This window comes from Rhodamnia argentea, chromosome 11, assembly GCF_020921035.1.
Source record: "Rhodamnia argentea isolate NSW1041297 chromosome 11, ASM2092103v1, whole genome shotgun sequence".
Lineage (NCBI taxonomy): Eukaryota > Viridiplantae > Streptophyta > Magnoliopsida > Myrtales > Myrtaceae > Rhodamnia > Rhodamnia argentea.
The window spans coordinates 21,603,661-21,717,081 of record NC_063160.1 but is presented as its reverse complement, the minus strand read 5'-3'; the positions used below and the strand labels follow the sequence as shown (position 1 = coordinate 21,717,081).

Here is a 113,421-nt window from a genome sequence, read left to right as displayed (position 1 = left end):
ATCCGGCATGTCCAATTAAAAGGACGACGTTTGACTAATCAGTGACGACCAAAGCTACAGAAACGACCTCGAATTGTGCACCCAAAAAGCCCATAAGAGTGGGCCTTTTCTTATATTACTCTGATTCCTATTCTTTTGTTCTTGAGAACAGGAAAAGAACGAAAATTTATTTGGTAAGGCCAATTAGTTTTTCCATTTCCAAGAACAGATCAGTAGCTAGAGAACGGATTTGGAATATAAACAAGACGCCAAAAAAAAAAAATCTACTTCTTTGTTCTTGGGAACATAATTAGAAAAAATCATTTTTGCTCAGAAATTATTCCCTGGAAAAAAATTGTTATCAAACATGCCCTTAACAAACCTCCTAGGTTCAATACCAATTATGACCCGAACTTTATTTTATCTTTAAAAAACTCTAACTTTAAGTTTAGTCCAAATCTACCCCGAACTTTTTCTTTCTAAAAAAAAACCAACTTTAAGTTCGGTTTCAAATCCGCCCCAAACTCTAACTCTAATCTCAAACCTACCCCCGCAAGTTCTTCGCCCAAAAATCACCGTTAAATCATCCCTAATTTTCATATCAAAAAAGATTTCATTTTGGAGTTAATTTTCTGCGTCACCTTATTGACGTGGATTTGTTACCGATGTGAAAATGCCACGCCGAGCAACTAGTAGTGATTTTTGGGCGGAGGATTAATGGAGACTAATTGAAAGTTGGTGATTACTTTTTAGACAAAAAATTAAGTCTGGGGATAGATTTGGGACTAAAGTTAAAGCCAATAACTTTTTTTAGACAAAAAAAAAAAAAAATTTCGATACAGAATTAAGACTAGATTTAAAGTTGGAAATATATTTTTAGGGGATCAGGCCTATTTGGATGTGGCCTGGAGTGATCCCCCCATCTTGTTCAAGAATGGACCTGAAAGTTGTCTTTCGGAGAAAACGATGTCGCTGTACCGTGTCCTCTAACCAATTGGAAGTCTATTGCCGAGAAAGAGATAGCAAATGAAGCAAGAAGTCTCTTTCTCCTCCCCCTCCTCCTCCTCCTCCTCCTACGTTTGTGCGGTGTCGTGGACATTCCAATTCCAAAGCACTGACTGGCATTTAGAAATCATTTTTGTCGACGACAACAACGTCTTTCTGCAACTGACAGCGCACTAACGACGATCCACACAAGATCAGAAGTCTTTCTGCAAACGCGTAGCCGTATTCTCTAGGAGAAGATCGTATTTCCAATCGATAGTCGCGCAATTTCGAGACGAATCGTGATTTTTCCAGGCCTCAAAATTCGAAAGATTACATTTTTGCGTCCTAACCCTCGAACAGTCTGGTTGAAATCGAAGATGGCGACCCCATTTTTAGCGCCGGAGGGGGGGAAGTCATCGAAGGTGGTTTTTAACTGGTGGTTGCATTCACCGTATTTTTCGACAAGAATCGCCGGAAACCATTTTTTGTCGAGTGTCGTTTGGACAAAAGTGGCGGGGGAGTTGGAAGCTGTCAAAAGGATGCCGAAGCAATCTTCCAACATGAAGTCTGCAGATCCTAAACCATATTCAGATTTCTTACGGGGACTTTCTTTCCAGAATGGTGGACGAAGTCCTATGCTGCGTCTTACCTCGACGTTAACCCATGTGATAGTGTCAGGTTTGACAGTCCACCATAAATTGTCTTCGTCTTCCTCGTAAACCGGCCCGAAGATTCCGGAGTATAAGACGCCGAACTTCAACCAAGTGCCATGACGTGGTCTGGACGTTTTCCCACCGTGAAGGGAGAAAATGGTATAAATGGCGGATGAAGCTTCGTCTTTGAATTTTTAATTTATTCAATACAATCTTCGAACTTTCAAATTATTCAATGTAATATTTAGAGTTTTAGTACATGTTCATTTAGTCATGGAAGTACATGAAAATGTTTAATGTTATCTCCGAACTTGAATTAATAAAAGGACAATATCGAGCATTTTCATATAGTCCAGAAACTAAATTGAATATGTACTAAAAATTCGAAATCCTACGTTGAACAAATTAAAAGTTCAAAGATCACATTGCATGTTGATCAAGAGTTTATGAACTATTTATATCATCATCCCTTAATAGAAATAAATTGAAGAAAGCGAGGAACTATGAAATGACAGATGACAATGATAAGAGTTATCTAGCGAAGAAGTCGCGCTAGCGCTTATGGGGCACTCTTCGTAGAACTCAACACACAGTAATCTGTTCTTTTGAATGCTGTCTGAGAGATTTTTCAAGCAAGATCTTCCATTAAAATTGTCTGTATAATAATAGGATACGGATAACACCATTAGGGTTCACTCCTTCAAAACTAACTCTTTTAACCTAATATGTTTTTTTTTTTTTTCCCGACAAGTCAGGAGTTCATGGCAAAGGAACAAGAGAGCAGGTGAGCAGCCTGCTACATGCTCAAGTAGCTAAAAAACCAGTGAAGCTAGATCCCAATCGCGACAAAGAGCTCTGTACAATAATGCAACCTTCCCCTAACAATGAAAGACGAATTATGAATGCATTTGTTCCTAATGCGATACAGACAAGCATTCCATGAAAGCTTAAGCAACAGACATGGAAATGAGGTTTTTTTTAAGAAGCAGAAACGGACCGGGTCGCCTTGAAAACTCGAGTGAACAGGTCTTCGAGAGATTAGCTCCAATTACGACACGATAGTCCAGTCTTTCATCGAAACAGAACAACCGGCCGGTATCTGTCTTCCGACCCCACGTTGCGCAAGCAACAAATAGGACAGACGTGCATATGCCATCGAGATGATCTGTAATGGAGGGTGAAATAGTGTCGTGGGACTTCTTCAGATCACTGGCGGAGGAATAATTCCAAGAGAATCTCCATGGCTTTTGGTCGAGCTGGCTATACTCGTAGGATATCGACACTTCGCTTCGTGACGTCCCTTTGCAATGCTTGCATGGTCACAAGATTAATGGGCCCAAGCTTGAGCCTCTTTCAAAGAACGGTTCTAGCTTTGCATAATGACTATGATACAAGAGATATAGACCAAAGCTTGAGCCCCTTTGAAGGACAGGGTCTAGGTAGAGCTTCTTTCAAATCGGGGCGAATTCAATCATTTGTTGTACAGGATAGGCTTCAAGTTCTAAAAATTGAAAAATAATTTCATAATTGTAGGTTCAACTTGAAACCTGGATTCATTTTGAAATCGTTCACTCCTAAAAAATATGCCCAAAGTCGATTCCACATGTATTATTACTTGAACAGTTGCGGTGAATCATAATCTCTAATGACCATTATATATTGTTACAATTCACTGGCCACAACTCATATGGTGGTTCCAAATTACATACTCATCATCGGCTGTCAAGAAATATCACAAGATCACACAAATACATAGAACAAGTAAAACGCAAAAACTAGTTCCACATTCTAGGTTCTAAGTTCCACGTTCTAGGTTTCCTCAATTTTTAGAATCTGAAGCCTACCTTGCATACTGTACAACTTGGAACCATGCTCACCGCTACTATTTTTCCTCCTCCTTCTTCTTTTTTTTTTTCAATTGTTTGCGTTGCAATGAGAAAATTCAGCCTAAATAGCGCCTTTCGAACTCATAAATTCTAAATTTGTGCCCGTTCGAGGATATCCTTTAATTGATTTGACGAATGCAAAGCCTATTTGAGCAATAAATCCGATTAAGGTCGCATCTACGTCACATTAACGTTGGTATGAAAAGAACCAGGGGTTGGTCTGGTGAAGAATTCGTTGGCAATCAACATCTGCATTCATGTAGGAATAAAAGTGTTCACAAGTAGAAATCACGAGAGCAAATTGCGGACGCAACGGGACAACGAACCATGAAATCCAGATTTTTTTTCAAATAGAAGAGCCAGCGTATATCTATGAAATATGGATATCCGAATATATATATAGCAGACAAAATAAATTTGGAGATTGATGAACCTGATGTGCTCAAAACCTGCCTTATGTAGATGATACAGCTAATTAACTGGCCACTTGATTGAAGGCTTTGAACATGATTTCCAAGGACTTTCCCCGAGATTTTTACCAGTAGAGAGATGAACATAGTGGCTAGTAGGTGCAAGTTCAACGTTTAAATTTAGTGGCCTATAAGAGAACCAAACGACTAGCGGGACTAAGCCCGTAGCCAAATAATTGAAACCGAGAAATGGGAAAATTATCCAAAAAGTCTTAAATCAATTGTATGATGGCCAATTCAGTCTTAAACCTTTCAATTGTGTCAATTTAGCCCTAAAATTTTTGACAGTTTTCTAATTCCGCTAAATTTTTCAATTGTGTCAATCTAATTCAAAGTCTTTTGAGGATTTGTCAATTTTGTCCTAAATATTTTAACTAATTTCCAATGTAGTCCTCCCGATTAATTTCAACTATAAATCGTTGGCGTGGCGGTTCAATCAACGCCGGCCGTCCTACGTGGCACGACCGACCCGACGTTGATAAGTTTTTTAAATTTCTTTTATTATTTTTCCAAAATTATAGTTACTTTTTATTGATTATTTTCTTTTTTCTTTTGGCTTTTCTTTACTTTCTTTTCTTTTTCTTCGTTCTTCATAGCCGGCGAGGCCACCGACAACCGAGTGAGGGCCACAAAGTCCTCACGGCAACAGTGAGGGAGGTTGAGGATCATGACGCTCTCCACAGCCACAATGAGGGTCGTGTGCCCTCGCCCAAAACCAACAAGAGCTTCGCGGCTCTCACCCGGTTGTCGTCTGGTCTGCCAATCTTGTGAAGAGAAGAAAAAAAAGAAAGGAACAAAGAGAAAAGAAAAAATAAACAAAAAAATAAAAATTTTCTGCGTCGAAAAGAGCCGCATCACGTAAGATGGTCAGCATTGGAACTGTCATGTCAGCAATTTTTTGTCAAAATTAGGCGCAATGACGACATTGGTAATTCATGAAAATGTTTAGGACTAAATTGGCAAATTAAAGGGTTTGGGACTTATTGAAAATTTATTAAAAAGTTTAGGACTAAATTGGTACAATTGAAAAGTTTAAAATTGAAGTTGCCTCGATATAAAAGGTTTCAGGGCTTTTTGGCTAATTTTCCCACCAAGAAATTGAATCATATCCAGCAAAGTTATTGCGTATGTCCTCGTGTTTTTGCATTTTAATCGGTTGAGCGTTGTTTCTCGAAGTTAGCGAGGATGACAGCCTAATTCGTAAACACACAAGAGAATGGTCGTACTAAGCGATAAGACATTTGTCTAAGTCAGAAAGACAAAGTGCATGCAAGACCCTTTGTGGACGCCAGAGGTTCGGTTTGTAGTTTGATTAATGTGTGCTGATGTGCTGAGAGTGAGATGAGCTACCGAAGGGTTCCAATAGTGACTAGATCTATAGCGAGGGAGCTGTGGGAGTCTAATTTTGGGCAGCAAAAGCTTTTCTACCTATAGCCAGGCGATAGTATACACTCGTCATAACTAGTGGAATATAGCTAGGTTGCGACAGCTGGAAGAGAGAATATAGGTAAATCCTTCCAACAGATAGGTAGAGTCGGATTTGGGTCGGATTGAAAATAATCTGACCCTAATTAATCGATTTAACCTGTTTTGGCTCACTTCCATGCAATACAAATCCAGTGATACATACTTGACTCGACTCGTATCTCACTCATATCCGACTCATATTGCTAAACTTCTTCCATATTTGACACAATCTAGAAAAAAAAATCATGCCCAAGCTAAAGTGAGAGGGCAAAGTGAGTGAGCGCAACATCGAGTTATAAAAGTGGGTTAAATTTAAGTAAATTGTAAACTGATTTAATACTCATATTGTTTGGGGCTTCACTATTCTAAACGCATTTACTTAATATAATTGACTCATATAACAACTCAGTCCAGCAAATATGGTTAAGAAATTGGCCTACGACTCATTTTCGCATGACTAGACATAGGCACAGAGTGTTGAAACTCAATATATCAGGCTCGCAATTTCTCTTTCCATAAACATTTTCTTTACCAGCATTAATATTGCTAAAAAAAAAATTTGGTCGAAATAATATTGCTAGTTCACTAGCACGGAAAGGCAAAGTTTTTCCAAAGGGATTGGTTGCTGCGTATTTAGTTTATAGTTACTTGGAAAATAAATTCACCATCACCTTCTCTTTATCGCTTGTTCGGCTCCATGCATTGCGTGATCGTGTCACGTTATTTGGTAAATAGTGATGTACAAAACGCTGGAAACTTCGTGAAAAAGAAAATTATTGTTTGCTTGAGAAATTTGAAAACCTTGGATGTCAAAATGATCACGTTATTGCCACCGGGTATCCGAGGGTTTGGGTCTCTTGTGCTCTTAATCTTTCATCATCGCCGGTTGACCTTTTTCCCTGGCCATAATTACACCTTGACCTTTAGCCGCTCGACCATCCATGCACATAACCTAGACATTATCTCTAGAGAGATTTATTAATTGTTCCGGTGTGAAATGGTCTCGAGGATCGAAGAGGGAACCAAATAGTCATACCGCATAATCATAATTTTAAATTTCGATACACTAATTACGCACTTCACTAAAGTGATTAATGTTTAAAATTTCCATTGATATTTTCAATTAATCACTTCAAATGTCTTCCCTGGACACCCGTTAAAATATGGTTTTATTATGCGTGTATACATACGCGTACATTTAATTCGGAAGACAGTTAGTTCCAAATGGTTGTGACAATAAGTTCCCTTTCGATAAACTAGTCGAGCACATTTGAGTTGGGATGATTCGATTTTGAAAGGATTAATTGTGAGCATCATCTCAATACACAAGATACTGAAAAATCTTCCTGATTAGTTGGTTTCTACTCGTGGGCCATTCGTTAATAAATATATATCGTCAAATCGTAATTTCTAAACATGTGATTTATGTAGAAGCAACATTTTCAAAAAGTTAATGTAGACACGACACTTACTAAATAATCAAATAAAAAAAAAAGGCTGCAATTGGCAATATATTTCCGGCTATGAAATCGCTACTTTGAAAAATCGAACATTTTGTTTGTCAAAGTGCAAAAAGACATTTATGAACATGATCCTATACAAGTATAGGATTAGCTACATTTGAAGAAGAGAAGGGCTTCTTTCCTAACAAGCCAGAACGAATGGTTAGGATTTTCTTTTTTTTTATGAGAATCGGAAGATCCACCGAGCCTTATTAATTATAATCGGGTGACTCAAAGACAACTATTTAAATATTTAATTTTAAAATACTCATTACACATAGCACAAGTCAAATCGATGCATTAGAAAGTCGTAAAATTCAATTGGTCAGTGAAAATTTCACCGTATTTCCCGCCTCCCACCTGAGTGGATCGTATTTGGAGTCGTGCACTGCACATCATCGTACCTCCCAACCTGCTACGGTGGCTCAGACGTTGACGGATGATAAACTTTGTGTGGCGACGATCGGTCACACGACCCAACGCTGCATCCCCCCAGCTGTCACCCACGGAAACGACCCGCAGGACACGTGTCAACAAGCAGCGAACTCCCCGATATTTCATTTTCTTTAAAAGGGAAACTCTCGTATTATATTCTGAGCCGCGTCATCGCTTCAACGGATTCTTCAAAGCTTCGTCCTTCCAGACGGCACTTCCTTCTTCTCCTTCTCCTCCTCCTCCTCCTCTTCCTCCCCGACGCCGTTGCACAGTTCAAAAGCAGGTGACTAAGCAAGAAATCGCGCTTGGGTCTGCCGCATATTCTCCAAGCCCCGGAGAACAAGTTGAATCATCTATAAAGATCTCGGGAGAGAGAGAGAGCGACGGTTGATACGGACTTCGCTCTTCGACAGGTTTCGTCTTTGGCATCTGGGTTTCTGTTGAATCCCCACGCTTTTCCGCCTTGGCTTGATCTCGCCTGCTTTCTCTGTGTTAGCGCATCTTTTATTCTCCTCACGCGAGGGCCATGCATGTTTTCTGTTTCTTGCTGTAGAACAAGATGTCCTCGCATGTCGTGAGTGCTGAAAGCTTTTTTCTGGGAAGTATCGATTCGGGGTGGACGATTTCTTGTCATTAACTAAGCGTGGAATTGGGTCTGTACCGTAGGAACTATAAAAATTGTTTGTCTTTTCTGCTCTTGGCAATCCTTTTCCGATGGTTAATTTTGTTCAAGATTACAATTTTTTTTACTCAGAGAGCTGCCCAACAGATCATAAGCAAATAAGAATTTCATCCCAAAAAAGACAAGTTGCTGATCTTTTTTAGTCTCTTACGGTTCTAAATATGATCAAGAAACGAATGATATGGAGCAGATGAGATGGAATCAGTTTTATCTAATTGGTGAGAGGTTTTTCTTGAATTGCAGGGTGGTTATCCAGACCTTGTTGCTTGCGGAACTAGCCAATTCGCCTTTCGACGCGGCGACGGTATGGCTGAGAGGAAAGTGCATCCGGATTGCGCAAACGCCTCCAACCCGTATCACGAATGCGTCGAAGCTTGCTTGAAAAAGATAGCCGAAGGACAGACGGGAAAGAAGTTGGCTAAGAGGAATTCCGGTCAGTATCATCGCGAAATTCGATGTCCGGTCACTTCTTTAATTGGTTAAGTTTGACTGTTTTGAGTAGGAAAGATTTGGCTTAATGAGCTTGTGAACTTGTTGAAGGATTGGACAGTTCCCCGTTACTGATTAGGATACTGTTGTATTCTAGCCACATAAATCCCTTAATAGTACAGAAGTATTTTAATACTCTCTGATTTAGTCTTCGCTTTTTACATAGATTGACTGATTCTTCATTTAGTTGATCCGTGGAGTGGCTATCTTTTGAGTCGATTCTTGTTTATACGACGCCTCTAAGCGAACGTACACGGTTCTTACATTCCTTTCCAGGATCCTTCATTTTCCTTCTTCCCAGAAAACTCAGCATGCCGAAGAAAAAGGATCTGGATCGAAGGCACTCCAACGATTCCGTCCTGAAGAATTTCAACCTCTCCGACAACCTATCCCCGAAAGATCTGTCTTTCAAGAAGGTCGAGTCGTGGGACGCGGAACTCATGTTCCCAAAGGCTCGTTCCAAAGTAAATCAGCTTCAAGATACAGGAGACCTCCATTCTCCTTCTGAGCCTATGAAGGTCGAGTCGTGGGATGCCGAACTCATGTTCCCAAAGGCTCGTTCCAAAGTAAATCAGCTTCAAGATACAGGAGACCTCCATTCTCCTTCTGAGCCTATGCGAAAGCCGTCGAAGCAATCCAACCCTGCAGAGCTCGATGACGACAAGGTGGATTCCGCTGCAATTGTCCGTGCTGCTGAATGCGGAAGGGATGCGGCATTTGGGTCCATGGCTTCCTCGATCACGGTGGTTGACCATCCTTCTGAGGTGAGCGACGACGTCAATGAGGAAGACCACGAGCCCGTTGTTTCTGATTCGCACGTCCTCGGGAATTACCGCGTGCAAGAAAGCTCCTCCTCGGTCCTTAAGTCGGTTATTGACAAGTATGGAGATATAGCAGCCAACTGCCACCTCAAGTCGGCTGCGATGCGCTCTTACTTTTTAGAGTGCGTCTGCTCCGTGATCCAAGAGCTGCGGGGCACCGAGATCTCGCAGCTGAGCAAGTCGAAAATCAAAGAGATGCAGGCCATCGTGAGGGACGTGGAAGCGGCGGGGATCGATGTGGGCTGGCTCCGCAACATGCTGGATGAGATCGCCCAAGTGATTCAGCTCAACAAGCAGTGCCGCGAAATCGAGATCGTGAAGAGACACCGTGATGCGGACATAGGATCGGCCAGGAAGGAGCTGGAACTTGAATTGGAAGACTTGGCGGAGAAGGAGAAGGCGGTGGAAGCTGCCAAGGCGAAGGTTGCTGAAACCAGAGCCCAGCTGAGCGAGCTCGAGCAAGAATCGTCCAAATTGCACGAGACGATGCTTTCAATCAAGTCCAAGGCCGATAGCATCGACTACAAATCATTGGTAGCTGAAATCTTGTAAGTTAGTAACTGGGAACTGCTTTCAGGACGTGGTTAGGTACCTTATTTGTGTCCAATTTGCTAGTTGTTGAAGCATTACTACTGTACAGGATTGACATTTGAACCGTAGGGTGTGAAAGTCCTTCCTCCTAGTGCTTTGAGAGGCGTTTCGTACCAAGAGATTTCTCTACTAAATTCCAAGTCAACCGAGAATTACTCGAGTGCTTCTTGAACGAACGCACCGAAACTCTTGAATTGTCAAATCATTCTAGAATCCAGATATACCACAGAATCTCTACGCGAACCGTGAAAAAGGTTGAAAGAAATGAAAAAGGAGACATATGTTCTTGTGTTTTTTTTTCCTTCTTCTTCTTATTTTATTTTATGTGGCCAGCATCCACTATGAAAATGAACCTATTCAAGGTGGTCCAAAATGGATTGCGCAGAAGCAGAAGGCTTTTTCGGGGGAGGTAGCTTTCGGGAAAAGCCGATACATCTCTTTCAGTTTCCTCGGTCAAGAAAGAGCGGCTACTTCCGCCGCCTGTAAATTTATCAATCCATCGCTTCCAGGAAAGTTAGGAGCTGAGGGTTTTTCCTGTCCTTGTCGTACCACCAGCATCAATTGCCGAAAAGGCTGGTGGGAGTTCGTACCAAAGACGGAAAAGCAAGCCCATGACCCACTTTGATCTTTAAGGGGACTCAAGGGGGCTAGCTCCGGCCTAATTACATGCGCCGAGTTGCGAAAGCTGGTCCTTTCTTGAGCTCGGCCCTCCCAAACCCTCTTAAGACTTAGTAACTAGTCGCGTCAAAATGAGTGGGTCAGGTCCAAATGGTCCGACCTAAATACAACCATTTAACCAGTTTTTAATTCATTTGTTGCAATGCAAATTTAGTGACTCATACCCGACCCCGACACATGCCTAACACGTACCCAATCCGACCTCGTATTCTTAAAATATTTTTATATTTAATCCAATCCGGGAAAGCACATATCCAAACCGAGGTCAGAGTGTGAAATGAGTAAACGCAATAGCAAGTGAGGCGAGAAAGAATGAGTCGGGGATAATTTGCTGTGAATATATATAACTCATGTGTTTTTTGGACTTTGGTGACACATGCGTTAAAGTCGCGGTACCCTAAAATGAGCCTGGGATAATTTGCTAGGAGCTACTATTACAGCCATGGAGGCGTTGTAATTTCGAGACGTGTGGTCAACATCTTACATATATGAATCGGTGCGAAAAGGCAATATCAAGCGATATTCGATACGATTTGGCTACTGATTTGAGTGGCTAGAGGCTCTAACAAAAGATGGAAGGATGAATTGTGAAAAATTGAAATTGGTAAAACTAGAGTGGTGATGACAACTTTGCCTGCGAGGTCAGAAGTGGAGGTAATTCTCTTTTTCAATAGACCGAAAACAAACTACCGTGGCATACATTCTTTGCATATTGACCGGAATGGATTTGCCGTCGAATGCCAAACATCCGTATAGATGGGCAAAAGGAGTTAGGTGAGCTGATCTAAATAAGGAGGAATCGAAACGGTTTGGTCGACAATTCCAATATAGAAGTCCAACATGGGCTGTTTGCCTCCATGAAACTCAAAGATGTCAGGTATTCTCATTTTGGTTATTTTAAATGGGTAGTACCACGTGATGGCAAAGTATAGAACTCGAATTGGAAACATATGGGTGGACACATAAGACAGATGTACAGATAAAGTATGTCTATCTAGCTACGTACTCTCCATTTGGAGGATAAAATCGACATACTCAATTTACAGTGAATTTCGACAAAATTTTCTGTAATTTAGAAATAATTAGGGACAACGCTGTCTACAGGTTGTGAAACCCCGATCCATCACTCACGCGTCCCCGTCCCCAACCCCCGAAAAAGTGAGGAATCGAACACCCCACATCCTCCTTCCCACTAGGGAAGGGTGGCCACTGTTTGGATAGTCTTATTTTTGTCTACAAGGCACCTAACCAAATATGATATATTTGAACTTCATGCCGGCCTAATTTCCTTAAAAAACCCCCCAACTTTAGGTCATATTCGATTTTACCCCAAATTGTTATTTGTCCAAAGAACAAAAATCACAATTTTCACTCTGGTCTCAAATTTGCCCACGTACAATACTAAAAAAAATCATGGATTTTTGCAAGATTATCATTATCAAAACCAATTAGAAGAGTTTCGTTATAATAACTTGCATCTTTATCAACACTTTCACTTTCCTCAACATCAACTGATTCTTGGAATCATGAATACAGATTTGAAATTGGAGAGAGAGAGAGAGAGAGAGTGAGACAGTGAGAGAGAGATTGAGAGAGATTGAGATATTTTTTATAAGACGAAAAGAAGTTTGGGGTAGAATTGGGACCGGACATAAAGTATGGGGTTTTCAAACAAATTAGACCACTTCCTACCAAAACAAGAACAATAGCCACGTGTAACAATGTGATTGGTGATCTCAGCATGGATGCCTAATGTTGAATGACCGCGAGGGGGATGACAACCAGATGCGTCCGAAAACGCACGGAACGACAAAAAGGTCAACTTAACAATTCGGCATATGCGGGGTCCACGCTACGCACACACATATTTTGGCCACGTGTCTGAATTTGGTCAGAAGCTTCTGTGCGACTTTTATGTCGAAAAACAAAATTCCCATTTTCTTTGTTAATTTTCTCGGCCGTTGATAGAGGAAGATTCTTCTCTTTTTATTTGTATTTTGCGCGTCAAAAATTAGACATTGTGATGTAAAGGGTCGACGTTGAATTTTACATTCCGACGACGGACGCCAGTCAAAAATTGCAAGCCCGGAGAAAAATATTTAAGAGCCAGAAACTTTTCCAGCACCAAACTCTAGGAGATTGAGCCCCTCCCTCTGTTTCGTTCCTAGCTGCTAGCTCTCCCTCCCTCCCTCCCTCCCTCCCTCCCTCCCTCCTCTGGTAATCTTCTCGTCTTTGTTTTGCTTCAGCTCTCGTCGTTTCTCTTGCAGTGTACGCGTCCGTTTTTTCTCTCTGTTTCTGCCTTCATGTGTGTTCTTTGGTTTGACTGAAGTTGGTTTCTGGCTTCTCTTATCACCTTTGCGCTTCCGGCGAAGATCACTGATTATTGTTTTGGGATTGTCATACATGTGATGTACCGATTTTCTTTCTTTTGGGTTTATGGGGGGCGAAGATAGTTTTGCTTTTTGGTTAATTTGGGCTGTGATATCTGCTTGTTTCTGATCAGTTGGATCGACTGTTAAGTTTGATCGAGCAATTTCATTTTGGGTGGAGAACGAAGGAGAAGTGTTTGATGTGGTGACTCTGTCGGGGTGATTTGTTATATAGTGATTCTCTGCATGGAAAAAGATTTGGGTTTCCAAATGATGAGAGTTACCTCCTGGTCATAAGATGCAATTAAAAGATCTGCTGTCAATCAGGTATGGCCAATTAAGATATCTGCTTGTTTCCCAAAGGGCTCACTGGTTAATTGTTTTCATCCGATGGAGCATAATCTGCTTGCACTCCTGATTGACGGAACAGACTATTTTAAAGGACCCCGAAAGAAAAAAGTGATTTTTCACTGCTGTGAAACTTCAGGATAGCCCTTCGCTTCGATTTCAGTGAAGCGTAAATTACTCAGGATAACCATCGGTAGGATTGGAAGGCGAGCCTTTTGTTCGTAATAGCTGTGAAGCATTGTTATGTACATTGAGAATACTGCAAACTTGAAGAAATCTGACTATGATTCTTAGTGTGATGGGATATTTATTGACATAGTTCCTGTTCTGCGGTCACCTTAGTACCTCTGACGAGATGTCCGAGAGGGGAAAAGTACACCCGGGTTGCGTAAATGCATCCAATCCTTATCACCAATGCGTTGAAGAGTGTTATCTGAAGATGGGCAAAGGCAAGCCTCACAAGAGTAAAAATCAATCAGGTGACTTATTTTGTTTCTTTTTCTTGGTTTCATTAGTTTTTCTAGGTAGAGCATGTAAACTTCAAACTTTATATGTTTCACCCTTTTTCTCATTGGGCTAATTGTCTCTGTATTATCACTGTGCATGCTAGATCAGGAAAGTGATGCCAGATAAACATGCGATTGTTATATGTGAAATATGAAGCAACCTCTTCATAGTGCTGTTGCTTAAAACCCTGTGGGAATTTATTTGTAGTGGATACTTGTAAAGTTATTCATTCTTGGCCGTTGTGATAGAGAACGGTTGCTCCATTGCCTGATGATTCTTTGAGTGAACATACTCCAATACATGATTAAGCAACAAATAGTGATGGAGACAACTAACCGCGACACTGTACCATGATAAAGTTGGAAAATCAATCATATTGTGTCCATAAGACACTTGTCAACTTTGGTGAGAGTATCGACCAAAAAAAGAACTTTGCTGAGAGTCGAGAAACTTTAGATGAAGCAATTTTGCATATTTGATCAAAAAATTGCAATCCAATCTTTTTTCTCTCTTTTTCGCTGCATTTGAGGATGGGAAATGTCTAGAAAGTTAATCTGACACCTTTCAATATGGTTCCCTGGAAAGAGATCGTGTTAGCTGATTCTTCCGTACTAACAGATTACAGACTGATCCTCATGTTAGATATATTGAACTTGAACTGGTGCTGATGTTGTCTTGCAAAGATAGACCACTTTGAGTGGACTTTGACCACACTGTCCATGCATTCTGTAATATGCATCATTTTCGAATAGGCAGGAATAATCTGCCAAGTAATTCAAGCAATTCTTACCTGTTAATCTGCTATTAGTAACTTTATGTTTGGTAACAATTCTGTCTCTTCATCTCAGTTAACTTCAAAAGTAATTGATTATGTCCTCCAATTGTTTCAGTCAAATTCATCAAATGGTGGATATGTCTATGTCTGAATCACATATCAGTTTTTCTTTTCTCTGGAACTTGCTTTTCAGACTATCGTGGTGCTGGAGAAGAGCGTAGCAAAATTGTGCAGAGAGAGAGAAGGGTGAATGGTGCTTGCGCTAAGGCATCAAATCCTTACCATGAATGTGGTGAATCCTGCTCACAAAAGGGAGCTTACACAGAGGCCAGGCGGTACAAGAAAGAAGCAGGTTATTCTCAGTATAAACGACTAGCTTTCCTGTAAAAAGGAAGAAATCTAGAAGAAACATGTCCTTTTTCCCCGTGCATAGCAGTGCAGTTTGTTTTATCTTTCTTAATCTGGTTGACAGAGCTATAAATGAATGTGAAGAAATGAGTGTTAGTACCAACCGATGACTGTTGTTGGCCCCAAAATGAGAAAGACAGCATCAGATGAGGATCCTCTCTTTGTATCTCCCTTTGTTTAGTACACATGCTTATGTGGTCACACCTTGTTGAAATTATGGTGCATATGTATCTGCAATATTTGAATCGGATCCAAATTCTGAGTGTCCAATTCTACTGCTGCATGGCTGAATCCTGAGATATTTTCCCCAATTGCAGGATCTAATGGGGTTGATGCTTCCCAGACTTTGAGCAGGAGAACAAAAAAGGATCCAGATCCTCGGCCCAACTCTTCCCACATGCAGGACAAAGTTACTAGCCCTGTTGTTTCTACAACCCCGACTATTGCTCCATCATCTCCTCTGCATTTCACTTCTGAAAAGAGCGACCTGGAGGACATCAAGCCCATTTCTCCTATTCCGTATTCCGGAGAAATTCACCCTGAGGATTTCTCTTTCCTTAAGGGACAAGTCAGGTCTTCTAATTCAATGCCAACTTCTGGAAATGTCACCCCAGTGCTTCACCTCTCGGTCCGTCTTCTCCCTCTCTCTGTGAATGCATATGTATTTTGTACAGGCGATCCTTTGTGATACTATGGATTTGTTTTTCTTTTTCCTTCCGGAGCAGCCTGATCGTGCCAAGGAGCCTCCAACGGAAAGCTTAGAATATGTTGCCAATTCTACACCCTCCAAAGAGATAGAGGAGGAAAACTTTGATGGTTCGCTCACGCACGAAATTGTTCCAAGTACTGTCATTGATGACCCAGCAGAAGGCGCTCCGCACTCCAACCGTGGTTCGATGAGCTCTAGCATCTCAGATGTGGGTCACTCCTTCGAAGACAGTGATGAAGAAGATGTCCAGTCCGTGATGTCCGAAACCCGTGTCCCAGTTGGTAAATACCATGTGAAGTCCAGCGTGTCCTCCATTCTGCAAGCAATTCTCGAGAAGTATGGAGATATAGCAGAAAATTGTGTGTTGGAGTCAATCTCGATGCGGTCTTATTATTTGGAGTCCGTCTGCTTCATCGTTCAGGAGCTGCAATCCACTTCGTTCATGCACCTGACCAAGTCCAAGGTCAAAGAGATGCTGGCTATTCTCAAGGACTTGGAGACTTCGCATATTAACGTTGGGTGGTTGCGAAAGATCCTTGATGAAATCTCAGATGTCATTGAGGTGATTACTCAGCATCAGACAGTCAAGGCAGCGAAGACCAAGTGTGATCAAGGCCTCGATTCTATGAAGAAATTACTGGAGTTCCAGACTGAAGACCTGACCAAGAAAGAAGCAGAGCTTGCTGAAGCAAAGTCAAAACTAGCTGAAACCAGAACCCGCTTGCGCGAGCTTGAGGTCGAGTCCTTCGAGTTGAACAAATCCGTTTTGTCCGTGAGCTCCCAGATCGACAGCTACCATTTTAAGTCATTGTTGGAGGAACTCCTATGAGCCTGCAGGTACTGCGACTAGCTGACTTCCTGGAACCTTATGTACTATTACCCGCATAAAACTACTCGGGACATAGGTTGAACTTTCAATCTTCTGATTCTTTTTCTTCATACTTACGCCGCAGAATATACAAGATTATTGTACTTGAGCCGATGTTTCCTTCCTGATTTTGTATGTTCTGTTCATTCGGTTGCTGCTGTATGAATAGCCGTTTTCATTTATATCTTTCTTCTTTTACACTGGCTCTCTCTTCGGTTCGTTCCGGTCGCCTTCCTCTTCTTTCATGTGGTTCTGAATCTGCGAAATGAAGATTCCCTCGCATACTATGCAGGATTATCACATGACGATTTGCTCATGGTTATGGAGCGTCAGGGTGCAAAAGCAAAATGCATCAGCCAAAATTCACAGTGCTAATTTGCACGACCGGTCCACAAAGTATCAGTTGGTAAACAGATTCTGGAGCTGAATCTCATTGATGCTTCTAGAATTTGGTGAACGAATTGATAATGGGAAAAATCTCCCCTATAATGGATTTTCTGAAACAGGATACTTCCTGTATCCGACCCATTTTCTCGGCCTGTATCTGACCCAATAACTGCGTAAGTCCAAGAACTGTCCCTCTCGTGAGCCCAAAGCTTCTGAATCAGCGAACCAGGGATAGCACTTGGGAAGAAGATAGACAGCCAGAGATCTCTTAAGGTTACTTTGTTTCGCGAAAAACGAGTAATTTGATATTTTCTTAAAAATGATTACTTATATCCAGAGATATCAAACGAGTAGGTCAGATTGAATATGGTCCAACTCATATTGATCAATTTAACCTGTTTTGATCCATTTTCATATAGTACAAATTTAACAATTCATACCCGATCCAACTCATATTAAATACTTTTGTATAACCAAACTATGGAATATTTATTTTTTAAATAATATTGTTAAAGCACTTTCATGGAATTGACATTTTTTATTTTTTATTTTTATTAAAAAATTATTATTTATGTTTTAGAGAAGTATTTTTTATTTTATTTTCCTTTATTTTCGGCGGCCGGAGATGGCGACCCGGTGACGGCAGTCAGTGGCATTCCAAAACAACTTTTACATTTTTGAATTATATTTTTTTTGTTTCTTTTAGCAATAAAAAGTATATATAATAAACTAATATACTCGAGGCCCATTTATTAATGGTGCTTGGGAAGCAGTAGGCTAAGTAGTACCGACACCAATATACAACATGTGACACAACACGTCATTTCTCAAAAAATAAAGAATTTCAACATGTTGGAACACGTTATATATTAAATGTACATTTTTATATGTAATATAAATATCAACAATGGGTTTCTTTTTCTCCTAATAGGAATTCACGATTGCATTTTTTTTATTAGATATATTAATTTTGGAGTGGCGGGATATATAACTTAAGTATATATATTTTTTATATGTTTATATTTTAACCTTTAATTTATTAAAAATATTTAAAATCGATCCCATGGATGTCGAAATAGAGTGTCGAGATGTTAGACTCGTGTGTCGTTAAGGTGTCTAGAATACTAACCACATGTCGATCTCATGTCGAAGAGTGTCATAGTGTCAAACACGATACGGAGACCCTCGAAGAATGTCGATGCTTCTTAGACCACAAGCCGGGGGTCAAAAATAGATTGGGTTAAAATCTATATTTAAATAGATTTAATAAGCCTAAACCTATATTTGACATTTTTTTAAAATTTACTAAATTCATATATAACTCAAGTGAATAAAAGTGGGTCAAAGACCCCATCGACACCTCCGCTTATATTCCTTGCAAATAAAAATCTTCAAACATAAATTATTGTCGATAATAAAAATGTATTTTATTAATTAATTATTTCAAGCGATACGAACGATCATTTTTATTAAATTATTTTATAAATATTTTATTTTTTGTGAAACAAATGAAGCCTTAAGGATAGAACAATTATGTATTGGGTCCACGGGGCACAGATAACCCACCGCGGCCACATAAAAAAGATATGATACGGATAGCAATGACATGATAATTCAACTATCAATATTAATCACAGATTTTTGCAAATGTTAATCCAAGATAGTTTACACTTACAGAATTATACAAAAAATTTATGCTTGTTAATGTTATATCATTGTACGATATCGAGACCCAATTTTATTATTCACTAAAAAAATTGCAATAATTCATTAATTTGCAATGCTTATCTTAAACTTAAAACGGAAAAACGAGCCCAAACACGCGAGGCGGTCTTCCTCTTCCTTCAGTTAGGGCTTCGAATCACTTTCTTCCATACCTTCTTCTCTCGCTTTCAACGTCGGAATTGCTGGCGCGACGCCACATTCGGCTATCCAGATCGGCGGCGATCGTGGGCGGACGAGCGATTTCGGTAGCCCTGCGGGTCTCGCTTCGGAGAGAGTTCAACGGGAGCCCAGGAGGATGTCTGAAGAGAGGAGGGTCCACCCGGACTGCAGGAACGCGTCCAATCCGTACCATGAATGCAGTGAATATTGCTTCGGAATCATCGCTGAAGCCAAAGCTCGTGATAGGAGAGATTCGGGTAGGTGTTCTCCGTATGTGCTTCTGAGTTTTTCCGCCATATCCAGTAGCTCACTGTCAACCACTCTTCTTTTGAGCTTGTATCAAATTAAAATCCATTATGGCGCAATCTTTGCCAATAGGATTGTACAGGTATATAGGTTTTTGTTTTTGCCTTTTTGTGAATTTCGGAGGGGTCATGTTTTGTGATCAATTGGGCGATGGATGGTTCCCGCGTCTTCAGTTCCTTGAACAACGAATTGTTCTCGCCCTTGCAACTTGTTTTTGCTTTGAACTCTTGGCTAGGGTTTGCACGATGAATGATCGTACTTTGTTTTAGCAATTCCGGTTTCGAGTCCCTGCAACTTTTAGGGCCATTTCGATTTCTTCGGTGATGTGAAGCTGAGTCTATTTGATTGCAGAAGTATCGGAAGCTGGCGCAGAGGAGAGGCATTCTAAGCTACCTTATCATAAGGTTGCAGCTTCGAGCGATGAAATAGATGATGCTGAAGAATCTGCTGACGATGATAACAAGCCGCCGGTTGAGGAAAATGAGGAGGGTGACATCACTAAACTTACGGGAAGGAAGAAGAAATTGTTTGAGTTAAGGCTTAAGATGGTGTGTAATTTAACTTAAAACAAAAGACGATCGCTTCTCCAACATTAAGCATTTAAGTTTTTGTTTGTTTTACTTTTCAGTATTGTAGTCTAAGGAAATCAACAGCCTCTCTCATGTCTTTCTTTTTTTTGGTAGAATGAGGCGAGGAAGGCTAATCAAACTGCAATGGTGGCTGAAAATAAGAAAATGGAGGCTCCAACAGAGTCGAGGGGTATCTCTAAGCAAAAGTGGCTCGAGGATAGGAAGAAAAAGATTGGGAAACTTCTTGATGCTAATGGTCTTGATATGTCAAAGGCATATATGCTAGACACACAGGATATGGCTGAGACCAAATATAAGAAATGGGAAAAGGATCCTGCTCCTTACGGTTGGGATGGTAGGTATTCAATTTGCTGATGAACCTGTTATGTCTGTGCTTCTCTTTGTTTATCGCATGCCTGTCTTTGTAACAGACTAGTTTCTATACTACGTGCTCTAGTAGCTTCCTTCCTTTTGTTTTCATTTAGTTAACGAGCCACGGGCTGGTTGCTTGGTGAAATTCGATGTATATAGCACCAATAAGAGTGGGTGATGTGCTGTATTTCCTTTGTCCCTGTGAGTTTAGTTGAAGCACACAACTTTATTTTACCTGCATTTGCATGAAATGTCATCCGAGTTGTTTCCTTTACCTAGAGCATTTATTTAGGCTTGGTCATCGGTCCTGATACAAGGGATTGCTGCTGAAAAACAAAATGCAAGATGGAGCTTTTTTATTACAGAGAGACGTGTCCTAGCTAGATATGATGTATTTGTTCTTAAAGGACTAATGCAGTTTCTACGGCAGTTTTCAACCAGAAGTCTCTGTATAATGCATACAAGAAGCGCACGAAGAATATAGATATTGACTTAGACGAATATAACAAAATGAAAGAAGCTGATCCCGAGTTCTATCGTGAAGCTTCAAGTCTTCAATATGGCAAGGTAAAGTTTCATTGAGGATGATCGTCGCCTTTTTTTCCCCGCCTCGCTGCTTATATGCTCATTTGAAGTTTAACTTGCTCATCTTACCTTATCATGCAGGCACCTAAGGTTTCCGAGGATAAGATTGACAAAATGGTACAGGAACTCAAAGATCGGGATGAAAAGCGCAACTCCTTTAGCAGGAGGAGGAGATTCCGTGATGAGAAAGACATTGACTCTATCAATGACCGCAATGAGCACTTCAACAAGAAGATTGAACGTGCCTTTGGTAAATACACCCTTGAGATTAAAAACAACCTTGAGCGAGGAACTGCTTTGCCTGACTGAGGTACCTGATGGTTGTTGCCTTGGATTTTCTCCTGGATCTTATTCCTGGTGGTGTAAGTGCACTGAATCGAAGCAAAGAACTTCTGCTGCTTTTCTCTGTTATTGCAGAGTCATAAATTGTAGAATTGCCTGGTGTAGAAGATGCATTTGTAGATTACTTCGACCGCAGCTTGACGTGAATGGTGTTTAGTTTCTGTTCATATGATACAAAAAAGTTGCTCGTAGGGGCCGAGATTCATTCTGGATATTTATTTTCGCAGCAACTCGACAGGTTGGGTGCTTTTGCATTTGAATGGAACTTGGAAATCAGTTACGTAGTGCGCCTGATGTTGGATATGAGTTTAAGGCCCATCTTTTGAAATGTGGTGTTAGAGCATAAGCAGAGCTATTTAGAACTTTGTTGGATATATGCACATGCCTTGGTGGAACCAACTTGTGTGTGTGTGTGGAAGCAAAACAAAATCAATTCAGCACCACTCAAGCTTCACAAAACTCAACGCAATCAACAACCTCAAACCCAACCAATCCTATCCACGAAACTCCCCCACAAAAGAACCAAAAGAAAGAGAAACTACAAGCAGGTTTGATGAAGGGTTAGCATTCGGCAACAAAAGAAGGGACCGACTTACGGAACTAGGTGAAATTAGAGCAGGTGACGATAAGCGAGTCGGTCAAGTTCGTGCAACGAAGAAGAAAAAGGCGAAGGTGAAGAAGAAGAAGCATCCCTAGGAAAAGTGAAGGGGGAGAGAATCAGCATCAATGCAATGGCTTGGCTGGCTTACGAGGGCAATTTATTAGTGCATGGTTGTTGAGGATGATTCATGAAAACCCTAAAATCGAATTCAAGATAAATTCAATAGTAATGTGAGAGAAAACCTTAACCTCCATCAAATCTGAGTTGGGGATCAGCGTGCTTGAAAGATTGAGGTTAAGTTTTGCGATTAGGAGATTCAGGTCGAGCTTTGCAGAAAGCTTGGCAAATAGCTTCAGGGTTGGGAGATTCAAATCGAGGGTTGAGCTTTGCAGGGAGCTTCACAGTTGCTTCAGGGTTGGGAGATTTAAACCGAGGGTTGAGCTTTGCAGAGAGCTTCACAGTTGAGACTAGGTGAAGCACATCGAAGAGCACACAATCCATTGTCGATGGAGATCGACAATAGCGAATAAGATCGCGCCAGTGAAATTAGAAATCTGTGAGCAGGAACTCTGAAAAATGGTGAGGAGCGGAGGAAGGAGGTTCAGGTTCTACCAGCGAAAGCTTTGCGCCGTCGCTACTTACATCGCTGTCCTCATCGTCCTCTCCTTCTTCGCGTTGGTCTACTTACTGCATAAGGGCTTCAACGATTGCTGGGAGCGTGTCTTGTCCGAGGAACATAAGTCGGAGCTGGTGCGCCACTCTGTTTTGAAGAGAAAGAGAGGTGCTCCTGCAAACAGAGGAAAACATGAACAGGGAGAGCTAGAGAGAAAAAATGACTTCTAACGATGAGAAGTAACTTTTTTTTACTTCTCAAAAATTCCTCCAAAATAACTTATGAAGTAAACAGTTGTTTCAGAAGTAGAAACATAAAATTGCGAACCAAACGGATTTCTACTTTAGAAATTGAGTTATCAAACAAATTTCTACTCCAAAAGCACTTCTGAAGCAGAAATCTTGCTTCAGAAGTGTTACCGTGCGCGCCCTTAGAGGTTCTTAGACTGGTTTTTGAAAGTGTGGTCTAGCAAGTACTTTGGCAGATTATAATGGGCTAGCTGAGCAGGAAGACCATAAGCAAGCATCCAACTAGAATCCGAATTCTGTCGCAAAATATGTTTGTGGATCAATCATACTATCTCTAATGTTTACTCAAATAGGCGCAAGTCCCCAAGTTCCAGCATATGTAAAATAGGTGGCTGATCTGTCTTTGCAATTGGTATGTAAATGAAACGGTCGGGTCCAGAAGTTATCGGGTACAAAAGTTACAGTGACCGCATTTCAGCTTCAGTTGGTTCACTGGGTCTGGGATTTTCACTGTGGAGCCAACTAGTGGTGTGATTATCCAGATTTTGATCTTTGAAAATTGGGGAGGATTCATCGGGCCGGTGCTCCAGGAGTTACCAAATGAGGGAAAATGGGAAAAGTAGTTTTCCACTGTAGGAATGGGGTTCACAATCACATGGTGGATATGGAATTATTGGCTAAGGGGGGTTGGTGCCAGCTCTTTGGATCTTATCTCGTTCTTCACTTACCAACTTGTGTGTGTGTGTGTGGAAGCGAAACAAATCATACAGAACCGAAGCTCGTCTGCTCTTGTGGTTGTTTGGCCCCCTAATGTACGCTGCCCCTATCTCCCTTGTTGCCGGACAAGCCCCACTGTGCATCAGAGACCGACCCCGTTCGGGAACTCTTTTCTCTGGAGAGGTCACATATTTGAGCCCCAACTTTTTGCTTTATGTCTTTGGATCGAATTGGCCCCCACTGACTTATTGATCAGAGAAAGGGCCACACTTTTACCCACATGGTAGTCACAATTGGTGGGGTTGGTAAACTTTGTAAAAGAAAAGGGAACGAGACCCCTTTCCACCATTTTCTTCAACGGTTCAACCTACTCTTCATATCCCACTGACCGGAAGAACAAAAAGAGAAGAGAAGAGAAGAGAAGAGAAGAGAGGATTTACAGGTACAAAAATGAAGCCTCCCTCTTCCTCTGGCCCTTCCTCCTTGGGCAGTGCAAACTCTCCGCAGGGCAAAACCAAAAGAGGAGGGGACCGCCACCCATGTGATGAGATGAAATGGCCTGCGACCCCGTGAGTGGAGTACACGTAGCACATGGGTAGCTGGCACCTCATCAGATCCCCCCCCCCCCCTTCTTTTTCTTTTGGGTTCTGTCCACTTTGACATCCTATTGGATGGATGGAGCTTTTGAGTCCCAAAGTAGACCGACCTGTCGTTTCACCTCTCTCTCTCTCTCTCTCGGCCCACTCTCACGTCACCCCGTTACAGCTTTTTTCCAAAGATCGCGATTCAGCCCCTCTGTCCAGACACTGTAAACACGTATGTCATCTGAAGACTGGAAAAATAACCAAACTCAAAACCTCGTCAGAGAGAACTGTGATGATGGATCGCGATTCACATTGATCGAGCCATCTTCTCATCTCTTTTTGCTGTTGATCACGCATGTTACATTTGAAGGATTTTAAGTCCCCTACAGTCAGTCAGTCTATAACAATTGATTAGATTACAGTTGCCGAGGCGTGTTATTTCCTGGGATTTTATTTGTCGGGGTTGGTTGTTTTTACAGCACTGCGCGCAATCATAGGGAACACTTCCACCACTAGTCATATTCATCAACGATAATAACAGCGAGCGATCATAATGATACAGAGGTCCGAATCCTTACCCACTCACAGATAACGAAGCATATCAATAAAATTAAGAGGGGGGGGCCCCATCGTCACCACCATCACCATCCATCATCACAGTTCTCTCTTTCATTCACACAAACGAACAAATTGGATAAAAGAGTGCAACAAAAAGAAAAATAGAGATTTTAGTTGGTGGGGTTGCTGCGGAAGGATCCGAGGGCCTTGATGGCAGCTGCTCTGAGGATGTACTGGTGGTATGCTGCTGCTGCTAGTGCCCCCGCAAATGGTCCAACCCAGAAGATCCACTGCTCATTAACATCCCACATTCACAAACTTCAAATTAATGCTAGCCTTAAATCATCATCTCTTGACAATAATAACAAATTCCAAATGCGCACAATGTGTTGTTTAGCTAGCTCGTAATGTGTTTGTTATTCATGGAGCAAAACCTTGGTTCACGGACCGGAGAGGGAGAGAGAGAGGCTTTTACCTGGTCATCCCAGACTTTGTCGTTGTTGTAGATGACGGCAGCACCAAAGCTCCTAGCCGGGTTGATGCCGGTGCCGGTGATGGGGATGGTGGCCAAATGAACCATAAACACTGCAAAACCAATTGGCAATGGAGCCAAAACCTGCACACCCCCCCAAACACATCAACCCATCTCGTCAGAAAAGTTACTCCATTTGTCAAACGAACAGCTACTCCGTTTGCACACGGAAAGGAAGAGCAGCAACGAGTTAGGAGTACATACGGGCACGTGAGAGTCACGAGCGCTCCTCTTTGGGTCAGTGGCGGAGAACACCGTGTAAACTAGCACGAAAGTGCCGATGATCTCAGCACCCAGAGCCGTGCCGGTGCTGTAGCCCACATTCACCGTGTTGGTACCACCTTCGAGCGAGTTGTAGAAGGGCTTCATGAATGCCTTCACCAGCCCTACACCACAGATGGCGCCCAAGCACTGGGCGATCATGTACGACACTGCCCTGATCAAGCTCACCTTCCTCGCCAAAAATAGTCCGAATGTCACCGCCGGGTTGATGTGCCCACCTTTGTTGAAACAACAGAAACATTGCAGAAAACACGTAAGACCCTGAAGACCCATCAACGTTAAATGCGAACTTAGCTATCACTTGAGGACCGAGCTTTAAGAACTAGAGCATGACGATGAAAGAAGGGTTGCGAACATGAAAGCCATGCAAATGAAACGGAAAGAACGCCTCAAAACCCCAGCAACAAAAGATGCGAACTTCGAAGAGTTCTTGAGCTACCATTCACAAAAAAGGAGCGAACTTGGAGGACCAGAGCATGAAAACACCAGAGAGACTGAACGTGTGAGAGTCGTAGAACGTACCAGAGATGCCAGCAGTGCAGTAAACGAGCACGAAGATCATGCCACCGAAGGCCCAGGCGATGCCTAGTAGACCGACGCCGTCGCAAGGCCCGGTCTGCTTCTTATGGCCAATAACGGTGGCGACGGTCACATAGAGGAAGAGGAGGGTGGCGATGAACTCCGCAATGAGGGCTCTGTAGAAGGACCAGAGCTTGAGCTCGGCCATGTCGAGGAGAGGAGCAGGTGGGGGGTCCACGTAGTCCTTCCCATGTGGGGCGTGTCCTTCCTCGCGCACTTCCTTCGACATCTTCTTCGCTCTTCGAGGAGCTCTGTTAACAGCGACAACAACAAGACGAGCTCTGGTTTTTTTGGGCTATTCTGTAGCTCTGTGAGGTTTCTCTTAGCTGAGGCTGGGGTGAGGCCGTGAGGGTGTCCTTTATAAAGGCGGAGGAAGAAGGTGGAGAGATGGCGGATTTTGTGGATAAGACAGGGGTAGCTTGGGAAGGGAGGTTTTTCATTTTTTTCAGTGTATTATAGTGTAAGAACATAAGCTAAAAGGGTGCCAAATTACTCCACAAAGGAAGATTAGTTGAATTTTGGAGGGATTAACTTTCGATAAACGGTGATTAAGAAGGAAAGGGAAAAGGGTACAGCGAGACCATGTGAGGATCCAATCATCGGGTTCAGCCTGGCATAACCCACAAAAACCTTCCAACTCCAACGGTTATGTGTTGTCTTCTTTTGTTTGTTTAGGTGGGGATTTTATTCTTTGTCCGAGCAACGTTCGGAAGATTTCGGCGATGTGATTTCGAACCACCCCCCACAAAAAAACAAAAACAATTGGAGTGATGATCATAAAAAATATTATAGTTGAACTATACATTGTGGAATAGCATTTGCATAATAAATCACGTTTCATCTAACAATTTAAACTTTCAAATTGGACTTTTTAATATGATATCCGAATTATGTTCTTTTCTAGTTTTATTTCTCGTGTGCATTCGCGCCGTTCGCCAAATCCCACTTATCGTGCTTTAATTCAATTTATGCATAAAAGAGGGTATTCAAACATGTCACGTCATTTTATTATTGGGCTTATCGAAAAATTTCAAATAAAGGCCTGTAGTGGACCTCGTTTTAAATAAAGGTCTAAAGTGACCTTATTGTTTCAAATAAATGTCTAATTAAAAGGCATTTTCGTCATTTAACTTTTTATAATTTTTTCCTTTTTCTTATTTTTTTCTTTTTCTTTATTTCATTTTCCCTTTTTGTTTCCATTCTTCCCCTCCAACCATCGTCAGGTCGCTGGCAAAGGTCGCCAGCGTTGAGCGAGTAGCCCAGCCTAAGCGAGGGCAACACTTGCCCTTGCCTAGGTCGGTGTCTGGCTCCATCTCTCTATTGTTCCACATCATCTAGAATATATATATATACACGCGCGCGCGCGTAATCTACTTTTGTGGCTCAATGTAGCCTTGCACATGCACATAACTCCGATTGAACATTGACCAACCCCTGCCGTCGCCCTCACGTGGCCTTGCCAGCCCAGGCAAGGGTCGCCCTCGCCCGATACTAGCGACCTGTGCTGGGGAGAGGAGAGGGAAAACAGAAAAAAGAAAAAGAAAAAATGGAAAATGAAAAATGAAAAAGAAGAAAGGAAGAAAAAATTCAAAAAAGTAAATGACGAAAACGCCCTCCGGTCACACCCTTTTATGAAACAATGGGGGCACCACAGGCCTTTATTTGAAATTTTCTCGATTTTTATATGCTACTTATACACATGTGGTCTTTTTTCACCTTTCAATTTAAGCTTTTTGGTTGGACATTCTAACACGGCATCAAAGCTATGTCTTGCCCCAATTTTATTTCGTGCTTGTGTCTGCTCCATTCGTCAAATTCCACATGTCATTCCCGATCCGACAAATTTATACATGCTCGAAATATCGAATCACGCCAAAATTGGAACAATCAGTCCCTTTTTCGACAAAAATGTTCCTACCTATATCTAGAAAATTTGAGTGGCGATAAGGGAACGTAATTTCTGTGGTAACGTGGACTCGAAGTGGGGGTGCCGTTTGAACAAAGCGAATTTGATGTGTCGAATTTAACACTGTAACACGTATATCATCCGAAGATTGGAAAAATAACCAACTCAAAACCTCGTCAGTACATTATTCACATTGATCGAGCCATCTTCTCATCTCTTTTTGCTGTTGATCACGCATGTTACATTTGAAGGATTTTAAGACCCCTACAGTCAGTCTATAACAATTGATTAGATTACAGTTACCGAGGCGTGTTATTTCCTGGGATTTTATTTGTCGGGTTGGTTGTTTTTACAGCAGTGCGCGCAATCATAGGGAACACTTCCACCACTAGTCATATTCACCAACGATAATAACAGCGAGCGATCATAATGACACAGAGGTCCGAATCCTATCCACTCACAGATAACAAAGCATCAATAAAATTAAGAAGGGGGGGGCATCGTCACCATCGTCACCATCCATCATCACAGTTCTCTCTCTCTCATTCACACAAACGAACAAATGGGATAAAGAAAGGGCAACAAAAAGAAAAACAGAGATTTTAGTTGGAGGGGTTGCTGCGGAAGGATCCGAGGGCCTTGATGGCAGCTGCTCTGAGGATGTACTGGTGGTATGCTGCCGCTGCTAGTGCCCCCGCGAATGGTCCAACCCAGAAGATCCACTGCTCATTAACATCCCACATTCACAAACTTCAAATTAATGCTAGCCTTAAATCATCATCTCTTGACAATAATAACAAATTCCAAATGCGCACAATGTGTTGTTTAGCTAGCTCGTAATGTGTCTGTTATTCATGGAGTAAAAGCTTGGTTCACGGACCGGAGACAGAGAGAGACAGAGACAGAGACAGAGAGAGGCTTTTACCTGGTCATCCCAGACTTTGTCGTTGTTGTAGATGACGGCAGCACCAAAGCTCCTAGCCGGGTTGATGCCGGTGCCGGTGATGGGGATGGTGGCCAAATGAACCATAAACACTGCAAAACCAATTGGCAATGGAGCCAAAACCTGCACACCCACCCAAACACATCAGAAAACTTACTCCATTTGTCAAACGAACAGCTACTCCGTTTGCACACGGAAAGGAAGAGCAGCAACGAGTTAGGAGTACGTACGGGCACGTGAGAGTCACGAGCTCTCCTCTTTGGGTCAGTGGCGGAGAACACCGTGTAAACTAGTACGAAAGTGCCGACGATCTCAGCACCCAGAGCCGTGCCGGTGCTGTAGCCCACATTCACCGTGTTGGTACCACCTTCGAGCGAGTTGTAGAAGGGCTTCATGAATGCCTTCACCAGCCCTACACCACAGATGGCGCCCAAGCACTGGGCGATCATGTACGACACTGCCCTGATCAAGCTCACCTTCCTCGCCAAAAATAGCCCGAATGTCACCGCTGGGTTGACGTGCCCACCTTTGTTGAAACAACAGAAACATTGCAGAAAACACGTAAGACCCTGAAGACCCATCAACGTTAAATGCGAACTTAGCTATCGCTGAGGACCGAGCTTTAAGAACAAGAGCATGACGATGAAAGAAGGGTTGTGAACACGAAAGCCATGCAAATGAAACAGAAAGAACTCCTCAAAACCCCAGCAACAAAAGATGCGAACTTCGAACAGTTCTTGAGCTACCATTCACCAAAAAGGAGCGAACTTGGAGGACCAGAGCATGAAAAAACCAGAGAGACTGAACGTGTGAGAGTCCTAGAACGTACCAGAGATGCCAGCAGTGCAGTAAACGAGCACGAAGATCATGCCACCGAAGGCCCAGGCGATGCCTAGTGGGCCGACGCCGTCGCAAGGCCCGGTCTGCTTCTTATGGCCAATGACAGTAGCGACGGTCACATAGAGGAAGAGGAGGGTGGCGATGAACTCCGCAATGAGTGCTCTGTAGAAGGACCAGAGCTTGAGCTCGGCCATGTCGAGGAGAGGAGCAGGTGGGGCGTCCACGTAGTCCTTCCCATGTGGGGCGTGTCCTTCCTCGCTCACTTCCTTCGACATTTTCTTCGCTCTTCGGGGAGCTCTGTTAACAGCGACAACAACAAGACGAGCTCTGGTTTTTTTGGGCTATTCTGTAGCTCTGTGAGGTTTCCCTTAGCTGAGGCTGGGGTGAGGCCGCGAGGGTGTCGTTTATAAAGGCGGAGGAAGAAGGTGGAGAGATGGCGGATTTTGTGGACAAGACAGGGGTAGCTTGGGAAGGGAGGTTTTTCATTTTTTTCAGTGTATTATAGTGTAAGAACATAAGTTAAGAGGGTGCCAAATTACTCCACAAAGGAAGATTAGTTGAATTTTGGAGGGATTAACTTTCGATAAACAGTGATTGAGAAGGAAAGGGGAAAGGGTGCAGCGAGACCATGTGAGGATCCAATCATCGGGTTCAGCCTGGCATAACCCACAAAAACCTTCCAACTCCGACGGTTATGTGTTGTCTTCTTTTGTTTGTTTAGGTGGGGATTTTATTCTTTGTCCGAGCAACGTTCGAAAGATTTCGGCGATGTGATTTCGAAGCACCCCCCTCCCCACCAAAAATAAATAAATAAAAAACAATTCGAGTGATGATCATATAGAATATTATGGTTGACCAAAGCATTGTAGAATAGCATTCGCGTAATAAACCACGTTGCATCTAACAATTTCAAGAAAGTAAATGACGAAAATGCCCTCCGATTAGATCCTTTTATGAAACGATGAGGGGCACCGCCTGTCTTTATTTGAAATTTTCTCGATTTTTATATGCTACTTATACACATGTGGTCTTCTTTCACTTTTTAGTTTAAGCTTTTTGGTTGGACATTTTAACATGGAATCGGAGCTACGTTTTGCCCCAATTTTATTTCGCGTGTGTGTTTGCTCCATTCGTCAAATTCCACGTGTCATTCCCGATCCTACACATTTATACATGCTTGAAATATCAAATCACGCCAAAATTGGAACAACCGGTCGGTTTTTCTACCTACATCTAGAAAATTTGAGTGGCGATAAGGGAACGTAATTTCTTTGGTAACGTGGACTCGAAGTGGGGGTAACGTTTGAACAAAGTGAATTTGAGGTGTCGAATTTAATGACAATAATGTCGGGGGAGTAACTATGTTAGGGGACCGAGGAAATGATTTCTCAAGTGGTAAAAACTGTAGAAAGAATGTTGTGCATTAACTTTCCATTATTGGCCAGAATTAAATGCCTGGGACATTCGTGATTAATTAAAAAGCAATTAGGCTTTGGTGGGTCGAGGGACTTGGAGGTCTTTTTGACCTGTTAAAGAAGAATCAAATCATCGCCAAGCATGTCTTTCAGCCTGGGGGGGTTTCCCCTCTCTGATCAACTTGTTCACAGGGGTAATATGGTAAAAACAATCATCCACTTTACTCTCCGTATCAAATGCAATTTTCTTTTTTTTTTTTTTTTTTTTGAATTTCGAAATCTATATTTTGCATCTCTCCATGCTAAAAAGACTCGATTGTCCTCGTGTGCATCCAAAAACTACACCCCACCCCGACTTTTTTCTGTGCTCTCTCTTCACACGACGGTGAGCCACGCCACGACATTAACTACGACGCCCTCCTCCGCCGCCCGCCACCCTTCTCCCTGCATCCTTTTCCTTTTGTTTCTGGCGGAGATCGTTCGCAACTTGCATCGGCGCGTGCGAGGCCCCGTGAAACTAGCCCTGAACTCGCGGCTTCACGATCGCCGAGGCACGCCTGAGGGAGGGCTGCCACCTAGATGGGAGAGCCTCTGCAACAGGCAAGAGTATGGATGGATGGATGGATGTTGGGTTTTTTTCGGGATGAGGGTAGTTTGGGAAATAAATTACGAGAAAAATTGTCGGAAAAGTACTAAATTAAACATGTTAATTCAGTCATTAACTTATTATATTGATTTCAATACAGTCCTAAACATTTTATTAGTATCAATCCAATCATAAACATTTTGGATTGGTGCTATTCAATCCTAAACATTTTATATTTGTACCAATTAAGTCAATACGATCAACTTTGATCGAAAATTTCTGACGTGGACATCGATTGTCCCACATGACGTGGTTAGTGTCGATATGGACAATTTTAAATATTATTTAAATTATTTATAATAATATTTTTTATTTTTTATTAAAAATATCCACGTCGGCGCCAGCCGTTCCACACAAGACAACCGACATCCACATCGGTTATTTTTGACAAAAAATGATCGAATTACTCAATTAGTACAAATGAAAAATGTTTTAAGATCGAATGATATCAATCCAAATATTTAGGACTGAATTGATACTAATAAAAGGTTTATGGCTGAATTGGAATCAGTACAAAAAGTTACGAATTAAATTGGCATAAAAAAAAATTTAAGAATGAATCGATATTAATGCGATAGGCTTAAGATTTTTCGGATACTTTTCTCAATAAATTACTGATTTCATAAAAATATACACAATGGACATTCTCTGAAACTGGAATTTCTCAACCTTCTTCTTCCAATCATTGTTTATTACTATTATTTTGTATTATGAAAGTAATGCTGTCTTGGTTAATAATAATAATAATTGTGGGGGGTCAGGTTAGGTTAGACAATGCATGCTTTGGGGGGGGCAAAGGGTCTTGTCAGCAACCACGTGGTGCCAGCTGGCAAGCAGTTCCATCTTATATACCCTTCTTTTCCCTTTATTTCTTATATTTTTCCTGCCACAAACGTCTCTCTTTTTTTCTTTTTTGTCTCAGATATCTTTTCCTATCTAAATTGCCGACCCAATCATGTAATTTGGGTGCCCATCGGGACGAAGTTCTTGTTACCGAATCTGAAACCCGAAACCAATTCGACGGCGATCGTCAGAATGCTAATCGATGTGGAATATAGCTTTTCGTAGCATTTAAGGATCGCGATTCTTTGTCGTATAGCCGGTGCAAAAACGATACGATTGTTCTTTTTCAACACAAGAATATTAATCTTTTAGCCTTGCAATAGGGCTCTTTGGCGGGTAGAAGAAGTAATGCCCGACTAACTTTACAGAATAAGACGCCTAAGACAGATTGTGCAATTCAAGAATCAGACAGACAAATGAGAAAAACAAAAAGAAAACCTTTAGATGCAATATTCGCTAAACTAACCATATTTGTGGTTTTCGTTCACTCCGGAAGCATCTTCTCTCCCGCGAGATGTTTCCAGGCTATTCTCGCATTATTCAACCGTTGGAATTGGCGACGGCTCTTTTTTACTTTGTCTGTGCTCGGGTCCCCCCCCATTCCTCTGTCTCTCTCTCTCTATCTTTCTCTCTCTTCTGTGCTAAAGCTTTATCCATGGCCAACGGTCATGAATGTGGCCATGGCTGAAGCTGCCAGCTTAAATGCGTGGCCCACCACCACCTCTCGCCCAAACCCTTTTCGAAAGCAATCCCTCCCCCAAAGTTTTTCGAGTAGTCTTTTCTTCTTCTTTTTCGATTTTTCAATTTTTTTTTTTATTTTCTTGACAGAATTCCGAGGAGGACACCAGCTCAATTATAATCCTGTCTTTGAGATGGGACAGACAATTCCCGCTTCTCGAGAAATGGGTCTTGTTCCAATTTTTAAGGTAACGATTCTGACCTTGTCGCTGTCCCTTAGCCCCTATGCGGATGCGTAATGTTGTGACTTTCCCTCCAAAGACAATGCTTTGAATCTGGATCTCACTTCTCCATTGTGCCAAACACACCGACCCCCCCAAAGTCTTGTCAAGATTACGATGGAGATTGGACCGGCCATTTCCATTTTACCTACTCACTCTTTTGCTTCTTCGCCATCCCTTTTGCTGGGGCGGGGATTCGTTTTAGGTTCTGCGAGAAACTTGGTGGGAGACCTTCTTTAGACACAAGCGAAAAGAGCCTGCCGTGCGCTGTTCCTTGTTCTTTGCTTGAAGAATTGGAGATGGCGGCGTAGCTTGCAAAGTGCGACGAATATAGAAAGAGCGATAGTTACAGTTTAACTAACCAAGTTACCACAGTTCTAGAATCGCGGTAGGCCGAGCCTCGCAATGTTTTGTGATTGCAAACGCCCAACAAAAAAAAAAAAAAAAAAAAAGAGTTCCCAGACTCTTACGGAGCTATCGTCTATTTCGGGTCAATATATACTCCGATTTCACGAACATTAGAACATGTTCATCTTTGGCATGGTTTCCAGCATGGAGGTTTGTAGTTTGGACCGTGACTTTGCTAATTTCGTTTGATTATCCTCTTGCACTTGCTCGGTATGTCTCGCGTACCCGTTGGGAGGTGCATGCAAGTTTTAAATTTGTTGCATTAATTTTGGAGACAATGCTGAATGCCTAGATGAACTGCTTTTTTACTGTGTCAACTGTCAACGGACATGAAAGAACCGAAAAACCTTGGAACCTAGCTTTGCTCGGCTCTTGCACAAATTTTTTGAAGAGCAAGACAAAGTCCGAGGGTACGATGCCACAGTTCGCGAGGTTGATTATCCAGCATTAATAAGCGACGCCGAAGAACAAGCATCTCAGTTTTTTTTTTTCTTTTTGGGCCAAGTACAACCATGGCAATTGGCCACCCAAAGAAGGCACAAGCACCACAAGCCTCCACTTCTAGAACAAAACAGACCGGAAATGATTGAATGAAGGAAAGAACTCAGCACAGTTGAAATAGCAGAGATTCTAGGACAAGTAGCACCGCACTACCGAACGATTTGTTTTGCTTTGGTATAAAGCAAAAGCAGAGGCACGGGTTATCTCGCCGCACTGCATTATGGATTTCCCAGGGTGGAAAATATAGCATTGTATGTTTCTCAATTCTCACCACTCAGCCTAACTGTGTAGCAAAAACAATGGTCTTTTGTACTCTTAGTCGATTTTCTTCGTTTAGTGCCATTAATGTGCGAATGCAAACACGATAAACACCTTTAAACGCTTGCCTGGATAGTTAGTAGTGCTGCACCAGGAGATAAGCGAGAGCTGGAGAAATATTATGTACACTAACCTTAGCAAATAGTACAAGAAACAAGAGCATCTGTTGTTCATCTCAAAGTATTTCACGGAAAGAATACTTGCCCACATGAAAGACTAACTAGACTATAACACGACCGACAAAATTGCACCTACTTCAACCGTTGGCTGCAACGAAAGCGATCTATCGCTTGATTGATATTTTACTGTTGCAAGTTAACCTATATAGTCAGTAAAAAGACTAGTTGCCTAAATTTACTTGGGAAACAAGTCATACGACATAAAAAAAGAGCTTACCCTGCAGACGAGCTCCCTGAAAACGTTATGCACGCACTGCGAGTGTCACAATCCAGTGAATCTGTTGTATGACAGTGTATAAGTTCACAGGAAAAAGGCTTCTTTTGTCTAGCTAGTTACAAGAATAAACTTGGTCTGTTACTGGGAATTTTACTTCTCCACGTGAGAATGCAACTCCCACCGATGAAAATGGTGTGTCCTGAATGTAGCAGAAAATAATTATTGGCACTCACAATGTTATTCTCAGGGATCTTCCAATAAAATCCCTGAAGGGCTATAACTGCAACATTTGAAGTTACAAGAACGAAGATGCTCAGAGAATGCTTTCCCATCCACTCTAACAAAGAAGTCGAGCGCCTGTAACCATAAACATCCACCTGTCCAAACAGATAGGATATGAAGTTTGAAAAGGTACAACGGCACTTGGAAAAAAGTATTGTTCCAGTTAGTGTAGAATTCATTGGAAATGTGTCTTAAAGAGTATGATAAGTATTCAGACATGGTAACACTTGTTGCATCATAGATGACCTATTCGCAGACTTTGAAGTATAGAAATTAGATATAACCACATTTCCTTCCTCCACGCCCTGCCCCCTACCCAAGAAAGGGGAAAAAAACTCACCAGCAGATATAAAGCACAAAATGTGACTCCTGAAGCTGAGGAAGTAATCAACATGTAGCTGACCGTACACAGCGATTTGTTCACTGGAACTCCTGTAATGATGGAGATTTTCCCCAATTAGAGAAGCACAGTTATTCAGCACCATCTCATTCATAAAGAGCAAAATTGTTTCAGCAAGTGAGCATCCCGTGCAACAGAACTTACTGAAGGGTCCTAATTTTATGTACAGTTCACTTGGACATAAGGTCAAATCTTTTCTATCTAGCGAGTTCGGAGAAGCAAACACCACTTAACAAATTTCATACCTACTAAAGCAAGGAAAATCCCTGGGACAAACATTGAAGCTGAAAACAGCAACCAGTTGTCTAATCTCCTTTTAGGATCCTGACAAACATGCAAACGAAACTTGCTCATCAGATACACACTTCAAGGAGCTCTAGAATCTACCAAGAAACTATCATCATCAGCAGGATTTCAGACTGTCTTTAAGCCCTCAACATGCTTACACAAAAGAACAGCTAATAAACGTAGAACAGTTAGAATTGACACCAAGAAAAAGGTTTATGAGATATATAACAATAGCGTCTAGAGTATTGAAAAAATATAAGAGATGTGAGGAACAAAAAGCACACTAAGCAATGGATGTGCGCCTGAAGCTTACCCATAGGTTTGCTAGGACATGACCATATTGGAGTCCAATAATGCAAGTTACGGCAGCTGTTAGGGAGCTGTCAATAAGAGCTGATAATGTAAATAGGACGTCGCAGAACTTTAATGGAGAAAGGATGTCCTTATAATGGATCAGATGCAAGAGATACCTAGTATTGTTTACCTCGGTGTAAGCAACTAATTGTAACTGTAAGGAAGAGAAACTGAAGAAGATACTAGGGTAACCAAACAAGTTCAAACTTTATGCTCTTAGCAGGTCGGTCTAGTAATTAGGGGGCGGCCGTTCGGTCGCGTATGATACTAGTAGACCTAAAGATTGTTGAGCTGACTTTGTGAATTTTCTCTTATAGCTTCGCTAGTTAGCCATGTTGTTGGTTACTGTAATGCATAACCCTTCTCCAAAGTGCCTTATTATTTCTCCCAGTAGTCAAACTTCTAGATACTCGACCTAGCACCTACCATCACCAGATGGGAAAAAAGGCATTTGCCAACTTGGGATGCAGTTTTGGTTTTTCAAGTGCAGATTGTTCCTTCACTTGTCGATAGCTTTTCAAAAGATAAACCAGCTTTTTTATGCTGCCGTGTGTTGAGTATTACTAAGATATAAGGTTGCACATGGGAAATTGAATAATCCATAACAAAAAGCCAACATTGAGGTAAATGCTAAGACATAACATGATAATAATGTATACAAGACAACTATAACAGGATCCACCAGAGAGGAAAGTTGGGTACCTTAAAATACCTTCAGGGTCAAAAGGAGCATGGCACCATGATGGCGAGTTCTCAGAAACTTGGCCACCAGTAGACATGTTACAGTCCTGTATTTAAATATTAGAACTAGGCAATAATGCACAGTAGAATTTACTCTACAAAACAGCATCAGCATGCAGATACCTTCAGATTCCGGTAAACAGGTTTCGCATAAAGATGATTATTGCCAATAATATATCGGTCAATCATTCCAGCTGCATTGCAAGCTGGTCCAAGATCACCTCTCACTGAACATTTCACCTGTGTAAGACATAGCCAGAGTCATGCAAGAAACAGTAATAGCAGAAAATCTAGTGAATCACTACTTTCTTGAAAGGTTGATTCGGCAACGGACCATGTTTTGATCTTGTCGGGTAATTATCTACTCAGTATGCACCTAGAGTGCAAGAGTTGAGAGAACAACCCGACAAGAGAGCTGTGCTGCTCGTGAAGATTGATTTTTCCACCCAAGTCACATAAAGAATTCTGACGGGCTATTGTATACAGGCTCGAATCGGCTAGTCAAACTAAAATTGGTCTAGACAAGATATGGGCCTTTACTCTTGACAAAAGCTGGAAAATAATTTCCAGAAACAAAACGGGCATCTAGGGGCTGTTTGTCTAGAAAAAATATTCTATTTCCCGTTTTCAATTTCAATTGAGAAGGATATCTGAAATGCATTTGGTGTATTTTGTCTTCATATTTGAAATGAAAACACGGAAGAGGTGTTTTCCATTTTCACTTTTCTCAACTCACAGCTTTTCTCCCTGATCTCTCTCCTCTTCATAATTGATCTCTTTATTCAGACTCCTAATTCCTAAAACTGTTCATTTCACGATAAAGCTTCACTCGGAGTACAGGAGCTTCAAGCTTCAATAAAACTGTCAATCTGCTTCGACCAGTGAACTTTCAAGCTTTGGCGAAGTTTAAAAGCTTTGCTCAGACTTCTCTTTTTCTGGTCAAATTTTGAGGTTTCATAAAGCTTTAAAGAAGCTGTAGCTTTGTTGGAGCTTCAAGAATCTTTAACAAAGAGTTTCTGAAATGGTGAGGTTGAACTAAAAGACAGTACATGAGATAATGAATACCCGATTCATAATTTTCGTTTTTTGCCTATCTTTTATGCGGGTTCATAAATCTTTGTTTGGTTGGACATGCCACTAGCGTGTCCCAATGGAACTGTATGTGGAATATTTTTAAGGTGGAGAACAAAGATGTGAAGTTCAAAAGACTGGAGTATGAGCTATATGAAAATGTGAGTCTTGTTAGTTGTTAGGTAACTCTAATATCAAAATTTTCACCGGTAAAATCTAATATTCAATTTGGATTTTTATAAAGGATGAAAGAATTTTGATAATTTGAAGGTGGATATGTACGCTTCGTATATTGCATAGATATATGGTTACATCTATTGCAATTCTCTCATGTTGAAAATAACACTGCCAAACATGTTATCAAAATTGTCTTTCCTTTTGGAAATTTTCAGTTTTATGCACCAAAAGGGTTTTCAAAAACACAGAAAAAGGAAACCGAAATTACATTTTAACTAGTTAACAGATTCCCCACGACCCAAGAAAGCTGTTTTTGAGTGTGAGAATGAGTCCGAGTGACTCTGTGATGCAAAAGCATGAAATCCTCTTATCCAGGGCTCACTAGGATACTAAATGCATGCAATAAGTAGTAAAACTCTCCATCCAAATAAGTTGCTTCACCTATATGGACAAGCAGAGACCTTGAACTACTGAACCTGCTTGCAAGAAATGGCCTAATGATGAAAAGGTTTCTATGAATTTTGGTTTAATAATAATGAATTGACGAAGCTGAATAAGACAAACAAATACCACGTGATAAGCTGGAAGCAGTCTCACACATGGAAGGGAAAGAGAAGAAAGTAGAAAAGGGGCAAAGCATGCTCTCACCAAGTAAGAAGTGCCAGCAGCCAGCAAAGCATCCGAGGCAGATGAAACCTCAAACTGCCAATCTGGAACATATAGACCATAAGACAAAGCCACGTACATCACGGACAGAAAAATTGCAAGAGACCTGCAAGACACATGGCAAAGTTACTTCGCATTTAAGAAACTAAACCGTGCTTCTTTATTCAAAAAGAATTTGGAAGAAAAATATAGAGAGAAAATTGATAGACAGTAAATTTTCTCAGGCCCAATCAATCCACATCTCTATAGGACCCTTATATTGGCTATTTAAATCTGACTGTCCGCTCTTGTTCTACATTGATTGTGAACTATTTGTCTGGCTAATAGGCTACATCTGCCAATTGATAGATCTCTGTTAAGCATTTTGACCAAGTTGTATAATCCACATGCTAATTGAGGGTACGCCATTTATAAACTTGCTATTCTAACTAATGAAGGAATGAGCATATTCAATGTTCAGGCAGATGCATTCGTCTGCAAAGTACCAAATTGGGCAACTTTCATTTCGTAAGAGAAATGGCTTTTGTGGCAATCTATTTCTTATGAAATTATGCTAACCGATTACATAACTTTCAAATAAGCAGAAGCAAAGTTGAAGTTTACAGTTCTTAACCAGGAGATTGCTATCAACCGAAAGTGGGGCAGAAAATCCATTTTTCCGATATTAAATGTTTGTTTTCTATGATCCATTTAGGCCACTCTATTCTGCACATCTTGGATGTAAGTTTATCGAATAGATATTTCGAAAGAAATTTTCATTTGTGAAAGAGCCGTAACCTAGTAAAGGCACGACCTCAAATACAAAAATAGACCTTACCAATGCCAACAATAACTCTTTATGAAATGCCATTCTTGCCATGTCCTTTGTGAAAGCCAAATCTCGCATAGAGCCGTGACAACGTAGCCAATGGAGATTCTCTGATATTGATGGTGATAATGCCGGTTAATTAGCATGTCCCTTGAAAACATGCTTTACAGAGGCTCTGTACTTAAGACTTATCTTACTACAAGCATCGTGATCATCGAATATAAAAGGCTTCGATTTTTCATAGAAAGGATTGGAAGAGACCTATGTAGTCCGAAAAAAAAAAAATGTTGCAAATACTGAGCCAGATTTTTCCAGCCAGCTTCATAGACTTTCGAAGCAGTTTTCTCTAACAAACAGTCATCAGTAACACTAGCCCAATATGGCAGAGCCAGACTCCAAGGGAAAAAGCAGTTAAAGCATTTCTAGATGAATGTCGACTGCATAGACAAGTGACAAAGTTCTGATAAGTTCAACCGTCCAATGATTAGATTATATTATGTTCATTCCTTAACCTAATAGCTAGTACAACAGAAAGAGCATCCAACAGACGGACCTGCAAAATCCCAAACCATCGTATTCTGTCAACGTCGACTCCGTATGTCAGGGAAGTTATCCCATGCAAGTAACCACCTGAAAATTAATCACATAATTTCAATGCTTCGGCATGTGAATCAACATAAATTTTTTGCAATCCCGTTAGCACTCCTACAAGAACTTTTAATGTTCTAATCGCCTGGAAAATTTCAGTGTACCTCTAACAAGTAAAGCAACACCTGCTAGCTTAAATCATGAGTAGCCCCAGAGGCCATCAACAAGCTAACGTATTTCCCATGTGCAATGGGAAGCTATAATATCTTACCTTGAAGAAGAACACCCAGAAGAAAAAGTTTCACTGCTCTTACAACTGCCTTCCAAGAAGCTTCTACCCGGTTCGTTACTTTCTGGAATCATGAAAGTGGTACACTCTCAACTCCAATAGCATCAACCAACTTGTATATCGAGGAATATGAATCCATAAATGCAACCACATACCATTTGGTCCAGAATTACTCAGTTTTCCGTAATTCAGCACAGAAGCTGGGAGCATCAATATCATGGCGGGAGAAGTCAGGGTTTGTACCTTATAGACAAGAGCAAGAGACACTCCGACAATGAAAAGGAAGAAAGGCATCACAAAGTCGGCCAAGTGAACGCCATTCCATGGAGAATGAGCAATGATTGGGAAAATTGATCCACCATAGTCAACAAGCATCATTAGCTGGAAACGAAAGACGATATACGCAATCAGCACTACCGCTAATTCCAATAGAACAATGCTAGGAATAAACAGAAACGCCCCTGGGGCATCAAAACAAACAAAATCAGCAGAGTCAAACTAAAGTCTCGAGCAATCAACAAATGCTGACTAGAAATGGACCTTCTTTTCATCAGCGAACAAGGAGGATGCGACGGCGAAATGAAGCAAGAAATTTACGACAAAGCGCCGAGACATCGAACACTGACGCGACTGCTAGTGTTGTAGGGCAAACCAGAAGAGAGAGATGGGAACTCACGAAAACGCTGAGACCGCGAAACACGTCGAGCGAAGCGACACGAGGACTGCGCTGACCGGCAGATGGCTCTTCGTCGTCAGTGTTCAGAAGAGGAACGCGATCAGCCATCGGTAGGCCGGACAAGCGGCGACGGCCACGCGATCGGAGACGCGGCGGAGGTGGGAATGGGAGCTTTTCTCCGCCAGAGAGGAGTGTGGGGAGAGAGAAGCGGCTGGCGCCCGACGACGTCGAGCTCTTGTCTCGGCCGCGGTGGAGGGATCGGTGACGTGGCGCCAATGCTCCACCATTTGGGCCAATGAAAGATAGAGTTGGGGCCCACGCGCGCGAGGTTAGAGTTGGACCTGGACGGGATCGAGCCTCGTCTCGTAGGTGTTGTCTTAAGGCAACAGGCGCGTTGACTTTGAAAGGTCGTTGGACGAAGGCGACGGGCTCGATGCGATCTTTTCTGGGACAAAATCATCCGTGGAACCTTAAACCTTATTGCAATAGAAGATCATCGTTACATCACTTTCCCACGTTCCCTGTTTGAAAAGTGACAATTGCTAGGATTTAATTTTGTTACCCAATTTTTCAAGAGAATATGCTTTTTCGCTGCACTTGTCAAAATGGGTTATAAACTCATTTATCAACTCGCATACGATGAAATGAGTTATTACATGAGTGAGCTATATTTAATAAGTAAATTTAAACATAATATGAGTATTCAATGTGTCGTACATAGATTTATCACTTAGTTAGACCTAACTTACATCTATAACTCTCGCTTCATTTTCTCTCGCCCTCACTTTATTTCGAGCTTACTCACTTTGCACTCTCGCATCGGTTTATTAATTTTCTTAGAATTGGGTTAAATGTAAAAGCATTTTAAAATTATGGTCATATAAGGTATGGGTTGGGCAAATATCGCTAGATTTATATTGCGTATAAACGGGTTAAAACGGATTAAATTGGTCTATCTTGGTAAGACCATTTTCTACCCGACCGATTGGTTTGACGGGTCTATTCTCCGCTTACTCAATGCATGAAACACCTCGAACAATCATGAACATCAGGTGCCTTACATCTTCAAGCTTGTAGAAGAAATATATTCGACAGATTTATTTTATGAACGTGGAACGGACAGGAAACGCTGTTATTTTTTTCATATGCATAAGAAAGAAGCGCCACTCGGTGCACGAGGCGTTCATCGTGAGATACTTTAGGTCTTGATTTTTCGGTCTCTTGACTTCTCACGGTAGAATCAGTAGATTTCAACTCTACTGGTAAAGGTGGGGATGGGATATTGAAAAGCTCCTGCACCTCAGCCGGAGTTTTACCCTTAATCCTGTCGGATACTGTCTTGCAGCCCAAGTAAGTCCAGCAAGGTTGGAATCTCCAAGAAATTTGCTGCCGGCATGGATGGATGCAAGGAAAAACTGATGAGCACCAACATAAAATGAACAACAACAAAAATTACGAGCTTTAGCCATTCAAGTCATAAATTACATGTCAAAGCTCTCTTTTATGTTGTAGGTTGATTGGACTCGAGCACATTACGTTCGCCATTCATGTCAGAGTTATCTGGGTATAAAGGCTAGTGCTTGTACAGGATAAGAGCAAAAAATGAACAGTAGATCCCCATTGAAGATCAGGCTACTTGACTTGATACACCTGCCCAGTAGAATGAGGTCCACTTCGAGCAAAGCTGATGCTAAACTAGAATAACCTACTATTCCAGGCTTAGCACAAACCACAAGGCAACGTTCATGGACTGTGCCGATTACCTTCGGATTCGACTCGTATTGTTTAGTGGAGCTGTTCTAGGGGACGACAAGAGTCGGGGAACGCGAGGCTCGTCTGATGGAATTCATCAGCTAAGCCATAGAAGTTATGCCCAAGAGGGGCTTGGACGAGCAAACGATAATCATGAAAACGAATCAGACACGTAGAAGTTAGCACTCATAGAATGCACTGAGTCCTAGCACCAATTGAGCAGCACTTCACAGACTCTTAGGAAGAAAAATTTGACAACTTTCTTCAAAAAATTGTCTCAATTTTGATCTATTTCGTGTTTTTCTGAAGGGTTCCTTTACAGAGTATCTGTATAAACTATAGAAGAACATACACAATATAGTCTGAAAGGAATCCCCATGTACAATTTATTCAGGTGGGTGTTGACTGTTGATTTTTGCCCATTACTAAACAGAGAAGCATTTGAATTCTTTCGTGAGGTTGAGTAATTATTTCACGAGAAATTATGAAGCTAAACATGTGGAAGTTATTAGATGCAATTGATGGTTGTGAAACACTTCAAATATTTGACTGATTTGAGTGTGATTACGATCTCTGTTATAACACTTGATCTACGGTGAAATCACTTTATTTATGGCGTCAATAGCCGAACCGCGTAAATATTTACTAGGCACGATATTTGCCTGTTCATCGATGGGTTATTTTCCGCCGTGAGACTTTCCAAGACTGAGCATGGATCATGACTCATTTCTCAGCAACAAAAAGAGCACCAGACTCTGCATGCTTGGTGCAGTACTCCACGACTCTGGCCAGGATTTTGCCGTTGATATTCGGCAACGGGAGGGGATGTTGGAGCAGTTCTCGTCAATCGTGTTCTTGAGAGTCTTGGACTGTAAGGCGACGATCTCCTCGATCTCGAAGGTCTCTCCGTCGGAGCTCTTCAGAGTGATCATCTTCTTAGGGCACGACGGCAAAGAGGAGGAAGAAGACGACATGGTTGGTTTGTTTCGTTGAGAGAGAGAGAGAGAGTTGCAGAGAAAGTACAGGTGACTCGGTGAACAATCTAAAATCTCCGCTGTCCTTATGCGAAGGTGAAACTGAAACATTTATAATCCGTAAATTGTCTTCTACTACGCTTAGAGCGCGAACCACAACAATTTATTTTTCAAATTCTATTTTTGATTAGAAATATATTTTTCTATTCTTTGGATGAGTTTCTAAACAGAGATACGCGTTTGATAACAACATAAAACTTCTATTTTCGATACAGAAATTCGTTTGATAACATCATAAAATTTTCACGATTGGGCGACCGGCGGACAACGACTCTCTTTTTCCATTGCTTATTTAGAAGTATTTTATTTGAAATTCGCCGATCTTTTATTAGTCGCCCAATTTTCTCCATGCCTATGATTCTGAATTCATAGGTTCATATTTCATTTTATAATCAGTAATTTAGATAGCCCGATAGCAATACATAATGTACTCTTAAGGAAAACATTTCTATAAGTAAAATCCACGTATGCTCACAACCAAATAATGGAAAATCGATCATTTTCCTCAAAAAAAATGTCGGGTGAAACTATTTCCCCAACATAAAGTTTTTATGAAACAAACACACCATTAGCCTCATTGTAATCACGTAGAAAACTGCATAATGTAATTCATTTATTCATCAATTATGTATCAAATTCTTTTGGTAAAAAAAAAATGTATCGAATGTAACAATTCAATATGGCATTAGTGTACGCTATGCACAGTTTACCAATTGGCAAAAATAATCATACATAAACAAATTGAGGAAATGATCGCAAAATTGAAGACTATAGCAAGAGAACAACCGAAATGAAAGGGAATGGATTCGATACAAACAAATACCGAGGCCTGTGCTAGGCACAGTTTCCTTAAAAACAGATTCGCCCCCTCGGTGTGTGCTTGAGGTCTCGTGAACGTTTGTTTCCCAGGATACAACGGTCGGCAGCAAAGAAGGTAGCACAACGCTTCAAAGCTCTCGGCGAACTTGAACCAAACGAGAAAGAACACTATCGTAAAAGGTAATGCTGAACTTCAAAGAAATCGAAATTGAGGAATTATAACAGCGAGATGGGGGGCGTTTCGGAAAAATGAATTATAACGGTTGATTAAATCTGCCGTTATAATATTAATTATGTAACAGCAGAATGCGCTCGCGCCCGAGTTTCAGCTTGTTGGGCCTCCGTCGGGGCTTGGGATTTGCACCCCTGCGCCTATGCGCGAGGCATAATACTTGTATTGTGACAATTACCACTCAAAAAGAGGGTAACTATCTATAAAGCACTCTATAACCTTCTTTCTTTTCAATGTGGGACTAGTATTTTTCCACTTCCCACTTCCAATTCAAAGGTGTTCTTTAAGCATCAATTTCTCATTCATTCACCCTTCAATTTGTCCCATATTTCCAACATCGAATTCTTAAGTCATGTAGCTGCATGATTTGATCATATAGTAGCCTCCTAATGTTGATAATTTTGCAGAGGACGATTTTTGGATACGGGACAAATTTGGGATTAGAGCAAGAATTAATGTTCTTTTTAGAAAAAAAAAAAATTGAGGCAGATTTGGACCTGAATTTATTAATTTTTTCAGGAAATTAAGCCGGCGAGGATGTCGGGATCGGTGGCATGCCATCAATGCCCCCACCATTTGGGCAAATGAAGGTTCAGTCGGTGGTAGTTGGGATCGAGTCTCGTCTTGTTGTCTCGAGGCAATGGACGCGTTGACCCTCGGCGGTCGCCGGACGAGGCGACATGTTCGATGCGAACTTTATAATAAATCATTCACCGAACCCGAAACACAAATCGTATTATCAAATTTTCTTTTAAAAAACAAAACCTTAAACATATATTAAAACATAGGTTATCGTTACATCAATCCTAAGTAAAAAGTTTAAACTGATATATAAAAGGAGATCGCGTGAATATAAAAAGCATTTAAGATTTGTTACCAAACGATGTGAGATAATACTTCAACATTCATAATGTTAAAACCGCAGGCCTTACGCAATTTGGACTTGGAAATACTTCGGAAAATACAAGTCGAGCAAGCGAACGCATCACGTGATTTTCACCATGTCGTGGGCTAAGAAACGGATGAAATCCGAGCTCAATTTGCTGGCTCTTGGATCCCTAGAAAATTAAGCTCTTGCCGTCTCTCTCGTTGTTCATCATAAACCCTAGTCCAACAACAATCATCAACATCCGGTGGCCTTAGATACTAGTTTTATCGAAGAAGCATATTTGATAGACTCTTCTTATGAACGCGGAATGCATGTGTTTTCGGCTTTTATTTCTCGTACGCTGTGAAAAGAGGCGTCACCCGATGCATGAGGCATTGGCGCGCATGATAACATTTCTAGAGTAGAGTTTCTGCTTCAGAAGTACTTCCGGAGTAGAAATCCATTTGGTTACGCAACTTTATTTTGCTACTTCATGATCATTTTTTTGCTCCAAAAGTAAAAATAAAGAAATCAATTTTTGGCAAGAAGTTGATTTCTAGAGCAAAAATGTTGTTATGCGCTCCCTTAGTTACCATCCATCGCCATGATACTTTCGTCTCAAAGTTTGTGAGTCTTTCAACTTCTCGCCGCTACAATCAGCTGATTGCAATACTCATTCCCTATCCTTACCAAGGCAAGGGACATCATCCTTTGCTCGAGGCACGACAAAGATTAGTCTTGTCGAATAGGTCATCAACTCATTTCTTAACTTATAGATAATGAGCTGAGTAGTCATATAAGCTAATTATATTCAATAAGATGGTCTGTTGGGGTCGAACCAATTTTGACCCGACTCATCCATTTAACGGGTCTAAGCAGCTCCAACTAGCCACATTCATGAAATTGGGCCATCCTTATATCTCGTAGGCTTCACGCGTTGAGTTTCACTCCTTGCTGGCTCGTTACCATGCCGGCAGTGGCCGACGAGCAGCACCACCATTACACAAGGGTGCCTGCCCTAGCTAGTGGTCGCTGGTCGGTCCTTGTCCCGAAAGGAGGGGCAAGGGGGATACGCCTCTCTAATTTATTCGGTTTTTTTAAATTTTGTTAGCATTTTTCTCTCTTTTTTCTTTTTTTTCCTTTTTTCCTTTTTGCTTTTTTGCTTTTATACGCGTGTGTGTGTCTCTCTCTATATATATATCTATATATATTATATAAATTTTGTTAATTTGGTGGTAACATCTGCAGCGACGTCAACAAAATAGCTCCCATAGCTGAGTTGAATGGCCACATCAAACGTCAATCAGACCAAATTGGCTTCAAAGATTAAATTCACCAAACTGAACATGAAAAGAGTAAATGGACTAATATTCGTTCATTGAGTCTATTAACAATGAATGACAAAGAAAGGGCTTCTATATTGTAGTTTTAAGGAAAATGGACCTTTCGACATAAGTGCGAGGGTATTAACGTCATTAGACAATTTATGTTCTTGCGCTAAAAAATGAAAACGGAGCTAGGCAACCATAGTCTAACCGGAAACTACACCGGCTCTTTCGTATGTGCACTCCGTGATGAATCGATGAGAAAGAAGGGAGAAATATCAACCGACGCGAGTTGCATGCAATTCTTGTTCTTTGGCCAAAAGAACAAAGAAAACAAGATCTTGCAAGAAATAGTTACGCGTTAAAACTACATCCGTAAAGACATTCTCGCCCACTTATAGATGGATAAGCGACGCGTTTAAATTTAATTCTGTAATGGAATTCTTCAACGTGGCCATCCACAAGCATGATGATGTGTAAACTTATCCCTTACATCGACGATAATCTCATAAAAAATCTTTAAAATAAATACAGAACGACAAATCCGATGGAGCTCGCATGAAATCCACGTGAGATTTACATTTTCCAATGATTCGAATCCAATTCACCACATATATTACGCTCACGAAAGTTAATTAAAGAGCTCGAGTCTTAAAGATTCAACCTTTTATATGGGCATGCTTCTCTATGTATGAAGCGCGTGGTCAGTGCACAAAATACCTTGAACAATAGGGGACTAGACGAAAACTTGCTCTGATATGGATCAACCACGAGCGCCGAACACGGAGTCCATAAGTCTTCCTTCCATCCAACATGGGACTTGGTGAAATCTATAATTTTTGGACTCCCGCAAAGGAGCAAAATCACTGTTAAAATTATAAAAATAAAAATAAAAAGAGTCATACACCTGTTATAAGTAATGCCACTTCATTAACAAAATTTTCAATTGGCTAATTTAATCCTAAATATTTCGACAATTTGTCGGTGTAGTCCTTCCGACCCATATTGGACGGGGAGTTGCTGATGTAAATGCCGACCGCCCTACTTGGCATGGCCGGCACTAAGGTGAACAATTTTGTTTTTTTAATATTTCTTATTTTTTTCCCTTCTCTTTTCTATTTTTTTTTTTCTTTCTTTCTTCGTTGACCATTGAGCCTCGACGATGTTGGCGAGGTGAAGCCTCGCTTGAGGCTTAGGAGGGCGACCCTCGCCAGCCCGCGTTGAGGCCCGGCGACTAGCGAAGAAAGAAGGGGAAAAGGAGATAAAGAAAGAAAAAGGAAAAGGCAAAAAAATAGAAAAATTTTTAAATTTCTTTTTTCGATTCGAATTGCCGTGGTGCAAGAAGGGTAACCGAGGCTTGAGTGATATATTGATATCTCCAAGTTAGCTCTAGCTATGCCACGTACGACTCACAACGATTATTGGGTCGTTAGGTCAGTAATTTTTTTTTATCAAAATTGATCGGAAAAACTATATTGGCAAATCGTCAAAATGATACAATGAGATCGATCATATTGAAAAAACTTATGACTAATTCTGCATTGAGAAGAAGAGCATTGTAATTTCCATTGAGTCTCTCCTTATTCATCATAAACGCAAGGTCAACAGCTGTCATCTATCTCCGGCAGCCTTACATCTTAATCTTATCAGAGAAACTTATTCGACAGGTTTATTTTATGAATGGGGGATGCAAATGGAAGGCTTTTATTTTGGGTTAATACCATAAAAAATCGTAAATTGGTATACTTGTGACAAATTTACCACAACCTGATACACATGCGACAAATTTACCCTCCATTAGTTTTCGTTAAATTTAACAGTCAAATTGCTAAGTTGAATGACACGTGGCAGTTCATGGATATACCGGTTCGGGGTTTATACCCTATGTTTGTCACACGTGTATTAATTTAGTATTTTTTGTGGTATTAACCCAATTTAATGGGAGGGTAAATCAATCACAGATATATCAATTAGAGATTTTTTGTGGTAAAAATAATTAATTTAGGATAAATTTATCACATATATACCAATTTGAGATTTTTTATGGTAAAAAAAATAGTTTGGGATAAATTTATCATAGACATACCAGTTTGGGGCTTTTCGTGGTAAAAAAATAATTTGGAATAAAATTATCACGGATGTACTAATTTGAGATTTTTCATGGTATTAATCCTTTCATTTTTCACGTGCTCAAAATCTTAGTCCCCATTTTGAGACTTTTGACTTCTCGAACTACGATCGCTAGTAGATTTCAATACTTACTCCCTACACTTATCATGACATGGCCTTTGCTCGAGGCATCATATGTACCAACCAGCCACATTCATGGCTGTCCTTTTGCAAAGTAGCTCATATTCTTCTGTTGGGAGAGCTCAACACAAGTTTGACACATTCACCGAGCGAGAACATAAAAAAGAAGTCCAAGTCCGAGACCCACTTTTACGCAAAAGCTTAAATCAATACATTATAAACTAACTATGATATAATTAATTATCCCATATACCACACAAGTTACCTTAGTGTTAGGTTTGCTCGAGGCATCAGCAGTACGAAACAGCTACATTCATGGCTTCTCTTTCGCAAAGTAGCTCATATTATTCTCTAACCCCACTTTTATAAAACTTAAACCAATATATTGTGGGTCGGCTATAATATATTAACTATCTTCACTATATTGGAAGTTGCCACATGTGAAGAGATCACTAGAGGGAGCATCCAATTAGGCTCACATGCACTCAAAAAACTTAAGGCAATGAATTATGTACCAACTAGGATATATTAACTACTCCACATCATATCAATTATCCGATATGGAACATTTCTTACAATACATGTCCATCTTAACAATTCTACTTCGCAGAGTTCTCAACTACAAGAATATGCCGGAAGATCAAACCTTCCCTAAGTATTGAATCCGTGAAATTTTCACTTTGAACATTCATTCATATCATGTCAGAAAAACTCACATAAGAGTTCACTTTGCCAAAAGCAAACATTTAACAAGCCAATGTCTCATACGTAGTAAGAAGGCAGCAAAAGAAACAGAACATCACAATATTAACATAAGGAAAGACCCAGAGTTCTCTGAGGCTTCATTCAAATGCCCACTGGTTCTCCCTACGCACCTGTTCTTCCTCTTCCGGTGTGAATGCAGACTTGATATTGAATGTTTTTTCTATCTCAGCCGGAGTCTTTCCCTTGATCATGTCTGCCACACTCTGGCAGGTCAAGTCCAGCAAAGTCGGAATTTCCAGGAAATTTGCCGCCTGAATGGATGGATGCAAGGAAAAAGTGATTAGGACAAACATAAAAAAGCAAGCTTTAACCTTCAGGTCATCAATCACATTTAAAAGCTCTTTGAAGGTGCAGGTTGATTGGAAATAAGCACATCCTGGGCCCTATGTTTGCCATTCATGTCGAGTTATGTGTATAAATACTTGTACATTATAAGAGCAAAAAATAACCAACAGATCCCATTGAAGATCAAACTACTTACCTTGATTCACCTGCCAAACAGAATGAGATCCATTTGGAACAAAGCTGATGCTGAACTAGATTAACCAACTATTCGAGGCCTAGCAATTCCCTCAAGGCAAAGCCCATGAATTGTGCAGATGATAAAAGCACGATTTGTAGTAATGTCGGACCAACCTGACTGAATATGTGAGTAGCAATGCCAGACCTACCTAACAGAAGTGAGGAAAAGGAAACCTGCCAGCATTGACAAGGCCAAAGTGAGTACTAACCTGACTAATCCAAAGCCGAATCCGGATCCAATATCCTGTTTGTTCATATGGGTTTTGAATCCTAAAATTCCGAAGAGGGGTTCAAGGCAACTTAATGTTCTAAAATAATCAAGCACTTGAAATTAAAAGGAAGGTGTAAGATCGACAGAACTAGTTCACCTAACTCCAGGTCTTGCAGGAGCAGAGGGCCTGTTTCTAAAAGGGAGAAAATGATGGGGCTTTCCGCTGTTGTCTGTGTCCTCCATCATCGAGCAGGAAGGATTGTATCTCTCCGGTTTGTAATTAGCCATCTCTGGTGTTTGGGTTCTAGGAATAGTAAGTACAGACGAATTGGACTCTCATTGTTTGGCGGAGCAGGCCAAGGGGACGAAAGAGTCAGAGAATGCAATGCTCATGAGACGGAATTCATCAGCTGAGCCATGAGTTCTTGGCTCGCCAACCATGGAATAGTCTCTGAGGCAGAGGATTGCATGGTTCTGCAAACCCCTCAAGGCGTCTCTCATCTTTTGAAAGGAGACAAAAGTTTTAGTTTAGAACGTCGTAATATGTAATCTCCTTTGGCTGTTTTGGCCTTCTTATGATCTTATCTACCAAAAGAAGAGAAGGGTCTTATCATTTTCTTTCCGCTATTGTCCCATGGTCAGTTCCTCTGAGGTCTGATCGCACGTTACGCGCCCGATTGAACAACACTTCACACTCTTAGAAAGAGAGAAAAACAAAAGATTCCAAGATTGAGAATCGATCACTCCTCAGCAACCAAAAATGCAGCAAAGCAAACATCATCACTATTACGAAACAGAAACCCACCACAAAGGAAGCCATCGAAATTGAGGAAGGGAGACGGAAGTACGGACCAGGATGTAGTCAAAGACCGTGGTGTTCTCGACGTTGACGAACTCAGCGTCCCAAGCGCGGAGGCTCTCGGCGTCGACGCCGACCTCAGCGTGCTTGTTGCAGTACTCCACCACTTTGGCCAGAATTTTGCCTTTGATATTCGGCAACGGGATCGGAGTGTCGGCGCAGTTCTCGTCGATCATGTTCTCGAGAGTCTTGGACTGTAAGGCGGCGATCTCCTCGATCTCGAAGGTCTCTCCTTCGGAGCTCTTAAGAGTGACCACCTTCTTAGGGCACGACGGCAAGGAGGAGGAAGAAGACGACATGGTTGATTCGTTTCGTTGAGAGAGGGAGACTTGCAGAGAAAGTTGCAGGTAGAGAGAGAGAGTCTGCGCTCGCGCTGTTGACTCGGTGAGATTTTGGGAAAGGAGCGGTAGGGCTAAGTACCGCATGTAACTTTGGTACGGTACTTACTGTATAACTTCTTTTTTTCACCGATTAAGTGCCATAATTTCTACAAAAAGGTATTTTTTTTGTCCAAACAAAATATTTATTGAGTATCATAATTTTTAATAAATTGCTTAAGTGCCAATTTTTTTTAAAAACGTTCACCCAAATATTATAAATCCGACATGAAACAAGACTTGTGGTGAACATTTTTAAAAAATTATGATACTTACGTGATCTATCAAAAAATTATATGCCACTCAAGTGATTGGAAAAAAAAAAGTTATGGTACTTAAGTAAGCGTCATACTTAGATTATGATACTCAAGTAATGAAAAAAAAAGTGAGTATCGTACGAAAGTTATAGCATTTGTAGTGTTGGTATACCAAAAATGTTATTAATAAAATTAATACGCTCAATAGAGAGATGAGTCGGGGGCCGAGGCTCAATAGAGGTCGGCCCTCTCACTTGAGGTCGGCGACTCTGCGGGCCATTGACGAGGCCTGGTGGGTTTTAGGCTTCTACGTTCCACCAATGTAGTAGACAAAATTTTATCGGACAACAGTTTATTATCAAATCAATCGTTAGTATCATCAAACTTCAAGTTACCGATCAATAAGTGAGATCTTGTTAGGCTTAATTTTATAACCGCATTCTTTAATGTGCCAAACATAAACCGTGGCGCTACGTAGATCATTTGTTACATTGTCAATAGATCTAATGAAAACTTTAGATTGGCATGCTTCTCGACTTGCGCACTCCGCATTCAATTCGCAAAATGCCTCGAACAATAGGTACAACTCGATAGCCTGCTTTGATAACGAGCAGTTATCCATAATGTTCCGAATCTATTGCATTTTTACCAATTCAGCCCTAAACTTTTTAATCTTTTTAATTAAGTCCTAAACCTTTTTCACATTTTAACAATTGAGTCTATCCGATCAATTATGACTGAAATCGCTGACGTTGACAATATTTACTAATATTTCAATATTTTTCAATATTTTGTTATTTTATTTTATTTTCTGTCTTCCTTCTTTACGTTTTTTTCAGTTGTGCCGGCCACCGCCAGGCCTCGGGCAATGGTCGGCGGAGGTCGCTAGCCCCAAGCGAGGGCAGCCCTCCGCCAAATTGGCGAGGAATATGTGAAATTTTCGCTTGAATATTCGTCCGTTTTACGTCAGAAAAATTCACATAAGAGTCCACTGCGCGCGAAGTAAAGAAGTTTTACAAGCCAATGTCTGATCCGTCGATAGGCAGGAAAAAGAAAGTGGGAACTCCAGGATTTCGCAGAGGCTTGCTTTCAATCAAATGCCCACTGGTTCTCCCGACGCTCCTCTTCTTCCTCTTCCGGTGAGAATGTGGACTTGATATTGAAAAACTTGCGTATCTCACCCGGGGTTTTGCCCTTGATCATGTCTGCCACAGCCTCGCTCGCCAAGTTCAGCAAGGTTGGAATTTCCAGGAAATTTGCCGCCTGAACGGGGATGCAAGGAAAAACTGATGAGCACACATAAAAAAAAAAAAAGCAAGCTTTATAGAGTTCATGTTCGCAAATCACATTTACAAGCTCTACCGAAGGTGCAGATTGAATGGAAATAAGCACATCTTGGACCTTATGTTTGCCATTCACGTCAAGTTATCTGGGTGTAAATACTTGTACATGATCAGGGCAAAAAATAAACAGTAGATCCGACTTGATTCATCGGCCAAATAGAGTGAGATCCATTTCGAACAAAGCTGATGCTAAACTAGAATAACCAGCTGTTGGAGGCCTAGCACTGCCAGCAGCTAGGCAAAGCTCATGGATTGTGCAGACGATTAAAGCAAGAATTGTCGCAACATCAGACCAACCTAACTGAATTTGTGAGTAGCAATGTCGGACTTACCTAACAGAATTGAGGAAAAGGAAACCTGTCAGCAATTTTTTTTTTTTTGGTCAAAGCTGTCAGCATTGACAAGGCCAAAGTGAGAACTCGCCTGACTAAATCCAAAGATGAATCCGGATCCAACATCCCGTTTGCTCATATGGGCTTTGTTATATTGTTCTAAAATGAATCGAGGAACACGAAATCAAAAGGAAGGTGTAAGTTCAACAGAACTAGTTCACTTAACGAGGTAATCCAGGTTATGATCCCCCCCTCCCCAAAAAAAAAAAAAAACGAGGTAATCCAGGTTTCGCACGAGCAGGAGGGGTGTTTCTAAAAAGGGAGAAAATGATGTGGTTTTCCCGTTTTCTGTCTGTTCTTCCATCATCGTGCAGGCAGGATTATAGCTCTCCAGTTCGGACTTAAACCATGTCTGGCGTTTGGGGTTTTAAAAGGATTATTGTCGGATGCAATGCTCATCCGACGAAATTCATCAGCCGAGCCATGAGTCCATGTCCTCCAGCAAATGCAGATTCGCCATACTTCCAGAGAAGGAAGTAAAGCTGCAAAATGGCTCGCCAATTATGGAATAGTCCCTGAAGCACGTTCTCATTAGAACGTCTAAATGTAATCTCCTCGGGATGTTTGGTCCTCTCTATTTACCAAAAGGAGAAAGGGGTCTTCATTTTCTTTTCGCTTCTGCCCCAATGTCAGCTCCTCTGAGTTCTGATCCAATGTTATGACCAAGAGAGGCTTGGACAACCAAACAGTAATCAAGAAAAAGAAGCAGATGCATAGAGGTCAGCACTCAAAGAATGCCCTAATTGCCAAGTCCTCAGCACCCAATTCAACAATACTTCGCAGACTCTTACAGAGAAATCAATTGCGAAAAAAATCGAAACTTTCCAAGATTGAGCATCGATCGTTCCTCAGAAACCAAAAGAGCAGCAAAACATACGCTCTACCCCATGGAAAACCATCGAAATTGAGAAAAGGAGATAGAAATACGGACCAGGATGTAGTCAAATAGGGTAGAGTGCTCGACGTTGACGAACTCGGCGTCCCAAGCGCGGAGGCCCTCGGCATCCACGCCGACCTCAGCGTGCTTTGTGCAGAACTCCACGACCTTGGCCAGAATCTTGCCGTTGATATTCGGCAACGGGATTGAAGTGTCGGCGCAGTCCTCGTCGATCATGTTCTCGAGAGTCTTGGACTGTAAGGCGGCGATCTCCTCGATCTCGAAGGTCTCTCCGTCGGAGCTCTTCAGGGTGATCATCTTCTTAGGACACGACAGCGACGAGGAGGCAGAAGACGACATGGTTGGCTCGTTCCGAGGAGAGAGCGAGCAGCAGCAGCAGAGAAAGTTGGTTGAAGATTCGCAGAGAAAGTTATTGAGAGAGGGAGAGAGAGAATCTGAGCTCGCGCGGTTGACTCGGCGAACGTGGGTGAAGAAGAATTTTACAGGCTAAAAGTAAATTAAATTAAAGTTTAGTTGTAGCCCCCTTTTGTGGCAAAATTTTTAATGTTATCGCTCAAGTGTCAAATTTTTTTGAAAAAAATACTCACTTCAATATTTACTCCGATTTAAACTGACGTGACTCGTCAAACATCTGACATTGCCCACTTTTTGTTAATATTTAAACTGACATGACTCTTCGAAGTTGGTACTAAAATAAGCGTTTTTCAAAATATTTGACATTTAAATGATCGTTTTGAAAATTTTCACATTAAAGTGATCGTTTTTCAAAAAAATTAACATTTAAGTGTTCATTTTGAAAGTTTTAATACTAAAATGAGTTCCGTACATAAAATTTGACATATTGTACTTAAGCCGAATTTTATATAAGGAAACTTTCTTCCAATACGCTCAATAGATAGAGAATTTTATACTACCAAGCAGTCAGTCACAAGCTTCAATTGAGTGCGCCGTGACATGATATGACAAAGGGCCAAGCATACATCATTCCCATAGAACCAAGATTTCAATATAAGGATCGAGTGGATCAAAGCATTAATAAGCTCTTGAATTCACAGCAACTCGTATCTGCATTACAGTAGTAATCGAATATATGCTTATCAGCACTTCCTGCGAGAGAGGACTCATGTGCAACAACGTTCCCTAGCACTACGAACCCTCGTAACCCGTAACCCGTAACCCGTAACCCGTCCATCATATGATTCTCTCCGGAAGGCCATCAAGGATCGAGCTTCAGGCTCATAGCTTTGAAACAGGCAAACCTGCACCGATTTACAAGACTATTATCAGCAGATTAAACTTAGAAAGGTATCACCTTTCACTGAACTTCCGAAGAAGGCGACTTCATACTTAAGACTTTCGCATTGACAATGCTTGGACATGCGGCCGGAGGTGGCACATTCCCATTCAGAAACGGTTCAACTCTGTTTGGATCCGACCAAACTGGATACCCTTTAATCTTTCCCTGAATGCATAGAAGTGGTGGGCATCTCAGTGATTCCGTCGAGTCAAATGCTGTCAAGCAAGCAGAGAGCGAGGTCATGTTACTAGGTTACGTACCAGGACGTTCAGAGCAGCCAAGGTAGCCATGCCTTCACGAGTCCACTGCACAATTACCAGGAAAAAGCATTAGATGGTCATTGCAAAAATATTGGCGCTGGGATTTTGTCATTACCACTCATTACCTTAGAAGCGGAAGCAATATGAGGTACCACAATGGCATTCTTCATGTCCGACAGTCCTGGCTTCATGTAAGGCTCCTCCTGCCCGGATCACATTTATGAATGAATAGTGCATCAGCATATCAGTGGTGATGATAGTAGAGAGTAGAGATGCAGTCGAGGATGAACGAGAAGGGGTTTTGGTTACCTCGAAGACATCAAGACCGACACGGAACATGGGATTGTGTTTCAAATGCTCCACGAGTGCTACTTCATCAACAACTGGTCCCCTACTACAGTTCACAAGAATCGCTTCCTGTGATGAGGGGAGTTATTAAATACTCACGTAATAAAATTGTAAGAAGACGAAGAAAGGGGATGAACAAATAATAGTAACCTTCTTCATGGTCGCGAGGCTGTCCTTGTTGATGAGATGATAAGTGGTTTTGTCCAGGATTGGGTGAAGACTTATCTAGAAACAGAATTCAATTTCACGATCAAATGCAGATCGATGAAACTAATACAGTAATCCGGAAATGAAGTTTTTGGCAATGAAATCCCACCACATCGGCTTCCCGGAGAACCTCATCCATGGTTGCAGCTCTTCTCCAGGTAACTGGCTGTTCGCCATTAGCTTTTAGAAATTCACCGTAAGCTGAAACCACAAATTATGTTAGCAAAAACTAGAATCTAAGGATGGAACTTGACTGGCATCAATAGATTGGCTCGCAACGTGCCTGTAACAAATTTCTCGAGGCGAGTGGATTGGTAGAGATCATAGTAAATGAGGTTCATCTTAAATCCTTCGATCTGTAAAGAAAAACAATCACAATGAGCTAAGAAAACCCATCCAAACGACTTCTCATATTATGGGTGAGTGGCTAAGGTCACTTCATAGTCATGTAAGATTAAGCAGAAAACCAACTCTGTGATGGGAAAAAAGACATTCGGAAAAAAAATCTTTCCGAACTATAATGGAAAGGGAAGATCAAACCCTTTTTAAGAGGTTAGAAGAAAAATGGACTAAAAAGAGGAATTAAATTAGCTGTATACCATCATTCTTGCATATGCAGATCCAATACGACCAGCTCCAATCACTCCAACAGTCTGCCCCTTAAGCAAATTGCCGACAAACCTACCACATATGAAAACTGTGAAAATACAAGTAAATAATAAAAACTTTGAGAAGTGAGGACTGCAATATTACAGATGAGGGAGCCATCCATCATATAAGCCTGCCCTCATGAACTCATCTGCCTCAACGATTCTTCTCGCAGCTGCTAAAGAGAGCGAAGCTGCCAGCTCTGCAGTTGTCTCTGTAAGCACACCCTGTCCGAGAAGTGGACGAATGCTTACATTGTATTGATAAACAAAAATTGGCGATTGTAGTTTGAGGAGTCACACAAGGTGCTTTGCTTGTATGAATAACTCTAAATCACATATACTTCAAGTTATTTCATTTACCCTTCTTATTGTATGCTAAACCCGTAAAGGCAGAACCGAAGCTTGTAAAATCTGGCGATCTGATATATCCTTGGGTATTTCAGGACATAGCAGCCATCACCATAGCACGGAACATTAAGAATGTTCCCTCAAGTAGATGCCTAGAGAATCGCACTCACACTGCGCTCTTATTCCATGATCGCTTTATCAGTCTAATCCTCATATTCTAGCTTTGAAAAAACGCGTGCTGATTAGTAAACCCCAATTGCAGCATTCTTAACATAATCCATCTTGCAACTTAGTTCATGAATCGCTATGCGATGAAACCAAGGATGATGACAATAATGTACAACCATTTCCGACGAGTGATCATCAAGCCATGAACACGCTACTGAACGAGTACCCCTCATCCAATCAGACAAGTAAGAAGAAAACAAAGGAAGATGAATAGTCTCTCAATAAAGTGAGTAAGATGATACTTACAGGAGTGTTTCCAACAGCAACACCGTACTTGTTCGCAGCATTGACATCCACGTTGTTATAACCAACCGCCATGTTACTGAACGCTTTTCCTCCTGCTCTGCTCAGAGCAGAGAACAGTGTCTCTCCCCAGTCCTCCGTTAACTGCGACGCAACAAAAACCCCAGAAAACACCAGACACCCTTTTCAGAAAACTACGGGTTTGCGAGGGAGGGGAAATCGAACATCATCTTCGAGTTTCTCTCGGATAGCCCCAAAATCGACTGACATAGGAAGGTATAGACAGACAGAGAGAGAAATTACCTGCCCAATGACTCCATCGCACTTATCGCCGATGAGGGCGATGATATCTTCCACGGACAATATGGTCTTCTTCTGTGTGCATATCTGATCAAGAACCCAAAACAACAAATGCCCGTTAATAATGGAAAAATGCATGATCCCTGTATAATACGAACGAGTTTAAGGTCACGAGATTCCATTGGATTCAATCTACCTCGACGCGACAATCTTGCTCGATCAAGAGATTGATCCACCGAGTACCGGGCATGGACTTTGTGCTGACCACCCTGTACTTCCCATTCGGATTCCACACTTCGATCGAAACCGGCTTCGCCATGCCCAACCTCTCTGCTTCACTTCCGTCTACACCCCACTGCGGAAGACAGTAAGCAAAGCCATTCAAACGTGTGGCAACCTGGCTTTATATTTCGCGGCCGAATCCGCAAGATGCAGCGCTTCGCGCTTATTTGGCGCTCGCGAATCACAGCCGTCGATGGGTGCGACCGTTCACCCCGGTCTGCGAATTTGATGGCGTTAACCAGGTTTATTTTCGGGCGATGATGATTGGAGGGGGTTTTATCTGGAATGTGTGATGCAATCGAATGGGCTACTTGGCGTTTGGGGGGCGTTGGTGCTTTTGGACCTCATGTTCTTGCAAGAGATAGGAGATGAGGTGGCTGAGCGTGCGGATGACACGTGTGGGGCATCTATCCTTCTTTTGTGTCGTGTTATGGCCATACTAAGATTAGTTGCTCGTGAGAAGATTGCAGCAAATCTTGTGATAACATAATTTCCTTGTCAAGCCATTGGAAGAGTCAGAATGCCATCCAAATTTTATAATTCCTTCTTCCAAGATCCAGCTCTGCTTAAGCTAAACAATGGTTGCGCATTGCTCTTTATAAAGCGATAAGTGTGTTTCGACGACTTACATTTATTTATAGCATCAAAGAATTTCACATTTGAATTAGAAAATTACAAGAAATATCTCGACAAGACATCCTTTTAGAGCCCATGTGATTGGTTGATGGAATATTTTTCAGTTACCCCGAGTTTCGAGCTAGCTCTATTCCTCTTGTTCTAAGAAAATGCAACATTGTCCTTTTTTTCATAGCTCACTGAAGTTGTTGTTGTTCTGATCTCATGTTAAAATTACCGAGAATTTAGACCATTTATAAAAGATAGGGCAACATGAATAGTTTATACAAGATTGTTTTTCTTTTTTTTTTTTTTTGGTCGAGTTTATACGGAATTGAGTGTTCTTATTAATGGAGGTATTGCCTCGGCCACCCACGAGACTAGACCACTTCAAGATGGCTAGATAGTTTAGCTCAAGCGAATCTTTTTTCGTTCTTTCTTGTGCCCTCGCCAGTCGCCCCTCCCCAAGATGCGGAAGTATCAAATTCTATTAAAGATGATAACTATACTATGCAAGTAAAGGGAAGATTTTAACCACAGCATGAATCAGTGGGTATAAATATAATTACCCAAACTCGCCACGCATCACCCAAACTTGGAGGATAATATACAGGTGGATCAAGGACCAAGTGGACCAGAAATCGGGTCACCATCTGATCACCGTGGCCCAAACAGTTTAACCCAATCTGGTAGTGTTCGGGTGCCCGAACCCGAAGCATCCGGTCCTCGGCAATATGAGTTTTTTGCTTATTGGGCCGTTCGAACCTCAAATCAATTGGGTCCATCCAGCCCAGATCCTCAAGGATAGTGGGCTACTCGTTCATTGCCGAGGCCCCTATTTTCGTCGGAGCTCAGAGCTTTATCTACCGGTCGTTCATAGACGGGCTTATTCTTCTCGAGCAAGGCCCAATGCGCGAGGCCCATGAACAGCCTCTCTGGCACGTGTCGGGCACAAGCCAGCTCGAAGGGTCCACGCGTTTGGGTTGGCCGAGCATGCGGAAGTCACGTGCTCATGGGTCCGGCCTGGCGGTTGTGGTTGGTGAGAGTTGTTGAAGAAAAGGCATTGCCAGAAAATGCCAAAGATATTCAAATTCGTAAAAATGATATTAATAAAAATAATAACAATTTAAAGTTCGTGACTTAAACCCTTTTTTTTTTTTTCATGGAATAAGTCCGAGGAAGTTGTTTCCTAATTCACCTCCACAGAAAGTTTTATCCTCTTTTCGGTTTAAAAAAAAATTACTACGAGTAAGCAAGACGATTAATATTTAAATCCTATTACCGGAGATTAAGCAGAGAAAATTAACGAAATGTCTAAAAAGTGCATATGAATATATGGTTCTTAATCGGTGTCTCATTCAGTGCATGCCGTTGCCGAAACGCAACAAACTTTGATCTATCAATAGAGAATAAAGCACTTCGTGGTTAAATTAAAGCTACGGATTTCTCTTTCAAAGGAGGAGTGCCCATTGGAAAATTTTGAAATTGAAAGAGAGGATGATGGGAACTGAGACGTGGAAGGCTCAATTTGTGGTGTTGTGGCTTCAATTGAGACCGCAGGTTTTCTATCATTTAATTGATAATCAATGTGGTGGACAAGCCTACCATGTTTGGAGTGTGTTGACCAAGACCTAGACACTAGACTCCTTCACCACTTAGATATCTATATAATCTTACCGTATGGTCCTCGATTCTTTATAAATTATGGGTTCCACACTTTGAGGCTTCGTCTTCGTAATGATGCTAAAAGGTAACAAAAATAAAATACAAGCTTGTTTTAATCATGTATAATACTTCGATACGCATTCGTAACTCCCATCGTTCTTCCTTTTCGAGTATATAAAAAAGAATGCATGGAGATTTTGTAAAATGGGATCTTATCGGTATTATCATTCAATCGAAACAGAAAAAAGGAAAACTGCCGCTGTATATGAATAGAAAATGTACGAATGATATTTAAAAAACGATTTATCTTCTTAATTAAAGTATTTGCTTAAGTACCCCGAGCATTAAACAATACGTGTAAACACTATGTATCTACTGGCAGACCACTTTGATCAAGCGAGACAACTTTGGCACGGCCCTTGGGTCGAGCGGAGCATTCCATCTTTCTGGGTCAAAACAGACAAATTAAGACTCAATCTCTAAATCCAATCTCCTTAGCATCAAGATGCCATGCTTAACCAGCACTAACTTAATCGACCAAATTGCAATTAACTCCAAACAGATTTACACTTAACCTCTATCATCACAAAACCAACGGGAAATGAAGAAAAAACAATTGTCTTATGATTAGTAATCTCCGATTAGGGCCAAACTAATCATGCTTAATCAAAATTTAAGGGGAAGCAAGCCCAATCTCCCCCATTTTCCTTTCTGGTAAAATTTGACTGCCAAAAACCCTTTATCCTCTCTCTCTCTCTCTCTCTGGGAATCTGCAAAATCTATTCGAACCTCTAAAGCCCAATTCAGAGAGATAACACTGAGATCGAGATAGATAGAGAGAGCCATGGAGAGGCTTCTCTACTCTCCTTCTCCTTCCCTCCCTTCCCGAGTCAACCACCGCGCCCCTTCGCCCTCGCTCGTCCGGCTCGGCGGCGGCCGTTTCGACTCGCCCAGGCTCGGTTTCTCCGCGCCGGCGCGGCCCGATTCGCGGCAGATTGGCTCCATCTCGTGCGAGCATGGGAACTCTCCCCCGTCTCCGTCCCTTTCTTCGAAATCGCTGGGTAAATTCCCGTCTCCGTCGCTCCGCTCGCCGGAGGAAGCGCCGCCGGCTCCACAGCCATCCGAGCCGACCGCAATTGGAGATTCTCGGAAGGTCAAGGTAATAAATTTCGGTGGAGACTCATGGTTTCGTTCGGCTCTCCTGGTTCGGTTGTCTCGTAAATGTGGTCAATTTGGGAGTTCAAGCTGAATATTGTCTGATTTTGGAAGCTGCGATAACATTTCAGTCTTCCGATTCTGTTCTACCGAAGTAGCTCGTTGTGTGCATCTCTGTTCATGTCTGAATGGATCAGTAGCTGCTAGGAAAATGAAGAAACGGCTTATGTTTTTGTATTTTGCTCTTCTTCTGAGTTTAGATATATTAGATTTTTTCTTAAAAAGAATCACGGACATATCTATGGACAGTTACACTATAGTATTTAACAGTGTACACATACCTAGCTGTTCGATCAGAACAAAGAGCTATATGTAATTGAATTTGCAATAGGAAAGAATTTTGGGGTGCAACGACCGTTGCTGTTGATTATCTTTGTGAAGTGAGGGAGGAGTTATTTTTGCGGTCGAAGTGAGGTGAAGCAATGATGCCATAGAAGAGGGATTCCTTGAGCAGTTGTTCGAAGTTTTGTTTTTTCACATTCCTTTCGTTGCATTTCGATTTGCGATCAGATACGATGATTTGATGCGATTAATTTATGGAAAAGATTTGAGGTGGAAGCTAGGCTCAAAGCAGCAATTATTAGATACTCGCTAACTAATGCAATCCAGCATTCAGGGCCAGCCACATGGGAAGGAATGCGGCCAATCACTTCAGAGGCTTGTTTTTCATGATTTTCTGTAGCATTTTGAACAGTGTTGATCTGCTCTTGCACAAGCATTGAGATACAAAAACTTTTGTCTGAACTTCTAGAGATGCACGTGGTTGATTTTGAGGAAGTTTATGCCAGATTTCTCTCAATAAACCTGAAAAGATCTGGTGGTTATCTGCAGAAATTAATGGGGAACTTCTCCGAGCTATTTCAGTTTATCTTTTATTCCATCAACCCGTCATTTGTAAACTTTTGCAATCCATAACTTGAAAAAGGAAGCAGATTAGAATGGACAAAATTGTCAATAAGGTCCAGAAACTTGGTGTTTTTCAACTTAAGACATTAAACAAGTGCTACAGGTTGTTCAACGCCCGTCGAGCCTGCTTATTTTTAGTCACATTGTAAGCAAAGAACATATGGTGATGTGGAAAGTGCCACCTGTCTTGCAATGCTTGCTCAGTTCCCAAAGGAACAACAATGGAAGTTTATTCTGATGTTGACATGGTGCTAAATGCTACATTAGCTTCTAATCTGGAGTGCTCTGGTTGTTTCAGCTAAGATTATCGCAGACATTGGCTTTAAAGAGTGGGCTGCTTTTAGTTGTCAGAGCCCGTGGTTTTCTCTATAATGATACTTTTTGGTCAGAACTCAGGAGGAAAAGATGTCCGCAATAATTTGTGTGGAACTGTATTTTCTTATTGATTGCAGTCTACTCTCGGCTAATTACGTTCCTTCTGTCATGTTCTCATATAAGATATTAAGGGGGCTGAAATCTTTGTTATAGACTGTTTGGACTACTTCCTTCCAATTTTCTATTCGAAGTTCTGTGGTCTTGTCTGCATGATAAAAGCTCAAAATCAGTTTCATTTTTTCAGGGATTAACTGCTGGAACTTTTGTGCTACTGTCTGCCCTTATTGTGGCCTTAATTCACCCGTTCTTCGCATCACCCGCCTTTGCAACGTTTCAAAGTGCTGCTAAGACAGGTGGACCAGCAGCAGCTGCTGCTGTAGGAACAAGACTTGTTCGCACGGAATTACTTAGTAGTGCCTGGACAGGTTTCTTCGCTGGGTGCTTGCACACTCTATCAGGGCCCGACCACCTTGCTGCACTGGCCCCACTCTCTATTGGTCGCACCCGTCTGGAAAGTGCTGTTGTTGGAGCCCTTTGGGGCTGTGGCCATGATGCGGGACAGGTACTATTCGGCTTGTTGTTTCTACTACTGAAAGATCGGCTGCATATTGAAATAATCAGAACATGGGGCACGAGAGTTGTGGGCTTCACGCTACTTGTTATCGGTGCTATGGGAATTAGGGAGGCTTCAGAAGTCCCCACCCCATGCGTTGCCTTAGAAAATGGGGAGTGTGATGTTAGTCTCTATGAAACACTCAACAACCACAAGTTGGGGAAGAAAAAGAAGATTGGATTTGCTACTTTTGCCACAGGGATCGTTCACGGTCTACAACCTGACGCATTGATGATGGTCTTGCCTGCACTTGCTTTGCCTTCTCGCTTGGCTGGTGCGGCATTTCTTCTCATGTTCTTGGTTGGGACTGTGTTTGCAATGGGAAGTTACACAGTGTTTATAGGCTCATGCAGTCAGGCGCTGAAGGAACGGGTTCCCAGGATAACTGAAAAGCTCACTTGGGCCTCTTCCCTAGTTGCGATTGCCCTCGGACTTGCAATTATCCTTAGCCAGTTTTTTGGTTACAGCCTGTATTAATCCATCGGTCTCGTAGTGGCACGGGCTTAGAAGCGTCCTGTAGCATTAGAAAGATCTGAGAAAGGCTCAATTTGTTTTCGGCGGAAATTCATCATTGCATCACATTGTTTAACAAGCATTGACATATCCTTGCTTTTGATTGTTGTGATCTCAATATAGAAGCAAATTTACTGATCTACTGTTCTATTTTTGGGTGTGTCGACATGTTTGGTTGTTTTTTATTCCTCGTCTCTGAAGATGTTTTTATGTAACAGATGATTGCAATGCAATCTAATTAGCGTCGTGTCAATCGATACACATTTAATTTAGTTGGCCGCAGATTCTACATGTTCAGAGACATTGAAGAGCAAAACTGTGTAGTGTTCTATCTCGCCTCTCATTTTGTCTTTCTAAACTCATGCTTCGCGTGAGACAATATCCTCCGCTTAGCCTGACGTCGCTCTCGTACCATGTAAAATGCAATGTACTGATTTTCTTCACGAACCCCACGGTTTGAACCAAGCTAAAAAAATGCATTGAGAAAACTAATTTTGCTGTGGATAATTCATGTGGCATTATCATATTTACGTCAGTTACCTAGTGTCGTCGACATTTCTACATAATTAGAAGGTGCTGATTTGTGCTAATTTCAAGTTAACCGTGTTGAATTGGGCTAGGATTTCTCTTCATAAGGCTCCATTTATTTCGTAAATAATGAATGATTCAAAAAATATTCCTAAAAATATTATTTGTATCATTTGAAATAATTAATCTATAAAAAAATACTCTCTATGGAAAACAATTTATGTCTAGATATTTTTACGAACAATGAAATCTTTTTTTCGTTTGTTCATTTTTTAAGCGAAAAAAATATTCATTTTTGTTTTCTAAAGATAATTCATTTACCACGAAATTAATGGAGCCTCAATTTGTCGAGGAGGGAATTGTTCATTCTCTATTTGCATCCACTTCATTCAGCAGCAGTTCCCAGTTTTCTACGAGTGTTGTACTCTTTCACAGATACTAACTTCATACCTCACATGTCATCTGGTACAACAGAAGAATAGCATCTGCAGAAGATTTGAATCAGTGCGACTTAAGTACCCTTTCGTAAGCATTTTGCTTGAACTCAAATCTTTACAACAGACAACTTAGTCAAAAAGGCTCACCAAGCGATTAGACAAAGCACCCCCGCACCGGGGTTCAAATTTGACTGAACAACCAAAAAGGGCCTTCTAATGTTTAGAAAGGGGATAAAATCACACAACCTTCTGCTTAATCATGTGACTTGCAGAATCTGAGCTCCCTAAAGCAAAAACGACCAAAAGAGATGATGCAAAAGGTGCAATAAAAAAACGCCTCAAAAGTTTCAGGTCTTGATACTATTGCAAGTTCATAGAGTTTTCCATACAACAGAAGCAAAGAAACGCACCACAGAGGAAAGTTCACGGGTGCGATATGAACGCGAGGCAATTAAAAGATGACTAAAATCATAAGAATGGGGTCGTGGCATCCGTACCACTCCTATATGGTTACAATCATTTGTGATTGAAGGACAGTGAAACATAGAGCATTCCAAAAGGGAGTTGAAACAGCAGATGCTTCCCAAAAGAAAGGAATCTGTACCAAAACAAAGCTAAGTATTCACAACAACGGACATTATCAAGTTGCTAATTAAGCAATTAGCGGGGTATTGATAACACAAGAAAGGCATGTGTTATGCGAAACTGAGTAATCTGTTTCCAAAGCTTTTTGAAGCATATAAGTTTTTTGGCCAAGCAAAAGCATACAAGACAAACAGTTGTTACAAGTCTGCTCTCTGATGGGCAAAATTGAGCACGGATCAGGCGTAAGCTTTAAAAAGCTGCTCAAAGAACTAAGAACCCTGCTTTTTGTTGATGTCATAAAGCACACAAACGTCTGCTGCTGTCTTCATCTACATGAGACGGAAAAAAGGACAAAAATTTCAAACAACAATGATTAGTCAAAACTACAAGAAAAAATAAAAGTTGGTGTAATTTCTCATATCATGCTATCATAAATTAACTACAACCAGATTAGGGCCAAAAAAAGGAAAGGAAAGAAAAGAATATACTGTCAGTAGAATTGGATTATTACTACTAAAGAGAAAGTACGCTAAGCTGCAGAGTCAGGTGATGAAAATTGACAGGTAATGTGCTATTGGATTGTGATGCAGGCACTAGTCCAGGACCATGTGAAAATGCAAAGGTTCATAAAAAGTAAAGGAACAGCCAAACAAATTGGATGATGCTATAACTCCAGGAAACAATCTATCTAGGTTTGTTTGAACTTTGAGAAGAAAACAGAAATATTAACACACAGGATAAAGTTCTGGTGTGACGCAAAATTACCAAGGAAACGAAAACAATGACTTACATAGTCAACAAACGAGAATAAAGTTACATTACTTTATCATAAAACAATAGTGGAAACCGTTAATGGAATGAAGAAATCCTATTCTACCTGTATAACATTGACAGTTTGTTTTATTGTCCATCCAAATAAGCTTAGAGCCAGTAAAACCAAGAGAATTGGACTTTGTCTGGCTGAGGTCATAAGTACCTGAAAAAAAAAAAAACAAATCTGGGAGATAAAAGAATGGCATCAACAAAATTTAGCGCAACTGACAAGGCAAGGACTCACATCTATCAAATCGTCAGTCTGCTTCTCTGCACAAAGGAATAACATGATGTAAAGCACCTACATGATTTTGCAGAAGCAAATCAGGAAATTAAGATATTATTTGTCTAAATCCATTACAAACCCATCACAAGTACCTCACATGCCACACAACAAAATGCCATAAACATTCGATTTCCATAGTAAGCTCTGAAAAGCCAGTTAGTGCTGTCTTTCACATCCTTGTGACTAACTTTTCCTGTCAAGAAAGTACTGCAGCCCAAAGAATGAGAAAACAGCAAAAGCAGCAACCATTGCACATAAGACACGTCGTTGTAGCCCAAACTAAGAAGATGAATAATTACCTGTACATTTGCAGCCAATGGCTAGCAATATCTAGTGCAAGCAATAACAGGAAAATCAAACCAGGCCTGCATAAACATCCCACCAGTAAACCCGACCCTTCCCCCAATTAGTCACTAATAAATCAGAACAAAGAAAGGCCGCTTTTTCTTTATTTCTCACAGAGAGATGTTTGGGTTCAATTACCTGTACACTTGGGAAAGAATTACCAGCAGACAAGCAGTGCTAATTCTGGAATAAAAAAGACGATCAAGCCAAACAGCAGAATAACGTTAAATGAACAAAAATAATCAAACTTCCAGTTCTAAGGACAGGATGGGACAAAATTCATGATTTAGTAGCTCAGAAAAAAATCGCATCATTAGAGGAAGAGCACTAACCTGTCTGTTACCATGTCCAAAACAGCTCCAAAAGTCGAGACTGTATATTAACAAACAAAATGAATTCAATGCACTAATAAAGGTAGAGGTTTAAAAACTTCTGAAGTATGTAAAACTTTGGGCAGGGTGAGATCATCGTGACATAAGTGTTTCAGGAACATGAACACTAGGTCGCGAGCAACTTCCTCGCCCCCCCCTAAACCCCTTTTTCTTAACCTAAACCCAAAGGATAGAAAGAAAACAAATACCCTACAGTCGACATGCACAAATAATAAATGAAAAGGAAAAGGGCATAAAAAACAAAGGGACATGTAGATGACGAGATCTTGATACTGCAAGGAAATGCTCCAAGTACGACCATTCAAAGTGTATTGGCAAAAAAGTATATATCAAAAGTTAAATCTGAAAAGTGTCGAATTATACTTCAAAACAGGACAAGGAACTTATTCCAAGGTTCATGTATCAAAGATTTTCCTAACAGGGAAAAAAGAGGGAAGAGTAAGGAAACTCTCTGAGGATAGATCCTACTATTAATAGCAGTCTCAATAGGTAATATGGCAATCACTTCATCACTTTGAAATTACATTGAGCAAACATTATATCTTAATTTGCAATAATGGAACAATAAAATCACAAGCAGGAGACTTTCAGAGTGAGCACCTTGGTTGAACTTGCGAGCGCACCAACCATCCACGCCATCACATACAAAGCTGAGACAACAGACTTGTCAATTCACTCCAAACCTTTGAATTCCGTTTAGGTTACTAAACACAAACATGACATTTAAATTCGAGAAGGCCAACCTTATGAAGTAGAGGGCGGAGAATAGCCTTTTGTTGGAGAAGCATATCGCAAATGCCACACAGTTCATAAGCACTCTTATATAACCTGGCATTTGCACCAAGAGGAATCACTCAATAAGTCCATTCTTCCAAGCTCCCACAGACCACTTCAGACTTAGAATTTTTAAACAACCAATCGAGATTTACTAAACATCAAAATCAACAAAAGTGACAGCCACCCACCAATTATATTCGGAATGTAAAGGTACACAGACAATTTCCGAGGTATTGCCACCGATTTTCCCGCCATCGGAGCTTCTCCACGTAACTAAGACGGCATAAAATGGGTCCTGCACTAACATCATTCGTATTACAGCGCCAATTAGCAGCATCCTCATTATACATGAGTATCGAATCAATCATGAAGCACATGAGACAACACTGCGCGTAAACAGGCGTAGCGATTGTGAAATGCAGATAAATATCACATCGGCATAGAAACCCATCAACACATCCTCCCCTAGATTCGACCCACGAGCAAATTCAAATGACGCGGTCCAACGGAAGTAAAAAAAGCTCGTTCGTGCTCGATGGATGAAGTAAAAAGATCAACTTTGGCGTAGCAACCCATTTTGGAGAAGACGTTAAGGAAGGAAGAGGAGATTAAAAGCACCTGCAACGGAGAGAAACTCGATTTCAAGAGTCGATCGAGGGAGAACTGCCGATGCCCCTCTCTCTCTCTCTCTCTCTACTGCGTGAGTATTTGTTTAGTCACCTCATTTACCCTTTTTTCTTATAAAGCTATTATTCCTTCAGTGGGAATTATTACTTAAGGAATTTATTTGATGCTTTGTTTGATGACCCGCAATTCCTCGCTATTTATAAACTGTGCCCAAAATGAGAGATAATTTTGCAAACAACCCCCCCTCCGAGGAGGAGGTCTTTTATAGCATCGGTCATATGTGCAAAACATGCCATGTCATTAGTAAGGAAGAGCCTTTGAACCTTCAACCCTAAAATCCGTTTAGGTAAATCACAAAACTAATCTCTCGATTTATTACCAAAACGAGGTTGTGGTAAAATACAGATTTGAGTGTTTGGACTGAATAACACATCTTTATCTTATTCATTTCCTTTAAAATTACGGGGCAAAATAAATTGTAAATAACTGTATATAGTTTTTATGACAATCAACAAACATATGCAAAAAAAAAAAAAAAAAAGAGGATGTATCTTAGATTCGAGGGGTTAGGTGTTTAACCGAGTCATATGCATAATATAAACTCGTATTTTGAATATTCTCCAATAGGGGGACACCTCTAAAAAAATAAGGTTTTTTTTTTTTGTTAATACCACGGAAAACCCCAAACTAATACGCCCGTGACAAATCTACCCAAATTATTTTTTTGACAAAAAAAAATCCTAAACTGGTACACTTATGACAAATTTACCCAAAATCGGTACACCTATGACAAATTTACCCTCTATTAGTTTTCGTTAAATCTAACAGTTAAATTGCTGAATTAGATGACATATGACAATTCATGGATGTATTAGTTTGGGGTTTTTACCCTATGTTTGTCATGGGTATATCAATTTGGATTTTTTTTTATATTAACCCAATTTAACAGAGGATAAATCTGTCACAAGTATATCAGCCCTGGATTTTTATTGATAAAAAAAAATTTAGTTTATGATAGATTTGTCATAGATGTACGAGTTTAAGATTTTTTGTGGCAAAAAAAAAATAGTTTGGGGTAAATTTGTCATAGGTGTACCAATTTGAGATTTTTAATGGAAAAAAAAATAGTTCGCGGTAAATTTATCACGGATGTACAGTTTGAGATTTTTTGTGATATTAACCCTTTTTTTTTTTTAAGTTTAGTAGAAGGTAAAACAAATATCACATTTTTGCCCAAGCCCACTGGTCCAAATCAAAATGTTTGAGGATGCATGCCAGTATAGAGAAGTAAGATCAACATAGACATGGGGCGTCCCTTTTTTTCTAGGGGTATAATGCAACTATGTCATTACTTTAACGACCACCGCCTATGTGACAGTCTCATGCTAAGTTAATACATAGACTGACTATTTTTTATTTTTTTTGGAGCAAAAATTTGGTGAACTGTTTAGGAATCGAAACCGACCACGTTTCACTCCATTTCGATTTCGACGTTAGATCGGTCCTCGCCGAGTTCCACCGCGCGTCGAGAATGTCTCGGTTGGGCGAGGGGAGGCCAGTACGTCCCATGCGTCTGTGGAATTAGAATCGAGCATGTGGGAACGTGGCCCTGATTGCATGACTCGGTTCTTTCTTTCTCCTTTGCTGCAGGTTCTCGCAGCCAATTGCATCTAACAGAGAGCTCGATCAGTGACTCCATTCTATCAATCTGGACTTTTTGCTGGTCCATTTTTGAAAAACAACATCGTGTCCGGTCTCATGGGCTGTTTCCTATTGGGCCACTGGAGGCCCAAATTGGTTTTCACCGAAATTTCTCGAAATTGAATCCGGGTCAAAATTTGAATCACAAGCGAAATACACTTGACCACCCAGCTCACTGGATGGCCTCTAGATCTTTGATTGGTCCAGATGTACAACTCCCTTATCTTCATCGGCTCGCTGAGTCGGATACATGCATTTACTAGAACTGGATCGATGAATGGAATCGCTCCTAGAAATATATTAATCATCTCGGTAGAAGTTTATTCAAAATTGTTTTAATTATTATAACCGTAAATCGATATCAACGTGCGACTGATAAAGCATGCTCAATTTGCACTCTTCAACGAAAAGCCATCCCGTTGCACATGTGTTACTTATTGAATCCAAAAAACGCTTCTGATCTCAAAGCTTGTCATTAGACTCGTCGGACGGGTGGGTCGAGTTGAACCATGTCATAGATAGTCCGACCCAAATAGATACATTTAACTTGTTATGACCATCTTATTGCGGTAAAAATCTACCAACCCAAACCGACCCAACCCATATTCCTTATACAATTACTTACATATGTAATAAAGTCTAGAAAAATTCAAACCCAAACTAAGGCGAGAGTATGGAATGAGTGACTACGAGGTCGAGCGAGGGCAAGAGGAAATGAAGATATAGTCATATATGTAGGTTAGGTATAAGTAAGTTGTAAAATCATTTATTATCAATTTACGACCCATTTATTGAATATAACTAACCCGTATAACAATTAACCCATTGTATGCCAGTAAAAAATTGAGTTCATAGTTCATTTTAACAAGTCTACTTGTCACATAAGAGATTAACGAGAGTGCATGTGTAGTATCGGATGCGGTGTGATCCAACATAATTGAAGATAAAATGAGTTTTTATTATATTATTATAAAACGAGTTGAAGTTGATCGAAATCTAGACGCATCAAACGGATGGATTGGGTCACATATGGTCGGACCTATATGCGACCCATTTAATCAATTTTGACCCATTTTTATGCAGTACAAATCTAACGAACTATACTTGACCTAGCACATACCCGACTCATATTATTAAAACACTTTCATATTCAATTCAATTTAGCAAAACTTATAAATTATTAAAAAATTATATTACTAAAACCTTATGGATAATTTTTATAATTTAAAAATAAAAATAATAACTTTATAAATTTTTAAATTTTCCTTTTCCTTTTAAATTTTTTTTTCAAAGTCGGGCGAGGCCTGCCCTCATTGGCCAAGGGTGGGGGGCCTAACCCTCGCTAGATCTAGTAAGGGTCACCGGTAGACCCTTGTCGGACTTGTCGGTAAAAAAAAAAAAAAAATCAGAAAATATTTTTATGATTTACTTAAGAAAATCAGCTAACCCGTTTAAAATACATTTAAGATCCATTAAGCTGTTAAGTGACCCACCCACACCCTTAGGTATAGATTCTTGATCCATTTTGCCGCCTTTATTGAAATCTAATCTTTGAAATGATTAAATGCTCGCAAATTTGAGTTTAGCCTTTTTGTTTCATCTTTTTTATCTAAACCTTTTTTTTTTTTTCCTCTCCTCGGAAGACAACCAAACATTAATGTCTCCGTGTGGCTCTTTTTCCCATTTTTTATCGGGTGCTGTTTTCAATAGTGGCAAATTCTATTAAATCCCGAACTTGCCGGGGCGCTAACGTGGCATTTCCCGAACGAATAGTCCCTTTTCCACTTCGGCTCCGATTTCCCAGAATCCGCTCAGCCATCTCGCCGTACGCGGTGAAAAAGGAGGAGACGTCACGGGGAAACGCAATCACCACCACCGCCACCGTTGATCAAAACCACCGCAGAACAGTCCAAAATTCTTGCACTGAAGCAACAGCAACAACCGGTGGGCCCCACCAGGAGAACGTGAAACATCGTCGTCCGTCCACGTCGGACCAAAGGAAAAACGAAATGAGAAATAAAGGGACAACAGATTTGTACGGAGCAGCAGAAAATAAGGAACCCCCCGCCCCAAACAAACCAAAACAGAGCATCGCTCTGTCTCGCTCAAATCCTCTCGATTCAAATGCCCCAGCAGCTGATTATAGATAGCCCTTGATGTTGTGTTGACGAGATGGATGGGTGTTCGTAGGGTGGCACCGGCACCCGATAAAGGCCTTAAACTCCATTAATGGTGCTTTGTCCTGTATTATCATCTGCTCCGTCAGAGCAAAGCATATCGATCTGGGTACTGCGCTGCGGATTAATGGGGAAATAAGTCGGGTCAGATTCTAGCCGGTCTGTTTATCATGATGGGTCTTCATTAATTTGGCAGCTTTGCTCTTTTGCTTTTCAGATGATCATGACTCCCCCCCGCCTCCCCTATCTGGACCAGTTCCATTAATGGGAAGACGGCAAAAAATTTTGCAGAGCGAGAAAAGCTCGAAACTTTTCGTTTTTGGAGTGATTATTTTTCAAAGTGTGAATGCGTGATGTGCCTGTGTGTGGACACACCCGCACCTGGCGCTGTGCTTTTGCTGTTTCCTATTTTGTGATTACCTTCTTCTGACCTCGACGAGTGATCAAAATCACCTCCAAAAAAGCTAAAACGATGAATCGTGAGAAAAGAAAAGATGCTCTCTGCCCTAGAATTCTGTTCATTGATTTTGTCCCCTTTCTTTTCTTTTAATTACACATTTTCACTCCTAGAAAGCAGCGACATCGAAAATTTGCCTCCCTCCTCACAAAAAAAAAACAAAAAAGAAGTGAAAAAGGAAAATCCACGCACTGCACTACCACCACTGAACCCTCTCACCGACCCGTCGTCGTCGTCGTCACTTCCAGTTTTTACCTTTCCGAGAGAAGGGCGAGAAAATCAGAACAGGGCCTCCACAGTGCCCTCCTTAGCCGTTGCGCAAAGAGGGCAGCGATCGAGGAAGCCCTCGCAGGCGTTGCATGAGCACAGGTGCCTGCAAGGCAGGAACAACACGCACGACGCTCGAGAATTGCACGCCTTACAAGCCGTCGTCGTCGCCTTTCTCCATCCTCCTCCGACCCCACTAGTTGTCGTCGCCCTGTTCTCTTGTTCCTGCACCTCCTCCTCTGTTCCGGCCCCGTCCCTATTCGCGCCGCAGCAATAGGACTCTGCGTCCTCTGCTCCGTCGCCGTCGTTGGAACCACAAGAAGCCCTTTCCCTGAGCTGTTGCTCCAGGGCCATCTTGAGGGACGCGACCATGGCCTCGTTTTCTTGCGCTATCCTCTGCCACGCCTGGGACTCGAACTCCAGCTTCTTCAGGAGCTCTTCGAGCTCCGCCGTCTTCTGCGACGCTCGCGCCATTTCTTGATCCTTCTGAAACAGCAGGGCCTGCGCCCTTGATTCGAGCCTCTTGACGAGCGCCAGCATCTGGAGCCTCCGCTGTTCTTGCAACACCAATGTCAGCCTCTCGTTCTGCGAGTAGTCCCCAAAATTAGAAATGAATCCAAACGAACCTCCCAAGGGAAAAAAGAAACAAACTACGATAGAACGAAACGAACTGTTAGGCTACAAGTTGACCAACCTGTGATCGGAGAAACTGCTGGATTTCTTGACTCTGCCGATCGATTAGATCCGCGATGCCTTGAGGATGCGCCATTTTTCTCTCGATCAAGCTCTTCTCCAGGCTGTTCCCCGACGTGGGCACGCTATGGAAACAAGCACCGTGAAGCTGCTGCATGTAGAGCTGCTCTTGCTCCTGCAATTGCCGTCGATGCAGCTGCGCTCTCTGTTGAATGCCGAGACCAAACGGGCTGAACCCGCCACACCCATTCTGACTCTCCACGATATCCTGCGACCCGAACAACGGAAAGCCCAGATTTTCCTGGCACAGCTGCGCTTGAATCGCCATGTCAACAAACCCCAAGAACCAGAACCCAAGAAAAACGAAAGCAACCAACGGATCACACACGTCTCAAGCACAAATCTTGCACCGACGAATCCAACTCCAAGAGAGAACGTGAAAATGGTGGATGGGCAAAAAAAAAAAACCGCCCGACCCTTTTGCTTTTAAACCGAGAGAGCCTCCTTCATATGCATCGTCAGGTCCAACTATCGATGCATGACTCCAAGGAACGCATGATAAAAGGGAAAGGCGGAGGGTGAGTGAGGTGGGTGAGTGCGGTATATATATAGCAGAAGCCCATGATGCAGAATTAGAGAATTAGGGCAAAAAATTAATGTAACATCTTGAAAAGGACGAGAGAGAGAGAGAGAGAGAGAGCTTCCCTTCTCTGTTGCTACTTTTTCGTCCACTTTTTTCTGCACTGTGGAAAAGGAGCAAAGCCAGAACGTACGTACACATGCAGAATTCGTGACTAAACTATCGGGTCAGAGATTTCACAGCGGGGTGGCTTTCTTTGAACGGGGAAAATTTCCTCCCCTTCGATTCAATTCCAAGTGGGTGAGCGAGAAAAATTTGTGAAGTCCCGCTCTTTTTTTTTTTTTTTTTCCCCTTTCCTTTTCATATTATCATCTTTCGCCACGTTGCATCACCCAATAAATACATAATTTTCCGGTCGGTCGTCGAAAATTGTGATGGTGTTTTATGGTAGTAAAACATTGGGACAAGGTGTACGATGATTTTAGGACAATGAACCGGTGCTCCCATTGTAAAGGCGAGAGAGAAGGCGACAAGGCCCAGCAGTTTTTGTCAGTTTTTTTTTTTTTTCTCTATTTTACCAGACTTTTTCTAGTCTGAACTCTCTTCCAGTCTGCCCCATGTCACAATTCATAGTTTTCGCTATATCACCGTTCTTTTCCCACTCTCAGAAAACCAAGTCCTGTTCAGTCGTACCCATCAATAAAAATTATTGGGGAGAATCAAAAAATAGTTTTTCTATTAATTTTTTTTAATAATGAAACAAATAGTCCATGAGCACCCCCAATATATAACGTGGTTCATGAAATTGTACATGTTCAATTTTGTTCCTAAATTATATGAAGATATTCGATGTTGCCATTTCATTAGTTCAAGTTCAAGGATAATAATGAGTATTTTTTTGTAAAGGACAAGGATTAAATTAAGCATATATCGAAAGTCCAAGGGCTATATTGAATAAATTAGAAATTCATGAACCACGTTGTTCGTTAGGGTAAAGTTCAAATATCATATTAAACAAATTGAAAATTCAATGACCATATTGAACAAATCAAAATTTCAGAGACTAAAGTTTAGGGACTAAATCGAATAAATTAAAACTTTAAGGACCACATTGTATGTTAAAGCGGATGGTACCGAGGGTCAGCATTATTATCGGTCTCGTTGCTAATTTTTCTTCCTCGGATCAAAATATTGCTGTTTAGGTAACTTCTTCGAAGCAGCTTAAGGTAATGACGATAATAATAATTAGTAGCAGTAATAGTAATAAATGGGCCACCATATGGTTTCTTTAGGCCATTAGGTTTATGGATAAAGAATAGTTGGAGCTAAGATAGGGACCCATTAGGCTCGGGATGAAACGCAGTGGGGCCTACCTAGTATGACAAATTTGACCTAATTATTAACTTCAACGTAGTCTTAGACTGATGAATCGTGAACGTCATAATGCCGACACGGGCGTGTGCTTCCCAGAACGCTGCAACTTAACCCCAAGACGGGGCAAGGGGTTAGCACGGAACAGGTTCTGGTCAAAAGACAATTTGGTTGTTGCCACCCAAAGGAAGAAGAAGAAGAAAATCAAAACCAAATCGGTTTGCTTGTCCTTTGAAAAACTGGTTCTAGTGATGACGGTCCACCACATCAACCCTACATCATGGGCAGATTGGTGTTGTACGAAATGATTAATGTGTGACTTCGCTAAGAACTTGATGATTATAATTGTTCAAGAGTACGCTAATGTGTGTGAATTTGGGCTCCCCTTGGGTCTTTCCTTTACTTAACGACTCGTTCTTTATGGGCTATCACATATCGAGTTTTCGTCGCGTAATTCTAACGAGATATATGTTTCATTATTAATACGAAAAGACGTCGTAAAAATTATGTAGACTTCAAACCTTCTTCTCTCGGTGCACAGATCATTGAACTGAGCTAATGGAATAAAGAAAGAAGTGGTTTCGCATCCCTTTTATTTTAGAAAGTCGTTATCACAACAGTTTGATAATACTATTAATTATTTCTGATCACACGATTGAGTATTTTATGCAAAACATGCGGTGATGGTGTATGAATATACGATTGAGATTGTATTTGTTAGGGTTCAGTATACAATTAAGTTGAAGTAAAACGTAAAGCGAGAGAGAGAAATTGAGGCACGGGATTTTATCATAGTTCATCCTTAAACCGAGGCTACATCAAGCAAATGATTCCACTACAATTAGCACACAACACATTTCGTTACATCACTCAATAACAAGCGAAAAAGAGTATATATAGCGGCAGTTATTCATAACCCAAGCCCAAACTATTATTCAAAAAATCATTGGCTTAAATCGTAAAAGCCTTCCGATGTTCAGGGGGCGCTGCTCCTTTGAAATCCCGTCCACTCAGCATGGAGCGGAATTCACATGCTTTCCTGTTATAGGGAAGTATGAACCGCACTCCAACAGTATCATTGACAGTACAATTAAAAATACATTTTCCTTTATTTTACCGAGGAAGCTAGGGTTCGATGAACACGATACGAGGTCAACGAGCATGCCAACATTGCCTTCAAACGCGGGTGTCTCTGGCAATATTTATTTGAAGCCCCGCTAATCTGAAGCGCTTCGGAAATGTCCTGGCAACTACAGATGATGTTGAAGATGCTCGTGAGTAGCTCGCAAAGAGTAATGGAACAAAAAAAAAAAAGAGTTGCAAAGTCAAGCTTGGAGCTACCCCTCTGACTAGCAATAATAACTCGTGCGGAGTCAAAACATTAGGACAAATCTTAATCTCTTGCAGCTGGAAGTTTAACATAATGTCCGATCGTAATTATGAAGGCATTAAAGGACCAAGCATACTCATCTAGCAACAACAACAGAAAGGCCTGGCTCGCGTGGCATCTGCAGAGCAGTTTTCATGGCCTTCCTGTGCTTAATAATGGCATTAAAGATTCACTTTATGTAGATCGATGATCATAGTTTTCAGGGCAGAAGGTAACCTACATTCCCTTGCACCGCCAACTTTACTGATGAAACGAGAATAATGTTTTGCTTTTCCGCTAAATTAGGCCGCGATGTCTGGACCTTTAGGATTAGAGAACCACCCGTCCGAACTATTTAATGAGAGTCGTGCTGACGAGTGCTTCTGAGGAAATCGACAGGCATTCCGAAAATTAGAATTAACGATTCGACACGCTAAAAAAACGATATTTCTAAATATGAGTAAAACACTATCAAAAAGTACCGAAGGTGCACCTCTCAGGACACTCTGTGACAAACATCTAATTTTTGATTGACGGGATTGGAGCCCGTCCAAAGGTGATGACTGCTGAGCATCGATGGTGCTGATAATAGATAGGGTCGAGAACCACTTTTTTGAAGGTTTGAGGATCCTAAAATCATGGCAACATCTCCCCAACAGCCACAATGCTTTATGTCCAGTCGAAATCCCTATTCTACACTTCACTTTTCCAATGTTTTTCCCCCCTTTGCTTTTGGAAAGCGTACGATGAGACACCTTTTGATTATCTGACCATCCATATATATATGTGTGTGAAATGTAATTTATATATGCATCCGAAATTTCCTAATATTCGATCGGTATTTAGGAAAGACAATTCTTGCATATTCCGAAGCATATGAGAATTTTATTTATGTGTGTGTGTGAAATGTAATTTATATATGTACCCGAAATTCTCAATATTCAGGCGACATCTAGGAAAGACAATTCTTGCATATTCCGAAGCATGTGAGAATTTTATTTTCCACACACCCTCAATTGATCTTGCTTACAACTTCCCGATCTATTTTGAGTACTTCGCTCTTTTGTTGCGTCTTCATAATTTGAATATTGAACACGTAAAATTGTTAACATATATATATATATATATATTTTCGGATCAGAACATTGTTATCATATTTGAAGAGAAGCAAAAATTGCTTAGGAAGAGCTTGGAATACAAAGAGCAATAGCGGGTCTAGCTATTCCACGGCCCCGAAAATGAGGGGTTAACTATTCCGCATATCGATCTTGCTGAAAACATAGGAATATACGAACAAGTGTCGCAAGACTTAAAAGAGTTTTTGCTAACCACCGTCTAGTTATGGAATAGTTTTCAAATACCCGGAGCATGTGCATCCCAATGCATTCAAGGAATTCACAAGTGACGATCTTCTTTATCAATTGTTTAGTCAGGAGTCCAAACACATTCATGCAACGGAATCCAGAGGATTATTACTCCACGGACGAGTAGCTTTTCAATCTTCTCTAGCGAATTCAAGAAGCGCCCTGGAAGATGATGCGTCCGTGTCGTGAACGTGGCGGTAGTGGTGGTGTGGGTGGTGGTGGGCCATGCGATGCCCCCGTTAAACTCCACCGCCAACACAGTCGTGTGCAGCTTCTCGGCGGCGAATGGCGCGATCCATGTGAACGCACGACAAGAGAAACTCACGGACAACCACCGGCGCATTCCAGCCCGACGACGCTCGCCCTCATTGACTTGGGATTTCCTTTTCGTTATTTATCGTACCGAGGTTTCTCTCGGGGGATCAACAGCAGCTTTGAAAAAGAAACAAAACACCCCGAAAAGTCATCCCTCGTGCAACTTCCCAACCACTTTCTCGTTGACGCATAGCTCGAGTCTCGATCCTCATCGCCCCAAGTAACAAGATAGAGAAGAGTAACCCCCACGTAGGGATTACTCTTTCATCGTAGGATTCCATGTTGTTCACTAGCCCCTTTGACCGCATTAACCCACGAGGGGAAAATGGTTCACGATTTGTCTCTCTCCATTGTGAATTTGAAAGGGTGGATTTCAAAATCCACTTTCAATCAGTCTTGATTCGGAAAGGAGTGGCATTGTTTCTTCACGAGTGGCGCTTTGCATGGCATGCTCATTGCATCACCCCAACAGACCTAGTTCAAGTATCAAAGGCTGTACGTGTTAGGATTAGGCGCACAAATATTAACGAAATAAAGAGTACAGACAAAAAGAAGAAATCGATATATAAAGTTTATTCCGATTCACCCTTAAACTAGGTTACATCTAGCAAATAATTAATTTCACTATAATCAGCATCTCTCACTTGTCTATTGCAACTATTAATTACATGAAAATTATATACATATTGTATAAGAAAATCGTAACTTAGTAGTTATTCGTGGGCGCAAGCCCTTAAGAACCAATAAAATACAAAGACAAACTATATAAGCTATCTCGATAGCGTTGCCCCTGCGACTCTGCCGGGGCAGAACTCCCATCCCTTCCTAATCTAACTTTTGTGATAGTCGAGAAAACCTAAAGTAATCAATTTATGTCGTCAATGTCGGGTCATGCGCACGATGTTCCCTTTCTGTTTTGCCTTCTCCTTTTTGAATATGGCAAGAGCCGTTTGGATTGTAGTCTCAGCTTAGCTGGATTCTCACTTCATCCACCACCGTGGAAAAATTAGGGGGGTGAGGTTTTGACTGTCTTCAGATCTCACTGCGGCTTGTGAATAGTACTTTGCTCCTCCAACGTAATTAAGTATTGAACTTAAGATGCTACTTAATGAGGATCGACGACAGATTGGGGGTGACTTACAAATTATTTACCCAAACCCTAATTTTTCAAGTGAATGAACTCTGGATTTCTAAGTTCTGCATCTGCCACTGTTATTGAGGGCTAAATTCAATTGCTTCCCCCCCACCTTTCCCCTCGTATGCTGTCGGTTCCTTGACTCGAGACTATGACTTTGATTTTCCAGATTTCACTTCACTCTCCCCCCTTCGAGGGAGACGTGGATTTCTCAGTGCTTGGCAGAACTTGTCTGAATGAATCTAGGTCATCGGTTGACCCTTGACCCAACAAAGAAGAAAAGCTATAGAATCAAACGACCGCACAAAACTTTTCCTTCGGTCCAAACGACGCGTAGAGACTTTATCTTGGGAGACCAGTGACTTCCATTGGCATGTCCTTTTAACTTTACATAGGAGGTGAGTTGTTCCATCTGGTTGGTGTCGTTCAAGGACTTTGGTATTTGCTTGTCGCTTTCAGTGGCTCCGAAAGAGACGGGGTGGAGGGAGGGACCGGAGGGAGGGTCGGAAACGGGAGGACGAGCCGCGGCCCGTGGGTGGCACGGAGTTTGGTTAACGCACCGAGCGACATGACGTCGGTCTTGTTTTGTCGACACAAAGTCTCTAGAGAAGGAAAAATCATCGGGATGGTCCCGGTGCATATGAACCCATTAGAAGAGATAAGCGTCAAGTAGGTTCCACGAAATCCAACGGCGCGGTGCATTGGATTTACATGCATAGAGATCATGCAGTCCTTACGAAGTTATCATGTAGGCTTAATCTATGCCGAAGTACAAACATTGATCATGTGTGTTATAACCGTAGAGCCATACATTCAATCACCATAATAATGTTTGTCTGCACATAATAGTTTTCCAGAGTCTACATACTAAGGGCCTACATGGTTTTTATTCCATTTGCATGTACACATACACATGCCATCGATCACATGAAGATCGAATTTGATATTCCTTCGTTGAGATTTGGTATAGGCATGCGAGAGCCCAAGCTAATATGAAATCACACACTAACCCAACAGGTCTATTCTTTTTTAAGCTTAAAATAACTCGTTATGACATGATAATTAGACAAAATAGCACGAAAAAACTATTATATGCAATATGCTAGATAAGAGAATCAATATAAATTAATTTTCAATTTATTCGAAATTTAGGAAGAAATTTCACAAAGTAACAGCGTAATCATTTGACTTAAATGAAAAAAATTGGAAAGATAAATTATTTTCGGGAATAAAAATTTCGTGCGATTACCAAACGCGTTTCTGTTTTAGGAACAGAAATTTTGTGCATTTACCAAACCCGTTCTGATTCTTCAAAACTCATCTCGATAACAGAACTAAAAATAATAATTATAATCAAAATCGCTTTTTAGAATCAGAATAGTTGCCATATAGGTCCTTAAATCGTACTTTTTTTCAGTCTCTTTTTCCCCTCCTCTTGATCGATCGGATTCCGTGACATAACAAGTCGAACCTAACTTTTTCTACCGGCCATCTCTAACGAAGTTTGATCTCTTTGATCATGGGCCTCTTGACCCGGAAAAAGAAAAGAAGATGTCATGTGATGTTGAGACGAGACAGACGCTTGGCCACGTAGCAACCCGCTGGACGCGTCGTGAATCGTGTGATGGTGCGAGGAAATTTCTCTCGTTCTTCCTCGTGACTTTGTGATCGAGTGGCTTTCGCCAATTCCCAAATCAAACTGGGAAAAAAAGAGGCCTCGTCGGTCGTGTCGCTGGCGCGGCTGCAATGCACACGCGTGGAGGCAAAATTTCACATTCCTAGTCACGAGTTCGCGGGGGGAGGAAAGTGGAGCCACCCCGATAACTCAGATCTCTCTTATGTCGGAATGAATAAGGAAATGTTTTGTCTTGGGGGGGTGGATAAGATGATGGGAGGTAGCAGAGCATGATATGCATTATCTTAATGGAGTAGTGCATGCGGATCATTTGAGGTCATGAGTGAAAGTTCCAACGACAGAGCATGAAAGTGTGATGCCATCAGCTGGAGAAACCAACAGGGCTTTGGACATCTCTCTCTCTCTCTCTCTCTCTCTCTCTCGCCTTGCGCATATATAAGGAAATTGTTGAAAAAAGTCTTAAATTTATTAAATGCTAAATTTCTCGATAACTTTTGTAATATGATCTATTCAACAAATTTAAGCCGGAACGGTCCACTCGGCGTCGGCTATCCTACACGATAACAGTCGACGGCTAATGTAGACAATCTTGAGTGAAACGACGCCATTTTGCAATTTTTTTTTTCATATTTTTCTAAAAAGATTTTTCTATTTTATTTCTTACTTTTTATTTGTTTCCTATTCTATCATCTTCTTCTCCGCCGGTTGTTGATCATAAGAGAGGGCGCCATGGCCCTCGGACAAATCCTCGCAAGCCATCTTCGAGGCCCTAACGACCTCGCTGGCTGGTGTCCGGGAAGATGAAGGAGAAAAGGAATAGAAAAGAATGAAACAAATTGAAAAAAAAAATTCTCAAACAACGTCATTTTTAGCCTTGTCAGATTGCTAGACGTGGCACATAGCACGATTAACGTTGACTAGATTATCACAGCAGCAATTTTTAGCTTAAATTTGCAGAATGGGCTACATTAAAAACTCATAAAAATGGTATTGAATTGGCAGCTATACAATAGTTTTTAGTGTTTTTCCGACAATTCTTTCTAATTCATCAAACCAAATGCGTCGCGCATCTGCACACGATCATATCAAGCATGCAATGTATCACTAATTATCTTACGACCCAGCGTAATGTTGATAAGGGACCAGAGAAAGGTCTTCCATTTTCTTGTTCTCCTTGGGGTTGGAAGGGTGATCACGACAAGACAGGGCAAGAGGAAGTGGTTCAAACGGCGATAATTCTTCCGCCTTCAAACTTCAACGCTCACGCGCAAAACAGACGCATTCCTGACCCGACACCCGACGGGAAGAGAAGAAGAGTCAAAGCTGGGGGTCGACGTGCACTGCATGCGGACGGCGGAACGAGACTCGTCGTGTGACGAGGCCACGCCATCGTCGTCATCTTTCTGAGTCGGACACCAGCACACGCTAACATTCCTGTTGGTCGCGAATCCGCCATTTTTGTGTTTTTTTTTTATTATAACTTAAAACAGTCGATGCGCGTACTGTCATCTTTTGGATCTTCTTTCATTCAATCTGTACGAGAAAGCAGCAAGCGAGTCCCGTTTTTGGTTTCTCTTTTTTGACCAACTTCGGGTTTTGGTAAAATGACCGGACCGCATGGGCTGACCCCCCCACCCAAATAGTTTTCAAGCTTTTCCACTTTCTGGTCTTGTTACTTGTGGGCATGGTGTGTCTGGTTTTGTTCTGTGATTTTTTTACTTTGCTTGGCTTGTCTTTCAAGCAAAATCATCAGAGAGGAGTTTCCCACCTCTTCTTCGTTCTCGACCTGCTGTGCTGGTGCTGTTCATCCTTCGTCAGCTTCTGATAAAGCGAATGACCCCCATTCACTGTTCTTGTCCCATTTCTTGTCGTTTAGGGAAAAGCTTTTGCTGCTTCTGTTTCTGCAAAGGAAAGAACAGTTTTTCACTTGCGATTTCACCTCGTCGTGTAAGAAGAGGAATGCGAATACAAGTTGATGACGACGACGATGATGATTCCACAATTTGAATTTAAGTCCAGTATCATAAATCAGGCGTGAACGGGTCAATTCGTGTCTGAAATTGCCCGCTCGACTTGGCAATTCTTGCAGCATATAACGTTGCAATTGGGCTGGGCTGAGAGAGCTTAGGCAGACTTTCCCAAGGCTTTTAAGCCCATTTATGGGTCGTCTCTTGGGCCTGAGATCAGGTCTGGCCTTCTTTGCCACAGGATTCCCTACCCCAACGGCCCAACCGACTAAGTTATGACAAAAAAATGTCGACCCAAAAAACAAAACTAATGACAAATAACACTTGTTCGTTAAAAGAAACAAAGATTGAACAAAAACAAAAATGAATACCCCTACACAAGCTCTAAAAGGAGCATTTACTCGACCATTCTCTTCCAACAATGGATGGACTAGACCCGTCAAATGGGTGGTATGGATCGGGATTAGGTCGAGTCGAAAATAGTCGGTTCCAAATTGAACCATTTCACCAGCTTTGATCAATTTTCATGCAATATAAATCTAGTAACTCGTACTCAACACGACTTACATTACTAAAATACCTCTATATTCAACCAAATTTAGAAGAAATAAATTATAATTTTAAAAAAATATATTGCTAAAACACTTTCATGCAATATACATTCGGTGGATAATTTTTATGACATCTTAATAATATATATGACTCTTTTTTTTTCTTTTTCCTTTTTTTTCTTCTAAGTCCGGCAAGGGCTAACCGACCGTTGCTGATACGGGGAGAGGGTCGCTGCCCTCGTCTGGTTTCGTTGAGGGTCAATCGGCCCTTGTCGAACTTTGTAGAAAAAACAAGGAAAAGTAAGGAAAAAATATTATTAAAAAATCAGAAATCTTTCTGACATCTCCAACTCTACTTGATATATTGAGCGCTTTATTTATTACTAGAGGACTGGTGGAAAAGTTCCCTGTTCTTCACATGGGTTAGTTCTCACCCGTTTAAGATCCATTAAATTGTCAAGCGACATAAATATGACCTACTCGAGCCTATTTTTAAAACTTAAGGGAACACACATTTATGAGATGCATCATCAAATATAGATTAAAATATGGGTTCTAAAACCCAATGCACCACCTATATAAGCTGGACCCAACCACCCCAATTGAATTGGTACTTAGATATTTTGCCTCTCGATTTTTTTGTAATCACTTGTGCGATTGTTGGAAAGAGAAACTAGGACTTAAGATTTTGCGTTATATACTCGATTTTTAAACGAATTTCACATGTACGCGATAATCCAATGTTTATTTATTTATTTGTCCTGCGATTGCTTTTTATCGGTTGTAATAGCTATTTTAGAAATAAACATACAGGTACTCCCGATACTTTCACCTAGGGATGAGAGCGCAATAGAAGCCCGATACTTTTGGATCAAAGTTCTTTAAAAAACTTAAGTCAACAACTTGTGTGTCAACTCGGATGTATCAACTACTCCACACTACATAACATCTCCGATGTAAGTCTTTTCTGTCGGAACTTACATGTGCATCCGAATACATAGCCGGTCTTTGTTAATTTAGAGATATCGTTTGTAAGTTTCGATAGAGTTTTGACGTCCAGACTTGTTGTGGCTAAATAAAAGGTTCCGACAATAGAATTCCCCGTGAATTTGAACGAGGGTGGTCGTGAAATTTAAAGCAAATACGATGTTCGGGGCTGACGCAATTGGGGGGGCCCGTGCGGAGTTATGAGTTTTTGCGGAGTACGAGGGACTTGGGAGATGCACATGAAGACAATGTCTCTTTAGGTGCGGACGGTGACCGCTTGAGCATTGACTCCTTTCCCACCTCGTTTCCATGTCGACCAACCTTTCGCATTTCGTCCACATATTATACATCCACCAGCAGTAAGTGCTAATCCCTATCTGCAAAATCGACGTGACCATTTTGGTTTATTAGATTTGACAACGGGGAGAAAGGGTTTCCTATTTGAGGTCGAGAGAAAAGGATCCTAGAAATAGTGGCAAAGAAATGTAATTCGTTAATAAAGAAAATTGAACCTAAAATAACGCGTGAAAGGAGGCCCAGATCTGACGAGGCGGCCTTGCCGACCACAAGGGGGAAAAAAAGAGAGCAAAGAAAATAAAAATTCAAAAGATATTTCACAGATTATAAACACAGTTCGCGTCGGCGCTACTCATGCTCATGCCATGTAGGATGATCGATGTCCACATCGGCGAATTCCGTGAGAAATTGACCGGAATGACTTAATCGGCAAGTTGTCAAAAGGATTAGGACTAAATTGATCAAATCAAAAGGTTTAAAATTGAATGTGCTCGAGTTTATGGCTTTTTAGGTAATTTTATGCTTTTTGGTGTATAATAATAATGATGATAATAAGTACGGTTATGATCAGCAAGGTCACTGAACTAATAGTTATGAGCACGTGAGATTCGGTCTTGATGATCTGTGTCCTGAGTCGACATTTAGCTTCAAGAAAGAAGAAACATTTGAAGACGATGACGGTAACACCGAGTTATAAGCGGCGTGAAAAATCTAGCATGTGTTCTTGATATTTTCCATGTCATCGTGCACGGCTACGGGTTTGACATGATTTAGATTGGATCCCAGTGTATGAATGCAAGCAATTGAAATAAACATATGGGGAAATCGATATAATAAAAGAGTGATGGCCGGGCAACGAGAGTCTAGTTGCTAACGACGCGGCGTGTCATGTAGGATTGAAGGCGGTGACGAGAAAGTCACATCGAATATTTTTGGCAAAAATCGACCGTAATGCCTACATTGGAATTTCACAAGTTTAAGATTAAATTATGTTCACGACCGATTGGGTGATTTTTCCCAAAACAATGCATGTATCTAGTTTTGGTGATGGGTTCTCTGACAGCTTAATGGGAGTAGGTGAGGGGACTTGCTTGCTTTCAGACATATAGGTTGGGAGCGGTGATGAGTAGAGATGTCAATAGTTCGTTTTTTTCGAAAAAATCGGATCCTTAGGGTCGTAATTGGCTGAACCAACCCAAAAAACTATCGGTTCGATTTGGTTCAATTTTTTGGTTTTTTTTCTTCTTTTTTTCCTTTTGGTTCAAAGGACCGGGGGAGGTTGTCGGCCCTTTTCACCGGAAAATGTAAAAGGAAAAAAATAAAATAGATAAAAATAATTATTTTTCTGAAAATTGGTAAAATTAAGAAGATCGAAGATTTTCGGTTCGGTTCGGTTCGGTTAATCAACCGAAATAACCCAAACCGGGAAAAATTGTTATTTTTTAATTATCCGAACAAAATAGAAATGCACGAGCATTTCGATTCGATTCGGTAAATGATTTGGTTCAGTACTTATACCTAGTCTTTAATTTGGATATCCCATCGTAAGCATAAATACATTTCGATTCGGTTCGATTAGTGATTTGATTTGGTACTTGTACGTTGTCTAAAGTTTGGATATCCCATGGTAGGCATATAAGACTCTCGAGGTAATAAACAAATAGAGTAATCGCATCTGCGGTTGCTCTCTACGTCTTTTGAGGCAGAGTTTTTTTTTTAAAAAAAGGCTAAATCTAGAGAGTTTTATACAATAATTAAATGTGCGGTAAAATACTTATCTGAATAATGATCAATTACAAGCCCCGGCCAAAAAGTAATGGAGAGCGGGATCCTGCATTTATTTTCTAATTAATATCATGAAAAATTCAAAATTAATATACATAATAAATTTATTCTAACTATTTTTTTATCATAAAAAATTTCAAACTGGTACGTTTATGATAAATTTATCCCAAATTATTTTTTTGATTATTCAAAATTTCAAATTGATACATTTATGATAAATTTATCCAAAATTAATTTTTTTGACTACCAGAAATCTTATATTGGTACACATGTGATAAATTTACTTTTTAGTTTTGGTTAAATTGGATTGGTACAAAAAAAAAATCTCAAATTGATACAATAGAGGATAAAAATTCAAACATGTACATCCTACAATTGTTACGTGTCATCAAATTCATTAATTTGACGATAAAGCTTAACGAAAATTAACGGAGAGCAAATTTGTTACTGATGTGCCGATTTTGAATATATTTTTCAAAGATGTATTTAAAATTTTTAATAGTCAAAAAATAATTTAAAATAAATTTATCAAAAATATATCAATTTAAAGTTTTTTTGTGGTATTAAACTCAATAATTTTTAATTTTCAACCACAATTTCAACTCCCATGAGGACTCAGCCCGAGAAGAGCCGGAAGCAACGAGCATCCGAACGCGCATGACAACGAGCGTGCACGCCACCTTCCATGTCCCTCCAAAACGACCGTGGACCCCACTCCCGATTGGGCGGTGCATGTGCCAACATCTCGAAATCCATCCCACGGAGGAGGACACGTGGCGCGCGACCCATCGACCGAGCCGAGCAAGACCGACGGCTCAGATTCGACCGTGTTCCGAACTTGTGCGAGGGGTAAGAGCTCCGAACTTCGTATAAAATCAAAAATTTAGGGACCCCCCCTCAGGACGGAAAGAGCCGGTGTCTTCCGTTTCATCATTACTTCGAGCTTTTTATTTTCTCTGTGAATTTGATAAGCACTTGAGATATTTTTCGGCCGGTGTTGGGTTGCGATCGATCCGACTCCTACCGAGAAGTAAGATTTGCGCAACCACACAGACGCGCACCCGCGTTCGAGCAGGAGGAAGGCGAGAGAAATGGGAGCTCTGGATCACATCTCCGACCTCTTCGATTGTTCCAGCGGCGGCTCCAAGCTCAAGAAGCGCAAGCAGTTGCAGGTACTCAAAGCACTCGACACTATCTTCTTGTTAGTGTGTTACATGTGTTTGTTGATGACGATGTTATGAAAAAAAAAAGGGAGGTCGGTTTGTCAGTTCTTTGAGCTGGGATGATGGATCTCGATGAGCTCGAGGCTTAACCTTCGCTCTGCAAAGTGTTCTTGATCAGTAGATCTGGGGACTGTACGCTGATCTGGTTTAAACGACCAAGTCGGTCGATCGTTATGATCATCTGCGGGGCGGTGATCAGTGATCTTGTTGATCTGGTCTTGTTGCGCCAGTGAAGCGAGTCCAGAATCTTGATGACATGTTTCGCCTTTTCTTGGTTTGATCTCTTGGTCGCATCTAGGCCAACTCATTAACGTGAGAAACAACTGCCCATTGCCCAAGAGTTTGACACTTTCAACTCAGAAACTCGGGGACTTTGCAACCATGTTGCTGGCCTCAGATTGGCTTCTTGGGACCAACTGTTGGGGAAGTGCCACTTAGATTATGCTTCTATGACTTGAAGAAAAGAAAGAAGAAGCAGGAACTTTCCCCATTTTAACACAAAAACAAAAGCAGAACTTCCTCTGCTTTGGATGTTTCCTCCCCTAGACAGGGCCGGACCAGGAGCAGAGTCCACCTGATGGAATTTGATTAATTGTCTCCCCAGTTTTAAATATTTATTGCTCAATACTGAAGTATCCAGTGCCATGTGGAAGTTCTTGGGATGTGGAAGAACTCAGATGCAACTTCATACTGATCCAATTTATGTGCTCGCTGCGATTTGAATCAGACCGTGGAGGTCAAGGTGAAGCTGGACTGCGAGGGGTGCGAGAGGCGGGTGCGGCGCGCGGTGGAAGGGATGAAGGGCGTCCAGCAGGTGGACATCGAGCGCAAGGCGAGCAAGGTCACGGTGGTCGGGTACGTGGACCCGGGCAAGGTGGTGGCGCGCATCAGCCACCGGACGGGCAAGAAGGCCGAGCTGTGGCCGTACGTGCCGTACGACGAGGTGGACCACCCGTACGCGCAGGGGGTGTACGACAGGAAGGCGCCGGCGGGTTACGTGAGGTACTCGCAGGACCCGCAGACGAACCAGCTGGCCCGCGCGAGCTCGACGGAGGTCCGCTACACCACCGCGTTCAGCGACGAAAACCCAGCAGCCTGCGTCGTCATGTGAACGTGATATCATGAAAAGCCAGATGTCCCTGGCCTCGTCGGAAAGTTGTCTGGATACGAAACTGTGAATTGCTAATGTCTTTGAAGTGTGGGTTTGTTTGCCTTGTTATCCTTGTTCCTGTTCTACCCGTAGGTTATGTAGAATCAAAATACGGAACGACCTGGTTTTTACTTGATGGGTTCTCTGCAAATGGTATGTATGTTTAGGGATCATCTTTTCTTATTGACGAGGTTCATAGCTCACATGGCCATGAAAATAGAGACGATCCTAATAGGCAAAAGAAAAAGGCGGGTCGAGGGTATCTATCCTTTTCCAAAGATAGCCATCTCATGGGATTTTCTGTGGCAATAGGAAAAATCATCCCTAACTTTTCATTTGGCCAATGGCTAAACCCGTGTGCGTCCCACCTCCTGATTTGGTCAAATTGTTTAAGATAAAATTCATTTTCGTGTCATGTCTTGCCATCTCGTCCAAACAAAGGCTCACAACATCGATAAGATTAAAACCGCCCACTGAAAAATTTTACCTCAAACATAAGCGGTTTTCAATAATTGATCAAAGACATTAAGTTTATAATTTATTTACTCGGAAAAAGCACAAGTGATTCCCTAACGTAAGTGGATAAGAATGGCGATTTTAGAATTTAAGTACTCAATCAATCAAAGAAAATCACATGAAATAATCACGAGTTAGAATTTAAAGCGCCGAACCAAATGAAAATAATCAACAAAGTTTCCTATGGTAGACAGTTAAAAAAGGAGGAAGAAGAAGAAGAGGACGATGATATTGGAATTTGGAAGGGCCTTCCATATTGGGCTTTAATAGCCCAACAGTAGGCCCATCTCCGTCAGCATAAAAACTTTTTTTTTTTTTAGCAGCATAAAGCATTCACGAACAAACTTTGGCGGGAAAAAGCAGCGCCACAAATCACGAACACGGAGAGAGAGAGAGAGAGAGAGAGCATCCATGGCGGAAGAGGAAAGCGCCGAGCTCGAACAGCTCGAGGAAGAGTTCAAGGTGTGGAAGAAGAACACCCCGATCCTCTATGACCTCGTGATCTCCCACGCCCTCGAGTGGCCATCCCTTACCGTCCACTGGGCTCCGCTCCCTCCCCAGCCCTTCGCCGACGACCATTCCCTCGCCGTCCACCGCCTCGTCCTCGGCACCCACACCTCCGACGGCGTCCCCAACTTCCTCTTGCTCGCTGACGCCCTCCTCCCTTCCAAATCTGATCGTTCCAGTGAGAACGCCGCGCTTCCCAAGGTGTGTCCCTCAGCACCGCAAAATTTTTCGGTTCTGTTACAGTTGCATAGTTACGCGGGTATTGCTTGCTGCATCACATGGTACGGTGAAACTGTTGATTTTGTGTTGTTTTATCTGAAGTTGGTTCATGCGTTCTAAGTGTTTGATGTAATTCCCGCCTTATAATTCCTTTTTGTTGTTCTAATTAGTATCAAGCTGGCTACACTTTGACGACCGTGTCTCTGTGTAAAGCTGCTGTATGCCGCCGGTTTTTAAAATGCGGTCAATCTTGCTGTCGACCATGCTGGGATTCTTGACCTACCGTCTGATATTTTCCCTCTCTTTCTCACTGGTTTTAGGTGGAGATATCGCAAAAGATTCGCGTGGATGGGGAAGTGAATAGAGCACGGTTCATGCCACAAAATCACAATATTGTGGGTGCTAAGACAAATGGTTGTGAGGTTTATGTTTTTGATTGTTCTAAGCAGGCTGCGAAGCAGCAGGAGGGTGGGTTTGATCCGGATTTGAGGTTGATGGGTCATGATGGAGAAGGCTATGGATTGTCTTGGAGCCCCTTGAAAGAAGGTTACCTTTTAAGCGCTTCCCATGATAAAAAGATTTGTCTCTGGAATATATCTGCCGAGGCACAGGGTAAAGTGCTCAGTGCAATGCATGTTTTCGAGGTAATATATGATAGATAGCAGTTTAGGAACTTTGGTAGTTTTACCAAGTACTTATGTGGCGATGAAACTGTCATTTTAGGCTCATGAGAATGCGGTTGGAGATGTGTCTTGGCACTTGAAGAATGACAACTTATTTGGGTCTGTCGGTGATGATTGTCAATTGATGATCTGGGACTTGCGAACGAATAAACCACAGCAATGTGTTAAAGCACATGAGAAAGAGGTTAGAGAGCCTTGAATTTCCTTCGATTCATTGGTTTTTGCTCGTCTTTTTACTAAAAACCTTATGTTTGTTGTTAATACCCTGACACATGTTATTGGATTTCTTAGCGATTATATACGTTTATGTCATGATCGTTGCGTGGCTAATAGATTTGCAATTAAAGTGCCTTTTGCATGCTTTGCTCCCAGGTGAATTCTGTATCTTTCAACTCGTATAATGACTGGATTCTGGCAACCGCGTCTTCAGACACAACAGTTGGACTGTTTGACACGCGGAAGCTGACCACGCCATTGCATGTCTTTAGCAGCCATGAGTATGTTCTCTGCCCATGTGATGGATCTGAGATTTTGCTGTATCATTATTTTTCAAAAGATTGCAGTCTTTATATGCAACCTATAGAACTTCAAAGCAGATTTAGATACTTCGTAGTGGAGCTGTAAAGGATGTTATGTTTCTTTTAAGATTGATTTTACCATGACTAGCTTCATCCTCGATACACTAATGTTCTACGTCATGGCAAGAGACTAGTGCTTGATTTCTCCTTTCCACTTGGAACTGTTTCTTGCAGAGGAGAGGTCTTGCAAGTAGAATGGGATCCTAATCATGAGGCTGTGTTAGCTTCTTCCTCGGAGGACAGAAGGGTGATGGTCTGGGATCTGAACAGGTACACCATCCATGTGTCGGTTCTCAACCTAAGAGTCACTCATTCTTTTGCTTTCATTCTATCTCTCTCTCTCTCTCTCTCTCTCTCACACACACACACACACACACACAAAAGCACGCACTGACACTACCTGCATGAGTTTAGAAAATGCGTAGAAGATTACTATTGTTTTTAACATCTGCATTTTGCTACTGGTTGCTTATCTATTAGCAGAAGCACCGGCAACTCGTATTTACCTTATTGTTTCGAATAAATATGTCACATTTGCATGTTCAATTTAGAATTGGAGATGAACAGCAAGAGGGAGATGCAAGCGATGGCCCTGCCGAACTGCTATTTTCTCATGGGGGTCATAAAGCTAAGATCTCAGATTTCTCATGGAACAAGAACGAACCATGGGTTATCTCGAGTGTGGCTGAAGACAACTCTGTTCAGGTTTGGCAAATGGCTGAGAGTATCTGTGGAGATGATGATGGCATGCAGGCCATGGATGGATATGTATGAGATTTGGTACAAATGCTTCATAGGAATTTCTCAGCTCTGATTTTGTTTCGGGTCCAACAGAGAATTTTTCCTGAACTTGCTAATTCAACAATGCTTCACGAAGCATTTTCTTCCAGTCCTTTTAGCCGGCTTAGATGAAAGATATACTCGCTGGCATGATCCGTTAGGTGTGAGTCAGTTTATTTGCGAAAGGACGAGCTCTTTGGATGAGGTTGAAGTACGCTCTCAGACCGTTTTCTGTAATTGATCGTGTACGGTGGATGAGTTGAATAGTGATGCGTTTCCTTCTAGGTGGCTGGAAGGTGTTAATTGTCTCAGACGATTGGAGTTGAATGAGCAGAGGAACCATTCTCTCCCTTGATTGCCTAAACATGAATTTTGCCAAAGAGGCTTTGATCAAATGTGGCATGAAGGAGCGGCCTATAGATTTAACGTGATTAAAAGGATCTGAACAAAATTCATGTGGCCGCTTGAACTTAGCAACATGTCGAATGAACTAATTGACTCCTAACCTGACGCGGCCTTTGATAGCGTTTATCTTCACAAAGAAACTGACAGACTGCCTACAGGTCTAGTAAGAGATACGGTAACAGAAATTCTTCCTGCGTGTGGGCGCACACGATCATACCCAAATAATTTTGAGTTTGTTGCAAGCAAGAGCTAAAATAGTTTTAAGTGTGTTCAGAGTTTGTTGTGACATGATTTAGCCGACTCTTTCCTGCTCTCATGCTCAGTTGACTCAACAAGCTGTACCCAGTCAGGAGTCATCCTACTATCATTTTGAAATAAGTGCGCATTGAAAATTCTAAAATTTATTATGAGAATAATCGAATCTAAAGTTTTTCAAAAAATGCAATCAATAAATTTATCATGACTCATCCCATTGTTATTTTGATCAGTCAAGCAACTCAACTGAAATCTTGGGTCAAGAGTGAATAAATCTCATCCGACCCTATGACATCATGACTGGCAACGCCAGTTTCCCTTTGCCCTTTGGTTGATGTCTATTTCTCAAATTTCAAGTAACTTATGCACGATCGTAGTCCCTGACAAAATAATTGGTCTATCATTTAACCTTCCAAAATGATCTATCTATACACCATGTTGGCTCTTCGCTGTTTGTCAAAATTTCATCATAGAATGAGAATGAGCTTCAACAAGCTCCTCACCCTACTGAGAAAGGCATGGAAAACCTGTCAGAAATCAATGATTTCCTACGAAATCAAAATCATTAAAGATTTCCTTGGCAGTTCAATGCATACCTTCATTTCTCTTGATTCTCTCTTTGCTAAAAAGCCAATGCCAGCGGCAGGTTCACCTGCTTAGCTCCATTACATAACTCAGAAGATGTATATCATCATTATTTGCATAATGTACATGCAAGGCAATTTTTGGAACCAAACAGACGATGTTATAGCAAAGCAAAATACTGCTCGCAAAGATCATTCAGAAGATTCCCAAGCCAACTACTAAGTTCCTTCGCTGTTAAACAAGCAAACCTAATTTCAGTCCACAAACGGAAGAGCTTGACCCCTCGAGTGATAAGAGTTCACTCCTCCACATTAGGAGATTACTGATTCTTGGAACAACCCCCCATCTTCCCTAAATTTATGTAGTTTGACAATCAGGAATTCATCAAGCATCCAAACAGGAAGCATTCCTACTAATCAGAAGAAGCACTACTTGTCGCCACAGCGTGTGACCTCGTCACACTGCACTGCAAAATAATAGGTCTTAAAGGCTCATAAGAAAGCAAGTTGTCCTCTATTGGACTGTCCATTGGCTATTCATCCATTGAGGTCCAGCTTAAGCAACAGCCTAAAATGTAGCATATTAAGACATTACCCTTTGAAAACACAATTAAGCCATGCCAGCTCTGCGAACCCAAGTTCGGTAGAGAGACCAAATAATAAACAATCTGACAAAAGCCACCTCTGCTGCTTGTGAAGACCACTTATTGAGTTATAGGTCTTCTTGCAAGAAAATGGTGATTACAGAAACAATTCTCATCCAGCCATTGCTGCACGAGACCCTGCTATAATAACAAAGTAGGATGAAGTCAAATGGCAGCCAAAGAAATGTATTCAGCACATCCAAGAGAAATTAGATACCAGAAGAATGATGGCATAGAAGCCAACATTATAATGATCATCTAGCAAAGCGAGAAACATAATCACTGAAAATAACATCTTCTCGATTGATAGAACCCAACATCCTAAATTACTACTGTGGAAGGAGAGGGCGAACTCAAGCAGTAAAAGAGAAAAATGACACATTCACTCAGCGGACCAAATGATGCATTGGAAATGGAAACCAGAAACTATTGTCCCTCCTATTCCTAGGTATATATGCAAAGATAACCTTTGCAGCAATGCCACTCTGCCCATCAACATCATGAGCATTGATCCTCTGTCGGCGTAGTGCATATTAAGAACAACAAATCTTCATTGGAGGGCAAAGAATTAACTTCAAGCCTAGATTCAGAAGTTGAATTACATAACTACAACAGCCTGATCTGATGTGACGGAAGGCAATGTACATGGCATTTACATTTGTAAGACGAACAGCATTTTGCAAATAGATCTCCAAAGTGATATGACTAATTTTAAGTGGATACTTTACAAGTGGACCATATTCATACATACAACAAGAATGCACCACATAATTCTGGAAACAATTTGCATCTCTAATATTTTTCTTTCTACAGGCAAACAACACATGGCATAAGAACACTGCAGAAAACAGAGGAACACAGACAATTTATACAACCAGGTTGAATAACCAACAGATTATGAGCTGGTAGCAAAAGCAAACAAGTGATCTAGTTTTCACCTTTTTTCTTACTTCCACCAGAAGAAGCTGCATGTGATGCAATGTTCTCATTTCCACATCCAGAAAGCGTTTTGGGTCCTGAACCGTTCTGATTAGCTAGGCATTGGAGATTTTCAAATTCACAACCAACATATCCCTGCCCATCTATGCTTGTACCATCTCCACTTCTACCCTCCACTGTCGGATGAAGGCAACGAACCTGATCGTTACACTGCATGTTACAAGGATTCACCACATAAGCACCGCCGGGCATTGCCGTTCTCTGATATGGAAAAGATCCTATCTCTCCTTCGATCCTTCCCCTTATATCCACAAGCAAACACTTCAATCTAGCAATCTCAGCCTCCAATGCAGCCTGACCCTGAAGCCTCTTCATCAATTGCTGATTCACGGCCCTCAATCTAATGACCTCATCTTCTAATGAGGCAGCACGAGCCTTCTTCTTTTCACGGTATTTCCTAACCGCCTCCCGATTGCCGAGCGGGCGTTTCTTTGATTTCTTCTCCGTCGACTCTGCGGTATCATCAGTAGAAACCTTCTCCTCACTGGCAGCGGGGACAATTTTAGTGTGCACATGAAAACATGTGTGAGTGTGTGAAGAGTCGGGTCCCGGCGGATTACAAGTGTGAGTGTGAGTACAAGCATGGGTGTCCCTGAAAATTTCGTCCAGAAAACTATCCATCGAGCGACAACCAGGAACTTCTCCTAAAGTCGAACTCGAAAACACGTCATGGTTTGGAAACACTTCCTGATTTGAGAAATCGAGCTCCCCATCATCCATCTCGGAAGACAAATCAGCTCGAAGAACTGCAAAATCTGACGGCACGCAATATCTGACGGCAATGAAAAAGGCCGAATTTTCCAAATTAGAACCGACAAACACCAGACGTGTCCAAGCACACAGAAATGGCACAACCGCTCAACGCCCTAGATTCCTACGACCCAAGCACGCGATAAATCAGAAACAAAAAATCAAACTTTCCCCCACGCCCCGCACCCGCAGAGACAGCAAATTCAGCTAAATCCATCAAATGCAAAGCATCGGACGTCAAAGCACGAACCGAATTAGACGACGAGAATCGGGAATTAAAAGGAAAGAAACAGAGCATCGGGGAACAGGAGAAAAACGAAACCCTAGGAAATCCGAGAAACCTGAGAATGGCCTGCTTCCGAGAAATCAAAACGAAAAATTCACAGAGGCGAGATGATTCCGACGAACTCTTTCGGCGGTTGGAGAGTGAAAACGGACGAACCAGAGAGCGATCGCTCCGGAAGAGTCCCCCGAAACTCGAAAGGAAGTCGCGGCGGGTGCTTCCGCTTTTCGACTTTGGGTGGTGCCCGCCCCCGTGCGAAGAACAAAGAGACTTGGAAAAGTCTGACAGTGTTGCGATGAGATTCCCCCGACCCTTTTAATTTACACTTCAGCCGCAGCGATTACTTTGGTAGCGCGGAAAATACGACCAATCAGGAGTCCATCCCGTCAAACTCCTTTCCTTTGAGTTTCATTCTTGCAATGCGGACCGACTCCGGACCTTAAGTTGGAATTTTGTGGCAAAATTAGAAGTTCGTATCGGATATTAAACCAGATCGAGTGAATAAGATCTACTATTTACGGTATTTTTGTTTCTTTTCTAGGTCTTCATCGCCTCTTTTCAACTTTAATTTTAATTTTCCTCGAAGTGTCATTTATCAAAGTAGATGATCTTGGTAGATCATGGTAAGATAATTTGATGACTTTTTATACTTCTTTTGACATTATTCTCGTCGTCGTTCGAAATGACAACAATATCCGTGGCTATAATTAGATCGCTCTCGAAATCAGAAATAGCATTAATGTCGCGCTGGTTTCCTTTTTGACCAAGAAAATACTTCTGAAAGCGTTGATTCTGCGAGAGAAATTAAAGAGCGTGAAAGATTATTTAAACCTTTCGTCTTGGACAAGGGAAGCTTGCCGTAGGTGTCAAAGGTAAAGTTTGAGGTACGCCGACATGATATGATATACGATAATGCCAATGGCTGCTGTCAATCTCTCGTAATCTTCGATGGTGACTGATGAGTTGACCAAAGCAAATAGTTTCCTTTCCTAAGGTTTTGATTCTTTTCAGACAGTAGTACTCTCTTCAATGTCCTGTTTTTTTTTTTTTTTTTCATATGGCTCGATCGATCGATCTGGGTGACCATGTATCGAACGGAAATGTTCGAGAAAATGAGCATTCTGTTCGGCGAACCCCACTCTTCATTATTAGAAAATTGCAGGTTGACCCATCAACACAAATCTAGAAGATGATCTCATGCATATCTGGTTTTGATCCGCTGAAGGATTCTCCAGTCATTTCAAACTGTTGGGCCTCCATTAACTGGTGAGCTTTTTCAGTTGGGACGTTCGGAAAGCAACTTGGGTCGTCGGATCCATTTAGGACATGGACATTGCCAGAATTGGTTTTCGCTTTAATGAACGTCTATGAGACTACTTACACCAGGGATTTTCCTTTCCCTCTAGTAACAATGTACATCATAAGTCAATCGAAGCTCGAGGATCGGCTCCATCTTCTCTTCATGTATTCTTCCACTGAAATGCTGTTGCGCTGTTCCGTGCTGCTAAATGACGTAGAATCATCACAAACATCCAGCAAGGCGAGGCTCAGGTGTGACTCGGCACTTGAATTCGGGTAAACTTCATCGTCGTTGTCATCCGAAATTTCTGAATCCACCCAATGGTCGCTTTTAGAATCGAGCCACTCGTCAACATTAACGTCCCCATTTAGGATCTTCAGAATCTGAAAACACGAATAAGGCTCAGGGTTCATTCTAGGCAACCTTTTTCGGATCGACTATAAACATTATATGCACCGGTCTCTCTGGAAAGGCATCGCCCAAATGTAATATCTCATTTACCTGGTTCATGTTAGGGCGAAGCCTAGCTGACTGTGTGATGCAAAGTCTAGCTGCAAGAACCATTCTTTGCACTTGAACCTCGTCGACATGTCCACCAAGATCTGGGTCCAGAATGCTTCTTGCATCCACACTCTCTATGATGGGCTTTGCCTAAAGTTGCAAAATTTGGGTGTTCATTCAACAAATTAATGCAGGGTGAGACTATGCACAAGGAAGGCTTCTTACCCACATGACCAAACTTTCTTGTCCCTTGGGAGCATCAGAACTTACTGGTTTTCTTCCAGATAATAGTTCGAGTAACACCGCACCAAAAGCATAGACATCAACCTTATCACTTAATTTGCCGTACATGAAGTATTCCGGAGCAAGATACCCGAATGTTCCAACTACATCGACTTTGGTCAGAAAAGCCGAACCTGGCGGTCCCCATATAGCAAGCCCAAAATCAGACAACTGCCACAGATAGAGAAACATCAGTCATCTATTGCAAAGTAATCTTAGTTTCTTCAACATCCTAGCTAATCTCACATGATCTGTAAGCTTACCTGCGGCTCAAACTCATTCGTGAGAAGAATGTTTGATGTCTTGACATCTCTATGAATGACAGGCTGAGCACATTCGTTGTGCAAATAATTTAGGGCTTCTGCAACTCCCAAGGCAATGTTATACCTTACAGGCCATGACAGTGCATGTTTGTTTCTTCCATCACCTGCATTGCATGCGAATGTCGTCTCAGCATGGAAGCAAACTGATATGAAATAGAAAATCGTGTTGTTCTCACTGAAGCACTACCGTGTAGGTTTTCCTCTAAGCTCCCGCGGAAAAGGAAATTATAAACGGATATTAAACTGTTACGTTGGACACTGATCCCACGAAGGGGAGTGATGTTTTTTTGCTTTATCGAGGAGATAATGTCCATCTCCAGCAAAAAATCTCTCAAATTAGCTTCAACCGATGACTTCAAAACCTTTACTGCCATCATCGTTCCATCTGGAAGAGTACCCTTATATACACAGTTTGAGCCGCCTTTCCCAATCAGATGCTCTGCTCAAAGAGAAAAACGAGCTTATGAATGGATCTTGCTGGCAATGAAAACTGGAGACAAAATGCTAAAACCGATAGAATTGAAAGGTGAACCTGATGAGAACTGCGAAGTCGAGTCTCTAAGAGCATCATAATCAAACAATTCACAATCAGACGATTTCGTTCTCAACAAAAGCTCCATCTGTTTCAGTAGCTTGCTTGCTGCTGGTGAACTACTTTTATGGCTTATATCCACAGTTTCGGTAGGATATTTCTGTGGTGGGCTCTCTCTGGTATCTGGGTGCAGAGAATTCAGGTACATAGACCTATCTGGCAGGCTCATGACCCACTGAACCACAGAAACACTCCTTCCGTTCAGAGTCCGTGGAGAATCAGAAGTAGCTCTCCTTAGCAAGGGCCAACCAGGTCTCTGCTCCAAGCGGCTTCCAGAAAGTTCAGAAGCTGATCTTGAGAGAATTATCCTATTTTCGTGTGCAACACCGTTCTTCACATCTTTATAACCCGAACGCCATTCCTCTCTGAAGCTCTGAATCATTTCCATGGTTGAAATTTCGGACTCAACTTCAGAATCACCAAATTCAGAGGAGGTTTCTTGAGCGTCGGCCCTTCCTGTTTGACAAAAACTGGGTCTAGGATCTCCTCTGAGTCCTGAAGTTCAACCAATTCAGATGAAGTTTTGAAGTAATAAACTAAAAGTATCGGTGTTTTTAAACAGCACTAGCTGCTAACCTGGAAGCCGAATATTAGTGCACTTCCTGAAGACTATTTTCCCGTTATGGATGGCCAGCACATCGGTCGAAGATGGCAGCCGCTTGGCACAATATTTGGCCGTCCCAGTATGTACCCTAAATAAATATAATCCATCTAGATCAATCACAAGAGGGAAAAGAAAGATCCCGACAACTACAACTTATGGAAATGAGTTAATCTCTCAATCATAGTACCCGAGAGCACCTTGCTTGTCAATCCCTACAAGTAGGGCCACGGCAGCGTAATTCTTGGCCTCTCTCACCAGGACCTTCCTGAACGAGGTCCCTCGCAGTAGCTGGCCTGAGAGATTCACCTACAATTTAAAACAACGTTCAGCGACACTCCTAAGCACCAAGGAAAGAGTTCCAAAAATTTTATGCATTCGGTCTATACCTTCTTTGCATTGCATAAACCTTCATAAACCTCCAGGTAGTCATCCAACATGGACCCATCTTGCGAAGCATCATCTGGACAGCATATCGCAAGTACCCTCAACTTCAGATATTCCAGATATGAACCTCATTAACATGATATTGAGAAGGCTAAGCACAATATAACGAACCTCGACAAACATGGATAGCAAGTACTCTATCTCCCGGTTCAGCCACTTTCACCAGAGCCCAGCTCAGTAGCTCTCTGCTGTGGCCGTCGAGTTGAACACCGACCAACACATGCTTCTGCGCCACGGCCTTAACTCTGTCGACCGTCATCGTTCCTTGGCAATAACCTCACACCCTCGGTCTTTTTATGCAAAAACACCAGAGACTTATCCTGGCCCAACAACTCTCCAAGCTCTACCACTTATCATTCGATTCTCTGCAGCATTTAACCAAGCATGTTAAACCACTCACTACTCGTACTAGATAAAGAAACCCCCGAATGCCCCCACTTTCTTTTCTTATGCACTTGCAGAAAGCAACACCCTCGTGGTCATGAATGATGCTCATTAATGGATTCCACCATCAGCGAATTTAAACCCCACAAATATCCCGAGAAAATTCGCATGCCCGCATAATACCCAAAAAGAATTAGGACACAAGCCACCCGCGCACACCACTATTATACACGCACGAAACGGGTAGAACCCATGACGCCATTAGGGAAAGACGACAATCAAGAATTGTACCTAAACTTTGTAGCCACCCGCGGCTCAATCCCACCATGTTCATTTTAAAATCGCGAGATTGCCGCCAACACAGCACCGGCCCACCTAACGCCACCCATTTCCGGGCTCGTCAACGAGTTAAAAAAGACCGTATTCAAAGCAGAAGAGGAGGATGTGACATCAATCTGAATCCATCGTGCAAAATGAGGGCCGCCGTGAAGAATTTCGCTTGTTCAAGCAAACGGGTCTTGTCTGCTTTCGTTTGAACGTTTGAAGAGGAAAGGGGGAAATTCCGAGGTCAAATCTTGGGGACGAAAGTGCCGGCGAAGCAAAAGGAATTTATACCAGGCAAAAAGCGGGCAATGTCTTGTCGTTCGGGCTTAAAGCGAGAGAGAGAGAGAGAGAGGACATGTTTTAGTGGAGCAGTTAACTTCGTCCGAGCCCTTGCCAACGGAAAAACCGGCACTTTTCGCGGGAAACCCCTGATATCCGGTCATTTTACGGGGACTGGTGCGGTGGACTCAGCGAGCTTCCACCGGCTATTGCGGGTTCACGGACAGGAGGCCTCCTCGTTGCTTGCAATAGGGGGAGACCATTGAAGAGAAGCCTCAGTCAACGCCTAGTTGATTGACTGACTTATTGGCGAAAATCAGGACCAGAAGAAATGATAATTATCAACCAGAATAATGACAGGGTTTATAAATTGAAAAATACTATTGACTAATGAGACGGAAAGTGTTCGATCGTGTGATAAAATAATTATTCAATGAAAGGCAACTTTATTATCTACCATCATTTACGTCTAAATATTTTCATGAATGACAATAATAATCTTTGTGCATTCATTTTGGTAAAGCAATGGGGGCGATCGTTTTCTAAGAAATTCATTTCAAATTATTCGCTTTTCATAAACGAGTAGAGTCCGAAATTAAAGGCGGGCACAAACAAACCAGTCAAAGCTCTAGTTCTCTAAATCAGATGATGTTCATAACTCGCAATTTTTCAGACTATTCAAATCGAATTTTTCTTCCTAATTCGATTGGCCAATCAATTAAAAGAAAGATGAGCTTGTCGTTGTTGGTGTCGCAAGGTTTCGGATGACGGGGATAGGAATACGTAGCCGTAGAGAAGTCGTAGCTTGCTTCCTCGAGAGGGATAGGCAGAGTAGATTAAGCAATTGGTACACCGGGAATTATTCTAAATCGAGATCGACTTCGACGATGCGACAATCAAATTACGCAAAAAGTAGATCAACCGTGCGCGAAATAATTGAAATTGCACAGTCATGCGATGCGTCACTGTAGATCTGTGCACGTGAAAATTGTACAAATTGTTCAAGACAACGCATGGCATGACAAAAAGTTGTCGGTTCCGTAGACACGTGTCTTTGCTCCTAGGCAAAAATTTAATCCCTCTTCTTTACTAATTAACTTAATGGATAAATTTGTATGTTTTATTCGTTTGCTCCTTTTGTTCACAGGATAAGTGCGTGGAAAGGTCTAGAACTTGTTACGAAAGTATAATTAAATCCTAAAACTTTTTAAAAGTATAATTAAATCCTAAAGCTTTTAAAAAATACAATCAAATCCTAAAGCTTGTCCAACTCATGAAATCAAGTCCTTCCATTGATTATACTTTTTAAAAATTTTAAAATTTGATTGCATTTTCGCAACAAATCTTAGAATTTAATTATATGTTATGAAAGTTTTAAGGTTTATTTATACTTTCGTGATAAATTTTAAGCCTTCATGTACTTACCTTTTCATTCAAAGATAAGAGTGGTCCAAAAAGCAAAAGCAGCCACTGACCTGTCTTTCGGCCTCTTTTATCGGAAGGCACGGATCGTAATCACTCCAAAGCGAAGAATGTTCAAGGCGTGTCAACCTCTAATTATTCTAATTAAATAATCTCTTAATCTTCGAGTCAAGAATTGAAGCCTGGCTTATTTCGACTTCCGACCACCTCCCAATAAAAAGAGAGAAAATAAACTTTCGAGTAATCGACGAAACGAATCTAAACGAGAGAAGAACAACATGAGTGTCGTAACTTTCGTAGGACATCCACTTAAAAGTCATAACTTTTTTTTTTAACTTACTTAAATATCACAAATTCGAAAAATCGATTTAATTAAGTGCTGCAGGCAATTTGTCTCTTTGGAAATCCGACGTGAACGTTAGAAAAGTCGACGTTGATAATTTTTGTAATATTATCCTATTTTTTATATATATTTTTCTTTTTCTTTTTTGTGTCGGCGAAGTCACCGACGACCCTTTGCTGACTAGGCGAGAGCTGCCTCGCCTGCAGCCAACGAGTCTTTCGCTTCGCGCCGTGCCCGTTGGCCAAGGGCGAGGTCCACCTCGCCCAGTCTGGACAAGGCCTTCTCAACTGACACAAGGAAAATAAAAATAAAATGAATTATTCATGGGAAATTATTTGTCAAAAATGACAAAAAAAAATTATGCTACTCAAGTAAAGTAATCATGTGACGTTGTTTTTTTTTGGGATTTCAGGGCAGATGAATCTGCCGCCTTGACGTACGTGCGATCTTTGCATCAGCAAGATCTACCGACGCATCGTTTCGGGTGGGACACTTGGCCAAGGAATGACATGTGATCACTGTCCGATTTCTTGGAAGGCTTTGCCCGCCCGAGATAACTAGCAAACGAGCTTTTTCCACGCAAAACGGATCGATCAGACAGACTAAAGAGAGGGGAAAAACAAGAACACCATCTTGTCTTAAAGTCGCCACTTTCAAGAAGAAAAAACGACAGGGAAAAAGAGAGGAGCTGATGAATCCCTTTCGTGGGAAGGCAGAGGGATGTCGATGGTGGCCTACCGCATTCAATTCAATTCAATTCTATTCCATTTCATTTTTTATTTTTTTTTGTAAAAATTGTCAACGTCATCGCCGCCCCAAACCATATAGGACAGGACGTCGTTCACGTCATTGATTGAAAAGGCAAGATTGGAAAACCGTCAAAATAATTAGGACTAAATCGATACAATTAGAAGATTTAAGATTGAATTGGCTACGGTAGAATAAATCTAGAATTTTTCGGAGCAATTTTTCTCACTCATGTGACCACGGACGCATATGGAAAACGGAAGTGGGTCTCGCTCGCTCGCCCGCTCGGATCCTACTTGTCAGGGAGTGAGGAATCGCATCTCTCTTGGCCGCACGTCTCGAGCCATCTCGCTTGGCCAAATGACTGGCAATCAATCATCAGCCTCTGGTCCTTCTCTGGTTGGAAAGGTGCGGATACCTGCACTCCAATGCACTTTCAACGCAAAGATGCATCAATGATTGAAGTCGAAGGTGGATGGGGAGTCGCATTTCGTCCTCGGTTCTAACATTTTCTCAAATTTCAGAATTGTCGACACACCAACCACTCTGATTCAGTGGGTGACTTTGCAAATCTAAACTGCCCTCAACCGGGACCCTGCTGACATTGCAGATACCCTAAAAAGTCCAGGCGCATTTGAATTTCTGAATACATAAGTTTTCACTTCCTCTTTTCCGACTCGTAAACCTGTTGTTAGTCAATAAGCATTAGAGGTGGCAAAATCAGCCTATAATACATATTTGACCTATATTGAAGTGTTTTAACAATATAGGTCAAATCATATATGGATCACTAAATTCGTATAGAATGAAAATGGATCAAAACGGATTAAATGGATCAATTTGGGTTAGACCATATTCGACCCGACCTCATCCACCCGTTTGAAACCTCTAAGCATGTACTCTGATCATTAGTCATTGGACTGTGGAGCATTGTAGCCCCACTAGTGCATATTGGTGAAAGGCCAAGCACATCTATCTCAACACTTGTTTTTAAGCAAAAGGACATTAGAAATACCAATATTTATGTATAGAGCTCACTTTAGAGCCGATTTTTTTTTTTTTAATCACTTAAGTGTTAATTTTTTTGAAAAACGGGTTTTTTAGTGCCAACTATGGTGAGCTTTGTTGGAAATCTGACGTGGGATCCACATGGCTAACCGGAGCTATCAAGTCAGCAATAAAAAAAACCAAAAGTTAAAAAAATTAAAAAAACTAAAAAATAAGCTAAATAAACTATAAAAAAAAAAATTCAGCGGTTAGGGCTTTGAAGCCTTCGCCGTTGCAACCTCTGCTTCGTTTTGATTTTCAATTTTTTAGGATATTTTTCTGTTGAATTTTAATTTAAAAAAAATTAACTATTTTTAAGTTGAACAGTCCACGTGGGTTGATTTTTTAAAAAAATTGACATGCACTATTGAAAAATTAATAAAAAAACTACCACGCGTCTTGTTTGGTCAGAATTGACACTTAAGTGGTTGTTTTTGGTTGAAATTGTCGCTTAGGTGACTTTTTTTTTTTTTCGATTTGGCACTTAAGTGATAAAAAAAAAATATTAACATTAAAGTGAGTGCCGTACACAAATATTGATACTCCAGGTATCCTTTTGCCCTTATTTTTATGAGATACTCAGTTTCTTTTGTGCTAGACTTGTTCATGAGCTAATAAAACAAGGTAGAATACTACCCATTACCATGACAAATATTCTTGGATCATCAGGGTATTAGGAGACCAATGCATTTCGGCCGCTGATTTTATGTCGAATCCATGCGATTCAACGACTGAGATTGACTGAACTCATATGAACCTGGTTCGCGCATGTGTTTCTCCTGGCAGGCTTGGAATGCATTTCATGTATGACCTCGGAGGCTCATGCTCGGCTACTATGAGGCATGGCCGAAGCCCTGTCCAGCCCGTCCGTCGGCGGTAACAAATAACTGTAGCCGATGAATTAGATTAACGTGTGTGCCCGACTTAGTGTTCAAGGTAGGGGTTGACAGAATGAGATTTACATGTCTGCCCAGAATTTGGCCAACGGTTGAACATCTTTCGGTGATATGCACAGTGCCCGTGATTGAGCGAATGTAAGCGGAACCTGCATCACAGCTCATTCTTGCGAACCATCCCACAATGGCATCTTTCCCGAACCATTCTCCTTTAACAATTAAAGCTAAGAGAAAATGACTGAAACCATACTTATACTACAGAAATATTAGATGACATGACGAGGGCTTAGCCTTGCATACATGGCCATGCGCAAGACACACAGAGCACATTTTACCCATCTGAAGAACAAAATAGAAAGAGAGCAGAAAGACAGAACAAGTTGATCATCAGGTCTTAGCAATCTGGGTAGAGTAGATTACATAACGAGTTGAATTTCAAGATAGTTGTCTAGTGCAGTAGGAGATCGAATTACGTAAACACATATATGGCCGTGGCTTAACAATCTGGGGAACAGTAATTTTACGCGATGTGGAACACAAACTTAAATGTGTGCGGGTTGCAGAACATGTAACCGAACTAATATACAGTCCGCGTCATAAACTAACAACCATTAAACAGACAAGTTCAGCGCCTATGGCGGACATGTATCTGTATCTGGTTGTCGGTGGAGATTCCTAACTGTAGCCAGCTTGCTTCTTCAAATTTTGGTCGAAAGACTTCTAATTTCTTCAGGACCGAAGCTTTGATTTTTTTCGATCTTCTTTGAGATCATAGTATAGAGCATGCCTTGTGAGACTTTCTCTTCTTCTTCTTCCTCTGCTTCGGCGGTTGGAGAACCACCTTAATGGCAGCATCAAAGACAGCCTTCACATTCTGTAATTATAGACATGAAAACAAGAGAACTAAGTGAGGTGGGTATTGAAGTTCTGTTCTCAACATCCAAATAACGGGGTGAATATTTACACCTGCTGAGTCTTTGAACTACACTCAATATAAGCAGCAGCGCCAATAAGCTTCTTTAGCTCCTCTCCCTACCAAAACGAGAACATTAACAGCTCCACTTTAGTTGTGGGACACCAACCAAGACTGATGAGGAGAATAAAATTGGACAGTACTTAACAAGAAAAAATGATCACCCACCTGTGATGTGGTAATGGGAACTGCACCAGGATGGTCTATGAAAAACTGCTTGTCATCTCGAAGATCTACAAGAAGTGAAATATAGTTGTCATAGATCAAACTCCAGTTCAAGATTCATAGGCTAACAAGAGATAATAACAGTTAAGTAGGTATATGAATTAGTATCCCTAGACAGAAACCGATAATGCTTGGACCACGGACACAACAAGAAAGCACGTTTCCTGCCTAATTGTGACATTTCATTTCAATAATATGCTAAAATAAGTATGGACATAGCCACATTGTTCCTGCAAAGCTGGAAAGATAGAAATCAACGTGATATCTGAAAAACAGTCACACTCACAGATCTGGTCATTACTTTGTTTGTCTCCTCATAGAAACCATTTTTTACACTATTGGGCCGATATGCAGCTATGGGGAGCAGTGCTTATATATAAGAAATTGGACATTTCCATTGCCATGTATCCTAGCATATGGTGAAACAACAGGGATACAAATGGAATAGATCTCCAAAGAAAAATTTGATTTACATCCTCACATTATCTAAACTCTCCTGTGAAAGGAGTGGGGAAGACGAGAAAAACATTTTGTTCACCATGTCAACTGAGTTACGAGCCAGTCCATACAGAAAACAGGTTATATTGTTCTCCATGTCAATTCCAGTAGCCAGGGAACTATTTTGTCCTTTTTCTCTTGTTCACGCTTTTTTGCAAGGAAATCACTCGCATCTACATGTGCAATTACTCAAGTCAATTGCTAAGACCATTAGTAAAATAAGCACCGTATTCAAGAAGCAGACAGAAACATCTCCTTGTCGAAGTTGATCAAAGACTAAGGAGCCTAAAGTAGGAAAAGGTATGCTTTGCTAAAATGTGAGAACAAAGCGAGGTAATCCAGTTGTAGACACTAACCGAGTTTTGTACCAACAAGAATAATTGGAACGCCAGGTGCATAGTGCCGCAACTCAGGAATCCACTAAGCATCCAAAGAGAAAAGTAATAAGGAAAATCTTTCATCAAGAGTCCGAGGAACCAACAACATCATATTACACATTGGCTGCAAGAATACTGAAAAGGTACAACAGATATCAAATTGATGAGACTCACCTTTTTGGCAACATTTTCATAGCTGGCCTTGCTAATGAGAGAGAAAGCGAGCAGGAAAACATCAGCCCCACGGTAGCTAAGAGGCCTTAGTCTATTATAGTCTTCCTGTCCTGTTCTATTATAATTAAAATGTTATACCAACCCAAAAGAAAACTCTAGCAACATAGAGGAGGATTCATCTGAAATCAAGAGAATGTACCGGCTGTATCCCACAAACCCAGGTTAACAGTGCTTCCATCCACAACGACATTTGCACTGAAATTGTCAAACACAGTTGGTACATAGTCCTGTCCAGCAAAATAAATAGCAATGACCACATTAATTATCTTTCCAATGACGCATCCGAACGACAGGGCACTGAAGAGGTTATCAAAAGATGGGTTCCCTCGGTTTGGTTCATGGAAACTAACATATCATAATACGAGATGACAATTTTCCATATCTTATGCTAGATAGAGAATTAACTTCACATCCAACCGCCCAGATCGGATGGTCCCACAGAAGATCACTTCAGAGACAAGAAATGCTTTCTCAAATTGCTACTGCATATTCAATTGTCTCAGTGGTCTAGAATTCTGGACTGCAAACATTAAAAGATAACTAGCTGTCACTTCTTTCTTCGGCATTCTTTCAAAGCAAAGAGCTGAAGTCGTTGCTAATACTGAAAGCACGAAAACAAATTTTAGCCACTTTCAGCACCACATTCCTATTTTCAACTTCAAAGATTTTCTATTGTTCTTCACCTCACCCCACAACTAGGAGCAAAAAGGAAGTTATGTACTCCAAGGCACAGAAAAGAATTTAAATTACTATCTACAGCAAATCCAGAAAATACCCATATAGTCTCTTGAAACAGCTTTATATCAAAACAATATCTCACCTTCACCGAATGGCCACTTATGTGTCTCTACTTTTAGAAATACCAAAAATACATACCTTAACTCTACCTTTGGAGACCCCTTTGTACCTTAACATCGATTTTTCTTGTGTTTCTATTAACGAAAATATCATATTCTTTTCAATCTCACACCCACTCGAAATACTCAAATCAACTAAAACCCAAACCACCCAAACCCTAAACAAGATCCTAAAATGAGTTTTGCAAGGAGAGCCAATTTGATCTTTTCAACGTGGGGTTTTGTTAAAGACAGTAAATGTTATTTGTAAAAATAGAGGTATATCCGTTGGGTCTAAAGTTAACCATGTTTTTTGCATTTTCCCTCATATTTCACAAACCCATCACAGAGGCTTTTGAAGCAGCATTATAGGGCGCAAATTTTTCACAAACCCGTCACGAAAAGGTTGACTTTTGCATGAACAATATCCCAAATTCGATAGGCAAGAAGGCAACTTTTCATCTTCAAGAATTCTCAACTCGATTTCAAGAATTGACCCAGAAAGCACTATCTATTTTTCTTGACTCTCTTTCTTTCTCTAGATATGGAGCAACTGAAATCGGGCACCAATTTGTTCGCACAGCGACGAAACGAACTCAAGAACCGAAGAGATAAGCATTCGATTTCACCTCTAATTAAAAACCCAGCACAGCCCCCTAGTCAACCCAGTTGCTTAGAGCCCCAGAAAGAAGTTGAATTCTTCTAGTCGGCCAGCATTTCATGGGGAGACAAGAGGACGGGCAGGAGCTTGAAGGGAGAAAAGGCGTACCGTGGGGAAGGTGTTGCTCGTGTAGGAGATGAGCATGCAAGTTTTGCCGACGGCTCCGTCGCCGACGGTGACGCACTTTATGAACCTCGACGCACTCATGGCCTCCTCTTCCTAGCACGTCGGAAAGGTCTCCTCCACCGGCTAGTCTTGAACAGAGATGGCGAAACTCCGCGACTGTAAAGTGAGGCGCATTGAAACCGGGAAAGGAGCGAAAGTGGGTCGTCCGGGAAGAAAACGTACTCAGACTACCGAGAGAGAGAGAGAGAGAGAGAGAGATTTTCTTTCGTCTTTACTCTTTAACGGGCTGGATTGAGAGAGACAACTCTTGCCAGCTGCGTTAAAGGATTTATTTAAGTAGAGCTCCGGCAGCAAAGACGAAAAGTTTTAACTCTCGCCTATATTTTCTCAAGAGGAAAAGGTGAGATTTTTAACTCATGGATCGACGAGGACGATGGACAGATCATATAAGATCAATTTCACGTGAATAGTTGATAATGCGCGATTGATACAATCGATAAGTTTAGATGATATTAACTCGCGCTATTTATATATCATGCAATAAATTCTCGTTGTCGATTGATTTGGAGAGCTGTTTAATCTTCGAAAGATAAATTACGTATTAGGAGAAAGTAATCAATATATCAGGAAAAAAGTTCCTTTATTTGATCATTCAACAAGTGGTCGAGGGCCACTCTTTAGCGACATACCTTATGGAAAAAAAAGGCAATAACATAATCGTAGGAGTTTCACAAAGGTAAAAGAGTGCCTAATATGAGCCACATTTACGGCTTTTTAGAGCAAACATGTCAGTCATGCAATTGCATGCTGTAATGCTAGTGGATGTAGAGCTAGAATTATCCGAGCTCAATACAAGCCGGAGCAGCATCGCGACAAACTAAAATTTCTTTTGTATCACGTATTAATTGAGCAAATCGAACCTTAGCTTCTATTTCTCTCCGGCATGAAGCTGAAATTGCCGATAATCACCTTACCAAAAAAAAAATTGCCGATAATCGCGGATTAGCCACACAACTTTAAATTCATTCTCGGGCCTTGTCCACATCGCCCAACACTCATATCACCGTCGCAGTGATGGATGGACGGATCGGCGAGATAAATCGACCATCGAGAGCATGGTCTCAAAAGGTTAAATCCGCTCGCAACAACCGTGATGTGTTGGGTCTAGGCATTGGAGCATCTCAATGGGCCTGTTAACAAAGATCGCCTACCTCGAACCAATAAGTTGGAATTGATAATAGTGTCGAGCAATCTCTTCATAGTCCATAATTCTAACTCGGAAGCGTGACGGTCACGATACATTTCTATAGGGAATGCGAGTCATGTTTAATATAGTGGCAAACCCGGTATACGAAATTGATTGACATTAGGAATAACATTGCTCAATGCTCAAGAGAGTAGTCATTTGAATCCTCCGGAAAGATCTAAAATCCCTTAAACGAATCAAAGTTACAATTGCCCCGTGCACATATTGCCAATAAAACACAACGATTCGAGCGGTGTTCTCTTCTCACTCCATCTCTATATCGGACAAAACGAGCACCGAGCAGGTGCCGGTGCAACACTTGACCATGACTGATGGTGACATCATAACGTGCTAATGTTCTTAATCTTATGTTCACTTTGCAAGAAATATTCATCTTACCGATAAAGATGTGGAAACCTAACAAGATTGTGTTTATATGTACCTCACAGTCATCCGACCGGAGGGATGTAAT

General features: G+C 41.3%; 16 protein-coding genes across 27 annotated transcripts; 6 read left to right on the top strand and 10 right to left on the bottom strand.

The window, feature by feature from the left end:
• The first annotated feature begins 7,546 nt into the window (after nt 1–7,546).
• LOC115735910 lies at nt 7,547–10,023 on the top strand. 3 transcript variants are annotated; one of them, XM_030667349.2, is made up of 4 exons: nt 7,547–7,792; nt 8,305–8,494; nt 8,827–8,966; nt 9,069–10,023. In XM_030667349.2, the coding sequence occupies exons 2-4, from the start codon at nt 8,368–8,370 to the stop codon at nt 9,921–9,923; spliced, it is 1,122 nt and encodes a 373-aa protein (XP_030523209.1). In that variant the 5' UTR covers nt 7,547–7,792; nt 8,305–8,367; the 3' UTR covers nt 9,924–10,023. The 3 variants fall into 3 exon arrangements, with proteins under 3 accessions (XP_030523209.1, XP_048128651.1, XP_048128652.1); XM_048272694.1 differs by having other exon boundaries at nt 7,547–7,797; XM_048272695.1 differs by lacking the exon at nt 7,547–7,792 and adding an exon at nt 7,820–8,032.
• Nucleotides 10,024–12,626: 2,603 nt separating this feature from the next.
• On the top strand, nt 12,627–16,821 carry LOC115735867. Of its 4 annotated transcripts, XM_048272473.1 has the most exons (6): nt 12,627–12,841; nt 13,220–13,226; nt 13,694–13,836; nt 14,833–14,991; nt 15,365–15,675; nt 15,773–16,821. In XM_048272473.1, the coding sequence occupies exons 3-6, from the start codon at nt 13,713–13,715 to the stop codon at nt 16,583–16,585; spliced, it is 1,407 nt and encodes a 468-aa protein (XP_048128430.1). In that variant the 5' UTR covers nt 12,627–12,841; nt 13,220–13,226; nt 13,694–13,712; the 3' UTR covers nt 16,586–16,821. The 4 variants fall into 4 exon arrangements, with proteins under 4 accessions (XP_048128430.1, XP_048128429.1, XP_048128427.1 ...); XM_048272472.1 differs by lacking the exon at nt 13,220–13,226 and having other exon boundaries at nt 12,627–12,829; nt 13,684–13,836; XM_048272470.1 differs by lacking the exon at nt 13,220–13,226 and having other exon boundaries at nt 12,627–12,833; nt 13,684–13,836.
• Nucleotides 16,822–18,813: 1,992 nt separating this feature from the next.
• LOC115735894 (pre-mRNA-splicing factor syf2) lies at nt 18,814–21,281 on the top strand. 2 transcript variants are annotated; one of them, XM_030667329.2, is made up of 5 exons: nt 18,814–19,152; nt 19,556–19,749; nt 19,885–20,125; nt 20,573–20,709; nt 20,809–21,281. In XM_030667329.2, exons 1-5 carry the CDS (start codon nt 19,032–19,034, stop codon nt 21,034–21,036), a joined length of 921 nt encoding a protein of 306 aa, XP_030523189.1. In that variant the 5' UTR covers nt 18,814–19,031; the 3' UTR covers nt 21,037–21,281. The 2 variants fall into 2 exon arrangements, with proteins under 2 accessions (XP_030523189.1, XP_048128002.1); XM_048272045.1 differs by having other exon boundaries at nt 18,815–19,152; nt 19,553–19,749.
• Nucleotides 21,282–24,348: 3,067 nt separating this feature from the next.
• On the bottom strand, nt 24,349–41,584 carry LOC115735985 (heparan-alpha-glucosaminide N-acetyltransferase-like). Its single transcript, XM_048272047.1, has 17 exons — nt 41,299–41,584; nt 40,866–41,003; nt 40,605–40,686; nt 40,299–40,375; nt 39,755–39,855; nt 38,920–39,043; nt 37,147–37,263; nt 36,985–37,070; nt 36,242–36,308; nt 35,886–35,964; nt 35,581–35,672; nt 35,192–35,335; nt 29,462–29,738; nt 28,863–29,158; nt 28,615–28,755; nt 28,279–28,411; nt 24,349–24,552 (listed from the first exon to the last, which is right to left on the bottom strand). The coding sequence occupies exons 1-16, from the start codon at nt 41,404–41,406 to the stop codon at nt 28,292–28,294; spliced, it is 2,049 nt and encodes a 682-aa protein (XP_048128004.1). The 5' UTR covers nt 41,407–41,584; the 3' UTR covers nt 24,349–24,552; nt 28,279–28,291.
• Nucleotides 24,407–26,125, bottom strand: LOC115734080 (aquaporin PIP2-7). Its single transcript, XM_048272046.1, has 4 exons — nt 25,727–26,125; nt 25,127–25,422; nt 24,866–25,006; nt 24,407–24,680 (listed from the first exon to the last, which is right to left on the bottom strand). Exons 1-4 carry the CDS (start codon nt 26,010–26,012, stop codon nt 24,561–24,563), a joined length of 843 nt encoding a protein of 280 aa, XP_048128003.1. The 5' UTR covers nt 26,013–26,125; the 3' UTR covers nt 24,407–24,560.
• Nucleotides 41,585–50,162: 8,578 nt separating the features above from the next.
• On the bottom strand, nt 50,163–52,360 carry LOC115735788 (SKP1-like protein 1A). The gene is made up of 2 exons (XM_030667186.2): nt 51,929–52,360; nt 50,163–50,594 (listed from the first exon to the last, which is right to left on the bottom strand). The coding sequence occupies exons 1-2, from the start codon at nt 52,358–52,360 to the stop codon at nt 50,421–50,423; spliced, it is 606 nt and encodes a 201-aa protein (XP_030523046.2). The 3' UTR covers nt 50,163–50,420.
• Nucleotides 52,361–52,859: 499 nt separating this feature from the next.
• LOC115735789 (SKP1-like protein 1) lies at nt 52,860–55,677 on the bottom strand. The gene is made up of 3 exons (XM_030667188.2): nt 55,236–55,677; nt 53,642–53,832; nt 52,860–52,904 (listed from the first exon to the last, which is right to left on the bottom strand). The coding sequence occupies exons 1-2, from the start codon at nt 55,539–55,541 to the stop codon at nt 53,659–53,661; spliced, it is 480 nt and encodes a 159-aa protein (XP_030523048.1). The 5' UTR covers nt 55,542–55,677; the 3' UTR covers nt 52,860–52,904; nt 53,642–53,658.
• A 485-nt stretch (nt 55,678–56,162) lies between these two features.
• Nucleotides 56,163–59,594, bottom strand: LOC115735787 (glycerate dehydrogenase). Its single transcript, XM_030667183.2, has 13 exons — nt 59,280–59,594; nt 59,087–59,170; nt 58,787–58,927; nt 58,068–58,189; nt 57,914–57,995; nt 57,598–57,670; nt 57,424–57,515; nt 57,258–57,332; nt 57,069–57,176; nt 56,885–56,962; nt 56,760–56,804; nt 56,550–56,664; nt 56,163–56,461 (listed from the first exon to the last, which is right to left on the bottom strand). The coding sequence occupies exons 1-13, from the start codon at nt 59,400–59,402 to the stop codon at nt 56,439–56,441; spliced, it is 1,161 nt and encodes a 386-aa protein (XP_030523043.1). The 5' UTR covers nt 59,403–59,594; the 3' UTR covers nt 56,163–56,438.
• A 2,757-nt stretch (nt 59,595–62,351) lies between these two features.
• LOC115735858 lies at nt 62,352–65,539 on the top strand. The gene is made up of 2 exons (XM_030667285.2): nt 62,352–62,804; nt 64,386–65,539. Exons 1-2 carry the CDS (start codon nt 62,490–62,492, stop codon nt 65,229–65,231), a joined length of 1,161 nt encoding a protein of 386 aa, XP_030523145.1. The 5' UTR covers nt 62,352–62,489; the 3' UTR covers nt 65,232–65,539.
• A 1,273-nt stretch (nt 65,540–66,812) lies between these two features.
• On the bottom strand, nt 66,813–70,164 carry LOC115735955 (probable CDP-diacylglycerol--inositol 3-phosphatidyltransferase 2). 2 transcript variants are annotated; one of them, XR_007196870.1, is made up of 12 exons: nt 70,049–70,164; nt 69,619–69,725; nt 69,397–69,481; nt 69,254–69,303; nt 68,594–68,633; nt 68,400–68,444; nt 68,216–68,281; nt 68,009–68,123; nt 67,875–67,931; nt 67,695–67,793; nt 67,306–67,410; nt 66,813–67,146 (listed from the first exon to the last, which is right to left on the bottom strand). XR_007196870.1 is itself a non-coding variant. In XM_030667433.2 (11 exons), the coding sequence occupies exons 2-11, from the start codon at nt 69,683–69,685 to the stop codon at nt 67,087–67,089; spliced, it is 684 nt and encodes a 227-aa protein (XP_030523293.1). In that variant the 5' UTR covers nt 69,686–69,725; nt 70,049–70,164; the 3' UTR covers nt 66,813–67,086. The 2 variants fall into 2 exon arrangements, 1 of the variants encoding a protein (XP_030523293.1); XM_030667433.2 differs by lacking the exon at nt 67,306–67,410.
• Nucleotides 70,165–74,440: 4,276 nt separating this feature from the next.
• On the bottom strand, nt 74,441–75,924 carry LOC115735941 (probable BOI-related E3 ubiquitin-protein ligase 3). The gene is made up of 2 exons (XM_030667404.2): nt 75,354–75,924; nt 74,441–75,244 (listed from the first exon to the last, which is right to left on the bottom strand). Exons 1-2 carry the CDS (start codon nt 75,678–75,680, stop codon nt 74,672–74,674), a joined length of 900 nt encoding a protein of 299 aa, XP_030523264.1. The 5' UTR covers nt 75,681–75,924; the 3' UTR covers nt 74,441–74,671.
• A 13,676-nt stretch (nt 75,925–89,600) lies between these two features.
• LOC115735944 (heavy metal-associated isoprenylated plant protein 26) lies at nt 89,601–91,098 on the top strand. The gene is made up of 2 exons (XM_030667413.2): nt 89,601–89,881; nt 90,660–91,098. Exons 1-2 carry the CDS (start codon nt 89,801–89,803, stop codon nt 91,041–91,043), a joined length of 465 nt encoding a protein of 154 aa, XP_030523273.1. The 5' UTR covers nt 89,601–89,800; the 3' UTR covers nt 91,044–91,098.
• An 845-nt stretch (nt 91,099–91,943) lies between these two features.
• LOC115735940 (WD-40 repeat-containing protein MSI2) lies at nt 91,944–94,646 on the top strand. Its single transcript, XM_030667403.2, has 6 exons — nt 91,944–92,306; nt 92,645–92,968; nt 93,048–93,191; nt 93,380–93,504; nt 93,760–93,855; nt 94,137–94,646. Exons 1-6 carry the CDS (start codon nt 92,010–92,012, stop codon nt 94,357–94,359), a joined length of 1,209 nt encoding a protein of 402 aa, XP_030523263.1. The 5' UTR covers nt 91,944–92,009; the 3' UTR covers nt 94,360–94,646.
• Nucleotides 94,647–96,101: 1,455 nt separating this feature from the next.
• LOC115735942 (basic leucine zipper 19-like) lies at nt 96,102–98,593 on the bottom strand. Of its 4 annotated transcripts, none has more exons than XM_048272794.1 (3): nt 98,344–98,593; nt 97,192–98,027; nt 96,102–96,394 (listed from the first exon to the last, which is right to left on the bottom strand). In XM_048272794.1, the coding sequence occupies exons 2-3, from the start codon at nt 97,970–97,972 to the stop codon at nt 96,366–96,368; spliced, it is 810 nt and encodes a 269-aa protein (XP_048128751.1). In that variant the 5' UTR covers nt 97,973–98,027; nt 98,344–98,593; the 3' UTR covers nt 96,102–96,365. The 4 variants fall into 4 exon arrangements, with proteins under 4 accessions (XP_048128751.1, XP_030523266.1, XP_030523268.1 ...); XM_030667406.2 differs by having other exon boundaries at nt 97,192–98,024; nt 98,387–98,593; XM_030667408.2 differs by having other exon boundaries at nt 97,192–98,024; nt 98,411–98,593.
• A 1,025-nt stretch (nt 98,594–99,618) lies between these two features.
• LOC115735939 (protein kinase STUNTED) lies at nt 99,619–103,356 on the bottom strand. Of its 2 annotated transcripts, XM_030667399.2 has the most exons (11): nt 103,007–103,352; nt 102,443–102,696; nt 102,274–102,347; nt 102,075–102,193; nt 101,860–101,975; nt 101,224–101,778; nt 100,879–101,130; nt 100,632–100,795; nt 100,312–100,539; nt 100,087–100,236; nt 99,619–99,968 (listed from the first exon to the last, which is right to left on the bottom strand). In XM_030667399.2, the coding sequence occupies exons 2-11, from the start codon at nt 102,588–102,590 to the stop codon at nt 99,711–99,713; spliced, it is 2,064 nt and encodes a 687-aa protein (XP_030523259.2). In that variant the 5' UTR covers nt 102,591–102,696; nt 103,007–103,352; the 3' UTR covers nt 99,619–99,710. The 2 variants fall into 2 exon arrangements, with proteins under 2 accessions (XP_030523259.2, XP_048128749.1); XM_048272792.1 differs by lacking the exon at nt 99,619–99,968 and having other exon boundaries at nt 100,088–100,236; nt 100,316–100,539; nt 103,007–103,356.
• Nucleotides 103,357–108,146: 4,790 nt separating this feature from the next.
• Nucleotides 108,147–112,033, bottom strand: LOC115735943 (rac-like GTP-binding protein 5). The gene is made up of 7 exons (XM_030667411.2): nt 111,686–112,033; nt 110,220–110,307; nt 110,021–110,130; nt 109,826–109,889; nt 108,915–108,979; nt 108,740–108,805; nt 108,147–108,647 (listed from the first exon to the last, which is right to left on the bottom strand). Exons 1-7 carry the CDS (start codon nt 111,782–111,784, stop codon nt 108,543–108,545), a joined length of 597 nt encoding a protein of 198 aa, XP_030523271.1. The 5' UTR covers nt 111,785–112,033; the 3' UTR covers nt 108,147–108,542.
• Between the last annotated feature and the right edge of the window lie 1,388 nt (nt 112,034–113,421).

Excerpts from the sequence above, each read along its gene's own strand:
- LOC115735910 (XM_030667349.2), top strand. The coding sequence starts at position 8,368 with ATGGCTGAGAGGAAAGTGCATCCGGATTGCGCAAACGCCTCCAACCCG. Across the intron at positions 8,495-8,826 it reads GTTGGCTAAGAGGAATTCCG|GATCCTTCATTTTCCTTCTT; the intron begins GTCAGTATCATC and ends ATTCCTTTCCAG. Across the intron at positions 8,967-9,068 it reads AAGATCTGTCTTTCAAGAAG|GTCGAGTCGTGGGATGCCGA; the intron begins GTCGAGTCGTGG and ends GAGCCTATGAAG.
- LOC115735941 (XM_030667404.2), bottom strand. The coding sequence starts at position 75,680 with ATGGCGATTCAAGCGCAGCTGTGCCAGGAAAATCTGGGCTTTCCGTTG. Across the intron at positions 75,245-75,353 it reads AGCAGTTTCTCCGATCACAG|AACGAGAGGCTGACATTGGT; the intron begins GTTGGTCAACTT and ends GACTACTCGCAG.
- LOC115735955 (XM_030667433.2), bottom strand. The coding sequence starts at position 69,685 with ATGGCGGGAAAATCGGTGGCAATACCTCGGAAATTGTCTGTGTACCTT. Across the intron at positions 68,634-69,253 it reads CGCTCGCAAGTTCAACCAAG|TCTCGACTTTTGGAGCTGTT; the intron begins GTGCTCACTCTG and ends GTTAATATACAG. Across the intron at positions 67,932-68,008 it reads TTTGTTGTGTGGCATGTGAG|GTGCTTTACATCATGTTATT; the intron begins GTACTTGTGATG and ends AAAATCATGTAG.
- LOC115735894 (XM_048272045.1), top strand. The coding sequence starts at position 19,032 with ATGTCTGAAGAGAGGAGGGTCCACCCGGACTGCAGGAACGCGTCCAAT. Across the intron at positions 19,153-19,552 it reads TCGTGATAGGAGAGATTCGG|AAGTATCGGAAGCTGGCGCA; the intron begins GTAGGTGTTCTC and ends ATTTGATTGCAG. Across the intron at positions 20,126-20,572 it reads TGCTCCTTACGGTTGGGATG|TTTTCAACCAGAAGTCTCTG; the intron begins GTAGGTATTCAA and ends TTTCTACGGCAG.
- LOC115735867 (XM_048272472.1), top strand. The coding sequence starts at position 13,713 with ATGTCCGAGAGGGGAAAAGTACACCCGGGTTGCGTAAATGCATCCAAT. Across the intron at positions 13,837-14,832 it reads CAAGAGTAAAAATCAATCAG|ACTATCGTGGTGCTGGAGAA; the intron begins GTGACTTATTTT and ends CTTGCTTTTCAG. Across the intron at positions 15,676-15,772 it reads CCCCAGTGCTTCACCTCTCG|CCTGATCGTGCCAAGGAGCC; the intron begins GTCCGTCTTCTC and ends CTTCCGGAGCAG.
- LOC115735789 (XM_030667188.2), bottom strand. The coding sequence starts at position 55,541 with ATGTCGTCTTCTGCCTCCTCGTCGCTGTCGTGTCCTAAGAAGATGATC. Across the intron at positions 53,833-55,235 it reads CCCTATTTGACTACATCCTG|GCGGCAAATTTCCTGGAAAT; the intron begins GTCCGTATTTCT and ends ATCCCCGTTCAG.
- LOC115735858 (XM_030667285.2), top strand. The coding sequence starts at position 62,490 with ATGGAGAGGCTTCTCTACTCTCCTTCTCCTTCCCTCCCTTCCCGAGTC. Across the intron at positions 62,805-64,385 it reads GAGATTCTCGGAAGGTCAAG|GGATTAACTGCTGGAACTTT; the intron begins GTAATAAATTTC and ends TCATTTTTTCAG.
- LOC115735942 (XM_048272794.1), bottom strand. The coding sequence starts at position 97,972 with ATGGATGATGGGGAGCTCGATTTCTCAAATCAGGAAGTGTTTCCAAAC. Across the intron at positions 96,395-97,191 it reads TGGTGGAAGTAAGAAAAAAG|CAGGGTCTCGTGCAGCAATG; the intron begins GTGAAAACTAGA and ends TTGTTATTATAG.
- LOC115735943 (XM_030667411.2), bottom strand. The coding sequence starts at position 111,784 with ATGAGTGCGTCGAGGTTCATAAAGTGCGTCACCGTCGGCGACGGAGCC. Across the intron at positions 108,980-109,825 it reads TCTTGTTGGTACAAAACTCG|ATCTTCGAGATGACAAGCAG; the intron begins GTTAGTGTCTAC and ends CACTTCTTGTAG. Across the intron at positions 108,806-108,914 it reads TTCCCATTACCACATCACAG|GGAGAGGAGCTAAAGAAGCT; the intron begins GTGGGTGATCAT and ends TCGTTTTGGTAG.
- LOC115735787 (XM_030667183.2), bottom strand. The coding sequence starts at position 59,402 with ATGGCGAAGCCGGTTTCGATCGAAGTGTGGAATCCGAATGGGAAGTAC. Across the intron at positions 58,928-59,086 it reads GCGATGGAGTCATTGGGCAG|TTAACGGAGGACTGGGGAGA; the intron begins GTAATTTCTCTC and ends GTTGCGTCGCAG. Across the intron at positions 56,462-56,549 it reads TGTCAATGCGAAAGTCTTAA|GTTTGCCTGTTTCAAAGCTA; the intron begins GTATGAAGTCGC and ends AAATCGGTGCAG.
- LOC115735985 (XM_048272047.1), bottom strand. The coding sequence starts at position 41,406 with ATGGCTGATCGCGTTCCTCTTCTGAACACTGACGACGAAGAGCCATCT. Across the intron at positions 40,376-40,604 it reads TCTGGGTGTTCTTCTTCAAG|GTGGTTACTTGCATGGGATA; the intron begins GTAAGATATTAT and ends ATTAATTTTCAG. Across the intron at positions 28,412-28,614 it reads ACAAAGTCTGGGATGACCAG|TGGATCTTCTGGGTTGGACC; the intron begins GTAAAAGCCTCT and ends GTTAATGAGCAG.
- LOC115735944 (XM_030667413.2), top strand. The coding sequence starts at position 89,801 with ATGGGAGCTCTGGATCACATCTCCGACCTCTTCGATTGTTCCAGCGGC. Across the intron at positions 89,882-90,659 it reads AGAAGCGCAAGCAGTTGCAG|ACCGTGGAGGTCAAGGTGAA; the intron begins GTACTCAAAGCA and ends GATTTGAATCAG.
- LOC115735788 (XM_030667186.2), bottom strand. The coding sequence starts at position 52,360 with ATGCGGTACTTAGCCCTACCGCTCCTTTCCCAAAATCTCACCGAGTCA. Across the intron at positions 50,595-51,928 it reads CGGTCTTTGACTACATCCTG|GCGGCAAATTTCCTGGAAAT; the intron begins GTCCGTACTTCC and ends CCATCCATTCAG.
- LOC115735940 (XM_030667403.2), top strand. The coding sequence starts at position 92,010 with ATGGCGGAAGAGGAAAGCGCCGAGCTCGAACAGCTCGAGGAAGAGTTC. Across the intron at positions 92,969-93,047 it reads GTGCAATGCATGTTTTCGAG|GCTCATGAGAATGCGGTTGG; the intron begins GTAATATATGAT and ends CTGTCATTTTAG. Across the intron at positions 93,856-94,136 it reads ATGGTCTGGGATCTGAACAG|AATTGGAGATGAACAGCAAG; the intron begins GTACACCATCCA and ends TGTTCAATTTAG.
- LOC115735939 (XM_030667399.2), bottom strand. The coding sequence starts at position 102,590 with ATGACGGTCGACAGAGTTAAGGCCGTGGCGCAGAAGCATGTGTTGGTC. Across the intron at positions 101,779-101,859 it reads CACTAATATTCGGCTTCCAG|GACTCAGAGGAGATCCTAGA; the intron begins GTTAGCAGCTAG and ends GTTGAACTTCAG. Across the intron at positions 99,969-100,086 it reads TTCGCCCTAACATGAACCAG|ATTCTGAAGATCCTAAATGG; the intron begins GTAAATGAGATA and ends TCGTGTTTTCAG.
- LOC115734080 (XM_048272046.1), bottom strand. The coding sequence starts at position 26,012 with ATGTCGAAGGAAGTGCGCGAGGAAGGACACGCCCCACATGGGAAGGAC. Across the intron at positions 25,007-25,126 it reads CTCGTGACTCTCACGTGCCC|GTTTTGGCTCCATTGCCAAT; the intron begins GTATGTACTCCT and ends GGGGGTGTGCAG. Across the intron at positions 24,681-24,865 it reads ACAAAGTCTGGGATGACCAG|TGGATCTTCTGGGTTGGACC; the intron begins GTAAAAGCCTCT and ends GTTAATGAGCAG.